The sequence below is a fragment of the Scardinius erythrophthalmus genome, assembly GCF_964197995.2.
Source record: "Scardinius erythrophthalmus genome assembly, chromosome: 3".
In the NCBI taxonomy this organism is placed as follows: domain Eukaryota; kingdom Metazoa; phylum Chordata; class Actinopteri; order Cypriniformes; family Leuciscidae; genus Scardinius; species Scardinius erythrophthalmus.
Genome location: NC_138223.1, coordinates 46,045,570 through 46,187,602, shown reverse-complemented (window position 1 = coordinate 46,187,602; position 142,033 = coordinate 46,045,570). Strand labels below are relative to the sequence as shown.

The window sequence follows — 142,033 nt, the reverse complement described above, 5'->3', positions numbered from 1 at the left end:
AACTGATAATTGATCATTCGGGTTTTTTTTTTTTTTCTCAGATCGACGCAACCCTTCATGACGAATCCCAACATTCCCTTCTTAACTTCCTCATAGGCTACACGTCCACTAATGACACGTCCGATAGAACCATTCACTTTAATGAATAGTTAAAACAACTGATCTGTCCAACGCTGAGCTCACAAGACGTCTGAATTGGTGTAAAAAAAAAAAATAAACATATCAGTACCACTTTACAATAATGTTCCATTTATTAAACTCTAGTTAACTACATTAGTAAACATACTATCAATAAACTGCACTTCTACAGTCACTTGTCTTTTGCAGAGAGATGTGAGGAGAGGAAAGGAAGATCAGAGGAGAGGAAGAGCAAGGGAAAAGGAGAGATCTGGGTGCGGGGGACCCATCTATATCTCTGCAAGACTGTCAGCTGGCCTGTACTTAATTATCTAATTAACTCTAACACTGCTTCTGTGTTTCTTTGAACACTCTGCTGGAGTTTCCCTTATGAACACTGAACAATGGTAATTCAACACCGGGGAATTTACTGTGTGAAGTGATGTGAAGGATAAACCAGATCTGATTCACTGGTCATTACATCAGCATACAGACAAAAGCAAAAAACACTGTTTAGACTTACACAGACTAGCAGAGATGAGAGGATGAGTTTTATAAAACCTGAACATTCATCATACCTTCACAGTTCATAAGGTTTTTGGGGCGATGAGAGGCAACCTTTAAACACAAGAAGAATACTCACCTTTATGAAAGGAAACCATTGTCAGTTTATTTCTGTTTATCCACAAACCAGTTCAGAGGACGAGTTTCCTTTACAGTTAGAGAATAAACAAATTAGCCATTGCATTGACGCATGACTTATAAAAAGCTGTTTTCTCTTTGTTTCAACCACGCATGTAAAACATTCCACAGCATTTATGATTTTGGATCAGAGTTCAAATTGAGACTTTTAAAACCGTTATTGTCAAGCACAATGCAATAAAGGAAGAAACAACTTGATCAATTCCTCATATTTCATGAGGTGGCTATTGGCTAATTCGTACGAATGGCCTACCCCTGACTCCACCCCTAAACCTATCCCTGACCCCGCCCCTAAACCTAACCCTCACTGGCGTTTAGTCAAATCAGTCGTCAAATTAAAGGTGCATTGCGCAAGTCTTTGAGTTTTTGCAGAACTATGCCCCCTTCTGGCGACACGCGAAACTGCAACCAGAGTTGTGCACGCGGTTACGTGGAGTTTGCGTTGGGGTTTGGGATGAACTAGAAGCCGGTCTCTTTGAATCCATCTTCTACTTTTGCCAAAGTCGCTTGAGTTGTCTTCGCTGATGCGGATAATGGCGGCGAATACACAAACCTGCCAGACATAGCCAGGTGAGCGTGAACGCGCATGACGTCACGCCCAGTCGATTCCGTCCCGAATCCCTCTTATTTATTTTACTGTACAGGATTATAGAGGCAATCGCAGAGATCATAGAAGGGCTCATTCAGCCCATCAGGCAATTGTTTAAGCATGTATGGGTTAGAAAAACGGGTATTTTTAACATGAAAAGTTGCTTAATGCACCTTTAAATAATGCTCTGTTGTTTTCCTAGAAATTAAGAATCAAAAGTGTTCTGGAGGTATTCATGAAGTTTCATCCTTAAAAATGTTAGTAAGAGTCCTGACCTGGTCAAAGCCCAAATTACTCAACTATAACTCCACACAAATCAATTATAACTACACAACTGTAACACATACATCAATACATGTTTTTGACATAAAGAGAGTGATGAGGATAGTGATGAGGAGAGTGATCATCACCCGACACGACTGACTTCAAGTCTCATTCATTCGTCAGACTCTGACTATTGACTTGCGTTGTAAGAATAAAATAAAATGTGGATATCAAGTTGAGAATCAGAAATCACTTTATTGCCAAGTATGTTTACACACACACACACACACACACACACACACACCCACACACACACACACACACACACACACACGTGCGCACACACACACTGTGACTTTGTCTTGGTACAGAGATATGTAGGAATTAAACAACAGAATTTAAATATAACACAATAATAATATTATAAAGAAAACTATTTAAATAATGCAATATAATAGAGTAAAAGATTTATAGACAGAAACATATATATATATATATAATAGTTTTGTGAATGTACAGATATGTTATTTACAGGTGTACAGTTTAAGATGTTATTTTTTTAGGCAATTTGGCGTCCATGTCAAATCGCAGCTTTGACTACAACAATCAAGGAGGAAAGTGACATCACCTGCAAACCGATCTAGACGCAGCTCAGCGACCCTGTGATCAGGGACCAATTCTGAGTGGACTGTTTTAATCTTTTGATTATTTTAATTTCTTCTATGTAAAGCACTTTGAATTACCATTGTGTATGAAATGTGCTATATAAATACACTTGCCTTGTCTTGCCCTTACCAACAAGTTTGCGGCTCTCGTGAGCTCAGATGTTGATAAAGAAGAAACACATTGTGTTGCCACAAGTGTGCCACGTCACTTTGCCTACCTGCCTGACACCGAACCCAACCATGGGTCTCGGATGAGTGTCTGGACCTGGTTCAAGAGCTGAAACAGATGAAACACGTCAACTTCGAGAACTATCGGGAACTAAAAGGAGAAGTTAGACACAGGATAAAAGTAAAGTGAAAAGTATTTTGGAATAGCGTTGCAGCCGATCTTGAAGGTGCAGCATTGAGACAAAAATACTGGGTTCACTATCAGACTCCCGAGAGGCTGAGAGGACAGTCTAAGTCGATCATTGACAACATCAAGGCGGCGGATGGCTCATTTATCAGATCAAAGGACAAGTGCCTGCAGTGGCGGAAGCACTTTCAGCAGCTCTTTAATCATGATCGGCCACAGAGCCACCACATGTCGAGCCACCTGCAGTGCCGATGCATGACGATGGGCAGACGAGGTGCGAGCCGTCGTATGATCATTGAAGGTTCAGCTTGGACCGCATGGTGGCCAAAGCAATTAAGGCCTGTGGAGAAGCTATACAAGGCTGGATCCACGTCCTAATTAAGTTAATCTGGCGATCGGAATGAATTCCATCCAGCCGTGATAGTCTTCAGGAAAGGGGACAGCCACGAATATAAGCAGCAGACATCCGGAGCAGACGAGTCCTCTCGATTCCATCCTCTCAGAGGCTATTGAGACCAGATCGTCTCTATCCACCAGCTGACGGAGGAGTGAATCCATTGTCAGGTGTGTGGTCATCGTCTTCTTAACTTTAAATCAGCTTGATGAGCTGCTTATACATTCACAGTGAGATGTCTGAGGAGTTTTTTGTTCAATACATGGATCGATGCGATCATGAGGAAGGTCTTTGAAAAAAAGCAGAAGTCCAGTATGGTGTCGACGACTATGTGTCTGACCTATGTTTGCGGACGACAGCAACAATCTGGCCGATACGGAGGCCACCGACACCCTCCACAACGTGAGGATCGACAGCTCACCAGCACCCGTCCACCTCAAAGGAAACCAAATTGAACAAGTACCAAACTTCAAGTACCTAGGATCTCTGGTCCATGAAAAGATGATCACCTCAACCGCTGAAGTTCTTAGCCGAATCAGCCAGGCAACAGCGGTTTTCACCTGGTTGAATTGGTGTTTGTGGAAAAAGGCCAACATCACTATTGCGTCTAAAATACGACTCTTCTGAACCCTGGTTTTTCCTATAGTGTTATATAGATCAGTAACCCTGACCGTCCTTAAGTCGGAACTTATCTATCTCGAGGTCTTCCAAATGCAAAGCCTCCGACAAATTCTCAGCATCTCCCGGCGGGACCGACTCCGGAACGAATGTATCCGAAAAGAGTGTGGCGACCATCCTACAGTGGAAGAGGCCATCCAGAAGCAACGTCTGAAGTGGTTTGGACACATCTTAGCAGAGCACATCTTCTTCAGCATTGCTACATCTGAACACCAACTTTAGTTAATGTAGAAACACACAACCTTTTGTCTTCCCCGTTACCTCCGTGATGTGATCCGCTCTGAACAGCTGGAATTCGGGCAGATGTTGCGCGTTGTCTGGTTTCAGTGAAGCACAATGCAGCAGAGTTTGAAAAGTCCTAGTTAATGCAGGTGAGATGAAGTTTGCCCGGCTTGTTAGGAAGGGATCGGAGATTTCATCAACATCGCAGGCAATGTTGTCATTAGCAAGACACCTTGGAAAGAAACGTCTTGAATGACGAATCCATCCTTGCATTGCTGCTACCTCCATCTGGTCACAGGCCTCCTCCATGGCTTGGATGAGGGGTACCTCAGCCTGGAGACGGAGATCAAATACCTTCCACCGCCATGCCGAGAAAAACTCTTCTATAGGGTTGAGGAATGGAGAGTATGGTGGAAGATATAGGACGGTGAAATGTGGATGTTGCTGAAACCAGTTCTGAACCAGAGCAGAGTGGTGGAAAGACACATTGTCCCAGACAACAATGTATTGCATATGATCGATTTGATTTGCTGCTGTTATGTTGTGCAATTGGTCCAAGAATGTAAGTATGAGTGCTGTGTTGTAAGGGCCCATTTGGGCATGGCAGTGGAGGACCCCATTCTGTGTAATGGCTGCACAGAGTGTTATATTACCCCCATGTTTCCCTGGTACATTGACTATAGCCCTGTGGCCAATGATGTTTCTTCCCCTCCTTCGTGTTCTCGTCAGGTGGAACCCAGCCTCATCTACGTAAATGAACTCATGCTGGATCTCCTCTCCATCCATTCGTAAAACTCTCTGAAGAACAGTGTCAGGCAAAATTGTATAGTTCAGTGTAGATACATATTACAGTACAGTAAAAGATTGAGACAGTGCAAGATCACTCTGCTAAAGTGAATACATACCTCTGCATAATCATGCTGCAGTCATTTCACCTTTTCAGAATTGCGCTCGAAAGGCACTCGATAAATTTGTTTCATTTGAATATGTTTTTTTTTAGGATGCGTGCCAGTGTTGATGTTGAGACCTGATGGATATCGTTGAAACTGGCGTGGTTATTGACAATGTTAGCTTGGAGCTGATTGAGTGTTATAGCATTGTTGGCCAAAACCAGGTTTACTATCTCCCTCTCTTGCTGTTCTGTGAACATAGGAGGCCTTCCCCCTTGTCATTCCTGACCCTCAATCCTATGAAGAAAAAAAAACAGTATACAATAGTACAGTAATTTCACAGGAAAAGGTAACAGAAGTGCTGATAGTGCATAGAATACAGTACTGTAAGCAGTTACTGAAACAGTGCAGATGTTTTTGATATGATGAAATTTTTACAATACCTATTTTCCAGTCGAAATGTTCTTATCACACTTGCCACTGTGTATCGGCTTAGATTTGGCTGTACTCGCAGTCCAGCCTCCCTCAGCGTCAGGCCGTGGTTGACAACGTGGTCAACCAGTGTTGCGCGGATCTCATTTGTCAGATTTGGTCCTCTTTGAGCATCTTCTTGTCTTCCTCTTCCTCTACCTCTACCTCCAGCATGGCCTCCATCTCTTCCTCTTCCTCTGTTGATTCCTCCTCTGTTGATTCCTCTTCCTCCTCCTCCTTGTCCTCCTCCTCGTCTTACTCTTTCTCTGACTCTTTCCATTGTGCTTGAAGACTGATGAACTCACCTGCTGCTTTTTATAGTGCTTATACACCTGACTGGTGTGTCTACAGTTAAGCAAACAATTGTTTGCACACCTGATGACTGTGTTGAACCAATTGGTTGGACGGTGCGGTAATTTGACAGTCAGTGCTTTGGTATTGCAAGGAAGTGACTTCATGATAGATTTTTGTGTGTAATGTATGTTAAGTGTGTTTAGTGTTTTGCAAATCACTGTGTGTAGAGTTCTGCAACAAGTGTGAGGTTGACAATGTGCTTATAGTTGTGCAAATATGAGCTGATGTTTTGCTTCTTGAGTGTAAGGTTTTGCTAATAGTGTACTACTTTTAATTTTAGACTTTAGAAACGATGACGTACTAGAGCTCACGCTCGGCTCTATGATTGGGTGTGATCAGTCATGGCGTATATCTTTGCTAGCAGCTGTTGTCCAAGTAAATTCTGCATTTTACAATGCTATAACTGCCTACATGCGCCGGAGGCAAGCTATTATTCGAGCGATCTGTGACAATTCCCGTGTGCAGCGGCGGTATCGACCGTACATGCGTCGGTTTTGGGTTAACCCGGGAAAAACCAGCGCATGGTGCGATAATTTTATCAATGAAGTTGTGTTTACACCGGCACGCGCATGCCCAGTGTTGGTGAATGGTCACGTGATCCGCGTTTTCAGTCGTTTTAATGTGGACGGAGATCAATTCTAATACGCAGCTAAAACGCTGGTGTGGACGGAGATCGTATTCGTTTTAATTCTCCGTTTCTAAACAAAAAAGCAGTAGTGTGGACGGGGCCTTAGTGTGTAAGCAATCCAAAAAAACTGTAATACAAAAACTCAAGACACAGATTTACTTTGAATGAGACATTAGTTGCACATTTAAATTTATATAACTATACCAATAAATTATCTGGCCCTCCCTCTCAAAAATACATTTATGACATAGTTTGCACTAGACAATTAAAGTAGTGTACTGTAAAATAAAACAAAAAGAAACAGATTTCTGACCTACACAAACAAAAATATATTTTTGCAAGATTGACAAATTTATAACTTTACAACTCTGAATGTAAATTTATTTATTTCCCTTCACCATGCACACATGAAACAGTTTTTGGTTGTTGTTGTTGTTGTTGTTTTTTGCCAACATTTACTTGAAAATATTTCAGCTTATTTATTCTGAGGAACCTGTAAAAATATACTTTTCACCCTCCACCAAAAAAAAACTTGTGTTTACAAAAGACTAAATAAAATTTAAGAGCTTTACATCAATAACATCAAAAGCTATAAAATAAGACACTCGTATTACATGTTTTCCTATCATTCAAGTAGAATTATGAATTTAAAATTCCCAAAACATTCACACTGTAATATAAAATACATGTATAATATTGTATAATAATGGCACTTTTTATTTCCTGATCATGATTGCTGTAGTCCTCAGTGTTGTTTGACACAGCAAAGACATCTGAAGAACTTCCTGAACTGCTGTCTGACCTGGACAAGAATGAGACGAGAGGAGCTGAGTGACTTCATGACATCCATTTAACCTCTGAAACTCATCAACCACAGTGGAATTTCCAGTAACACTTAAAGGAGAACTCCGGTCAATTTTAACATTGAGCTAATTTTTTTTGTACATTTGGAGTGCTGTCAATACAGAGAACAACGACAAAAATCGGTGTTGCCTACACCGAGTTATTCTATTTTTAAAATTTGCACCCGGTTGACTTCAATGGGGCAAGTACTAAACCTGCTTTTAGGCTCTTAACATCCTTGATGTGTCATTACAAGTGCACAGAAAATGTGAGTGATTCCTTCAGAGTGAACACGAGTGAATCTGACTGCAGTAGATGTGAAAGATATGTATAAAAATGATGTTATTTAAGCCAGCGCAAATACCTGTGTTTACATCCTGTTTTCGGGTGAAGTCCAAAGTAGTCTATTCCCGAGTTCACGCGCGTGATCATAGGTACTAAACCTATGCACGTGAACTCTGCAATCGACTACTTTGGACTTCACCCGAAAACAGGATGTAAAACAGGATGATTGACTAATAATTTATGAAACATGACTATGCATTTCATAAATGTTTAATAAATGATGTTAATTTTCTTGTATGTTTTGCTCACATCAGGTGCACAGTGGTTAAAGACTCCATGTGTTTCAGAGAAGACAGCTGTCTATACCCTCACCAGTCAGCACTTACACTGCAGTACACACTACAGTGTTCAACACCTGTTATAGATGATGTGTAAACGCATGAATAAATCATTTACAACACTTTCTGCATCCCCTAATCTAAAGTGTAAACTATTCATCACTTGTAAATGTGTTACACGTCATTTGTAGATTACCACTTCATGAATCAATAAGGCATAAGATCTACGAATGTTATCTTCGAATGATGTGTAACACATTTACAAGTGATTCATAGTTTACACGTTAGATTAGGGGATACAGAAAGTGTTGTAAATGATTTATTCATGCGTTTACACATCATTGTGTTGAACACTGTTACTTACCTGTTACAAATTATCTGTGTAAACAAAGTATTTACAACACTTTCAGCACCCTATAATTGCTACATTAGTTAATCATTAACTAATCCCTTGTAAATGACTTTTTAAATGACATAAAATGTTAGTATTACTTGCTAATCATTTATGAATGTTTTGTAAATGGTTAGTTCATCATTAACTAACAACTTATGACTTACAACTGATCATTATAAAGTGTTACCAATACTTTACTTTTATATACTGTCTCTGAAGAGAGTGAAACGGTTTTCCTGTGGAGTGTGATGATAAAATGGCTGAACTAATTACAGAGGACAAAAATGATTTTAAACACTGAAGTTTGAAGTAGTTTAAAAACTTGGATTTTGAGAGGAGTAATGCTATGCATGAAGACAGACAGACATATCAAAGACTTTCTGTATTTATATTCTGACAGCTGGAGTTTGAATAATTTTCACTCATTTGAACATTCCATCACAAAATCTGGGCCTGGGTCACAATGTTGCTATCTAAATTTCTGACACTTGCTAATTTTAGCATTGCGTTACATGAAGGAAATGGAAGAATAGTAACAGATTAAACAACTGCCTCTGACATTTCTTTATAAAAGTCATGGATTGCCTATAATAAGAAAACAACTGTAATAAACAACTGTAATAGTATTTCATGGAATATGGTGATAAATTGAGTGATATCTGACCTCATTATTGAGGACACAATAGACCAGGAAGATGAAGGTTCCCTGCTGGGAGTTCAAGATCAGGAAGAGGATCTCCAGCTCCTTCCTGCCATTAGTGTAGAAACCCAGAATCCAGGGGCAACCAAGAACCACAAACTGAGCCAGTGTTTTAAATGTCATAATCCTGCAGAGAAAGAGTTCAAGTGTATTTATTGACTACTTTTTTTTTTATATGAAGTGTTTGAATCTGAATGTTTATTACTTGGTTAGTTTCATCTGTGAAACTTCAGCGTTCAGATTTTTGAGAGTTGAGTTCAGACTGATGATGATGTTGATGAAGAGAATCATGTTTAACTGAAAAGTAGAAAAATAATAATGAATCACCTTGTTTTCCCTTTAATATAAATTAAAATCATGAGAAATAAGAAATGTGCTTACTGCTAATATGACACAAACAGGACCCAGAAAACTCCAGATAAAACCTTTATCCATTTTAATCCAGCAACTGTTTAGAGGAAACATAATATAAGAACTGAATGAATGTGTCAAAAATACTATGTCTGGTGTTGACTTTTTTAGTATTTTTAAACTTGTGATTTTACAGTGTGTAAAAAAAAAAAAAAAAAATTATCCGATATTAAATGTCACAAAAGCCCCAAGCTGCTTTAATTCCCTTTAATTCCAAAATCAAATGAACTTAAAAACTCAACAACAACCATAACTCACTGTTCGCTGCCATATCCTTCAGGAAACAGCCCGACAGACACGGCCACCACAACCAGAGCAACCATATATCCAATCACACACAGGAATCCACTGCTAAGCACCTCCCTCGTTTTGGAGCTGATCTGTGATAGGTTCTTCACACAGATGAAGAGCAGCACAGCTTCAATGAACATCCACACAAAGCCGGAGAGAAAGAGGAAGTGCAGCACACCTGATATCACGGCACACAACACCTGGAGATCATGAGAGATGGTTATGATGATTCTCAGTGAGACTGTGCTGAGCTGTAGGGCTCCTTCATCATCCTCACCTGATGAGGGTGTATGAGGCTCAGGAACTGTTGTGTGAGCAGGAACAGAAGGTGAGCCAACAGAAGACTCACACAGAGGTTGATTCGAGCCACATTATTCACTCCAGGACTCCACTGACAAAGGGCAAAGGTCAACAGGGCCAAACTGAAGAACACCAGCCCCACGATCACACACACCAAATTCAACAGCTCCAGCAGTGAGTCGCTCTGAGAAAACATGTCAGAGTACATGAGTGCCAAATCTGTGCTGTTCTTCAATGCTCACTATAAATGTTCTTGTACCTCTGATGGGCGGCTGGTTTGCATGATGAGAGCGAATGTGGACAGATGAACACAGGAACACACAGTGTAGTTGCTGTTGGTCTTTAAAACAGAACAACCATCTACAATCCACTCGCTGATATTCCAGTACACACAGGACAGAGAACCGTTGGGGTCAAACTCCTGCAGAAAGAAGAAAGAACATGCAGAAAACATAACACTGAATATTAGATGTTTTCAGATGTTCATCAGTTCTCAGGTTGGACAAAAACACATGTCAGTCTCTCACTCTGATGTGTTTGAGGGTGAAGTTGACTGGTTTGGTGAGTTTAGTGTTGGTGGTTTTGGGAAGAGTAGGTGAGATCACAGTGGACATCATGGTTTTAATCGTGTCATTTGATGTGTTGAAGAAGTCAGGCTTCAGTAGATTCTCCATTGTGTTATAACTCATGAAAGCCACAGCAGCTGATCCTGTGTGACACAAACAGAAGCTTACATGTTTACAATACTAAAACAATAACAACAATCAAAAAAGAAAGTAAATTCAGTTTTGTGCTGTATGACTACTCTTTCTATGTTTTTTAGTTAATTTAATCGGTAACACTTTAGAATAATGGTCCGTAGTTAACAAGTAGCTATGCAGGAAGTAATAGGTAGTACTGCATTAACACAGAACTTAATACTATTAACTAATATGGAAGCAATATTAACTAAGCAGTAATTAATATCTAATTAGTACAAAGGTAGTTCCTTGGTAGGTATTTGATTATTACTAAAGAAATATATCCTCATTAAGAACTACTTGTGAACTAAGAAAGAATAACCAATTAATTACTAATCACAAAAGTATGGGATGATTATAGTCTCAATATGATTGACACGTGCAAGCACACTTATCAATGAACTTCATAAATGTTGCAGAAATGTTTTATCCATGCCTTTCAACTTGCGTGTGCAAAATTCAAAATTGAATGAATGTGAAGCAATTTGTACAAATAGAGACATTTTTGTGAATACAAATGTTTTCCTTTGTATTAGTGTATCATAATTTGCGCATGCAACACAGAAGATGTGCATGTGTGGATCAGGTGACACGCGTGCATTGACGTCTTTTCTGAGTCGATCTCATTTGATTCATTTGGATTTTGAGACTTTCTTTTCGCGGTTTTTAAGCATTTCACAACCCACACACAAACAACTACAAATGAATAGGTCCGGTGCTAATTATTAATGTGTGCACAACTACCCATCTATTTGACAAATTCACAAATGTGCGTCACTACATTTAAACTAATACAATACAACTTGTGTGTGCAAAATCCAAAATCACATGAATGTGCAGCATTTTGTACAAATAGAGACATAGTTGTTAATACAAAACCTCGATTTTAAATTAATGTAGGCCAGAATTTGTGCATGCAACATGTAAGATGTGCATTTGTGGATCAGGTGACACGCGTGCATTCATTGACTCGTTTCTGAGTCGATCCTATTTGATTCATTTGGATTTTGAGACTTTCATTCCGCGGTTTCGCCTGGCTCGATCCACACACAGATGTCTGAGTAAACCTGCTACCACTAGATGGCAGTATACTATGGAGCGAAATATGTGCCATAATTTAACAAACAAATCCAGCATTTTGCAAACAAACTCAATCTACTTCGCAAAGGAAAACTCGACTCGCAAACAAACTCGATCCGCTTTGCAAAGGAAATCTCGACTCGCAAACAAACAGAAAGCAATGTGCAAGCACAAAGGTCACAAATGCGTGCAGGCAGATTTTCTCACAAATGCATCCAGGCAGATTTTCTCACAAATGCGTCCAGGCAGATTTTCTCACAAATGCGTGCAGGCAGATTTTCTCACAAATGCATCCAGGCAGATTTTCTCACAAATGCGTGCAGGCAGATTTTCTCACAAATGCGTGCAGGCAGATTTTCTCACAAATGCATCCAGGCAGATTTTCTCACAAATGCGTCCAGGCAGATTTTCTCACAAATGCATCCAGGCAGATTTTCTCACAAAACATTTGTGAGAAAATCTGCCTGGATGCATTTGTGAGAAAATCTGCTTGCACGCATTTGTGACCTTTGTGCTTGCACATTTCTTTCTGTTTGTTTGCGAGTCGAGATTTCCTTTGCAAAGCGGGTCGAGTTTGTTTGCGAGTCGAGTTTTCCTTTGCGAAGTAGATTGAGTTTGTTTGCGAGTCGAGTTTTCCTTTGCAAAGTAGATTGAGTTTGTTTGCAAAATGCTGGATTTGTTTGTTAAATTATGGCACATATTTCGCTCCATAGATTTCGCTGAAACAGACTACAGCAGCGTAATCAAGCGTTCTTCCTCATTTAAGACGCTTAATGTGAGTGATATTGAAGCACCACATTTAGTACACAATATTGGCCTACCTCATTAATAAAGCATATTTATAGAGGCAAACAGATTTCATCAGATTATGAACAACACTCATAGAAAAACATTATAAAACGCTTAACGTGTAGCCTAATAGCTTGTTGCATGTTCAATAAGGTGTAGGCATGGCTACTAGTTTAAATATCACCGTCATTACTGCATTGACGTTAAGCTTTTTCTTTATAATATGCTCTATGGGAGGAAAACTACAGACAAGAGCCTATGAACGCGACGCGCGGCGTTTCACGTTAATGGCATTTCCCTTCCTGAGCCTGTTAAAAAGAAAAAGCTTAACATGGCATAAGCTTGGCATTTTTTCCTGTTAAAAAAATGTGAAATTTCGCATTTGCGTTCATATTATAGGCTTAATTTTTATCTGACTACACATTGTGGCCATTATTTTAACGTGTAAAACACTTTATATCACTAGTAGTTAACGCTTGTATTACCTTAATGCAAGGAAACATTTGTATAATTACTGAGGAGTTCACGTTTTACACTTTAAAATAATGGGCCACATCACTAGTAGTTCCTGCGGGATGACAAAGTAACGCTTAAGTAATTAGTGAGGAGTTGACATGTTTTTGACAAGTAATACAAGTTATTTAATTTTATATTTGACACATACTGTACATGTAGACATTTCTGTGAGGCACTAGTAATGTTCTAACAAACATTGTAATCTGGAAGATGTGGTTTTGCGCTTATCGCAACATAAATGCAGACAATTTCTTGATTAAGGATGCAAATTGTTTTTGACAAGAGAACATCAATGTTTATATTCGTATAAAGAGACGTCCTCCTCAGGCGGCAACTGTAACATGAAGGTATGGAGTCTGAGACATATTGAACTGACACTCAATAGAGCTCATTATAGTGAACTAATCCAATCATGAGTGTCAGCATCACTTCCTAATTATTTAAAATGTTAAACAAATGATCATTATTAGTATTATTCTATGTTTAAATTTGAAATAAACAGAGAACATACGTCCATCCTTTGGCAAGAGTAGTAGTCAATCTCAACTAATGTATTTGGGGGATATAATATTCATAAACTGGTTTCCACAAAAAAAAAAAACATTTGAGGCACAAGCTTCTGAAATGTTATGACCATGTTAAGAGTAAAAAAAAAACAAAAAAACCCCACAATTGTTCACTTTTTAGACATGTTACTTTAGTGATTAGTAATTAATTGGTTATTCTTTCTTAGTTCACAAGTAGTTCTTAATGAGGATATATTTCTTTAGTAATAATCAAATACCTACCAAGGAACTACCTTTGTACTAATTAGATATTAATTACTGCTTAGTTAATACTGCTTCCATATTAGTTAATAGTATTAAGTTCTGTGTTAATGCAGTACTACCTATTACTTCCTGCATAGCTACTTGTTAACTACGGACCATTATTCTAAAGTGTTACATTAAATCAAACTAAAACATTTCACATACCTTTACTGTTGTTGGCGATCCCAATGAGATCGGTGTCCACAGAAGAATTTGTCGTGTCAAGTCTAGGGATTTTATCTAAGGTGACCTGTGGTCCAACCATGAAGACTTCAACCTCTGATTAAAAACAAACAAACAGTTATGTGATATATATAAATTTAATTACTTTTTTTTTTTTAAGTCAAACTAAATAATTAAATTTGCAAAAAATACAAACAAATAAAATGACTATTCACTAATGTTGGATTTTCAACTCAAATGTAGCTTGACTCAAAATGTCCTTAAAATCAAACACTGCAATTGATTATTAGTATACTATAAACTGCAATCGTTTAAGTGTTTGATATATGTCTTTTGAATGCTGATTGCTTTATGCTCAAAGCAACAAATATTCCAAAAACACCTTCAGGTTGTCACAGTATGTTCTGCCTGAGTTTGTAGTTTGTTTCCTTGGAAACTCATTTAATTAATCATTCAGCTGTTCCTGTTTAGTTCCCTCATTATCCCTGCAGTGTATGCATACTCTCTGTTTTGTTCAGTTCCTTGTCTGATCTCGTTTACATATATGTTCAAGCTGTGTGTTTGTGGATTTATCATTAACGTTTACTCTCTGTTTCAATCTCATTCGTCGTACGTGTTCCTTGCAACAACCCAGCATGACAGTGGACACCACAAGCCATGAACTTCAATTTACGTGAACCTGTTTTTAATGTTGCATTTTCTTCTTTTGTGTGATTTATAATTACATAGTTACTGTATGCATTTATCACTGTTGCCACATGTGATCCACCGCTGGATCCATTATAAACTCCCTGATATCATATATAATCTCAGTTTCATCATCAATAATAACAGTTTCTCCACTCACCTACAACAGCAAGAGTAAAACTGACACTATCACTCGTGTCTGTCGGCTTCACCAATGTAGAGATGAGTTTCTCACTTGTTTTTAACACACGGTTTCCATAGGAGGCTAGTTCAGCTGGACTGACTGATGATGATGATGATGATGATGATGAGGAAGATGATGACTCTAAAAGCTTCTCTGAAGCATTGAAGGCCATACTCAAAATGTTGGTCACAGTCTAATATATTGATCGGATAAATAGAGTTACTGTACATATGTCAAGGGAGCCAATGAGACAAAATTGTGATGTCAATCATCTATTATCTACAGTGTACAACTGACACAGATTTGATTATTGTACAATTTTTCTCTTTAAGACTTACATCCAAAGGGAGCACTTGAGCTGTAATGTTCTCTATGTTGTCAAGAAGATTTTGAAAACATCCTGCAGAGGTCTGACTCTGAAATCACAAATGATCTTTATGAATAACAAGTGAAACACTCGATAAATTCAACAAAACTGTGTAAATCATTTGAAAATGATTGAGAAATTTAAAAAAAAAATCATCTCACTCTGCATTGATCCGGCAATGTGATATTCAGACCTGAAATGTGGAAATTCATTATTACAACTTGAATATAGTTAAAATCAAATTCTAGTCTAGAGACATGCTCACCTGTAATAGTTGGACTGAGTGTGGTCGGGATGGAGACATTATTCCCGCAGAAGCAGGAGGACAAAGTACTACTGTAGAATGTACAGCTGTCCTTATTACCAATACAGTTACAGTTATTATTTACACACTGGTATTGGTATTGGTTTTGGTATCTATATCTCCGGTAGTAGAAACTGTGCATTCTTGTGTTGCAGTACATGCGGTGCAGATGTATGTGTCGTTATAAAGCCCACAGTCATAGACTGGAGTAACTGCTGTAGGGATGATATTGCTGTAATTTGTACAGAAACAGGAGGATGAAGAACTATAGTAGCATGTACATGTGTCTCTATTTCCACGGCAGTCACAGATATTGCTCGTACAGTGGTGCTCGTTTCTGTTGTAATAGAAATCATGTACACTTGTGTTGCAGTACATGCGGTACTGAGCACCAGTGCAGATGTATGTGTCGTTATAAAGCCCACAGTCATAGACTGGAGTAACTGCTGTAGGGATGATATTGCTGTAATTTGTACAGAAACAGGAGGATGAAGAACTATAGTAGCATGTACATGTGTCTCTATTTCCACGGCAGTCACAGATATTGCTCGTACAGTGATGCTCGTTTCTGTTGTAATAGAAATCATGCACACTTGTGTTGCAGTACATGCGGTACTGGGCACCAGTGCAGACGTACGTGTCATTATAAAGCACACAGTCATAGACTGGAGAAACTGCTGCAGTGAGAGCAATGATATTACCGTAAGTCTCACAGAAGCAGGAGGACAAAGTGTTACTAGAGCATGTACAGGTGTCCTTATTACCAAAACAGTTAGTTATTATTCACACACTGGTATTGGTATTGGTTCTGATATCTCTGGGAGGAGAAATTATGTATTCTTGTATTGCAGTACATGCGATACTGAGCACCAGTGCAGACGTACGTGTCATTATAAAGCACACAGTCATAGACTGGACTAACTGTAGGGATAGTGATGCTACTGCCATAAGTCTCACAGAAGCAGGAGGATAAAGTGTTTGTAGAGCATGAACAGGTTTCCTTATTTCCAAAACAGTCACAGCCATTGTAGCAGATATATTCGTTTTGATTCTGATGTCTTCAATAGGTGAAATGATGCATTCTTGTGTTGCAGTACATGCGGTACTGAGCACCAGTGCAGACGTACATGTCGTTATAAAGCTTACAGCCAGGGACTGTGTCTGGACTACCCTCTGAAAAGGGAGAGATGCTATAGCCGTAATTTGTACAGAAGCAGTAGGAAGTGGTACTGTAGCATGTACAGGTGTCCTTATTAAATCTGCAGTCACAGTTATTAGTCCAACAATAATACTGGTTTTGGTTTTGGTATTGGTATTTTGTATAGCTAAAATAATGCACTGTTGTGTTGCAGTACATGTGATACTGAGCACCAGTGCAGACGTACGTGTCATTATAAAGCTCACAGTCATAGACTGGAGGAACTGCTGCAGGGATAGTAATGTTAATGCTAAAATTCTCACAGAAGCAGGATGAAGTATTTTGGTAGCATGTGCAGGTGTCATTATTACCAACACAGATACAATCATTACTCAAGCATTGGTATTGGTTTTGGTCTTGGTATCTCTGGTAGCAGAAACGATGCATTGTTGTGTTGCAGTGCATGCGATACTGAGCACCAGTGCAGATGTACGTGTCTTTATCAAGATCACAGTCCAAAACCGGACTAACTTCTGCTCTTGATTCAGTAGAAGTGTTGGATATTAAACCTGAGGACCAGAAAGATGTGATCAAAGTCAGAACACACAAATGGCAAACCAGGTGAATTTAATGAATTAAATTTGAAACAAGTTTTGAAACAAATTTGACACAAGTTTACACTGTTGGCCTGTATTTATCAATATCAAGACATTTTCTTTACTTTTCTTTCAACAGTTAGCAAAACTGCAGGCTGTAGACTACACAGTTCATTTTTTTATACATTGTATTCATCCCTTAAAATGCATACAAAATTTTCAAAATTTCTAGTGTTTTTGCATTTTACAAAAGTTTATTTTATTCTTTGGCAAAATATGAGAGTCACAACCCCATTCTAAAGCCAAATTCATTCCCGAAAAATTTTCCCACCAGCCCAAAACACTGTTAGGGCGTGTACTTTATGCATTTGGAAGTGAGATTAACTGGTCTGTTAAGTTGGGTACAGACAACTGTGTAAAGTTTTGATAATGACTTAAAAGGAAAATTAATGTAATCAATTGTACAAAAAAAGTAATACAGTTCACAGGATCAACAGACAGAGTTTGAAGCAAACACTATTGGATTACACTTACACAGGATGAAAGTGATGAAAGACCGCACACCTGGCATGAAAAAAAAGAGGACATATTACAATGTTTAATGGTTTTCCCCAGTTAAACTTATGACTTTGTTCACACAAATATATATATACACCTGCAATTGCTGATAACTTAATGAAAGTCAAGGGTCAAGAGCCCAACTAAAGCAAACACTGATCCCCATGATGGTGACCTCAAACCAAGAAACATTTTCAATAAGACATCAACATCTAAACCTCTGTTAATTCTCAATAAGATCTTCTGTAGACGTGACAGAAATAAAGTCAGTCTGGTTAGTAATAAGTGAAGCTGGTAATGCTGTTTGTGGAGTTGTTTAATCAGATCTTCAGAGTTAATGTCTTTTATTTTCAGTTCATCTAAAGCTGTGTCTGAAGAAAGTTGTAGTTTGTGTTCTTATTACTCTTTGATGATTTAAGACTGAATTTTAAATCAAAATTAAGTTGAAAGAACTTTGAGGAACATTATACATTTTAAAACACGTTCCTCTAACGTCAAGAAAACTGGACATTTTTCACGTTCTCAGAACCAACACTGAATATTTGGAGAACGTTCTTATAACAAAAGTCTGTTAGCTGGGTGACTGTTAGGTACTGTTAAGTTTCAAACGATCAACATCTGTTCAGACAGTTTTGTAAACATCTGCTGTTATAGTAATGGCTTAAACATCAGCACAATGCCATGCGAGTTGTTTTCTTATAAACCAAAGTGTATTTTTTGCTTATTATGGAATGAATTCAATTCAAACATTTTCTGCCTGCCTGAACTGTCAAACACGCTAAAATCAAACACATTATTTTTTCAAAACCAACAGAGTTCGAACATTCACACCATGTATTCATATAAACTGTCTGTCACAGTTCTGATTTAAATAAGCAAATACTTAAGAGCCCATAATTGGAGTATTTTTGCAGTGCTTGACATTCAGTTGGTAACAATTTTTTTAAACAAGTTGTTAAACATCAGTAAAAGATAACGTACTTGGTTACTTACGTAACCTCGGTTCCCTTAGAGATAAGGGAACGAGTACTGCATTGCAAACGCTGTGGGAAAACTCCTTTTCTCGAGAATATTGAAGCCTTTATTTTAAAACGCATTGCTGCAGCACAGGCGAGAGCACCAGGCTCGCACGAGCGAGCTGATAGGCTGTGCTGTGGGCAACTGCACGAACCAATGGCGGATCGGCAGAGGCGCGCGAACCAATCAGGGCGCTTGGCACACTGCCAGTGTCAAGCGCGCGAAACTGCACGTGACAGTAGAATATAAATATAGAGAATAATCCGCCATTTGACAGGTATAATTGACTGAAGCGAAAAACACCTGACATAAGAGAAATAGCACGGCAAGGCAACGCAGTACTCGTTCCCTTAATATCTAAGGGAACCGAGGTTACGTAAGTAACCAAGTACGTTCCCTTAAGAGAACGTTCTCTCATACTGCGTTGCAAACGCTGTGGGAACGCTATTTAAAACGCCATGCTATAATCTTATGGCCGCTCTGACTCACCAGAAGTTCCGGGAAGTTACAGAATAGCCAGGATAAACGAGACCGAACATCGGGCCCAGAGATTATCCAATAATTAAGATCTGAGCCGAGGGCCAGATTAACTTAACCACAATTCAAAGTGACAACCGTGTGTCCAATTTCAAAACTAGTCTGGGTCCACAGATCCAGGGTCTAGATGGAAAAAACTTGTGTCTGCAAAGCAGAGTCATTTAAGTTGTAAAAACTCACAAATGTGGACGGAGCGGACCAACCGGCCGCCACACAATTGTCCTGGATAGGAACACTCACGTGTTCAGGTCTAAAGTCAGACTGGGTCCGCAGAGCCAGGGTCTAAACAGAAAGAACTCGTGCCTGCAGAGCAGGAATATCTAAGCTGTAGAATCTAACATGTGGACGGAACGGACCAACCGGCCGCCGCACAAATGTCTTAGATAGGAAAAACTCATGTGTCCGAGTCCTACAGTCAGTCTGGGTCCGCAAAGCCAGGGTCTAGACAGAAAGAACTCGTGCCTGCAGGGCAGGAACATCTAGGTTGTAGAATCTCACAAATGTGGACGGAACAGACCAGCCGGCCGCCGCACAAATGTCCTCAATAGGAAAACCACTCGACCAAGCCCACGAAGAGGCGACACCTCTCGTGGAGTGAGCTCTAACACCTATGGGACAAGAGAGGCCCAGTGAGGTGTAACCCAGAGCAATGGCGTCAACTATCCATCTGGACAGCGTGAGCTTAGTAACAGGAAGGCCCTTGGTTCGGCCCCCGAAACAAACGAAGAGCTGTTCAGACTGTCTGAAAGAGGCCGAACGCTCCAGATAAATTCTCAAAGCTCTGACGGGGCAAAGCGTGAGAGAATCACTGTCCTCTTCAGAGGAGGGAAGAGCTGACAGAGAGATAACCCGGGCTCTGAACGGAGTTGAGAGCACCTTAGGCACATATCCATGTCTTGGCCTAAGAATGACCTTGGAGTCATTAGGGCCAAACTCCAGACAGGAAGCGCTAGTAGAAAGCGCCTGCAAGTCCCCTACTCTTTTAACTGATGACAGTGCTAGAAGCAGGGCGGTTTTCAGAGAGAGGGGCTTGAGATCTGCCGACTGAAGTGGTTCAAAGGGAGGTCCCCTAAGAGCCCGCAGGACCAGAGAAAGGTCCCAGGCCGGTACAGACGGTGGCCGAGGCGGGTAAAGCCTTCTGGCGCCCTTAAGGAAACGAACTATAAGGTCGCTTTTACCTAAGGAGGCTCCGGCTTCCAATACGTGAAAAGCAGCAATGGCTGCCACGTACACTTTGAGAGTGGAGGGGGAGCGACCCGCATCCAACATCTCTTGCAGAAAAGAAAGCACTTTTGGCACTTCACAAGTGTGTGGGTCGAGGTTTCGAGCTAAACACCAGCTGGAGAACACTGACCATTTAAGGTGATAGAGGCGTCTAGTAGACGGAGCTCTAGCCTCCATAATAGTGTTCAGGACACCCTCTGGGAGATCCTGGGGTACCCGTTGAGTGGCCATACATGTAGGGCCCACAAGTCGGGACGGGGATGCCAGATTGTCCTGTTGGAATGAGCCAGAAGGTCGCACCTCAGTGGAATTGGCCACGGGTCTGTTACAGACAGTTGCATCAACTCTGGGAACCAAATCTGGGTCCGCCAGAGAGGAGCCACCAAGAGAACCGCGCTTTTGGTGTTCCTGATCCGTTCGATGACCTGAGGGAGCATCGAGACCGGAGGAAACGCATAGAGAGGAAGGTTGGACAAGTCGTGGGCCAACGCATCCCTGTTCTTTGAAAAGAAGATTGGGCAGTGACAGTTGTCTTCTGAGGCAAAAAGGTCTACTTCTGCCTTCCCGAAGACCTCCCAAAGCATGAGAACTGTCTGTGGGTGGAGAGACCATTCCTCTGGGGGAACTCTGCCCCGAGAGAGCATGTCTGCTCCTGTGTTCAACGTGCCTGGCACGTGAGCTGCCCTGAGCGAGCGCAGGTTGGTGTGAGCCCATAGTAGGAGCTGCGTGGCTATGGCAAACAGGTTGCGGGACCTGAGGCAACCCTGGCGATTTATGTAAGAGACCACCGACATATTGTCCGTACGGACCAGCACGTGGTGTCCCGCCAGGTGTGGGAGGAAGGTTTTTAGGGCTAGAAAAACTGCTCTCATTTCGAGGCAGTTGATGTGTAGGCGTTTCTCCGAGCTCGACTAGAGGCCGGAGGCAGGCCTGCCCTCGTACAGAGCTCCCCAACCTAGTTGGAAGCGTCTGTTGAAATCACCCTCCTTTCTGAGACCACCCCCATGCTTACGCCCTGCTGGTACCAGCTGGCGTCTTTCCAAGGGGCCAGGGCTTGAACACAGCGCTGGTCCACCTTGATAATCAAGTGGCCTGAGTGCCAGGCGTGGGGTGGCACCAGAGGTGCTAGCCACAGCTGAAGAGGACGCATACGCAGTAGGCCGAGTTGGAGTACTGATGATGCAGAGGCCATCAGGCCAAGGATCCTCTGAAACGTTCTGAGGGGTACATAAGAGCCCTCTGTGAACGATGCTGCGAGCTGCTGAATCGTTAGAGCACGGGCCGGTGTGGGCCATGCTCTGATAAGTACGGAGTCGAGAACTGTTCCCAGGAACGTGATACATTGGCTGGGCAACAGAATACTCTTGGCAAAATTGACCCTGAGCCCTAGACATTCCAGATGTCTGAGGAGCCAGGCTCTGTGAGTATGTGACTCCGCCTCTGACTGAGTCAATATGAGCCAGTCGTCGAGGTAGTTCAGGATGCGCATGCCCCGCTGTCTCAGGGGGGAGAGAGCTGCATCCATGCACTTCGTGAATGTACGAGGTGCCAGTGCCAGTCCAAATGGTAGAACTGTGTACTGGTATGTCTGCCCCTCGAAGGTGAATCTCAAGAATGGCCTGTGGTGGGGGTTCACTTGAATGTGAAAGTAAGCGTCTTTTAGATCTATTGAGAAAAACCAGTCGCCTGGGCGAATTTGCGCCAGGATGTGTCTGGTCGTGAGCATTCTGAACGGCCGTGACATGAGAGCCTTGTTCAGATGTCTGAGATCTAAAATGGGTCTCAGGTCGCCGTCTTTCTTTGGAACAAGAAAGTAACGGCTGTAAAAACCTGACTCGCTCTGAGAAGGGGGGATCTTCTCGATGGCCCCTTTGGCCAGCAGACTTAACACTTTGGTGCGGAGGACATGACTCAGTGTGCTCCTTACCGTGGTTTGTATAACCACGCGAAAACGCGGTGGTCTGCGGGCGAACTGAAGCGAGTAACCGCGCTTTATGATGTTCATTACCCATTCTGAAACTCCGGGGATAGTTTGCCAAGCTAGAGCCCGCAGAGCCAGAGGCATTATCATATCTGGAACGCCCGGAGTTGGGGGTTCGAACTGACATGTATGTGAGGGAGAAATTTTGCTCGATTTGTGCTTTTTGTGGGTCGCTGTTAAAACAGCGTTTGTGTGCAGGGGTGCATGACAAGTGACGGGCCCATGTACTGCATTTAAAACTGCTCCAACCGCCTGAACTGAAGAGGGGGCTGAGAGTAGCACTCGAGCGATCTTCGGGGCTGGTCCGGCCGCGGCGGGACAATGACCCCTCTTTATGCCGGTTAGGACAGCTTCTTGGGCTCGTGATCGAGCGTGAGCTTCGGCCGCGGGCCCTGGCGCTTAGGGAACGGGAACCGCTTTGCATGCTTCAGGCGCTGGCTGGTCTCAGCCACTGGGCGGGGCTGGAGGACCTGTGAAGCTACCCTCTCAGGTCGCGGCGTGCTCTTGGGGCGCCGTTGGACCGAACTGGAGCGTTTTGGTAGAAAATGCTTCATAGCGCTGGAAGCTTTCTGAGCCTCAGTGAAGCGTTCTGCGAAGTCGCTGACAGATGGGCCGAAGAGACCAGATGCTGTGACTGGAGAATCGAGGAAGGCGGTCTTGTCTGTGTCCCTGATTTCAGTCAAAGTCAGCCACAGGTGGCGCTCTAAAACAACCAGGCTGGCCATGTTGCGGCCCAGGGCTTGAGCGGTGGTCTTTGTGGCCCGTAGCGCCAAATCCGTCGCACTTCTGAGGTCCTTAAAAGTGTCTGGGTCAGGGCCTGACTCGTCCATGGAGCGGAGGAGCTTCGCCTGAAACACTTGAAGGGTCGCCATGGCGTGAAGAGCAGAGGCGGCTTGACCGGCGGCAGCATAAGCGCGGCTGGCAATGGCCGAAGTGGTTCTGCACGGCTTGGATGGGTGCACAGTCTTAGACCTCCAACTTCCTGCAGTGGAAGGGCATAAGTGTGCAGCGACCGCTTCCTCCAACAGTGGAGAGCGTTGAAGAAGCAGATGAGCGCGTTCGCGCTGAAAAGGGCGCGCGCCAGCTTTTAGTGAGCTCCTCGTGGACCTCGGGCAGAAAAGGAGCGGCGCGCTGACGAGGGGCCTGTTGGCGCCCCGGCAGGTACCACTCGTCGAGGCGGCTTCTGGCAGGCTCGGCTGGGGAAAGCCAGTCGAGTCCCAACTCGTTGACAGCGCGAGACATGACACGGAAGAGTTCGGCGTCGATGTTCGCTCGAGTGTCAGAAGGATCTAACTGAGAGGGGGGGGCGGGGTCCGCGGAGCCCGACCAATCCTTACTCTCAGATGCCCCCACAGAAACTGCTTCGTCCATATCTTCAGCAGATCCGCCAAAAGAGACGAGTCCCGCCGTTTCAGACGAGGGGCGTTGGTCGCTCTGAGAGAACAGAACTGGAGAAGAGGGCGTGGGCGAAGCACGTGGAGAAAGGCACGGCGTGCATTCGCTAAACTCACCGCGTTCAGGACGCCTCTGATCGCGCCGCTTCTTCCTACGGGGCTCGCGGGGCGCCGAAGATGGAAGATGGGCGGAATCACTCACCGACGAAGCGAGCGCGAGTCTCGGGCGGAGAGTAGAAACAGGCATCCCGTCGCAGAGAAGGCAGCCGCCTTTAGTGAGCGCTGACTCGGCATGCTCAGGGCCGAGACAGGCAGCACACTGTGTGTGTCTGTCAGACACATGCAGGGGAACCCCGCAGGATTCGCAGATAGAGAGCGGCATTTGCAACAACGCCGCGCGCTGTGAAAACAGCGATTTTGCTCTTTTAGAAGAGAGAGAAAAAGGATACTCGTCGGATGCCACAGGGAAACGCTCAGCTGGCAGATGCCGGGATGCGAAGCTGTTCCGCTGGACGGCTGTTCGACGACGAGCGGCTTCTTATCCGGAGAAGATCAGTGACGAGGTGAGTCGAGAGCTGAAGGAGATTAAATCTGTCAAATGGCGGATTATTCTCTATATTTATATTCTACGGTCACGTGCAGTTTCGCGCGCTTGACACTGGCAGTGTGCCAAGCGCCCTGATTGGTTCGCGCGCCTCTGCCGATCCGCCATTGGTTCGTGCAGTTTCCCACAGCACAGCCTATCAGCTCGCTCGTGCGAGCCTGGTGCTCTCGCCTGTGCTGCAGTAATGCGTTTTAAAATAAAGGCTTCAATATTCTCGAGAAAAGGAGTTTTCCCACAGCGTTTGCAACGCAGTACGAGAGAACGTTCTCGTAAGGGAACTCACTCTATTCTATCTATCCCAACCTCATTTTCAATCATGTCAGAAATGACAAAAATCTGCACAGACTCACAAGCAGTGGAAAGCACGTACTGAAACGTGAAAATAAATAACTAAATAATTTCACTGACACTCTTGTGAAAATAAAGTTGTACAAGGTGATTAAAATTTAAATGATTTGTTTAAAATCAAACAATCATCAATCCATTAATTACTGAGAAAACTACATTCATCATACGTTCACAGTTCATAAGGTTTTTGGGGCGATAAGGCTTTTCAATTCCGATTTTTTTGCCCCTATGCGACCTGTATCTGATCTTTTCATGACAGTCTGAACGACACAGATCCGATCTTTTCAAATGCGACCCAGGCCACTTGGGTATGTGGTCCCAAATCCGATACGTATCCGATCTTTTGAAATGCGACTTCAGTCTGAACGGCCAGGTCGCATGTATCCGACCCGCACGTCATTGATACGCGAAAAACGTCATAATTCTGTAGTCGTCGGTTTGAAAACGGACTGCATATTCGTCGAGCTGAGGTAAATCTGCCGAACGGGTTGACCTCGACGAGCCCGTTAATTAAAAAAATAAATAAAAAAAGCCCACGGCCATTATATATACACGTTATGTTAACTTATTTGTCCTGAATCTGATATTAGATAGGTCAGCGGCTGCTGTCTGGCTCTTGTGTAACGGTCGCTGCGCGCGCTCGTGTGTGTGTGTGTGTGTGAGGGAATCACAGTTAGTTCAAGTTTAGCTACTTCCGCAAACAACAAGTGACGTCGTTGACCGTTGAGTACTCTTCTGCGCATGCGGGTCACTTCTGGGTCATTTCACGTTCACACAGGAGATCACAAAAGGTCGCATTTAATTGGAAATGTGAACGGCCTTGAAAAAAAAATCAATTTTTTTCAAAAAATCGGAATTGAGCATTAAGCCCTGCAGTGTGAACGTAGCCTAAGAGGCTACCTTTAAACACAAGTAGAATACTCACCTTTATGAAAGGAAGCCATTGTCAGTTTATTTCTGTTTATCCACAAACCAGTTCAGAGGACGAGTTTCCTTTTACAGTTAGAGAATAAACAAATTAGCTATTGCATTGACGCATGACTTATAAAAAGCTGTTTTCTCTTTGTTTCAAACACACATGTAAAAACATTCCACAGCATTTGATTTTGGATCAGAGTTCAAATTGAGACTTTTAAAACCGGAAGGAAGAAACAACTTGATCAATTCCTCATGTTTTATGAGGTGGCTACTGGCTAATTCGTATGAATGACCTGACCTGGTCAAAGCCCAAATTACTCAACTATAACTACACACAAATCAATTATAACTACACAACTGTAACACGCACACATTAATACTTTTTTGACATAAAGAGACTGATGAGGATCATTATGAGCAGAAAGAAGATCTTACCTGATATAAGCTGATATACAGTGATCATCACCCGACATGACTGACTGAAGATAAAGTTTGTTTGTGCTGAGATGATATAGTGAAGTTATCTGTCCATCATTCTAATGAGGAAATATGAAACCAAGTCCACTGTTTTCCTTCCTCAAATACAAATACAACTTTCCACACAATGTGTAATTTCCTCAGTTCCCCCTTCTCCCTATTTTTGAATGTTACATTTTAAATAGATATGTTGCAGAAGATGGCTTAATTTCGTTTTTTATTCCACAAAATGATATTCTTCTCAAATTAGAGTCAGTCTATTTTATATACATCAAATATATATAAAGCCAAGAGAAAATATGATGAGGTGATTTTGGGAAACCATTCATAACTGATTGCTGTAAAATGCATTAATAATATAACACACTTTCTAAATGAAATTAAACAGTCTCTGCTTTAAAGATGTAAAAACAGACGTGATTCACCATATAAATAAAGTAAGATCTATTTATTTAAGATTTAATAAAGATTGTGTTGTACATAAAGAAAGATTGATTTGTTATTGTTTCAATGTTGATTTGGTGTAAAATAAGTGATTTTATTTTAATGTGCATCTTGATCTATTCTTTATAATTGAAATAACATTATTTCAAAGTGCAAACCTGATGGAAAAAAAAGAAAAGTCAATGATAAATATCGATCTTGATTCAATGTTGGTCTGTTATCAGCATTTTAAAAAAGTGCATCATAGTCCAACACAACTCTCCATAATGGAGACCAGATACTGTGTCGACCATGTTAAAAGCAGAGCATTAAAGGGGTGGTAAAACACCTTTTTTCGAAGGCTTGATTGTGTTTGTGGGGTGCACTGTAACATGTGTTCATGCTTCGTTTTTAAAAATTCGCATTATTTTTCACATATTTAAACATTATTCTATACTGCTCTGTCCCTCCTTGTAAAAACGGTCGGATGATTTCCGCGTTCTATAAAGCTCCCCCCTCAAAAATACGCAATGGGCTCAGATTGGTTGGCTGGCCCAGTGTGTTGTAATCTATGGTTGTGTGATTCGCTAACCGCCAAGTACACGTTGTTTCGGAAACGTCACGCCCCTGCCCTTACCGGTAGTTTGTGCTTCAGTAAACAACGGCGTCAATATTGCCATACAAATTTGAGCCCGAATCAGACCCAGAGAATGTTAGTGGAGAGGATCGAGCAGAACCTGTTCAAGAACGGCTGTTAAAGGACGTTTCAGACAGGTATGTTTTTTTTAAGACTATATCTATTGTGATCGCTATATGACACTGTTACTTTTGTATATTTAGAACGATTGTAGCTAAATCTGTCGCCAGAACTATTAACCCAATACAAACACTAAACATTGGCTTTACAACAGTAGCCAAATCAAGCACAAAACCATGTTTAGCATGCCTGTAATGTTAGATAAACAAGCATGTAGATAAACAATACATAAAAGCTATAATCAAAGACTAATTTACACTGATCATATAAACGACAACAACCACGAACATTCCAAGTTCGCTGCGCTGGTGATATTAAACAGAAGTTTGTATGTGTTTGTCGAATAAGTATGAATTAGCATTTAACAAACAGCGTTGTCCTTCGTTTACTTCCTTGCTACAACATACGAACTATTACAGGAAAACACATCAACGAAAAAATCATACTTACTGGTTGTGGCTCGTAAACAACAGCTTCTGTTTTTAAAGTTGGAACTGCTCGATCTTTCAGGACTAGCCGTTGTGCGAATCCTTCATCGGAGGTGGGGTTTATGTAAATATTGGGCTTGGTGATGTCAGCAAGCCCGCAGGAATGTCGTGTAGTCCCTACTGGCCGTTTTTGTAGTTCTAAGAAAGTGATTTCTTTAACAGCAAATATCTCCCTTTGCTTTAAACTTTGAGCGTTGTGACTTTGCAGATGTCGTTTATGCTCAAACAGCAACAGTACACTAACTAAAGTTAGAAAAGTGAAATCGTGTTTTACCACCCCTTTAATCTAATAGCAGCAAAACTTTAACTGAATTTTACATTTGCTTTCACTAAATTTCTCCCATAAATACTGTGAAACATGTAGTCTACAGTCTCACAAACAGCTATTAATGACAAAACTGCAAAAACGTCTAGATTGATAGAAGCACTAAAGCATTTAATTCTCATTTAAGTAAAGAGAGACGGTCCGTGTACTTTTTGTTCATTTGATTTCCTGTTTGGAATGGAATAACGAGAAATGAAATCCAGCTCATTTATTCGTTTTTTAATTTAGTTTAAAAACCAAAAATGAGATTTTGGCTCGATTTTTCATTTTTTCGTTTGTGGTTTACAAATCGGTTTATGGGTTTGATATTTCATTTGCACACGTGGGCGGTGCTGAAACGCCCCTTTCATCTGATTGGTCAAAACGCTCCGCCTTCAGTTAGCTATGAGCTTTCTTTCTGTCAGAGTCAGTACGAGTGTGGCACGGACAAATCATACACTATAATAAAATAATGTCTGAAACCACCACTCACTGTTAACTATGCACATATGTTGCTGCTCACGTAATTCGTGCTGCAAGCGACCCCATTAATGTGAGCCACCGTATATGACAGATTATTTTAGCATGATATAGGCTATTTCCCATTGATAAATACAGTGCAAATAGTCCCGTCTCTTTGGATAAAAGGGAAGTGGAAATAAATATAAACGATTGGCTGAACGGTACCATGATATGTCCGTAACATGTCCGTAGATGACCTACCCATAACTGTTACATTAGCTATAACACAGTTACAGTATAAAAATTATGTCTTAAGTTCCCATAAAACATGAAAACCCAACAACCCAATGGGAATATATTGTTGTGTAAAACATCTGTTCATAATCTGTGATTACACAATTCCAATACGAATAGCACCGGGAGGCGTCTGGAATAACTCTGCAATGATCAATCCTCATTTTTAAGCCAGCTAATTTTAGGCTCATATTCAGAATGTCCTTCCCGTACAACGCCAACGACCGCACAAATGGGCTTCCTTTGTGAAATATAGCAGACCACCTTTTTTAAAATAATTGTTTAAAAAAGATGGTCTGTGATAGATAGATAGATAGATAGATAGATAGATAGATAGATAGATAGATAGATAGATAGATCTTGAAGTGTAAAGCTTGTTCTCATACACAGATGTAGCCTATTTATGTACGAAATTCATGCATTTATTTGTCATTTAAACTGATGCAAACAGGCAAAGAGAGTAGAAAACACTCATTATCATGTCGCCCCCTCTAGTGGACAGCATTAAGTATTACGGCCTTCATTGCTCAGATACCGAAAGTCAATGGATATAAGCGAGTCAGACCAGTCTGAATGTCTGAGCTGAGTTTGGTGATGCATTTAAGTTCTAGGCGGAGTCAATTTCTCATAAAAATATTACATAATAATAATGTTTAAATATATGCTGGCTTTTTAAAGCCAACCTAATAAAGAAAACTCAGACAAACATCGACCAATTCAGTAATAAAATTGTATTAGTTTTATAATATAACTAATTTTATTTATTAATGTTAGTTTTATAATAAAACTAATAACATTTTAAAGGTATCCCGTGCTTCAACCAACATGATTTTAATTAATCCCAAACCCTGCTAATTTTGTCAGTATTAATGTACGTTCACTTCTCTCTTTTCTGTCTCTTTCTTTTCATGTGAAATGAGTAGGCTACAAATGCATACATTAATAAATATAATCTTTATTTCTATTCGATTTTCTAAATTATTTATACGCCACACTGCCCTTTGATGTAAATGGTAAATGTTACGGACATATTATCATGGTAGGCTACCGTTCAGCCAATCGTTGATATTTATTTCCACTTCCCTTTTATCCAAAGAGACGGGACTATTTGCACTGTATTTATCAATGGGAAATAGCCTATACCATGCTAAAATAATCTGTCATATACTGTGGCTCACATTAATGGGGTCGCTTGCAGCACGAATTACGTGAGCAGCAACATATTCTGCTTCAAATATTGTGCATAGTTAACAGTGAGTGGTGGTTGTTTCAGACATTATTTTATTATAGTGTATGATTTGTCCGTGCCACACTCGTACTGACTCTGACAGAAAGAAAGCTCATAGCTAACTGAAGGCGGAGCGGTTTGACCAATCAGATGAAAGGGGCGTTTCAGCGCCGCCCACGTGTGCAAATGAAATATCGAACCCATAAACCGATTTGTAAACCACAAACGAAAAATGAAAAATCAAGCCAAAATCTAATTTTTCGTTTTTTAAACTAAAGTAAAAAACGAATAAACGAGCTGGTTTTCATTTCTCGTTATTCCATTCCAAACAGGAAATCAAATGAACAAAAAGTACACGGACCAGAGACTCACCTGATATGAGTTTCTTGACCAAACTAGACTGACTACACAGACATATGTGTGTCAGAAGATTATATGACCGTTATCTGTTCATCCAATGAGAAAAAAAAAACATATTTAGTCAACCCTTCCTGCTAAAATACAAATTAACATTCAAATTTAGACAGAAAACACACCCAAAACATATGAAATGAATACAAAGATCACATTTCTAAAAACATGGTACATTTACTTTATAGGAGATTAAAAAATTACTATGTTTTTTTCTCTATCCTTAGACCTTTATATAATCTTAGACCTTCATATTTGCCATAATGTATATTTTGAAGTTTTGCTCAAAAAGTGGGTTTCCAAAGATGACCACAGCTTCACATTCATCTTCAATGTTTAAAGCCCAAGTTTGACCAAAGTGACCAAAATCATCATCAAACTGCTCTTCCTCACAAACTTCAGCATTTCTATTCATGACCGGTGTGAAGAGAAAAAAAGAGTAAAAGAGTCAACCCAAGTTAACCCTAATGTTAAACTAATACAAAAGTATTTTTATTATTATTATTATTTTACCATTTATTTGTTCAGCTAAGTTGATTCAACAGGGTCAAAAAAGCAACAAATACACAACAAAGCAACTAATTTTCCTTATTTTTCAGCATCTAGATCAGGGATGGGCAAATGCTGTCCTGGAGGGCCACTGTCCTGCAGAGTTTAGCTCCAACCCTGATAAACTCTCCTGTCTGTAGCTTTCTAGTAATCCTGAAGACATTGATTAGCTGGTTCAGGTGTGTTTGATTAGGGTCCCAGATAGAAACCACTGATACCAGAGATCAGACCTTGAATGAAATCAGACTGCTACATGATGATAATATCTTTATTATAAACAAACTGACAACATACTTGATCACATTTTCTTTTGCTGTTCTCACAATAACAAACAATATCAGCTGCCAGAGAAAACCTAACATTAAAAAGTCAAGACCAAAGTGTCCACCTAAACACTGACCTCCACAATGGTGACCAAACCAAACTATTACCTTCAACATCTAAACCTCTTTGAAGAGATTCAGTCCTGTGTCTGCTGGGAAACTCCTAAAACTGTATAAGAATTCACCATCAAAACTTTCGTCCAAAAGATCAGGGGCCCTCTGATCTGAAACGCAAGTATCAAACGCAAAACGAAAGAAACTTTGTGGGCGGGTCTTGGGTGCTGTTGCTATTAAACACAGCAAACACTCCAGTGTTAAATTAACACTCATGGGAGTGTATATGAGTCCACACTCAAGAGTGTAAAGTGTTAAAATAGAGTGTTAAATTAACTCTCAAGAGTGTTAAAGTCAGAGGTGGGAGTAAGTCACTAAATTCAAGTCTCAAGTAGGGCTGTGCGATATATATCGCGATATTGTTATGCGCATCTCGTCAGTAAAGCCGGTTCCTTGATTAGTAGTAAATCACCATCTCCTGCTTTCAGATGAAGCGGCATTTAGGGCTGAGGAGATAATTAAGTGATTAATTTAGTGATGATTGAGCATTATTGAAGACACCTGATGTTAACAAGCAGAATCACTGAAGGAGAAAATCACAAATTGTGAGTTACCATTAAGGTGATGGGTGTTTGCTTTAGTTGGGCTCTAGACCATTATATGTTTACTTTAATATTTACTGTTGTTTGTCTGCTGTTATTGATTTATAATAGTTAAATGAACAAAGTAAAATATTGTCTTATAGTGTTGGTTATGTTTTGACATAATCATACTGTGATCTGAAAAAGGAAACTTATTGAGATAGTTTGGTTTAAAGTTAGAAGCAGTTTTGTGATTCTTCAGCCTATGATTATCAGTACTTATAATTCTAAATATTTAATAAACATTGTTCTGATCAAAAGACATTCAGATAAATTCATTTAAAACACAGACATCAATAATCAGCCTGTGAATCTCAACAATGGTGACAATAATAAAGCATGTTGCAGTGGCTACCACCAATCACAACTCATTAATGGCTCCCATCATGCATTGCGGTATGAATAAATTATGATCTGAATTGTCTATGTAATTTACTTTTCCTAATTGAATATTCTGCTCCTCACCATTGTTGAGATGCATAGACTGAATCTTGACGTCTGTGTGTGCCTAAAATAATGATTTTTTTTTTTAAAAACAACTTTTAAGAAATCCTTTATATTATATCAAAGATTCTGGTCATTTATGCAGATTCACAGTTATGCTGTAACCAACAACATAAATCGAAGTCAGAAAGAAGGATTTTAATGAGTTCAGTGATTAAGTTCAAATGATGATTGTCATAATATAACCAACACCATCAGATCACTTTTTTCTTTGTTCAACTGGTGATTATAATTCAGAAACAACAGACAAACAAAATCTAAAGTTAATAATATATGGGTCAAGAGTCCAACTAAAGCAACCATTGATCGTCATAACGGTAACTTACAATTTGAGATTTTCTCCTTCAGTGATTCTGCTTGTTAACATCAGGTGTCTTCAATAACGTTCAATCATCACTAAATTAATCACTTAATTATATCATTAACTTAAACACTCTTGAGTGTGGAATCATACACTCCCAGGAGTGTTAAATTAACACTGGAGTTTTTGCTGTGTACAAAGAGCCGTAGTTAACTGACAAGCTGAGCCATATCGCATTAATTATCGCTGGCGATACGTCCGCGATATTAATGCGATTTGGCTCAGCTTGTCAGTTAACTACGGCTCTTTGTAGTAAATGCCGCTCCATCTGAAAGCAGGTGATGGCGATTTACTACTAATCAAGGAACCGGCTTTACTGACGAGATGCGCATAACAATCTCACGATATATATCGCACAGCCCTAGTCTCAAGTCAAGTCCAAGTCTTAACATTGCAAGTCAAAGTCAAGCCAAGTCATTCTGTTGTAAGGGTCAAGTCAAATCAAGTCAAGTCAAGTCAAGTCATACTCTTTGTCAAGTCAAGTCAAGTCGCAACTTAGTCATCAAGTCATACCAAGTCACACACAGGCTTGTTTTACACATTTTTTTAAGTCTGGGACTTTTATTTCTTATTTAGACACAGAGGGCTGATGGGTAAAAAATAAATAAATAAATAAATAAATAAATAAATTGTGTGTAATAAATAAAATATTGTTAAGAAGCACATTAAATGCTCTAAAAAAAAAATAAATGAACACAAGTAAACAAGAATTAATAAAACTTTTCCCATCTTGTGCTAGCCCTACATATAGTTATTTTGCTGTAATGTCCTCTATGAAAGTGTAAACGAAACAAAAACATTAAAAATGTCAATTTAATCCAATTAGGCCAACGTGAACACACTAAAAAAAAAAAAAAAAAAAATGTCTAAACATAAGATTTATGTATTTAAATTGCATATAGAATTTCCATCCATTACATAGTTTTAACATAAACCAAGTAATAATCTGAATGTAATTCATATTTTTAAGTCATATATAAATGAAACAGATAAGATTTATGTAATTGTATTAATAAACTGAATGTGATTCATATTTGTCAGTCATATGTAAATGAAACGGTAAGATTTATGTAATAGTACACAGAAAAACGCCCATGTTAAATTAACACTTCTCAGTGTTCATATGTGTGCACACTACAGAGTTAAAGTACCATTGAAGCAGTGTTGAAGTTAATGAGATAATTAAGTGGTGTTTGAGCATTAATTATGAACACCTGCTGTTAACAAGCAGAATCACTGAAGAACAGAGAAACACAAGAACTACAACTGACTTCAGCCACAGTCTTAGATGAAATCAACTGAAGAGAAAAGAAGACATTAAATCTGTGAAGATGTCAGCAGAGAAGGATTAAACAATTCAAACAGCTTTACCAGCTTCACTTATTACTAACCAGACTGACTTTATTTAATATCCGTTTTAATAAAATCAATAGTTGTATTTTAAAGTCACCACGATGGTGGTTATTATTTGCTTTAGTTGGACTCTTGACCCTTGACTCTTTAAAGTAAACTTTTCTTTGGTTGCTATACTTGTTTGTTTCTAAAGCACAATTGTTGTAGTTAAGAAAGCCATGAGATCAGATGATGTTGGTTGTTTATTGATGATGAAAACGTCATCATAATGTAATTTCCTTAATCCCTGATATTATGCAGTATCTAATGCTTTGATTATATAGGACTTGTGTTTTCAATATTGTTTTATTCATAATAGAAGTCATTTGATTTTATAGTATATCTAGCAGTGTTGTTTATGAAATACCTATTATTTAAAATAGGTTTTAAAAAAAATACTTTGTGCACAAAAACTTGAATCTATGGCATTAGTTAGACAAACACAGACATCAAGAAACAGCATATGAATCTCAACAATGGTGACAATCAAACAAAGTATCCAGAAAATCCAGCTGCATAATGTATTAATGTCGCAATGAATGCTGGGAGATATGGGTGAGTTTTGATTGGTGGTACCCAGCATGCACTGCAGCATGAAACATTTCATTGATTGTCACCATTGTTGAGAGTCATACCCTGATTCTTGAAGTAATAATGTAGAGAAAAAAAGTTTAATGCACTAAATGTTATTTGACTTTCAACATTGCTCTCATGCTGTAAATGAACATGGCTTCTATTATATAACAACATTACAAACACAACTCGTATATAATCAAAGCATTAGACACAGAATAAGATCAGAGATTCAAGCAATTACATGATGATTAAACATCCAATATCACCTGATCTAATCTTCTCATGGCTTTTTTTGCCTCAACAAATGTGCTTTATATACACACAAATGTAGCAGCCAAAGAAAATGTAATACTAAAAAGTTAAGGGTCAAGAGTCCAACTAAAGCAAATGCTAACCACCATCATGGTGACTTTAAAATACAATTGTTGATTTCATTAAAACGGATATTAAATTAAGTCAATCTGGTTAGTAATAGGTGAAGCTGGTAAAGCTGTTTGAATTGTTTAATCCTCCTCTGCTGAGATCTTCACAGATTTAATGTCTTCTTTTCTCTTCAGTTGATTTCATCTAAGGCTGTGGCTGAAGTCAGTTGTAGTTCTTGTGTTTCTCTGTTCTTCAGTGATTCTGCTTGTTAACAGCAGGTGTTCATAATTAATGCTCAATCATCACTTAATTATCTCATTAACTTCAACACTGCTTCAATGGTACTTTAACTCTGTAGTGTGCACACATATGAACACTGAGAAGTGTTAATTTAACATGGGCGTTTTTCTGTGTACTATTACATAAATCTTATCTGTTTCATTTATGACTTAAAAATATGAATTACATTCAGATTATTAATTGGTTATGTTAAAACTATGTAATCCAAATGGATGGAAATTCTATATGCAATTTAAATACATAAATCTTATGTTTAGACTTTTTTTTTTTTTTTTTGAGTGTGTTCACGTTGGCCTAATTGGATTAAATTGACATTTTTAATGTTTTTGTTTCGTTTACACTTTCATAGAGGACATCACAGCAAAATAACTATATGTAGGGCTAGCACAAGATGGGAAAAGTTTTATTAATTCTTGTTTACTTGTGTTCATTTCATTTATTTTTATTTTAGAGCATTTAATGTGCTTCTTAACAATATTTTATTTATTACACACAAGTTTTTTTTTTTTTTTTTTTACCCATCAGCCCTCTGTGTCTAAATAAGAAATAAAAGTCCCAGAGTTAAAAAATGTGTAAAACAAGCCTGTGTGCGACTTGGTATGACTTGATGACTAAGTTGCGACTTGACTTGACTTGACAAAGAGTATGACTTGACTTGACTTGACTTGACTTGACTTGACTTGACTTGACTTGACTTGACTTGATTTGACTTGACCCTTACAACAGAATGACTTGGCTTGACTTTGACTTGCAATATTAAGACTTGGACTTGACTTGAGACTTGAATTTAGTGACTTACTCCCACCTCTGGTTGAAGTTAATGAGATAATTAAGTGATTAATTTAGTGATGATTGATCATTATTGAAGACACCTGATGTTAACTAGCAGAATCACTGAAGGAAAAAATCACAAATTGTAAGCCAAATATGGTGATCATTGTTTGCTTTAGTTGGGCTCTTGACCCTTATATGTTTACTTTAGATTTTGCTTGTCTGCTGTAACTCAGGCGCGTAGCCAGTAATGGGCCAGGGCGGCACTGGCCCACCCACATAACTCACTGGCCCGCCCAGGCAAGTTTGATCAAAATACATTTTTAGTTTATTTTTATTATTCAAATGTATTTAAGAAAATATATTAATATAAACCTGATTTATTGTTGACTGGTGTGTGTGTTTAATTCTGTTTCCGAATAAAATGCGTGAAAGCCTCCCTCCGGAACGTAATTGGTTGCTAGGGGTTCCGAGTCCGACAGGCAGACTCTCTAGGCGGCGGGCTCTGGCGGCCTTTAGTTCTTTGAAAAATAACTCTGTGACTCTTTGGACTATGATGAGATCATTTCTGTTTTTAATACTAAACCCAGGCACTTGCATCTTGTTTTGTAGAATGAAAACAACAAAGGTAGGCCAGTTGTTTAACTAATTTCCTTCATTTTTGCCCGTGAAGTGATTTAAGGCGAGACACGGCAAAAACATCGTTTTTTTTTTTTTCACTGGTCAATTTTAAGATTTTGGGCTATTTGTCTTCTTCAATGCATTATTTCAGACTTGTGGTGAAAAAAAAATCCAAAATACACATTTAGGTCTTTATTTTACTACATTTTGTCTATTTGCGTCTGTATATTTCTCCTAAATTCAACAAAAGTTGGCGTTGTTAATCAATATGCTGCACCGCGATCGCTTTCTGCACCTGTCATAACACAAACACCGTTGAAAAGCTCTCCTTTCTCCTGTACACAATGCTGTCGGAACCAAATATGGTAATTTCCTTTAATCAGCAACCAATCGTGAAAGTACAATGGGGCATTTAACTCTAAAAGCGAAATCTCATTGGCTGATATCAATTTCTGACAATGTGATTCGTTCAGATGCATCACGTGACGTGCTCTGACATTTTGATGTGTGTTTTTGACTGTTTTTGACTGGGGTTCTGTTCAGTTGTTGGCCATAAATGCTGTGTTATAAGTTTTGATGTGTTTTAGGTGGTTTGTATTGTTGTTGCTGATGATTTGATAAGATATTGTGTCTGTAAATAGTTGTTTCTGCTAAAAAGTATGATTTTTTACATTACAAATCTTTAAATGCTGTTTTCTCAAAATTAGTTGTTTGTCATTCTCCAGAATAACTGAGGAAGTTTTATGGTAATATCTATTATTTTAAAATGTTACCCTATTCACCTGTCTCGCCTTAAGTTACTGGTGTGTTGTGTACTGTATAGCTGAATGCCTTATAGGCTATCCTACTGTACATTGTTTAGTTTAAATTAGTTGCAATTTTTTGGCACAAAAGCTTAATTTCCACCAGGCTGCATTGTATATGGTTGATTTAACAGAAATTGGGGAGTGTGTTGTTATTCATTTCAAACCATGCTTATTAATATATTATTATTATTTACTTATTAATTATTATTTAAGTAATTTTTTTTTCTAGGAAAAACTATTGGCCCACTCACTTTTTCACTGGCCCGCCCAAAATACAATTTCTGCCTACGCCACTGCTGTAACTGAGTTATAACTGCCAGATGAACAAAGAAAAAAATCCTTCTGAAAAAAATCCAGAATCCTTCAGTGATTCTGCTTGTTAACATCAGGTAAGACACCTGATGTTAGCAATACAAAATAAAGAGTTCTTAATTCATCTTTGACGTCTGTCTGTTATTCAGATATTTTTGTTTAAAAAATAATTGTTGTAAATGTTACTCATTTTAAATGGTTAACTTTTAAGGAATTAATTTGATTAATTATTACTCAATTCTAATTTGTTACATTTAATTAATAATATTGCTTGTAACATGTTGCCACAATTATTATTTTTTGAGTAGATATAGTGTATTCCTTTTGAGCAAGCGGAATATTCAGAAATGCGCTCTCCGCTCACAAGCTCTGATTGGAACAAAGCATGACAAATTCAAACTCTTTCATTTTCTCTGTAGCTTGAACACTCGGTGCATTAGGCAAAAGAGCGTTAGTTAATGCTGTCCATTGATGCCCATTTTATTTCACGTTTTTAAGTACAATATTATGTCAAGAGTCAAACTGTCCAACTAAAGCAAACACTGAACATTTTCAATAAAACATTGACATCTAAACCTCTGTTAATTCTCACAAATAACTTCTGCTGAGATTTATTGTCTTGTTTTATTTCCAGTTTATTTCAGGCTGTTATAGTTATTGTGTTTCTTTTTCTGAGAAACATTGACTCAATGCTATTACCGTTACCGTACCATTTTTGGATGACATTTTAAAAAAGCTAAACTCTGCAGAGCTGTGGCCGTCCAGGACTGAGTTTGCCCATCCCTGGGTTAGAGTAACACTGAAGCAGTGTTGCAGTAACTGAAATAATTAAGTGATGATTGACCATTTGTGATGAATACCTGCTGTTAACAAGCAGAACCTCTCTGTAGTGTGGATTTTGCAGTGTGAGTGTTGTCAGCATATAGACGAGAAGTTTCTTAAAAAAATCGATCTCACTGGGCAACATTTATAATGAAAATAAAATCATAGCAAGAACTGATCCCTGGGGTACACCACATCTGTTTGTTCAAAAAAGAAAATAACCATTTTAAAATACCCATCACCCATCATGTTTTGAAAGCAGGAACCTTGAGAAGTAATCAGTGTTTCATCTCACTACTTTACATGTTGTATCAGTATCACATATGCAAATCTTAAAAGAGTCAACCCAAGTTTACCATATGTTAAACTTACAAAAATTATAAAAATGTGTGTAATATTATTTAACCATTTATTTGTTCAGATAAGTTGATTCAACATGGGTAAAAAGGCAACAAATACACAACAAAGCAACATTAGAAGTGAAAGAGGCAGATTCTGAAGAGATTCCTTATAAAAGCTGCAATTTATAATATCTTGTGAATAGATTAACATGTCACATGTTTGTTATTAAAACTTTAATATTATTATCACGATGGATCTGTTATAAAAATTCTAATTGGTTTTTGAATAAAATTAATCTGATCGTTCTTCATATTTACTAGCAACTCAAAAATGCTGAAAAAAAATCAAATGAAACATTCATAGATTTACTGATTAATATCAATAAGTATAAAAATAAAATCATCTACTGTCTTCACACACTAAATATTTATGCACAATAATAGAGGTGATTAAAAGAAAACTAATTATAAGAGTCTCAAGTACAATATATCACACACTGGTCTAAAAAATAAAAAAAGACCAATACAAGAATACAAAGAAGAAACTAATAGTAAGAGATAATAGATCAAAATTAATTAATAAATGACAAATAAATAATAAATAAGACCAGTATAACATTAGGCTATAGCTAATATTTACAGACAGAATTTGAGACTGTCGTTAATCTGAAAACGTTGATTCTGTTGTATAGTTTAAATTTACTGTACGATAATGGCAGTTCAGCTTAAATCTAAAAGCAACAAAACTGGAAATGTTTTCGCTATATATATATATATTTTTTTTTTTCAGAAATAACATGTAGCCTACTTTATCACAACCAGCTATTAATTACAACACTGCAAAAACTGGTAGATTGATAGTTTCATTTAAAGCATTAAATTCCCATTTAAGCATGTAAAGAGAGACTCACCTGATCTGAGTTTCTTCATCCATCTAGACTGACTACACATAAATATGTGTGTCAGAAGATTATATCGCAGTTTTCTGTTCATCTAAAGAGGAAACAAACATATTTTGTCAACCCTTCCTGCTAAAATTCTAATTTACATTCAAATTTAGATGGAAAGCACACCATTTACAAAAACATATGAAATGAATACAATGATCACATTTCTAAAACATGGTACATTTGCTTTAAAGCAGATTTAAAAAAAAGAAATCTATCCTTGTTATCATATTAGCCCTTTATCTATCCTTGTTATCATATTAGGCCTTTATTCTCTATATCCTTAGACCTTTATATCATCTTAGACCTTCATATTTGTCATTATGCATATTTTTGATGTTTTGCAAAAGTGGGATTGCAAAGACGACCACAGCTTCACATTAATCTGTAATTTTAAAGCCCAGAAAGAGTGACAGAAAGCTCATCAAACTGCTCTTCATTACAAACTTCTGCATGTCTAATATTCATGACCATTGTGAATTTATAGGAATCCATTGTTTCTACATTGTAAAATATTGTTTGCCAAAACATAACCAACACCATCAGATCACATTGTCTCTTTGTTCATTTGACTGTTATAAATCAATAACAGCAGACAAGCAAAATTACAGTAAACATATACGGGTCAAGAGCCCAACTAAAGCAAACACCGATCACCATAATGGTAACTTACAATTTGTGATTTTCTCCTTCAGTGATTCTGCTTGTTAACATCAGGTGTCTTCAATAATGCTCAATCATCACTAAATTAATCACTTAATTATCTCATTAACTTTAACACTCTTGAGTGTTAATTTAACACTCATATTTTAACACTTTACACTCTTGAGTGTGGACTCATATATACTCCCAGGAGTGTTAATTTAACACTGGAGTTTTTGCTGTGTATCTGTGTTTATGTGAATATGAAATGCATAAATAGTTCTATAGAAACATTAATTTCTTTATTTAAACAAATCAATCTCTCAAATTCTGAACACATTTTAAATCAGGTTTCCCAAACAAACTAGTACAACAGTTCTTGTTGTCAATGATCTGATTTTTAACATGAAGCACTTGGTGGCCAAAATTGAAAATCATACTGCTTTGGAAAAACAAAATGGTGAGTAAATTATAACAATTTTTATTTTGGAAATGTGTCACTTTAATGTGCCATTTGATAATGTTTTGAAAGCAGGAACCTTGAGAAGTAATCAGTGTTTCATCTCACTACTTTACATGTTGTATCAGTATCACATATGCAAATCTTAAAAAAGGCGACCCAAGTATACCATATGTTAAACTTACAAAAATTATAAAAATGTGTGTAATATTATTTAACCATTTATTTGTTCAGATAAGTTGATTCAACATGGGTAAAAAGGCAACAAATACACAACAAAGCAACATTAGAAGTGAAAGAGGCAGATTCTGAAGAGATTCCTTATAAAAGCTGCAATTTATAATATCTTGTGAATAGATTAACATGTCACATGTTTGTTATTAAAACTTTAATATTATTATCATGATGGATCTGTTATAAAAATTCAAATTGGTTTTTGAATAAAATCAATCCGATCGTTCTTCATATTTACTAGCAACTCAAAAATGCTGAAAAAAAATCAAATGAAAAATTCATAGATTTACTGATTAATATCAATAAGTATAAAAACAAAATCATCTACTGTCTTCACACACTAAATATTTATGCACAATAATAGAGGTGATTAAAAGAAAACTAATTATAAGAGTCTCAAGTACAATATATCACACACTCGTCTAAAAAAAAAAGACCAATACAAGAATACAAAGAAGAAACTAATAGTAAGAGATAATAGATCAAAATTAATTAATAAATGACAAATAAATAATAAATAAGACCAGTATAACATTAGGCTATAGCTAATATTTACAGACAGAATTTGAGACTGTCGTTAATCTGAAAACGTTGATTCTGTTGTATAGTTTAAATTTACTGTACGATAATGGCAGTTCATTTATTTCCTGAATCTAGATGCCGTAGTCCTCAATATTTTTACTGGACACTTTTGAGTCCTGGGGCCTATACCATGAAGCCGGTTTAGGTGGCTAGCAAGTAAGTTTAAGATTAGCTTGCCCCAACCCTGGGTTTTAGGTACTATGAAAGTAGCTTGGCTTAAATCGGTGTCCGTCGCCATGGTCTCTTACGCTACACGGCTAACCGGCTCCAGGTTTATGTTCTGGATTCAAGATCTCAGACTGAAATTTGACCAATCAGCTGTGAGCAAAGAAACATAGGTGACGTAACTAATTCCCAGCTTCCGTTCTCTGTTGCAATGGCTTCATCTTTTCTTCTGAATCCTGTGGACATCTCAACGCAAATTGTTAGACAAGCACTTCGTAGAGAAAGAATTTTTAGGAACAGACAAAATCGCCTTGACTCTCCTGATACTTACTTGTATGAAAGATACAGATTTTCCGCAGAAGGAATGTCTTATCTTTGCAAACTTCTTGAGCTGCACATAACAAATGTGATTCCTCCAATTCATGCACTTACTGTACCACAAATGATATGTATTGCGTTGCGTTGCATTTTTTTTTTTTTTTTTTTTGCGTTTTTCACATTGCGTTACGATCGGTGATGCAGAGAATCTAGGGAAAAACACGGTTTAACGAACCATTCGCAAGGCGGTCCTCGCACTGCAGGGGTACATTAATAGCTTAATTGTGTTCCCTGGACATTTATCGACCATGTCCATAAAAGAGGGCTTTTATAAAATTGCCGGTAAGATATATTGATAGGGTGACATGAACAAATCTTTTTAAATATTTTTTCTTCAAAAAGCAGATTATATCTTATATATACAGATACAGATTATATATATATATATATATCTTCGAAAACAAGCAGGGAGTCCAGTACGGCGTCGACGGCTACGTGACTGACCTTATGTTTGCGGACGACAGCGACATCCTAGCCAATACAGATACGGAGGCCACCGACATCCTCCACAACGCTGCCCGTTTCGCCAAGCCGTTTGGACTAAAAATCTACATCGATAAAACCAAAATTATGAACACCGATATTGCTACACTGTAAAACTTTACTGTAAATTTACAGCGAATTTCCTACAGAACTGTACTGTATTTCCATAATACAGTATTAGGCTGTATCTTTTACAGAACAGCTGTAAATATACAGCACGTTTCTGTTTTCAACCCGATAAATTCGTAATACAGTATCATACTGTAAAAGCACTGCATTGTGGGATTGATTTCTTTCGCGCTCAATTCAGTTCAAATGTGACGCGAGCCGACTGTAGCTCTACAGGCAAACTTGATTTGTCAGCGGGATTCAACTGAACAGAATAATCATTCCTGTTATCAAGATAAACAGTGTCTGCGAATCTGTGAGCAATTTTTAAGCTTTTGTGAGCTTCGGTTCGTGTTTCAAACATAAGTTGCCTGTGACGCAGCAGAAAATGGACGACATTACGTTACATGAAGATGGATGGAAGAATCATCTGAATAATCTAACCTGCGCCTGTGACGATAAGTGGGATTTAGAGTATGAGAAGATAGAAAATTGTTCAACTGAGTGATACGGTAAGCCAATATATATTTTTTGCGTTCGCATTTCTACATTGTTTCCACGTAACGTTAGGCCTATTTGGTTTGATTTTGCGAACGCGGCCGCGTTAACTTCGATATTTCACATAATAGGCAACATATACCATGTTATTTGCATGACCTGCTTTTGATATATATATTTTTCGTTTCAGGCTTTGTAATCTGATGACGGTCCAGTGCTAGTTAAGTAGTGCTAGTTCCGGTGCCAGTTAAGTAGTGTTACAGTTATAGTCTGTGTTAAAAAAAAAAAAAAAAAATGCTATCAAATGCTGTCAGTTCTGTGATCGTGCTTTTGAATCGTTGTCAGAATTTTGCTAGCACAAGAAAATCCATGTTCCTAATGCTGTTTTCAAATGTAGAATTCCTGATTGCCATGCCATGGTCCTACAACTACTCCCACAATTCAAAGAGAAGTTAGACGGTGTTATCCTTCAAGCAGATAAATAGAGATTATTCAACAAACCTCATTAATCTGTAATATGTTTTATGTTTTGGTTCTGTTGATCATGGTTGTGCTGTCCTTTTTAAAAATTGTTTCAGGAATTTACAATGCTGATGTCCAGCAATCTACATTTGCCAGAGAGTTCACGCCTTATTTCCTGCCAGTGATGAAGAGGCTGTGATCCTTCACACACACCTTGACCTTCCAAACGTAATGTCCAGCCCTGGTTGCTTAGAGATTGACCTGTAATTGAAAAAAAAAAAAAATGAATTAATAAATAATATTAATAATTAAAATAACTATTGTGGGTTCCACTGTGGAACAACATGTAGTTGTCTATCTATTCATAGTTCTATAAATTAAAATTTTCACCTAAAAATTAAAATTGATTAGAGTTAGAACACTAAAACGCACTGCCATATTATTTTGCTTGTTTTAAGAATAAACTCACTTAATTTTTGACTTATTCTTTCAGAAAACAAGACAATTTTTTACTTGTCTATTAAATGCTTCTTCATGTAAGAATTTTAGATATCTGGACTGGAAACAAGAAAAAAACACTAATTAAGAAAAACATATTTTGCAGTGGGGTGAGTAAATTATGGCTTTTCATTTTAGGTAAAAACTACGTTACCCATTTAATGTTTACATAGCCAATAGGAGCCTACGTTCTGATGTAGAACCCATAAGCGCTGCACTGTTTACACTACGTCAACAGTGTAGGAGAATGACATGGAAAAGAAGAGATTATTCAACAATGTCGTTATTTTGGGGTTATTTTGTGCACAAAAAGTATTCTCGTCACTTCATAATATTAAGGTTGAACCACTGTAGTTATCTGTACTATTTACCAATGTTTCTACCACCTTTCTGGGCTTTGACCGTTGCAATGACATTGATGTCAATGGAGGGACAGAAACCTCACAGATTTCATCAAAAATATCTTAATTTGTGTTCCGAAGATGAACGAAAGTCTTAAGGGTGAGCAATAATGACAGAATTTTCATTTTTGTGTGCAAACATGCATTTTAGTCTGGTAAATGTCATGTTTAACATTATCATGTAGTCATGTATGCAATAAACATTGCAAGGCTTGCAATTAAGTTCAATTATTTCTGTCACAAAGGTTTGGGCTGGATTCTGGCAGTGTGTGCTCTATATAAACAGAGTCTATGGCTGCCTTTCCACTGATACTCTGATGGGACCTGATGAGGGGATGATATTAAAAGTTGTAGAATAAAAATCTGGCAACCCCACTTCCAAAAGTTTAGTTAGTTGACAGTGCACATGTAAACAGACACACTGAGTTGATGTATTTTAACCAGGGCAGAAAAAATATCAGTTATTGATCACGACATCCAACATTGTATTTTTTTTCATGTTGTTCAGTTTTATCCAAACAAATTAGTCGTTAAAACCGATATCTGGTTTTTATTTACACATCTTTTGTGCTGTCTCTCTCTGTCAAAATATATAAACTCAGTCCATAATATTTCATTGTTATTTTCTTTCTTTCTTTTCTGCCTTTTAGACGCTTTCTTGACATCAATCCTGAACGTGGATCAAAAACAAAGAAAGGACAAGTAACTTCAAAGAAAACTGGCCAAGTTGTGCAAAAAAAGAACACCGTAAGCCTACAGGTGTCCTCACTTCTGCGAAAACTTGAAGACTTTGAATGGGATTTCGTTTGCACTTGTATGGACTTCAAAACAGAAACGGCCATTCACTGCCATTGTAAAGCTTGGAAGAGCCAGGACATTTTTTAATATAACTCGGATTGTATTCGTCTGAAAGAAGAATGTCATAGACCTAGGATGACTTGAGGGTGAGTAAATAATGAGCTAATTTACATTTTTGGGTGAACTATCCCTTTAATTAAGCGCTAAGTTTTACCTGTTTGTTGTTAAGTGTTAAAATTGCATTTTATGTGTAAAAAAAATTCAGCCAACATGTTCACAGAAGGCAATTTTCTGATCTTTGCTTTTAACCTAAATAAATGTTTTAAAACATTTTTTAAAAAAAGTTTGTTTTCTTTTTCCTAGTGTGACTACTATTGAATGTAATGCTGTAGACAAGTTTAATATTGTAAAAGTATGTGGTATATACTGTATTTGGTAATTACAGTGGAGTACTGTAAATGCTGTTTACTGTACTAGTGCTGTAAAAATACAGTATGTGGCTGGCAACCCAGCTGCCAGTATTTTACTGTAAATTTACAGTGAAAAGTTTTACAGTGTAGGATCCCTGGTCCAAGAAAAGAAGATCACCTCAAACGCCGAAGTTCTTAGTCGAATCAGCCAGGCAACAGCAGTTTTCTTGTTGAAGTGGTGTTTGTGGAAAAAGGCCAACATCACTACTGTGTCTAAAATACAACTCTTCTGAACCCTGGTCATTCCTATCGTGTTATATCACTCAGTAACCTGGACCATTCTTAAGTCGGAACTTATCTAGCTCGAGGTCTTCCAAATGCAATGTCTCCAACAAATCCTCAGCGTCTCCCGGCGGGACCGACTCCGTAACGAATGTATCTGAAAAGAGTGTGGCGACCATCCTACAGTGGAAGAGGTCATCCAGAAGCAACGTCTGAATTGGTTTGGACACGTCTTAGCAGAGCACATCTTCTTCAGCGTTGCTACATCTGAACACCAACTTTAGTTAATGTAGAAACACAATACACTCCTCTTGTTTTCCCCGTTTCCTCCGTGATGTGATCTGCTCTGAACAGCTGGAAGTCAGGCAGATGTTGCGTGTCTAGAACTGAGCTTCACTCAGCCAGGTTTCAGTGAAGCACACTGCAGCAGAGTTAAGTCCTTGAAAAGTCCTTAATGCAGGTGGGAAGTTGTTCATCAGGCTTGTTAGGAAGGGATCTGAGATTATCAAGATGAATACTTTGGAGCGTGGTTCAGAACCTGCATTCGCGGAGCTTAACCAACGCGCCGGCTTGTTTTCCCAGTCTGTGTCTGACTGCGCATTTGAACAGCACCGCTGCCCCTTCAACTAGAAATGTCCATCAAAACGTCTGAATAGTAAAAAACTGGAAAAATATTGTCTGGTATGTGTTGTGTAATGTTAAGGAGTTTTGTATCTCGTAAAACTAACAGAACAAAAAAAACAAAAACAACAGAAGAATTGGAGAGCACCACACCAAGGCCGCCTTTCGCAGCACCATCTTGTATGCAACAAATATACAGTTCTCAAAGGTTTATTTGCAGGTGGAAGAGATCGAGGGGAATAAACAGGTAAGTGTTCTGAATGATGGCAGGTTGAATAACCTTAGCTTGATGGTAGTTGCCTCTTTATGCTTGCAGGTGCTGGGATTGTGCTGGCGGATGAAGAGCGGACGATCTGGAGTGAAGATGAAGGACGTAGAAGGTGAGGATTCTTAAACGTGAGATGATCAGGTAAGGAGCCGGTGAAGTTAAGACGTAGTGATCAACAAGACCAGACGAATGTGAAGTGAGGGGCGACTGCTGATATACAGTGCTGAAGAGTGATGACGAGGGTGACGGCTTGCAGGTGCAGGTGATGAGGAGTGTGTGCAGTTGATGGAGGAGTGTGTGCAGGTGATGGAGGAGTGAGTGCAGGTGATGAGGAGTGTGTGCAGGTGATGGAGGAGTGTGTGCAAGTGATGAGAGGAGTGTGTACAGGTGGTGGAGGAGTGTGTGCAGGTGATGGAGGAGTGTGTGCAGGTGATGGAGGAGTGTGTGCAGGTGATGGAGGAGTGTGTGCAGGTGATGGAGGAGTGTGAGCAGGTGATGGAGGAGTGTGTGCAGGTGATGGAGGAGTGTGTGCAGGTGATGAGGAGTGTGTGCAGGTGATGGAGGAGTGTGAGCAGGTGATGGAGGAGTGTGTGCAGGTGATGGAGGAGTGTGTGCAGGTGATGAGGAGTGTGTGCAGGTGATGGAGGAGTGTGAGCAGGTGATGGAGGAGTGTGTGCAGGTGATGAGGAGTGTGTGCAGGTGATGGAGGAGTGTGTGCAGGTGATGGAGTGTGTGCAGGTGATGGAGGAGGTGATGGAGGAGTGTGTGCAGGTGATGGAGGAGTGTGTGCAGGTGATGGAGGAGTGTGAGCAGGTGATGGAGGAGTGTGTGCAGGTGATGAGGAGTGTGTGCAGGTGATGGAGGAGTGTGTGCAGGTGACGGAGGAGTGTGTGCAGGTGATGGAGGAGTGTGTGCAGGTGATGAGGAGTGTGTGCAGGTGATGGAGGAGTGTGTGCAGGTGATGAGGAGTGTGTGCAGGTGATGGAGGAGTGTGTGCAGGTGACGGAGGAGTGTGTGCAGGTGATGGAGGAGTGTGAGCAGGTGATGGAGGAGTGTGTGGAGGAGTGTGTGCAGGTGGTGAACAGGAATGATACTGGGAAGTGTAGTGCTGAGAGTGACTGAGCCTGTGACTTTGACAATCATCTTGTTAAGATATCTTGTAACAAAAAATGCATTTGAATAATACAGGAAAGTGTGAATGTGACCTGAACAAAAGCAAAAATCTTTCATGTGTTTTAATACAAATAAATCAAGACACAGATTTGAAAGAGACATTAGTTGCACATTTAATTATTTTTTATAGCTTAGTTTTTAAATTTATATCACTATACCGATAAATCCTCTGGCCCTCCCTCTCGAAAATACATTTATGACATATTATGTACGAGACAATTAAAGTAGTGTACTGTAAAATGGGTCCTTACAAAAAGAAACAGCTTTCTGACCTTCACAAACAAAAATATAATTTTGCAAAATTAACACATTTATAACTTTTACAACTCTGAATGTAAATTTATTTATTTCCCTTCACCATGCACACAAGAAACTGTTTTTTTTTTTTTTTTTTTTTTTTGCCAACATTTACTTGAAAATATTTCAGCTTAATTATTCTGAGGAATCTGTAAAAATATACTTTTCACCCTCCACCAAAAGATCCTTGATCTCAAAGATCAAATGATCCTGTTTACAAAAGACTAAATAAAATGTAAGAGCTTTACATCAATAACATTAACAGCTATAAAATAAGACACTCGTATAACATGTTTTCCTATCATTCAAGTTGAATTATTCATTTAAAATTCCCAAAACATTCACTCTGTTATATATAATACCCGTATAATAATGGCACTTTTTATTTCCTGATCGTGATTGCTGTAGTCCTCAGTGTTGTTTGACACAGCAAAGACATCTGAAGAACTTCCTGAACTGCTGTCTGACCTGGACAAGAATGAGACGAGAGGAGCTGAGTGACTTCATGACATCCATTTAACCTCTGAAACTCATCCATTTAACCTCTGAAACTCATCCATTTAACCTCTGAAACTCATGAACCACAGTGGAATTTCCTTATAATAAACACGTAAGAAAACATGTTTAAAGAGACTAGATTTGCATTTTCAGAACCCAATGGGCATTTGATGTCAATTTAACATCAATATGACATCAAATTGATGTCAAAATTACGTCAAGAAATAGGTCAAAAATGAAAGTCAAATTGACGTCAAAGTGTTGATGTCAATTTGATGTCAAGATTTTGACCTCTGCTGATGTCATTTTGCCAAACAAAAAGGTGAAATGCATGACCGTACACTTATCACCAGCTTCACTTAAACTAACCAGATTTACTTTCTTTAATTTCCAGTTTAATGAAATCATATTTTGTATTTTAAAGTCACCATGATGGTGGTTAGCGTTTGCTTTAGTTGTGCTCTTGACCCTTGACTCTTTAATATACAAATTTCTCTGGCTGCTTTAACTGTGTGTTTATAAAGCACAATTGTTGTAGCTAAAAAAAGCCATCAGAAACTGAGATCAGGAGATGTTGGCTGTTTATTGATGAAATCATCATGTAACTGCCTGAATCCCTGAGCTTATTCGGTGTCTAATGCTTTGAATATATAGGACTTGTGGTATGAAAGTGATTTTATTCATGATAAAAGTAATTTGATTCTACAGCATGTCTAGCAATGTTATCAAATAATATACTTGGTTTTTAATAATTATTTAGTGCACAAAAACATTTCATCTATGGCATTACTTAGACGCACACAGACATCAAGAAACAGCATATGAATCTCAACAATGGTGACAATCAAACAAAATATCCAGATAATCAGATCAACTCCAGCTGCATAATTTATTAAAGCCGCAATGCATGTTGGGAGATGTGGGTGAGTTTTAATTGGTGGTTCCCAGCATGCACTGCAGCATGAAGCATTTCACTGATTGTCACCATTGTTGAGAGTCATACACTGATTCTTGATAGCTAAGTAATAATGTAGAGCTTAATGCATTAAATGTTTTTAAAATCCTTTATTAATAAAAAAATATATATTCTCATGCTGTAAAATTAAATGGCTTCTATTATAATACAACATTAAAATCACAAGTCCTATATAATCAAACATCAGACACGGAATAAGATCAGAGATTCAGGCAATTACATGATAATATCATCACTTTCAATAAACCACCAACATCTCCTGATCTAATTTTTTCATGGCTTTTTTAGCTACAACACATGTGCTTTATAAACACACAATTAAAGCAGTCAGAGAAATTTTATTTTAAAGAGTCAAGGGTCAAGAGCACAACTAATGCAAACGCTAACCACCATCATGGTGTCATCAAAATATGTTTAATATATTTTAAACTATTTAAATATTATATTTATTTAAACCGGAAATTAAATAAAGTAAATCTGGTTAGTTTTAAGTGAAGCTGGTGATAAGTGTACGGCCATGCATTTCACCTTTTTGCTTGGCAAAATGACATCAGCAGAGGTCAAAATCTTGACATCAAATTGACATCAACACTTTGACGTCAATTTGACTTTCATTTTTGACCTATTTCTTGACGTAATTTTGACATCAAGATGCCCGCTGGGAAGTAAATATAGATGCTTTACTTTTTATATACTGTCTCTGAAGAGACTGGAACGGTTTTCCTTTGGAGTGTGATGATAAAATGGCTGAAGTAATTACAGAGGACAAAAATGATTTTAAACACTGAAGTTTGAAGTAGTTTAAAAACTTGGAGTTTGAGAGGAGTAATGCTGTGCATGAAGACAGACAGAGACATATCAAAGACTTTCTGTATTTATATTCTGACAGCTGGAGTTTGAATAATTTTCACTCATTTGAATATTCCATCACAGGAAGGAAATGGAAGAATAGTAACAGATTAAACAACTGCCTCTGACATTTCCCTCTAAAAGTCATGGATTGCCTATAATAAGAAAACAACTGTAATAGTCTTTCATGTTCAGTTTTGAACGGAATATGGTGGTAAATTGAGTGATGTCTGACCTCATTATTGAGGACACAATAGACCAGGAAGATGAAGGTTCCCTGCTGGGAGTTCAAGATCAGGAAGAGGATCGCCAGCTCCTGACTGTCATTAGTGAAGAAACCCAGAATCCAGGAGCAACCAAGAACCACAAACTGAGCCAGTGTTTTAAATACCATAATCCTGCAGAGAAAGAGTTAATGTGTCTTTATTGACTACTTTTTTTCCTTCTATGGAGTGTTTGAATCTGAATGTTTGTTACTTGGTTTGTTTCATCTGTGAAACTTCAGCGTTCAGATTTTTGAGAGTTGAGTTCAGATTGATGATGATGTTGATGAAGAGAATCATGTTTAACTGAAAAGTTCAATAATACAAAAGTTCAATTCAAACTGAAGATTCAATAATAATGAATCACCTTGTTTTCCCTTTAAAGTAAATTAAAATCACGAGGAAATAAGAAATGTGCTTACTGCTAATATGACACAAACAGGACCCAGAAAACTCCAGATAAAACCTTTATCCATTTTAATCCAGCAACTGTTTAGAGGAAACATAAAATAAGAACTGAATGAATGTGTCAAAAATACTGTCTGGTGTTGACTTTTTTTTTATTTATTTTTTTATCTTGTATGTGCTTGTACAGTGTTTGTAATTATAATTATTATTTTATCAGATTAGAAATGTCACAAAAGCCCCAAGCTGCTTTATTTCCCTCTAATTAAACTTAAAAAAAAAATAAAAAATTTACTTAAAAACAACAAAAACAACTCACTGTTCGCTGCCGTATCCTTCAGGAAGCAGCCCAACAGACACGGCCACCACAACCAGAGCAACCATATATCCAATCACACACAGGTATCCACTGCTAAGCACCTCCCTCTTTTTGGAGCTGATCTGTGATAGGTTCTTCACACAGATGAAGAGCAGCACAGCTTCAATGAACATCCACACGAAGCCGGAGAGAAAGAGGAAGTGCAGCACACCTGATATCACGGCACACAACACCTGGAGATCATGAGAGACGGTTATGATGATTGTCAGTGAGACTGTGCTGAGCTGTAGGGCTCCTTCATCATTCTCACCTGATGAGGGCGTATGAGGCTCAGGAACTGTTGTGTGAGCAGGAGCAGAAGGTGAGCCAACAGCAGACTCACACAGATGTTGATTCGAGCCACATTATTCACTCCAGGACTCCACTGACAAAGGGCAAAGGTCAACAGGGCCAAACTGAAGAACACCAGCCCCACGATCACACACACCAAATTCAACAGGTCCAGCAGTGAGTTGCTCTGAGAAAACATGTCAGAGTACATGAGTGCCAAATATGTGCTGTTCCTCAATGCTCACTATAAATGTTCTCGTACCTCTGATGGATGGCTGGTTTGCATGATGAGAGCAAATGTGGACAGATGAACACAGGAACACACAGTGTAGCTGCTGTTGGTCTTTAAAATAGAACAACCATCTACAATCCACTCGCTGATATTCCAGTACACACAGGACAGGGAACCGTTGGGGTCAAACTCCTGCAAAAAGAAGAAAGAACATGCAGAAAATACAACAACACTGAATATTAGATGTTTTCAGATGTTCATCAGTTCTCAGGTTGGACAAAAACACATTTCAGTCTCTCACTCTGATGTGTTTGAGGGTGAAGTTGACTGGTTTGGTGAGTTTAGTGTTGGTGGTTTTGGGAAGAGTAGCTGAGATCACAGTGGACATCATGGTTTTAATCGTGTCATTTGATGTGTTGAAGAAGTCGGGCTTCAGTAGATTCTCCATTGTGTTATAACTCATGAAAGCCACAGCAGCTGATCCTGTGTGACAGAAACAGAAGCTTACATGCAATACTACAACAGTAATAACAACAATAAAAAGAAAATAATTATAATAAGCAAATGTGGCTTAGTGGTAGCCCACATAGCAACATTTTGATATCCCAGATCCGGCCCACATCTGGCACACATGTGGAAAACTGATCTGGCCCACATGCAGCGTGGAATGACGGCCCTTGGGCGGCTCACTCCTGTTTGCCAGATCTGGGCCACAAGCAGGCCATAGCAATGCCACATCTCAGCCAAGAGCAAAGAAATAAACCACAACTGGACCTTATCTGAGCCACAACATCTGTGTATATTAAATATGGAGTCATCTCAGCCTTAATAAGCCTGTTAACAAACAGAATCACTGAAGGAAAGAAGAGAACAGAAAAAAAGACGAGCAGAAACACAAGAACTACAACTGACTTCAGCCAGAGATGAAATTAACTGAAGAGAAAAGAAGACATTAAATCCAAGAAGATCTCAGATTTTTGGCTGCTGTGACAGTGTGTTTGTCAAACAGTAGCAAAGAAAGCTAAAGTGAAATGAGATCAGGTGATGATGGTTTCCTGTTGATGGTTTTCTAATCATCATGAATTAGACTGATTCACTGAGGTATTTTGAATCTAACAGTTGTGTTGTATCATTAATATTTTCACATCACAAACACTGTGTTACTGCAGCATGTGATCCAGCAATATTATAACATTCAGTAATAAATTATGCAGCGGATCTGGGACATCAAAATGTTGCTTTGTGGGAATGGGATGATAACTCTTTCTAAGATGTTTCAAACCTACACTGTAAAAATGTTACTGCTATTTACTTAAAAAAATTATGGTAACAATATTACACATAATATTTTTGAGTAGTTAAAGCTTGATTTCATTCATGGGATCTACCTAAATAAATCATGTAAAATGCCCTCATTTATTTAGTCTGTGACATAATGAATTACAATTTTTTAGTGAAATGTGCTTTTTTATTTTAAGCATTTTTTATTCTCTAAATTGTGTGAAGTCAAGTGAATGGATATGATCTGTTTATATTTAACTTTGAGATATATTGTTTTATAAAAAAGACTGCATGCTGCTAGGACAGTACAGAATCAAACTTGTTACTGCACTATCATTAGCAGAGTTTATAAAACAATATTCTTCAGAATATTTAAAAAAACGCAGTTATTTACAACCTAACCATAAGCCCTACTCTTCTGCACAATGGTAACGATCAAAACTTTAACATAATAGAAACTCTTTCAAATGTCAAACATACCTGAACATTAAACATTAACAGATGTTTCCCTTTACTCAAAAACATATGAAATATCACTTAATTTCAAGATTTACTCTCCATTTCTAGCCATGTGCAAAGCATGCTGGGAACAAACAATGGTGTCTCTAAATAAAACCGCATAAATGAGCTAATTCTCTTAAAATAAATAGGTAGCCCCTTTTCCTTAATTTTATGAGGTTTATCAGTTCCTCAATTCAAGCCTTAAAATTGTGTATGTTTCCTTAAAGAAAATAGGAAAATGCATCTCTTGGTGTTATTAGTGAAATGTTCTCAATATTTTCAATAAAACACTGAACCACAATTTTCTTAATAAAATATACATAATATTTTTAATGATCACCTCAATTTTTTTTAATGAAAATTACAAGACTCATGATTCATTTTTTACAGTGTACAGAAACATCTCACATACTTGTTTCATTGTTGTTCTTGGCGATCCCGATGAGATCGATGTCCACAGAAGAATTTATTGTGTCAAGCCGAGGGATTTTATCTAAGGTGACCTGTGGTCCAACCATGAAGACTTCAACCTCTGATGAAAAACAAACAAGCAGTTATGTGCTATATTAATTTATTTACAATTATTATCTTTTTAATGAAAGTCCTATTCCATTGAATTTGCACAAAAGACAAACAAATAAAATGAATATTCACTATTGTTATTTTCATCTCTGATGAAACCTTCAGGTTGACTTATATTTACATTTATTCAGTTAACAGATTAAATGAATCGCTATTAACTGTAAGGTCATCTTGAGGTCAATTGTTAGATCTTACAATACACTGTATAGTCAAGTACTGTACAAGTGCTTCAGTTCCCAACTGGTTTAGCTTCCAAATCCAAATGTCCAAAATCATTTGTCTAAAGTGATGAGCTTCTACCAAATGATGAATTACTTTGAACTAGGACTGGGCGATATATCGCACAACATTGTTATGCGCATCTCGTCAGTAAAGCCGGTTCCTTGATTAGTAGTAAATCACCATCACCTGCTTTCAGATGGAGCGGTGTTAAATTAACACTCCTGGGAGTGTATATGAGTCCACACTCAAGAGTGTAAAGTGTTAAAATATGAGCGTTAAATTAACACTCAAGAGTGTTAAAGTTAATGAGATAATTAAGTGATTAATTTAGTGATTATTGAGCATTATTGAAGACACTTGATGTTAACAAGCAGAATCACTGAAGGAGAAAATCACAAATTGTAAGTTACCATTGTGGTGATGGGTGTTTGCTTTAGTTGGGCTCTTGAACCTTATATGTTTATTAGTGGTGCTTGCTGAAAGCAAGGCATCACTATTGTTATTGCTCATACTTATTATTCTTATTAATGGTGCTTGCTGAAAGCAAGGCATCATTAGTGTTCTCTTGCATACTTATTAGTGGTGCTTGCTGAAAGCAAGGCATCACTATTGTTATTGCTCATACTTATTAATGGTGCTTGCTGAAAGCAAGGCATCATTAGTGTTCTCTTGCATACTTATTAGTGGTGCTTTTTTAAAAGCATCACTATTGTTATTGCTCATACTTATTATTAGTGGTGCTTGCTGAAAGCAAGGCATCACTATTGTTATTGCTCATACTTATTATTCTTATTAGTGGTGCTTTTTTAAAAGCATCACTATTGTTATTGCTCATACTTATTATTCTTTTTATAATTAAGTTGGCTTGAGAGAGCCAACTTACTGAAATCCTATTTAAACTTATTATTATTAGTGGTGCTTTTTTGAAAGCATCACTATTGTTATTGCTCATACTTATTATTATTATTCTTATTTTTATTCTGGACAAAGTTTGGCGCGAAACTCGCCCCGCACCGTTTGTCTCAGACCCCTGAGTGAGGCGTCAAATCGAGCGGCTCATTGAGGAGAGGTGTGCTATGACTTTTCTAAGCGATCGGGTGTACGATGTTCGCACAGCGGACGAAAAAGCGGCCAAAAAAGTCCCATTGACTTTACATTGGGAGTTCTAAAAATATTTGAATCCCAACCGACGTTTTCACACACACACCACTCCAAAGGGCCTGACACCCCTGCGTCTCTCCCTCTCTCTCTCCCTCAGAGGATTTATATTATCAAGCAGCCAATAAGTTATGGCCCAAAATCTTCATAGCCACACCCTAGCAACCAGTTTCAGCACCCTAGCAACCACCCTAAACCAAAAAAAAAAACATTTTTTTATTTTTTAAATATTTTTTAAAGCAATTTTACTCTCGTGGCCTTGCGATATTGCTCCATGCTTGTGCCTATTCGGCCATAGGCACGAGGCCGCAGGCCGAGTGCCGTACAAAAGGCACTCGTTATTAAAGATTTTAAGAACTCTATAAAAACTCCATAGTAACCATATTTGACAACTACCAACCACCTAGTAACACCATAGCAACTAACAAAAACACCTTAGCAACCACCCTGAACACCCTAGCAACGTCTAGAAATGCTCTAGTAACCACAAAAAAACTCTAGCAAGCACCCAGAACACCCTAGCAACTGCCTAGCAACCACCTAGAACACCTAGCAACTGCCTAGCAACCACCCAGAACACCTAGCAACCACCCAGAACACCCTAGCAACTGCCTAGCAATGCCCTAGTATCCACCCAGAATACCATAGCAACTGCCTAGCAACACCATAGCAACCACCCAGAACACCCTAGCAACCACCTAGCAACGCCCTAGCAACCACCAAGAATACCCTAGCAACTGCCTAGAAACCACCAAGAATACCCTAGCAACTGCCTAGCAACCACCCAGAACACCTTAGCAACTGCCTAGCAACACCATAGCAACCACCCAGAACACCCTAGCAACCACCTGGCAACAGCATCTTGCTAAAAACATGCTGACAACATGCTAATCAAGCTAGCATCATGCTAGCAACATGCTAATCAAGCTAGCATCATGTTAGCAACATGCTAATCATGCTAGCAACATGCTAATCAAGCTAGCATCATGCTAGCAACATGCTAATCATGCTAGCATTGTGCTACCAACATGCTAATAAAGCTAACATCATGCTAACAACATGCTAATCAAGCTAGCATAATGCTAGCATCATGCTAATCAAGCTAGCATCATGCTAGCAACATGCTAATCATCCTAGCATTATGCTAGCAACAGGCTAATCAAGCTAGCATCATGCTAGCAACATGCTAATCATGCTAGCAACATGCTAATCAAGCTAGCATAATGCTAATCAAGCTAGCATAATGCTAGCAACATGCTAATCATGCTAGCATTAGGCTACCAACATGCTAATAAAGCTCGCATCATGCTAACAACATGCTAATCAAGCTAGCATAATGCTAGCATCATGCTAATCAAGCTAGCATCATGCTAGCAACATCCTAATCATGCTAGCATTATGCTAGCAACATGTTAATCAAGCTAGCATCATGCTAGCAACATGCTAATCATGCTAGCAACATGCTAATCATGTTAGCATCTAGCTAAAAACATGCTAACAACATGCTAATCATGTTAGCATCTTGTTAAAAGCATGCTAGCAACATGCTAATCATGCTAGCATCATCCAACCAACATGCTAATCATGCTAACAACATGCTAATCCTGCTAGCATCATTCTAACAACATGTTAATCATAGTAAATCATGCTGGAATGTGGTAAATCGTAGTAAATCATCTTAGAAACATGGTAAATCGTGGTAAATAATGCTAAAATGTGGTATATCATGGTATCACAACATGTCAATTGTGTTAGCATCTGCCCAGTGGCGAATTTTGCCACTGCAAGTGTAGCAGGGATATGTTGTTACACCAGATTATAAACTATTTTATTTATATTTTTATTTATTTTTATCATTTGTTTTGGGGCATTTTATTTTGAAAGAAGTTTGCGTGCTCTTACTAAGGGTAATCATCACAGTATGCACGTCGGCTGACGTCATGCGTAGGAGCGAGCTTCAAACGGCAGTGCAATCGGAGGTTCGTCCTCTTTCCTGCAATGTCCCTTGAGGAGAGGTACGATTTCATGAGCTCCGTGCACTTGATGTTAAATTGAGTTATAAGTGTTCATGTCAGGTTTAAATACTCAATTGTGAAAGAGTATTCATTGAGATGTTATATTTGACTATTAGTTCGAGTCATTAACTTGTTAAAGTAAGTTTATTTTTGTGCTGTTAATGAGTGAATAGTGCGTGGTGTGAAATGGCGGCGGGGTGTGTGCGTCACAAGTGAGAGATGTGTTAGTGGCTAAGCGGCTAACGTCTTTTATATATAATTTTATATATGTGTGTGTATAGAGATGTGTATATTTGGTACGCATCCTAAATATATATTCTAGTTTATTAATAGATATTGTACATCGCATTTACTGGTTTCTGTAGTTAACTTACTGGCGTATATAAACATGTATTTTGTGCTTAACAGGTACAGTTAAAAGAGCTGCGGTTTAACAGTGCCTGTCTGTTTATGTGTTTTATCACACAGGTATGTTAATTGAGATCTAAGAAACACTGTAATGCTGTTTTGAATTATTTGCATACAATGACATTTTTGTGAATATTCATATTATTATTATTATCATTATTTATACTATTGCTATTATTACATATATTGTGTATGTGTGTGGTGAAGTGTGTGTCGCTCTTTCCTGCAATGTCCCTTGAGGAGAGGTACAGTTAAAAGAGCTGCGGTTTAACAGTGCCTGTCTGTTTATGTGTTTTATCACACAGGTATTGTAATTAAATTCATCTTTTGCATGACCAGTTTGAGTGGAAAATCCTTTTATTTAAAACATTCAAAATAACACAACGCAGAGGAACAACCACTACACAAGCTCCACTTCACATTTTCTTCAGGAAATGTACATTCTAGTTATTATTCTTATTAGTGGTGCTTGCTGAAAGCAAGGCATCACTATTGTTATTGCTCATACTTATTCTTCTTCTTCTTCTTATTGTTCTGGACAAAAGTTTGGCGCGTAATGCGCCCCGCACCGTTTGTCACAGACCCCTGAGTGAGGCGTCAAAACGAGCGGCTCATTGAGGAGAGGTGTGCTATGACTTTTCTAAGCGATCGGGTGTACGATGTTCGCACAGCGGACGAAAAAGCAGCCAAAAAAGTCCCCATTGACTTTACATTGGGAGTTCTAAAAATATTTGAATCCCAACCGACGTTTTCACACACACAAACTCAAAAGGGCCTGACAGCCCTGCGTCTCTCCCTCTCTCTCTCCCTCAGAGGATTTATATTATCAAGCAGCCAATAAGTAATGGCCTAAAATCTTCATAGCCACACCCTAGCAACCAGTTTCAGCACCCTAGCAACCACTAAGAGCTCCCTAGCAACCACCCTAAAAAAAAAAAAAAACATTTTTTATTTTTTTTTATTTTTTAAAGCAATTTTACTCTCATGGCCTTGCGATATCGCTCCATGCTTGTGCCTATTCGGCCATAGGCCGTTATTAAAGAGTTTAAGAACTCTATAAAAACTCCATAGTAACCATATTTGACAACTACCAACCACCTAGTAACACCATAGCAACTAACAAAAATACCTTAGCAACCACCCTGAACACCCTAGCAACATCTAGAAACGCTCTAGTAACCACCAAAAAACTCTAGCAACCACCCAGAACACCCTAGCAACTGCCTAGCAACCACCCAGAACACCTAGCAACCACCTAGAACACCCTAGCAACTGCCTAGCAACGCCCTAGCATCCACCCAGAATACCATAGCAACTGCCTAGAAACACCATAGCAACCACCCACAACACCCTAGCAACCACCTAGCAACGCCCTAGCAACCACCGAGAATACCATAGCAACCGCCTAGCAACCACCCAGAACACCTTAGCAACTGCCCAGCAACACCATAGCAACCACCAAGAATACCCTAGTAACACCATAGCAACACCCTAGCAACGATCCAGAATGCCCTAGCAACTGCCTAGCAACCCCCAGAATACCCTAGCAACTGCCTAGCAACGCGCTAGCAACCACACAGAATACCCTAGCAACCGCCTAGCAACACCTTAGCAACCACTCAGGACACCCCAGCAACTGGCTAGCAACACCCTAGTATCCACCCAGAATACCATAGCAACTGCCTAGCAACACCATAGCAACCACCCAGAACACCCTAGCAACCACCCAGAACACCCTAGCAACCACCTAGCAACACCCTAGCAACCACAAAGAATACACTAGCAACCGCCTAGCAACCACCCAGAACACCTTAGCAACTGCCTAGCAACCGCCTAGCAACCACCCAGAACCCCTTAGCAACTGCCTAGCAACCGCCTAGCAACCACCCAGAATACCATAGCAACTGCCTAGCAACACCTTAGCAACCACTCAGAACACCCTAGCAACTGCCTAGCAACGCCCTAGCAACCACCCAAAATACCCTAGCAACCGCCTAGCAACACCTTAGCATCCACCCAGAATACCATAGCAACTGCCTAGCAACACCATAGCAACCACCCAGAACACCCTAGCAACCACCTAGCAACGCCCTAGCAACCACCAAGAATACCCTAGAAACCGCCTAGCAACCACCCAGGACACCTTAGCAACTGCCTAGCAACCACCCAGAACCCCTTAACAACTACCTAGCAACCGCCTAGCAACCACCCAGAACACCATAGCAACCACCCAGAACACCCTAGCAACCACCTAGCAAAGCCCTAGCAACCACACAGAACACCCTAGCAACACCCTAGCAACCACCTGAACAACATGAATAAGCCATATCTCAGCACCAGAACATCGTACAAACATTTTTGTTGGCTCGTATGCAATCATGTACCACACTCTAGCAACCGCGTGGCGAGTTTTGCCACTGCAAGCACCACTTCACATTTTCTTCAGGAAATGTACATTCTAGTTATTATTAATCTTCTGTTAAAAACTGTTGACTCAAACTCGTCCTAGAGCTTTAACTCTACATACTCCAAACTCGGCTCAGACACTCAAACTGATCTGAAGTTAGTTGCTATATCTTTTCAGACTGATCGGACTTACGGTTTTCCTAAAAATGACGATCAAAACTCGGAAAAACTCCCATTGACTTACATTAGGGAGTTCTAAAAAATTCAAATTTAGATTCAAACTGACCAACCGACGAAAATTCAAATCAAAATACCTTGAAGACTAAACCAAACTGCCGTTCTATATACTATATGAGCCATTGAGACACATTTAAACTAATGCACTCTAAACTCATACACTTATAAAGTAATTAACTTATAAACTCATGAATTCATAGACTTATGAACTTTAAAACTCATAAATTAATAAACTCTGAACTCTTAAACTCATTTAAATTTATAAACTCTAAACTCATTTAAACTTATAAACTCTAAATTCATTTAAACTTATAAACTAAACTCAAAAACTTGTACACTTATAAACTCATCCATTTATACACAAACTCTAAACTCATAAACTCTGAGTGTGTGTGTGTGTGTGTGTGTGTGTGTGTGTGAACACACACACACACACACACACACACACTAAAATCATTTAAACTTATAAACTCAAAACCCAAAAACTCGTAAACTACTTTAAACTTCAAACCACTTTAAACTTCTTAAGTTTAAAACTTCCAGCTCCCAAGCAACTCCATAGCAACCAAACTTGAGTACCCTAGCAACCGTTTTGCAAGACCTATATCTCTGTATCAGAACATCGTATAGAGATGAGGTTTGGCTCTTTTGACTCATGCTAGCAAACAGCACTTCCAACATGCTACACATGCTAGCAGTGAATAGCTACATGCTAATAGCGATTAGTTAAGTGCTAAATCATTCTAAGAACTCTATAAAAACTCCATAGTAACCATCTGTGACAACTACCTACCACCTAGTAACACCATAGCAACCACCCAAAATACCTTAGCAGCCACCCCAAATGCCCTAGCAACCGCCTAGCAACACTATAGCAACCACCCAAAACACCCTAGCAACCGCCTAGCAACCACCCAGAACACCCTAGCAACCACACAAAGTACCTTAGCAACCACCTAGCAACACCCTAGCAACCACCCAGAACACCCTAGCAACCACCCAAAATACCCTAGCAACCACCCAGAATACCCTAGCAACCACCTAGCAACAGCATAGCAACCACCCAGAATACCCTAGCAACCACCTAGCAACAGCATAGCAACCACTCAGAACACCCTAGCAACCGCCTAGCAACACCATAGCAACCACCCAGAACACCCTAGCAACCACCCAAAATACCTTAGCAACCACCTAGCAACACCCTAGCAACCACCCAAAATACCCTAGCAACCGCTTAGCAACACCCTAGCAACCACCCAGAACACCCTAGCAACCGCCTAGCAACACCATAGCAACCACCCCGAACACCCTAGCAACCAGCCAAAATACCTTAGCCTAGCAACACCATAGCAACCACCCAAAATACCCCAGCAACCACTTAGCAACACCCTAGCAACACCATAGCAACCAACCAGAATACCCTAGCAACCACCCCGAACACCCTAGCAACCAGCCAAAATACCTTAGCAACCGCCTAGCAACACCATAGCAACCACCCAGAACACCCTAGCAACCGCCTAGCAACCACCCAGAACACCTTAGCAACCGCCTAGCAACACCATAGCAACCACCCAGAACACCCTAGCAACCGCCTAGCAACCACCCAGAACACCCTAGCAACCAACCAGAATACCCTAGCAACCACCTAGTAACCATAGCAACCACCCAGAACACCCTAGCAACCACCCAAAACACCCTAGCAACCAACCAGAATACCCTAGCAACCGCCTAGCAACCACCCAAAACACCCTAGCAACCACTTAGCAACCACCCAGAACACCCTAGCAACCGCCTAGCAACACCCTAGCAACCACCCAGAACACCCTAGCAACCGCTCAGAATACCCTAGCAACCGCCTAGCAACAACATAGCAACCATCCAGAATACCCTAGCAACCGCCTAGCAACCACCCAGAATACCCTAGCAACCGTCTAGCAACACCATAGCAACCACCCAGAACACCCTAGCAACCGCCTAGCAACCACTCAGAATACCCTAGCAACCACCTAGCAACCACCCAGAATACCTTAGCAACCGCCTAGCAACACCATAGCAACCACCCAGAACACCCTAGGAACCGCCTAGCAACCACCAAGAATACCCTAGCAACCGCCTAGCAACACCATAGCGACCACCCATAACATCCTAGCAACCGCCTAGCAAAAAACATTCTGGTCCAAACTTTCTCAAGCCAACTTAAAGTTTGTCTCGACGAACTTTTGCATCTAGTTTTTATTATTCTTCCACACAAAAGTTTGGCGCGAAACTCGCCCCGCACCGTTTGTCTCAGACCCCTGAGTGAGGCGTCAAATCGAGCGGCTCATTGAGGAGAGGTGTGCTATGACTTTTCTAAGCGATCGGGTGTACGATGTTCGCACAGCGGACGAAAAAGCGGCCAAAAAAGTCCCATTGACTTTACATTGGGAGTTCTAAAAATATTTGAATCCCAACCGACGTTTTCACACACACACCACTCCAAAGGGCCTGACACCCCTGCGTCTCTCCCTCTCTCTCTCCCTCAGAGGATTTATATTATCAAGCAGCCAATAAGTTATGGCCCAAAATCTTCATAGCCACACCCTAGCAACCAGTTTCAGCACCCTAGCAACCACTAAGAGCTCCCTAGCAACCACCCTAAACCAAAAAAAAACATTTTTTTATTTTTTAAATATTTTTTAAAGCAATTTTACTCTCGTGGCCTTGCGATATTGCTCCATGCTTGTGCCTATTCGGCCATAGGCACGAGGCCGCAGGCCGAGTGCCGTACAAAAGGCACTCGTTATTAAAGATTTTAAGAACTCTATAAAAACTCCATAGTAACCATATTTGACAACTACCAACCACCTAGTAACACCATAGCAACTAACAAAAACACCTTAGCAACCACCCTGAACACCCTAGCAACGTCTAGAAATGCTCTAGTAACCACAAAAAAACTCTAGCAAGCACCCAGAACACCCTAGCAACTGCCTAGCAACCACCTAGAACACCTAGCAACTGCCTAGCAACCACCCAGAACACCTAGCAACCAACCAGAACACCCTAGCAACTGCCTAGCAATGCCCTAGTATCCACCCAGAATACCATAGCAACTGCCTAGCAACACCATAGCAACCACCCAGAACACCCTAGCAACCACCTAGCAACGCCCTAGCAACCACCAAGAATACCCTAGCAACTGCCTAGAAACCACCAAGAATACCCTAGCAACTGCCTAGCAACCACCCAGAACACCTTAGCAACTGCCTAGCAACACCATAGCAACCACCCAGAACACCCTAGCAACCACCTGGCAACAGCATCTTGCTATAAACATGCTGACAACATGCTAATCAAGCTAGCATCATGCAAGCAACATGCTAATCAAGCTAGCATCATGTTAGCAACATGCTAATCATGCTAGCAACATGCTAATCAAGCTAGCATCATGCTAGCAACATGCTAATCATGCTAGCATTATGCTACCAACATGCTAATAAAGCTAACATCATGCTAACAACATGCTAATCAAGCTAGCATAATGCTAGCATCATGCTAATCAAGCTAGCATCATGCTAGCAACGTGCTAATCATGCTAGCATTATGCTAGCAACAGGCTAATCAAGCTAGCATCATGCTAGCAACATGCTAATCATGCTAGCAACATGCTAATCAAGCTAGCATAATGCTAATCAAGCTAGCATAATGCTAGCATTAGGCTACCAACATGCTAGCATTAGGCTACCAACATGCTAATAAAGCTAGCATCATGCTAACAACATGCTAATCAAGCTAGCATAATGCTAGCATCATGCTAATCAAGCTAGCATCATGCTAGCAACATCCTAATCATGCTAGCATTATGCTAACAACATGCTAATCAAGCTAGCATCATGGTAGCAACATGCTAATCATGCTAGCAACATGCTAATCATGTTAGCATCTAGCTAAAAACATGCTAACAACATGCTAATCATGCTAGCATCTTGTTAAAAGCATGCTAGCAACATGCTAATCATGCTAGCATCATCCAACCAACATGCTAATCATGTTAACAACATGCTAATCCTGCTAGCATCATTCTAACAACATGTTAATCATAGTAAATCATGCTGGAATGTGGTAAATCGTAGTAAATCATCTTAGAAACATGGTAAATCGTGGTAAATAATGCTAAAATGTGGTATATCATGGTATCACAACATGTCAATTGTGTTAGCATCTGCCCAGTGGCGAATTTTGCCACTGCAAGCACCACTTCACATTTTCTTCAGGAAATGTACATTCTAGTTAGTGGTGCTTGCTGAAAGCAAGGCATCACTATTGTTATTGCTCATACTTATTATTCTTCTTCTTCTTCTTCTTATTGTTCTGGACAAAAGTTTGGCGCGTAACTCGCCCCGCACCGTTTGTCACAGACCCATGAATGAGGTGTCAAATCGACCGGCTTATTGAGGAGAGGTGTGCTATGACTTTTATAAGCGATCGGGGGTGCGGTGTTCGCCCCAGGGGCGAAAAAGCGCCCCAAAAAGTTCCATTGACTTAACATTGCGACGAACTTTGAGCACTCATAGCTCTGAGCGAGGATTTTGCAGAAACGTGTGATTTGCCACATTTGAAGAGGCTGACAGGCTCTGTAAGAACATACCTCACAATGGGGTAAAAGTTGCACCCCTGGGGGGCAGGAGCGTCCCAAAGTTGTCCCATTGACTTACTATGGGGAAGGAATGTCCCGTGAAACACACATGCTTTTCCTACTATGGTAAATTGCATAGGGATTTTGTAATGAACGTAGCTCTGGATCACAGTGTCATAGAGACAAGGGGGAGGGCTCATCTTACTCAGATGACCAATCAGTCTCTCAGGATCATTGTGAAGCTATCAAGCCACGCCCTAGCAACCATTTAGAGCACCTTAGCAACAAGTCCCATAGACTTCCATTGAAAGAGATCAAAGGGATATCTCAGGACTGAATTGTCATAGAAACATGGGGGTGGTCTCATTTGACTCGGGGCAGCAAACAGCCAATCATGAATAACCTCAACACTTCCTAGCCCCTCCCTACCAACCATTGTCGAGCACCTTAGCAACCAAAATTCATAGAGAGATATCTTCTATTCTGAATGTCACAGAGGCATGGGAGTTGGTTTATATCATACATACTGACAAGCAGCCTTTGGAGTTTCATGACTGGCAGCTGCCAAGCCACTCCCTAGCAACCAAACAGAGTACCCTAGCAACCATTTTGCAAGACCTATATCTCTGCATCAGAACATCATAAAGAGATGGGGTTAACACAAGTTTGACTCAGGGCAGCAAACGGCCAATCATAAATCACCTCAACACTTCCTAGCCCCTCCCTAGCAACCATTGTCGAGCACCTTAGCAACAACAATCCAAAGAGGGATATCTTCTATTCTGAATGTCACAGAGGCATGGGAGTTGGTTTATATCATACATACTGACAAGCAGCCTTTGGAGTTTCATGATTGGCAGCTGCCAAGCCACTCCCTAGCAACCAAACAGAGTACCCTAGCAACCATTTTGCAAGACCTATATCTCTGCATCAGAACATCATAAAGAGATGGGGTTAACACAAGTTTGACTCAGGGCAGCAAACGGCCAATCAGAAATCACCTCAACACTTCCTAGCCCCTCCCTAGCAACCATTGTCGAGCACCTTAGCAACAACAATCCAAAGAGGGATATCTTCTATTCTGAATGTCACAGAGGCATGGGAGTTGGTTTATATCATACATACTGACAAGCAGCCTTTGGAGTTTCATGATTGGCAGCTGCCAAGCCACTCCCTAGCAACCAAACAGAGTACCCTAGCAACCATTTTGCAAGACCTATATCTCTGCATCAGAACATCATAAAGAGATGGGGTTAACACAAGATTGACTCAGGGCAGCAAACGGCCAATCATAAATCACCTCAACACTTCCTAGCCCCTCCCTAGCAACCATTGTCGAGCACCTTAGCAACAACAATCCAAAGAGGGATATCTTCTATTCTGAATGTCACAGAGGCATGGGAGTTGGTTTATATCATACATACTGACAAGCAGCCTTTGGAGTTTCATGATTGGCAGCTCCCAAGCCACTCCCTAGCAACCAAACAGAGTACCCTAGCAACCATTTTGCAAGACCTATATCTCTGCATCAGAACATCATAAAGAGATGGGGTTAACACAAGTTTGACTCAGGGCAGCAAACGGCCAATCATAAATCACCTCAACACTTCCTAGCCCCTCCCTAGCAACCATTGTCGAGCACCTTAGCAGCAACAATCCAAAGAGGGATATCTTCCATTCTGAATGTCACAGAGGCATGGGAGTTGGTTTATATCATTCATAGTGACAAGAAGCCTTTGGAATTGCATCATTGGCAGGTGCCAAGTAACTCCATAGCAACCAAAAACAGTACCCTAGCAACCAAAATCCAAAGAGGCATATCTTACATTCTGAATGTCACAGAGGCATGGGAGTTGGATTATATAATTCATAATGACAAGAAGCCTTTGGAATTTCATCATTGACAGCTGACAAGCCACTCCCTAGCAACCAAACAGAGTACCCTAGCAACCAAAATCCAAAGAGGCATATCTTCCATTCTGAATGTCGCAGAGGCATGGGAGTTGGTTTATATCATTCATAGTGACAAGAAGCCTTTGGAGTTTCATGATTGGCAGCTGACAAGCCACTCGCTAGCAACCAAATAGAGTACCCTAGCAACCGTTTAGCAAAACGTATATCTCTGCATCAGAACATCGTATAGAGATGGGAGTTGGTTTATATCATTCATGCTAACAAGAAGCCTTTGTAGTTTCATCATTAGCAGCTGACAAGCATCTCCATAGCAACCAAACAGAGTACCCTAGCAACCATTTTACAAGACCTACATCTCTGCATCAGAATATTGTATAGAGATGGGGGTTGGCTCATTAGTTTCAGTTGTAAAACAGCCTGTAAATATCACCATGGTAACTGTGTATTCACACCCTAGCAACCATTTAGAGCCACCTAGCAACCATATTGCAACATATAGAAGCCATATTTCAGCTCCACAACATCGTACAGACATGGTTGTTGGCTCGAATGCAAACATGTACAACACCCTAGCAACCGAGTGGCGAGTTTTGCCACTGCAAGCACCACTTCACATTTTCTTCAGGAAATGTACATTCTAGTTATTATTATTAGTGGTGCTTGCTGAAAGCAAGGCATCACTATTGTTATTGCTCATACTTATTCTTCTTCTTCTTCTTCTTCTTATTGTTCTGGACAAAAGTTTGGCGCGTAACTCGCCCCGCACCGTTTGTCACAGACCCATGAATGAGGTGTCAAATCGACCGGCTTATTGAGGAGAGGTGTGCTATGACTTTTATAAGCGATCGGGGGTGCGGTGTTCGCCCTAGGGGCGAAAAAGCGCCCCAAAAAGTTCCATTGACTTAACATTGCGACGAACTTTGAGCACTCATAGCTCTGAGCGAGGATTTTGCAGAAACGTGTGATTTGCCACATTTGAAGAGGCTGACAGGCTCTGTAAGAACATACCTCACAATGGGGTAAAAGTTGCACCCCTGGGGGGCAGGAGCGTCCCAAAGTTGTCCCATTGACTTACTATGGGGAAGGAATGTCCCGTGAAACACACATGCTTTTCCTACTATGGTAAATTGCATAGGGATTTTGTAATGAACGTAGCTCTGGATCACAGTGTCATAGAGACAAGGGGGAGGGCTCATCTTACTCAGATGACCAATCAGTCTCTCAGGATCATTGTGAAGCTATCAAGCCACGCCCTAGCAACCATTTAGAGCACCTTAGCAACAAGTCCCATAGACTTCCATTGAAAGAGATCAAAGGGATATCTCAGGACTGAATTGTCATAGAAACATGGGGGTGGTCTCATTTGACTCGGGGCAGCAAACAGCCAATCATGAATAACCTCAACACTTCCTAGCCCCTCCCTACCAACCATTGTCGAGCACCTTAGCAACCAAAATTCATAGAGAGATATCTTCTATTCTGAATGTCACAGAGGCATGGGAGTTGGTTTATATCATACATACTGACAAGCAGCCTTTGGAGTTTCATGACTGGCAGCTGCCAAGCCACTCCCTAGCAACCAAACAGAGTACCCTAGCAACCATTTTGCAAGACCTATATCTCTGCATCAGAACATCATAAAGAGATGGGGTTAACACAAGTTTGACTCAGGGCAGCAAACGGCCAATCATAAATCACCTCAACACTTCCTAGCCCCTCCCTAGCAACCATTGTCGAGCACCTTAGCAACAACAATCCAAAGAGGGATATCTTCTATTCTGAATGTCACAGAGGCATGGGAGTTGGTTTATATCATACATACTGACAAGCAGCCTTTGGAGTTTCATGATTGGCAGCTGCCAAGCCACTCCCTAGCAACCAAACAGAGTACCCTAGCAACCATTTTGCAAGACCTATATCTCTGCATCAGAACATCATAAAGAGATGGGGTTAACACAAGTTTGACTCAGGGCAGCAAACGGCCAATCAGAAATCACCTCAACACTTCCTAGCCCCTCCCTAGCAACCATTGTCGAGCACCTTAGCAACAACAATCCAAAGAGGGATATCTTCTATTCTGAATGTCACAGAGGCATGGGAGTTGGTTTATATCATACATACTGACAAGCAGCCTTTGGAGTTTCATGATTGGCAGCTGCCAAGCCACTCCCTAGCAACCAAACAGAGTACCCTAGCAACCATTTTGCAAGACCTATATCTCTGCATCAGAACATCATAAAGAGATGGGGTTAACACAAGATTGACTCAGGGCAGCAAACGGCCAATCATAAATCACCTCAACACTTCCTAGCCCCTCCCTAGCAACCATTGTCGAGCACCTTAGCAACAACAATCCAAAGAGGGATATCTTCTATTCTGAATGTCACAGAGGCATGGGAGTTGGTTTATATCATACATACTGACAAGCAGCCTTTGGAGTTTCATGATTGGCAGCTCCCAAGCCACTCCCTAGCAACCAAACAGAGTACCCTAGCAACCATTTTGCAAGACCTATATCTCTGCATCAGAACATCATAAAGAGATGGGGTTAACACAAGTTTGACTCAGGGCAGCAAACGGCCAATCATAAATCACCTCAACACTTCCTAGCCCCTCCCTAGCAACCATTGTCGAGCACCTTAGCAGCAACAATCCAAAGAGGGATATCTTCCATTCTGAATGTCACAGAGGCATGGGAGTTGGTTTATATCATTCATAGTGACAAGAAGCCTTTGGAATTGCATCATTGGCAGGTGCCAAGTAACTCCATAGCAACCAAAAACAGTACCCTAGCAACCAAAATCCAAAGAGGCATATCTTACATTCTGAATGTCACAGAGGCATGGGAGTTGGATTATATAATTCATAATGACAAGAAGCCTTTGGAATTTCATCATTGACAGCTGACAAGCCACTCCCTAGCAACCAAACAGAGTACCCTAGCAACCAAAATCCAAAGAGGCATATCTTCCATTCTGAATGTCGCAGAGGCATGGGAGTTGGTTTATATCATTCATAGTGACAAGAAGCCTTTGGAGTTTCATGATTGGCAGCTGACAAGCCACTCGCTAGCAACCAAATAGAGTACCCTAGCAACCGTTTAGCAAAACGTATATCTCTGCATCAGAACATCGTATAGAGATGGGAGTTGGTTTATATCATTCATGCTAACAAGAAGCCTTTGTAGTTTCATCATTAGCAGCTGACAAGCATCTCCATAGCAACCAAACAGAGTACCCTAGCAACCATTTTACAAGACCTACATCTCTGCATCAGAATATTGTATAGAGATGGGGGTTGGCTCATTAGTTTCAGTTGTAAAACAGCCTGTAAATATCACCATGGTAACTGTGTATTCACACCCTAGCAACCATTTAGAGCCACCTAGCAACCATATTGCAACATATAGAAGCCATATTTCAGCTCCACAACATCGTACAGACATGGTTGTTGGCTCGAATGCAAACATGTACAACACCCTAGCAACCGAGTGGCGAGTTTTGCCACTGCAAGCACCACTTCACATTTTCTTCAGGAAATGTACATTCTAGTTAATGGTGCTTGCTGAAAGCAAGGCATCATTAGTGTTCTCTTGCATACTTATTATTCTTCTTATTATTATTCTGGACAAAGTTTGGCGCGAAACTCGCCCCGCACCGTTTGTCTCAGACCCCTGAGTGAGGTGTCAAATCGACCGGCTCATTAAGGAGAGGTGTGCTATGACTTTTATAAGTGATCGGGGGTGCGGTGTTCGCCCCAGGGGCGAAAAAGCGGCCAAAAAAGTCCCATTGACTTAACATTGCGACGAACTTTGACCACACGTAGCTCTGAGCGAGGATTTCGCAGAAACGTGTGATTTGCCACATTTGAAGAGGCTGACAGGCTCTGTAAGAACATACCTCACAATGGGGTAAAAGTTGCACCCCTGGGGGGCAGGAGCGTCCCAAAGTTGCCCCATTGACTTACTATGGGGAAGGAATGTCCCGTGAAACACACATGCTTTTCCTACTATGGTAAATTGCATAGGGATTTTGTATTGAACGTAGCTCTGGATCACAGTGTCAGAGAGACAAGGGGGCGGGCTCATTTTACTCAGACGGCCAGTCAGTCTCTAAGGATCATTGTGAAGCTATCAAGCCACGCCCTAGCAACCATTTAGAGCCCCTTAGCAACAAGTCCCATAGACTTACATTGAAAGAGATCAAAGGGATATCTCTGGACTGAATTGTCATAGAAACATGGGGGTGGTCTCAGTTGACTCGGGGCAGCAAACAGCCAATCATGAATCACCTCAACACTTCCTAGCCCCTCCCTAGCAACCATTGTTGAGCACCTTAGCAACCAAAATCCAAAGAGGGATATCTTCCATTCTGAATGTCACAGAGGCATGGGAGTTGGTTTATATCATTCATAGTGACAAGCAGCCTTTGCAGTTTCATCATTGGCAGCTGCCAAGCAACTCCATAGCAACCAAACAGAGTACCCTAGCAACCATTTTACAAGACCTTTATCTCTGCATCAGAACATCATAAAGAGATGGGGTTAAGACAAGTTTGACTCAGGGCAGCAAACAGCCATTCATGAGACACCACAACACTTGCTAGCCCCGTCCTAGCAACCATTGTCAAGCACCTTAGCAACCAAAATCCATAGAGGGATATCTTTCATTCTGAATGTCACAGAGGAATGGAAGTTGGTTTATATCATTCATACTGACAAGCAGCCTTTAGAGTTTCATGATTGGCAGCTGCCAAGCCACTCCCTAGCAACCAAACAAAGTACCTTAGCAACCATTTTGCAAGACCTATTTCTCTGCATCAGAACATCGTATAGAGATGGGGCTTGGCTCTTTTGACTCATGCTAGCAAAGAGGAATTCCAACATGCTACACATGCTAGCTGTGAATAGCTACATGCTAATAGCAATTAGGTAAGTGCTAATCATGCCAAGAAAATGCTAAGAACTCCAATAGTAATCATCTGTGACAACTACCAACCACTTAGTAACACCATAGTAACCACCCATAATACCTTAGCAACCACCCTGAACACCCTAGCAACTGCATAGCAACTCCCTAGCAACCACCTAAAATACCCTACTAACCATCTAGCAACACCATAGCAACCACCCAGAACACCCTAGCAACTGCCTAGCAACGCCCTAGCAACCACCCAGAATACCCTAGCAACTGCCTAGCAACGCCCTAGCAACCACCAAGAATACCCTAGCAACCGCCTAGCAACCACCCAGAATACCCTAGCAACCGCCTAGCAACACCATAGCAAACACCCAGAATACCCTAGCAACTGCCTAGCAACACCCTAGCAACCGCCTAGCAACACCATAGCAACCACCCAGAACACCCTAGCAACTGCCTAGCAACGCCATAGCAACCACCCAGAACACCCTAGCAACTACCCAGAATACCCTAGCAACCGCCTAGCAACACCATAGCAACCCCCCAGAATACCCTAGCAACTGCCTAGAAACGCCCTAGCAACCACCCAGAATACCCTAGCAACGCCCTAGCAACCACCCAGAACACCCTATAAACTGCCTAGCAACGCCATAGCAACCACCCAGAAAACCCTAGCAACTGCCTAGCAACGCCCTAGCAACCACCAATAATACCCTAGCAACCACCCAGAACACCCTAGCAACCGCCTAGCAACACCATAGCAACCCCCCAGAATACCCTAGCAACTGCCTAGCAACGCCCTAGCAACCACCAATAATACCCTAGCAACCACCCAGAATACCCTAGCAACCGCCTAGCAACACCATAGCAACCACCAATAATACCCTAGCAACCACCCAGAATACCCTAGCAACTGCCTAGCAACGCCCTAGCAACCACCAATAATACCCTAGCAACCACCCATAATACCCTAGCAACCGCCTAGCAACACCATAGCAACCCCCCAGAATACCCTAGCAACACCCTAGCAACCACCTGAACAACACGAATAAGCCTTATCTCAGCACCAGAACATCGTACAGACATGTTTGTTGGCTCGTATGCAATCATGTACCACATTCTATCAACCGAGTGGCGAGTTTTGCCACTGCAAGCACCATTTCACATTTTCTTCAGGAAATGTACATTCTAGTTATTATTATTATTATTCTGGACAAAGTTTGGCGCGTAACTCGCCCCACACCGTTTGTCACAGACCCATGAATGAGGTGTCAAATCGACCGGCTCATTGAGGAGAGGTGTGCTATGACTTTTATAAGCGATCGGGGGTGCGGTGTTCACCCCAGGGGCGAAAAAGCGGCCCAAAAAGTTCCATTGACTTAACATTGCGACGAACTTTGAGCACTCATAGCTCTGAGCGAGGATTTCGCAGAAACGTGTGATTTGCCACATTTGAAGAGGCTGACAGGCTCTGTAAGAACATACCTCACAATGGGGTAAAAGTTGCACCCCTGGGGGGCAGGAGCGTCCCAAAGTTGCCCCATTGACTTACTATGGGGAAGGAATGTCCCGTGAAACACACATGCTTTTCCTACTATGGTAAATTGCATAGGGGTTTTGTAATGAACGTAGCTCTGGATCACAGTATCATAGAGACAAGGGGGTGGGCTCATTTTACTCAGACAACCAATCAGTCTCTCAGGATCATTGTGAAGCTATCAAGCCACGCCCTAGCAACCATTTAGAGCACCTTAGCAACAAGTCCCATAGACTTCCATTGAAAGAGTTCAAAGGGATATCTCCGGACTGAATTGTCATAGAAACTAGAGGGTGGTCTCGTTTGACTTGGGGCAGCAAACAGCCAATCATGAATCACCTCAACTCTTCCTAGCCCCTCCCTAGCAACCATTGTCGAGCACCTTAGCAACCAAAATCCGAGAGGGATATCTTCCATTCTGAATGTCACAGAGGCATGGGAGTTGGTTTATATCATTCATAGTGACAAGAAGCCTTTGGAGTTTCATCATTGGCAGCTGCCAAGCCACTCCCTAGCAACCAAACAGAGTACCCTAGCAACCAAAATTCAAAGAGGGATATCTTCCATTCTGAATGTCACAGAGAAATGGGAGTTGGTTTATATCATTCATAGTGACAAGAAGCCTTTGCAGTTTCGTCATTGGCAGCTGCCAAGCCACTCGATAGCAACCAAACAGAGTACCCTAGCAACCAAAATCCAAAGAGGGATATCTGCCATTCTGAATGTCACAGAGAAATGGGAGTTGGTTATATCATTCATAGTGACACAAAGCCTTTTCAGTTTCATCATTGGCAGCTGCCAAGCCACTCCATAGCAACCAAACTTGAGTACCCTAGCAACCGTTTTGCAAGACCTATATCTCTGCATCAGAACATCGTATAGAGATGGGAGTTGGTTTATATCATTCATACTGACAATAAGCCTTTACAGTTTCATCATTAGCAGCTGCCAAACAACTCCATAGCAACCAAACAGAGTACCCTAGCAACCAAAATGCAAAGAGGGATATCTTCCATTCTGAATGTCACAGAGGCATGGGAGTTGGTTTGTTTCATTCATACTGACAACCAGCCTTTGGAGTTTCATTATTGGCAGCTGCCAAGCCACTCCATAGCAACCAAACAGAGTACCCTAGCAACCAAAATCCAAAGAGGGTTATCTTCCATTTTGAATGTCACAAAGAAATGGGAGTTGGTTTATATCATTCATAGTGACAAGAAGCCTTTGCAGTTTCATCACTGGCAGCTGCCAAGCCACTCCCTAGCAACCAAACAGAGTACCCTAGCAACCGTTTAGCAAAAAGAATTTCTCTGTATCAGAACATCGTATAGAGCTGGGAGTTGGTTTATATCATTCATACTGACAAGCAGCCTCTGGAGTTTTATGGTTGGCAGCTGCCAAGCTACTCCCTAGCAACCAAACAGAGTACCCTAGCAACAAAAATCCAAAGAGGGATATCTTCCATTCTGTATGTCACAGATGCATGGGAGTTGGTTTTTTATCATTCATAGTGACAAGAAGCCTTTTTAATTTCATCATTGGCAGCTGCCAAGCCACTCCCTAGCAACCAAACAGAGTACCCTAGCAACCGTTTAGCAAGACCTATATCTCTGCATCAGAACATCGTATAGAGATGGGAGTTGGTTTATTTTCATTCATACTGACAAGAAGCTTATGCAGTTTCATCATTAACAGCTGCCAAGCCACTCCATAGCAACCAAACAGAGGACCCTAGCAACCAAACTCCAGAGAGGGATATCTTCCATTCTGACTGTCACAGAGGCATGGGAGTTGGTTTATATCATTCATATTGTCAAGAAGCCTTTGGTGTTTCATGATTGGCAGCTGCCAAGCAACTCCATATCAACCAAACAGAGTACCCTAGCAACCAAATTCCAAAGAGGAATATCTTCCTTTCTGAATGTCACACAGGCATGGGAGTTGGTTTATATCATTCATACTGACAAGAAGCCTTTGGAATTTCATCATTGGCAGCTGCCAAGCCACTCTCTAGCAACCAAACAGAGTACCCTAGCAACCAAAATCCAAGGAGGGATATCTTCCATTCTGAATGTCATAGAGGCATGGGAGTTGGTTTATATCATTCAGAGTGACAAGAAGCCTTTGCAGTTTCATCATTGGTATCTGCCAAGTCACTCCCTGGCAACCAAACAGAGGACCCTAGCAACCGTTTATCAAGACCCATGTCTCTGCATCAGAACATCATATAGAGATGGGGGTTGGCTCTTTTGTTTTGGTTGGGAAACAGTCTGTAAATTTCACCATGGTAACTTTGTATTCACACCCTAGCAACCGTTTACAGCCACCTAGCAACCATATTGTAACATAAAGAAGCCATATTTCAGCTCCACAACAGCGTACAGACATGGTTGTTGGCTCGTATGCGATCATGTACAACACCCTAGCAACCGAGTGCCGAATTTTGCCACTGCAAGCACCACTTCACATTTTCTTCAGGAAATGTACATTCTAGTTCTTTTTATAATTAGTGGTGCTTGCTGAAAGCAAGGCATCACTATTGTTATTGCTCATACTTATTATTCTTCTTCTTCTTCTTATTGTTCTGGACAAAAGTTTGGCGCGTAACTCGCCCCGCACCGTTTGTCACAGACCCATGAATGAGGTGTCAAATCGACCGGCTTATTGAGGAGAGGTGTGCTATGACTTTTATAAGCGATAGGGGGTGCGGTGTTCGCCCCAGGGGCGAAAAAGCGCCCCAAAAAGTTCCATTGACTTAACATTGCGACGAACTTTGAGCACTCATAGCTCTGAGCGAGGATTTTGCAGAAACGTGTGATTTGCCACATTTGAAGAGGCTGACAGGCTCTGTAAGAACATACCTCACAATGGGGTAAAAGTTGCACCCCTGGGGGGCAGGAGCGTCCCAAAGTTGTCCCATTGACTTACTATGGGGAAGGAATGTCCCGTGAAACACACATGCTTTTCCTACTATGGTAAATTGCATTAGGAATTTGTAATGAACGTAGCTCTGGATCACAGTGTCATAGAGACAAGGGGGAGGGCTCATCTTACTCAGATGACCAATCAGTCTCTCAGGATCATTGTGAAGCTATCAAGCCACGCCCTAGCAACCATTTAGAGCACCTTAGCAACAAGTCCCATAGACTTCCATTGAAAGAGATCAAAGGGATATCTCAGGACTGAATTGTCATATAAACATGGGGGTGGTCTCATTTGACTCGGGGCAGCAAACAGCCAATCATGAATCACCTCAACACTTCCTAGCCCCTCCCTAGCAACCATTGTCGAGCACCTTAGCAACCAAAATTCATAGAGAGATATCTTCTATTCTGAATGTCACAGAGGCATGGGAGTTGGTTTATATCATACATACTGACAAGCAGCCTTTGGAGTTTCATGATTGGCAGCTGCCAAGCCACTCCCTAGCAACCAAACAGAGTACCCTAGCAACCATTTTGCAAGACCTATATCTCTGCATCAGAACATCATAAATAGATGGGGTTAACACAAGTTTGACTCAGGGCAGCAAACGGCCAATCATAAATCACCTCAACACTTCCTAGCCCCTCCCTAGCAACCATTGTCGAGCACCTTAGCAACAACAATCCAAAGAGGGATATCTTCTGTTCTGAATGTCACAGAGGCATGGGAGTTGGTTTATATCATACATACTGACAAGCAGCCTTTGGAGTTTCATGATTGGCAGCTGCCAAGCCACTCCCTAGCAACCAAACAGAGTACCCTAGCAACCATTTTGCAAGACCTATATCTCTGCATCAGAACATCATAAAGAGATGGGGTTAACACAAGTTTGACTCAGGGCAGCAAACGGCCAATCATAAATCACCTCAACACTTCCTAGCCCCTCCCTAGCAACCATTGTCGAGCACCTTAGCAACGACAATCCAAAGAGGGATATCTTCTATTCTGAATGTCACAGAGGCATGGGAGTTGGTTTATATCATACATACTGACAAGCAGCCTTTGGAGTTTCATGATTGGCAGCTGCCAAGCCACTCCCTAGCAACCAAACAGAGTACCCTAGCAACCATTTTGCAAGACCTATATCTCTGCATCAGAACATCATAAAGAGATGGGGTTAACACAAGTTTGACTCAGGGCAGCAAACGGCCAATCATAAATCACCTCAACACTTCCTAGCCCCTCCCTAGCAACCATTGTCGAGCACCTTAGCAACAACAATCCAAAGAGGGATATCTTCTATTCTGAATGTCACAGAGGCATGGGAGTTGGTTTATATCATACATACTGACAAGCAGCCTTTGGAGTTTCATGATTGGCAGCTGCCAAGCCACTCCCTAGCAACCAAACAGAGTACCCTAGCAACCATTTTGCAAGACCTATATCTCTGCATCAGAACATCATAAAGAGATGGTGTTAACACAAGTTTGACTCAGGGCAGCAAACGGCCAATCATAAATCACCTCAACACTTCCTAGCCCCTCCCTAGCAACCATTGTCGAGCACCTTAGTAACAACAATCCAAAGAGGGATATCTTCCATTCTGAATGTCACAGAGGCATGGGAGTTGGTTTATATCATTCATAGTGACAAGAAGCCTTTGGAATTGCATCATTGGCAGGTGCCAAGTAACTCCATAGCAACCAAAATCCAAAGAGGCATATCTTACATTCTGAATGTCACAGAGGCATGGGAGTTGGATTATATAATTCATAATGACAAGAAGCCTTTGGAATTTCATCATTGACAGCTGACAAGCCACTCCCTAGCAACCAAACAGAGTACCCTAGCAACCATTTTACAAGACCTACATCTCTGCATCAGAATATTGTATAGAGATGGGGGTTGGCTCATTAGTTTCAGTTGTAAAACAGCCTGTAAATATCACCATGGTAACTGTGTATTCACACCCTAGCAACCATTTAGAGCCACCTAGCAACCATATTGCAACATATAGAAGCCATATTTCAGCTCCACAACATCGTACAGACATGGTTGTTGGCTCGAATGCAAACATGTACAACACCCTAGCAACCGAGTGGCGAGTTTTGCCACTGCAAGCACCACTTCACATTTTCTTCAGGAAATGTACATTCTAGTTATTATTCTTCTACTTCTTATTATTCCGGACAAAAGTTTGGCGCGTAACTCGCCCCGCACCGTTTGTCACAGACCCCTGAGTGAGGTGTCAAATCGACCGGCTCATTGAGGAGAGGTGTGCTATGACTTTTATAAGCGATCGGGGGGGCGGTGTTCGCCCCAGGGGTGAAAAAGCGTCCCAAAAAGTCCCAATGACTTAACATTGGGACGAACTTTGAGCACTCGTAGCTCGGAGCGAGGATTTCGGAGAAACGTGTGATTTGCCACATTTGAAGAGGCTGACAGGCTCTGTAAGAACATACCTCACAATGGGGTAAAAGTTGCACCCCTGGGGGGCAGGAGCGTCCCAAAGTTTCCCATTGACTTACAATGGTGTACAATGTATACAATACACATTGCATAGGGATTTTGTATTGAACGTAGCTCTGGATCACAGTGTCAGAGAGACAAGGGGGCGGGCTCATTTTAATCAGACGACCAATCAGTCTCTAAGGATCATTGTGAAGCTATCAAGCCACGCCCTAGCAACCATTTAGAGCACCTTAGCAACAAGTCCCATAGACTTCCATTGAAAGAGATCAAAGGGATATCTCAGGACTGAATTGTCATAGAAACATGGGGGGGGTCTCATTTGACTCGGGGAAGCAAACAGCCAATCATGAATCACCTCAACACTTCCTAGCCCCTCCCTAGCAACCATTGTCGAACACCTTAGCAACCAAAATCCAAAGAGGGTTATCTTCCATTCTGAATGTCACAGAGGCATGGGAGTTGGTTTATATCATTTATAGTGACAAGAAGCCTTTGCAGTTTCATCATTGGCAGCTGCCAAGCAACTCCATAGCAACCAAACAGAGTACCCTAGCAACCATTTTACAAGATCTGTATCTCTGCACCAGAACATCATAAAGAGATGGGGTTAAGACAAGTTTGACTCAGGGCAGCAAACAGCCATTCATGAGACACCACAACACTTGCTAGCCCCGCCCTAGCAACCATTGTCAAGCACCTTAGCAACCAAAATCCATAGAGGGATGTCTTTCATTCTGAATGTCACAGAGGAATGGGAGTTGGTTTATATCATTCATACTGACAAGCAGCCTTTAGAGTTTCATGATTGGCAGCTGCCAAGCCATTCCCTAGCAACCAAACAAAGTACCTTAGCAACCATTTTGCAAGACCTATTTCTCTGCATCAGAACATCGTATAGAGATGGGGGTTGGCTCTTTTGACTCATACTAGCAAAGAGGAATTCCAACATGCTACACTTGCTAGCTGTGAATAGCTACATGCTAATAGCGATTAGGTAAGTGCTAAATCATGCCAAGAAAATGCTAAGAACTGCAATAGTAATCATCAGTGACAACTACCAACCACTTAGTAACACCATAGTAACCACCCATATTACCTTAGCAACCACCCTGAACACCCTAGCAACTGCCTAGCAACTGCCTAGCAACCACCCAAAATACCCTACCAACCACCTAGCAACACCATAGGAACCACCCAGAACACCCTAGCAACTGCCTAGCAACGCCCTAGCAACCACCCAGAATACCCTAGCAACCGCCTAGCAACACCATAGCAACCACCCAGAACACTCTAGCAACTACCCAGAACACCCTAGCAACTGCCTAGCAACGCCTAGAAACCACCCAGAATACCCTAGCAACCGCCTAGCAACACCATAGCAACCACCCAGAACAACCTAGAAACTGCCTAGCAACACCCTAGCAACCACCCAGAACACCCTAGCAACTGCCTAGCAACCACTCAGAATACCCTAGCAACCGCCTAGCAACACCATAGCAACCACCCAGAACACCCTAGCAACTGCCTAGCAACACCATAGCAACCACCCAGAACACCCTAGCAACAACCTAGCAACGCCCTAGCAACCACCAAGTATACCCTAGCAACCGCCTAGCAACTACCCAGAATACCCTAGCAACTGCCTAGCAACATCATAGCAACCACCCAGAATACCCTAGCAACCGCCTAGCAACACCATAGCAACCACTCAGAATACCCTAGCAACTGCCTAGCAACGCCCTAGCAACCACCTAGAATACCCTAGCAACCGCCTAGCAACACCATAGCAACCACCCAGAACACCCTAGCAACTGCTTAGCAATGCCCTAGCAACCACCCAGAATACCCTAGCAACCACCTAGCAACACCATAGCAACCACCTAGAATACCCTAGCAACCACCTAGCAACGCCGTAGCAACCACCCAGAATACCCTAGCAACCGCCTACAACGCCATAGCAACCACCCAGAACACCCTAGCAACTGCCTAGCAACGCCCTAGCAACCACCCAGAATACCCTAGCAACCGCCTAGCAACACCATAGCAACCACCTAGCAACGCTCTAGCAACCACACAGAACACCCTAGCAACACCCTAGCAACCACCTGAACAACATGAATAAGCCATATCTCAGCACCAGAACATCGTACAGACATGTTTGTTGGCTCGTATGCAATCATGTACCACATTCTAGCAACCGAGTGGCGAGTTTTGCCACTGCAAGCACCATTTCACATTTTCTTCAGGAAATGTACATTCTAGTTAGTGGTGCTTTTTTGAAAGCATCACTATTGTTATTGCTCATACTTATTCTGGACAAAAGTTTGGCGCGTAACTCGCCCCACACCGTTTGTCTCAGACCCCTGAGTGAGGTGTCAAATCGACCGGCTCATTTAGGAGAGGTGTGCTATATCTTTTCTAAGCGATCGGGTGTACGATGCTCGCACAGCGGACGAAAAAGCGGCCAAAAAAGTCCCATTGACTTAACATTGGGCATTCTAAAAATATTTGAATCCCAACCGACGTTTTCACACACACACCACTCCAAAGGGCCTGACACCCCTGCGTCTCTCCCTCTCTCTCTCCCTCAGAGGATTATATTATCAAGCAGCCAACAAGTAATGGCCTACAATCTTCATAGCCACACCCTAGCAACCAGTTTTAGCACCCTAGCAACCACTAAGAGCTCCCTAGCAACCACCCTAAACCAAAAAAATTTTTTTTTTACATTTTTTTGTATTTTTTAACGCAATATTACACTCGTGGCCTTGCGATATTGCTCCATGCTTGTGCCTATTCGGCCATAGGGCCGTACTAAAGGCACTCGTTATTAAAGATTTTAATAACTCTATAAAAACTCCATAGTAACCATCTTTGACAACTACCAACCACCTAGTAACAAAATAGCAACTACCAAAAATACCTTAGCAACCATCCTGAACACCCTAGCAATGTCTAGAAACGCTCTAGTAGATCATAGAAACACCAAGGTGGTCTCGTTTCACTCAGGGCATCAAATGGCCAATCATGAATCACCTCAACACTTCCTAGCCCCTCCCTAGCAACCATTGTCGAGCACCTTAGCAACCAAAATCCTAGAGGGATATCTTCTATTCTGAATGTCACAGAGGCATGGAAGTTGGTTTATATCATTCATAGTAACAAAAAGCCTTTGCAGTTTCATCAATGGCAGCTGTCAAGCAACTCCATAGCAACCAAACAGATTACCCTAGCAACCAAAATTCAAAGAGGGATATCTTCCATTCTGAATGTCACAGAGGCATGGGAGTTTGTTTATGTCATTCATACTGAAAAGCAGCCTTTGGAGTTCATCATTAGCAGCTGCCAAGCCACTCCATAGCAACCAAACAGAGTACCCTAGCAACTATTTAGCAAGACCTATATCTCTGTATCAGAGCATCGTATAGAGATGGGGGAAGGTTTATATAATTCAATATTGACAAGAAGCCTTTGGAGTTTCATGATTGGCAGCTGCCAAGCCACTCCCTAGCAACCAATCATAGTACCCTAGCAACAAAAATCCAAAGAGGGATATCTTCCAGTCTGAATGTCACAGAGGCATGGGAGTTGGTTTATATCATTCATAGTAACAAAAAGCCGTTGCAGTTTCATCAATGGCAGCTGTCAAGCAACTCCATAGCAACCAAACAGATTACCCTAGCAACCAAAATTCAAAGAGGGATATCTTCCATTCTGAATGTCACAGAGGCATGGGAGTTGGTTTATGTCATTCATACTGACAAGAAGCCTTTGGTGTTTCATGATTGGCAGCTGCCAAGCAACTCCATAACAACCAAACAGAGTACCCTAGCAACCAAAATCCAAAGAGGGATCTCTTCCATTCTGAATGTCACAGAGGCATGGGAGTTGGTTTATATCATTCATACTGACAAGAAACCTTTGGAATTTCATCATTGGCAGCTGCCAAGTAACTCCATAGCAACCAAACAGAGTACCCTAGTAACCAAAATCCAAAGAGGGATATCTTCCATTCTGAAAGTCACACAGGCATGGGAGTTGGTTTATATCATTCATAATGACAAGCAGCCTTTGGAGTTTTATGATTGGCACCTGCCAAGTCACTCCCTTGTAACCAAACAGAGGACCCTAGCAACCAAATTCCAAAGAGGGATATCTTCCATTCTGAATGTCACAGAGGCATGGGAGTTGGTTTAAATCATTTATACTGACAATCAGCCTTTGGAGTTTCATCATTGGCACCTGCCAAGTCACTCCCTGGCAACCAAACAGAGGACCCTAGCAACCGTTTATCATGACCCATGTCTCTGCATCAGAACATCACATAGAGATGGGGGTTGGCTCTTTTGTTTTGGTTGGGAAACTGTCTGTAACTATCACCATGGTAACTGATTTCACACCCTAGCAACCGTTTAGAGCCACCTAGCAACCATATTGCAACATATAGAAGCCATATTTCAGCTCCACAACATTGTACAGACATGGTTGTTGGCTCGAATGCAATCATGTACAACACCCTAGCAACCAAGTGGAGAGTTTTGCCACTGCAAGCACCACTTCACATTTTCTTCAGGAAATGTACATTCTAGTTAGTGGTGCTTTTTTGAAAGCATCACTATTGTTATTGCTCATACTTATTATTCTTATTATTATTTTTATTCTGGACAACTTTTCGGCGCGTAATGCGGCCCGCACCGTTTGTCACAGACTCCTGAGTGAGGTGTCAAATCGACCGGCTCATTGAGGAGATGTGTGCTAAGACTTTTCTAAGCGATCAGGTGTACGATGTTCGCACAGCGGACGAAAAAGCGGCCAAAAAAGTCCCCATTGACTTTACATTGGGAGTTCTAAAAACATTTGAATCCCAACTGCCGTTTTCACACACACAGACTCCAAAGGGCCTGACAGCCCTGCGTCTCTCCCTCTCTCTCTCCCTCAGAGGATTTATATTATCAAGCAGCCAATAAGTAATGGCCTAAAATCTTCATAGCCACACCCTAGCAACCAGTTTCAGCACCCTAGCAACCACTAAGAGCTCCCTAGCAACCACCCTAAACCAAAAAAAAATGTTTTTTCAATTTTTTTGTATTTTTTAACGCAATATTACACTCGTGGCCTTGCGATATTGCTCCATGCTTGTGCCTATTCGGCCGAGTGCCGTACTGAAGGCACTCGTTATTAAAGATTTTAATAACTCTATAAAAACTCCATAGTAACCATCTTTGACAACTACTAACCACCTAGTAACACCATAGCAACTAAAAAAAATACCTTAGCAACCATCCTGAACACCCTAGCAACATCTAGAAACGCTATAGTAACCACCAAAAATACCGTAGCAACCACCCAGAACACCCTAGCAACTGTCTAGCAACCCCCCAGAACACCTAGCAACTGCCTAGCAACCACACAGAACACCCTAGCAACTGCCTAGCAACGCCCTAGCATCCACCCAAAATACCATAGCAACCACCTAGCAACGCCCTAGCAACCACCAAGAATACCCTAGCAACCACCTAGCAACTGCCTAGCAACCAACCAGAATACCCTAGCAACCGCCTAGCAACCACCCAGAATACCCTAGCAACCACCTAGCAACACCATAGCAACCACCCAGAACACCCTAGCAACTGCCTAGCAATTCCTTAGCAACCACGCAGAATACCCTAGCAACCACCCAGAATACCCTAGCAACCGCCTAGCAACACCATAGCAACCACCAAGAATACCCTAGCAACCGCCTAGCAACACCATAGCAGCCACCCAGAATACCCTAGCAACTGCCTAGCAATGCCCTAGCAACAACCCAGAACACCCTAGCAACTGCCTAGCAACCCCCCAGAATACCCTAACAACCACCCAGAACACCCTAGCAACTGCCTAGCAACCCCCCAGAATACCCTAGCAACCGCCTAGCAACACCATAGCAACCACCCAGAATACCCTAGCAACTGCCTAGCAACACCCTAGCAACCACCAAGAATACCCTAGTAACCGCCTAGCAACACCATAGCAACCACCCAGAATACCCTAGCAACTGCCTAGCAACGCCCTAGCAACCACCCAGAACACCCTAGCAACTGCCTAGCAACCCCCCAGAATACCCTAGCAACCGCCTAGCAACACCATAGCAACCACACAGAATACCCTAGCAACTGCCTAGCAACGCCCTAGCGACCACCCAGAATACCCTAGCAACCGCCTAGCAACACCATAGCAACCACCCAGAATACCCTAGCAACTGCCTAGCAACGCCCTAGCAACCACCCAGAACACCCTAGCAACCACCTAGTAAAGCCCTAGCAACCACACAGAACACCCTAGCAAAACCCTAGCAACCACCTGAACAACATGAATAAGCCATATCTCAGCACCAGAACATCGTACAGACATGTTTGTTGGCTTGTATGCAATCATGTACCACACTCTAGCAACCGAGTGGCGAGTTTTGCCACTGCAAGCACCACTTCACATTTTCTTCAGGAAATGTACATTCTAGTTATTCTTCTTCTTCTTATTGTTCTGGACAAAAGTTTGCCGCGTAACTCGCCCCGCACCGTTTGTCACAGACCCATGAATGAGGTGTCAAATCGACCGGCTTATTGATGAGAGGTGTGCTATGACTTTTATAAGCGATCGGGGGTGCGGTGTTCGCCCCAGGGGCGAAAAAGCGCCCCAAAAAGTTCCATTGACTTAACATTGCGACGAACTTTGAGCACTCATAGCTCTGAGCGAGGATTTTGCAGAAACGTGTGATTTGCCACATTTGAAGAGGCTGACAGTCTCTGTAAGAACATACCTCACAATGGGGTAAAAGTTGCACCCCTGGGGGGCAGGAGCGTCCCAAAGTTGTCCCATTGACTTACTATGGGGAAGGAATGTCCCGTGAAACACACATGCTTTTCCTCTATGGTAAAATGCATAGGGATTTTGTAATGAACGTAGCTCTGGATCACAGTGTCATAGAGACAAGGGGGAGGGCTCATCTTACTCAGATGACCAATCAGTCTCTCAGGATCATTGTGAAGCTATCAAGCCACGCCCTAGCAACCATTTAGAGCACCTTAGCAACAAGTCCCATAGACTTCCATTGAAAGAGATCAAAGGGATATCTCAGGACTGAATTGTCATAGAAACATGGGGGTGGTCTCATTTGACTCGGGGCAGCAAACAGCCAATCATGAATCACCTCAACACTTCCTAGCCCCTCCCTAGCAACCATTGTCGAGCACCTTAACAACCAAAATTCATAGAGAGATATCTTCTATTCTGAATGTCACAGAGGCATGGGAGTTGGTTTATATCATACATACTGACAAGCAGCCTTTGGAGTTTCATGATTGGCAGCTGACAAGCCACTCCCTAGCAACCAAACAGAGTACCCTAGCAACCATTTTGCAAGACCTATATCTCTGCATCAGAACATCATAAAGAGATGGGGTTAACACAAGTTTGACTCAGGGCAGCAAACGGCCAATCATAAATCACCTCAACACTTCCTAGCCCCTCCCTAGCAACCATTGTCGAGCACCTTAGCAACAACAATCCAAAGAGGGATATCTTCTATTCTGAATGTCACAGAGGCATGGGAGTTGGTTTATATCATACATACTGACAAGCAGTCTTTGGAGTTTCATGATTGGCAGCTGCCAAGCCACTCCCTAGCAACCAAACAGAGTACCCTAGCAACCATTTTGCAAGACCTATATCTCTGCATCAGAACATCATAAAGAGATGGGGTTAACACAAGTTTGACTCAGGGCAGCAAACGGCCAATCATAAATCACCTCAACACTTCCTAGCCCCTCCCTAGCAACCATTGTCGAGCACCTTAGCAACAACAATCCAAAGAGGGATATCTTCTATTCTGAATGTCACAGAGGCATGGGAGTTGGTTTATATCATACATACTGACAAGCAGCCTTTGGAGTTTCATGATTGGCAGCTGCCAAGCCACTCCCTAGCAACCAAACAGAGTACCCTAGCAACCATTTTGCAAGACCTATATCTCTGCATCAGAACATCATAAAGAGATGGGGTTAACACAAGTTTGACTCAGGGCAGCAAACGGCCAATCATAAATCACCTCAACACTTCCTAGCCCCTCCCTAGCAACCATTGTCGAGCACCTTAGCAACAACAATCCAAAGAGGGATATCTTCTATTCTGAATGTCACAGAGGCATGGGAGTTGGTTTATATCATACATACTGACAAGCAGCCTTTGGAGTCTCATGATTGGCAGCTGCCAAGCCACTCCCTAGCAACCAAACAGAGTACCCTAGCAACCATTTTGCAAGACCTATATCTCTGCATCAGAACATCATAAAGAGATGGGGTTAACACAAGTTTGACTCAGGGCAGCAAACGGCCAATCATAAATCACCTCAACACTTCCTAGCCCCTCCCTAGCAACCATTGTCGAGCACCTTAGCAACAACAATCCAAAGAGGGATATCTTCTATTCTGAATGTCACAGAGGCATGGGAGTTGGTTTATATCATACATACTGACAAGCAGCCTTTGGAGTTTCATGATTGGCAGCTGCCAAGCCACTCCCTAGCAACCAAACAGAGTACCCTAGCAACCATTTTGCAAGACCTATATCTCTGCATCAGAACATCATAAAGAGATGGGGTTAACACAAGTTTGACTCAGGGCAGCAAACGGCCAATCATAAATCACCTCAACACTTCCTAGCCCCTCCCTAGCAACCATTGTCGAGCACCTTAGCAACAACAATCCAAAGAGGGATATCTTCTATTCTGAATGTCACAGAGGCATGGGAGTTGGTTTATATCATACATACTGACAAGCAGCCTTTGGAGTTTCATGATTGGCAGCTGCCAAGCCACTCCCTAGCAACCAAACAGAGTACCCTAGCAACCATTTTGCAAGACCTATATCTCTGCATCAGAACATCATAAAGAGATGGGGTTAACACAAGTTTGACTCAGGGCAGCAAACGGCCAATCATAAATCACCTCAACACTTCCTAGCCCCTCCCTAGCAACCATTGTCGAGCACCTTAGCAACAACAATCCAAAGAGGGATATCTTCTATTCTGAATGTCACAGAGGCATGGGAGTTGGTTTATATCATACATACTGACAAGCAGCCTTTGGAGTTTCATGATTGGCAGCTGCCAAGCCACTCCCTAGCAACCAAACAGAGTACCCTAGCAACCATTTTGCAAGACCTATATCTCTGCATCAGAACATCATAAAGAGATGGGGTTAACACAAGTTTGACTCAGGGCAGCAAACGGCCAATCATAAATCACCTCAACACTTCCTAGCCCCTCCCTAGCAACCATTGTCGAGCACCTTAGCAACAACAATCCAAAGAGGGATATCTTCTATTCTGAATGTCACAGAGGCATGGGAGTTGGTTTATATCATACATACTGACAAGCAGCCTTTGGAGTTTCATGATTGGCAGCTGCCAAGCCACTCCCTAGCAACCAAACAGAGTACCCTAGCAACCATTTTGCAAGACCTATATCTCTGCATCAGAACATCATAAAGAGATGGGGTTAACACAAGTTTGACTCAGGGCAGCAAACGGCCAATCATAAATCACCTCAACACTTCCTAGCCCCTCCCTAGCAACCATTGTCGAGCACCTTAGCAACAACAATCCAAAGAGGGATATCTTCTATTCTGAATGTCACAGAGGCATGGGAGTTGGTTTATATCATACATACTGACAAGCAGCCTTTGGAGTTTCATGATTGGCAGCTGCCAAGCCACTCCCTAGCAACCAAACAGAGTACCCTAGCAACCATTTTGCAAGACCTATATCTCTGCATCAGAACATCATAAAGAGATGGGGTTAACACAAGTTTGACTCAGGGCAGCAAACGGCCAATCATAAATCACCTCAACACTTCCTAGCCCCTCCCTAGCAACCATTGTCGAGCACCTTAGCAACAACAATCCAAAGAGGGATATCTTCTATTCTGAATGTCACAGAGGCATGGGAGTTGGTTTATACCATACATACTGACAAGCAGCCTTTGGAGTTTCATGATTGGCAGCTGCCAAGCCACTCCCTAGCAACCAAACAGAGTACCCTAGCAACCATTTTGCAAGACCTATATCTCTGCATCAGAACATCATAAAGAGATGGGGTTAACACAAGTTTGACTCAGGGCAGCAAACGGCCAATCATAAATCACCTCAACACTTCCTAGCCCCTCCCTAGCAACCATTGTCGAGCACCTTAGCAACAACAATCCAAAGAGGGATATCTTCCATTCTGAATGTCACAGAGGCATGGGAGTTGGTTTATATCATTCATAGTGACAAGAAGCCTTTGGAATTGCATCATTGGCAGGTGCCAAGTAACTCCATAGCAACCAAAAAGAGTACCCTAGCAACCAAAATCCAAAGAGGCATATCTTACATTCTGAATGTCACAGAGGCATGGGAGTTGGATTATATAATTCATAATGACAAGAAGCCTTTGGAATTTCATCATTGACAGCTGACAAGCCACTCCCTAGCAACCAAACAGAGTACCCTAGCAACCAAAATCCAAAGAGGCATATCTTCCATTCTGAATGTCGCAGAGGCATGGGAGTTGGTTTATATCATTCATAGTGACAAGAAGCCTTTGGAGTTTCATGATTGGCAGCTGACAAGCCACTCGCTAGCAACCAAATAGAGTACCCTAGCAACCGTTTAGCAAAACGTATATCTCTGCATCAGAACATCGTATAGAGATGGGAGTTGGTTTATATCATTCATGCTAACAAGAAGCCTTTGTAGTTTCATCATTAGCAGCTGACAAGCATCTCCATAGCAACCAAACAGAGTACCCTAGCAACCATTTTACAAGACCTACATCTCTGCATCAGAATATTGTATAGAGATGGGGGTTGGCTCATTAGTTTCAGTTGTAAAACAGCCTGTAAATATCACCATGGTAACTGTGTATTCACACCCTAGCAACCATTTAGAGCCACCTAGCAACCATATTGCAACATATAGAAGCCATATTTCAGCTCCACAACATCGTACAGACATGGTTGTTGGCTCGAATGCAAACATGTACAACACCCTAGCAACCGAGTGGCGAGTTTTGCCACTGCAAGCACCACTTCACATTTTCTTCAGGAAATGTACATTCTAGTTATTATTCTTCTACTTCTTATTATTCCGGACAAAAGTTTGGCGCGTAACTCGCCCCGCACCGTTTGTCACAGACCCCTGAGTGAGGTGTCAAATTGACCGGCTTATTGAGGAGAGGTGTGCTATGACTTTTATAAGCGATCGGGGGGGCGGTGTTCACCCCAGGGGTGAAAAAGCGTCCCAAAAAGTCCCAATGACTTAACATTGGGACGAACTTTGAGCACTCGTAGCTCGGAGCGAGGATTTCGGAGAAACGTGTGATTTGCCACATTTGAAGAGGCTGACAGGCTCTGTAAGAACATACCTCACAATGGGGTAAAAGTTGCACCCCTGGGGGGCAGGAGCGTCCCAAAGTTTCCCATTGACTTACAATGGTGTTGGACGGCCCATGAAATGGGCCGTCCTACACATTGCATAGGGATTTTGTATTGAACGTAGTTCTGGATCACAGTGTCAGAGAGACAAGGGGGCGGGCTCATTTTACTCAGACGACCAATCAGTCTCTAAGGATCATTGTGAAGCTATCAAGCCACGCCCTAGCAACAATTTAGAGCACCTTAGCAAGAAGTCCCATAGACTTCCATTGAAAGAGATCAAAGGGATATCTCCGGACTGAATTGTCATAGAAACATGGGGGTGGTCTCATTTGACTCGGGGAAGCAAACAGCCAATCATGAATCACCTCAACACTTCCTAACCCCTCCCTAGCAACCATTGTCGAACACCTTAGCAACCAAAATCCAAAGAGGGATATCTTCCATTCTGAATGTCACAGAGGCATGGGAGTTGGTTTATATCATTTATAGTGACAAGAAGCCTTTGCAGTTTCATCATTGGCAGCTGCCAAGCAACTCCATAGCAACCAAACAGAGTACCCTAGCAACCATTTTACAAGACCTATATCTCTGCACCAGAACATCATAAAGAGATGGGGTTAAGACAAGTTTGACTCAGGGCAGCAAACAGCCATTCATGAGACACCACAACACTTGCTAGCCCCGCCCTAGCAACCATTGTCAAGCACCTTAGCAACCAAAATCCATAGAGGGATGTCTTTCATTCTGAATGTCACAGAGGAATGGGAGTTGGTTTATATCATTCATACTGACAAGCAGCCTTTAGAGTTTCATGATTGGCAGCTGCCAAGCCATTCCCTAGCAACCAAACAAAGTACCTTAGCAACCATTTTGCAAGACCTATTTCTCTGCATCAGAACATCGTATAGAGATGGGGGTTGGCTCTTTTGACTCATACTAGCAAAGAGGAATTCCAACATGCTACACATGCTAGCTGTGAATAGCTACATGCTAATAGCGATTAGGTAAGTGCTAAATCATGGCAAGACAATGCTAAGAACTGCAATAGTAATCATCAGTGACAACTACCAACTACTTAGTAACACCATAGTAACCACCCATAATACCTTAGCAACCACCCTGAACACCCTAGCAACTGCCTAGCAACCGCCTAGCAACCACCCAAAATACCCTACCAACCACCTAGCAACACCATAGTAACCACCCAGAACACCCTAGAAACTGCCTAGCAACGCCCTAGCAACCACCCAGAATACCCTAGCAACCGCCTAGCAACACCATAGCAACCACCCAGAACACCCTAGCAACCACCTAGCAAAACCCTAGCAACCACACAGAACACCCTAGCAACTGCCTAGCAACGCCTAGCAACCACCCAGAATACCCTAGCAACCACCTAGCAACACCATAGCAACCACCCAGAACAACCTAGAAACTGCCTAGTAACACCCTAGCAACCACCCAGAACACCCTAGCAACTGCCTAGCAACACCCTAGCAACCACCCAGAACACCCTAGCAACTGCCTAGCAACTGCCTAGCAACCACTCAGAATACCCTAGCAACCGCCTAGCAACACCATAGCAACCACCCAGAACACCTAGCAACTGCTTAGCAACCACCCAGAACACCCTAGCAACTGCCTAGCAACACCCTAGCAACCACCCAGAACACCCTAGCAACTGCCTAGCAACCACTCAGAATACCCTAGCAACCGCCTAGCAACACCATAGCAACCACCCAGAATACCCTAGCAACCGCCTAGCAACACCATAGCAACCACCCAGAACACCCTAGCAACCACCCAGAACACCCTAGCAACTGCCTAGCAACGCCCTAGCAACCAACCAGAATACCCTAGCAACCGCCTAGCAACCACCCAGAATACCCTAGCAACTACCTAGCAACGCCCTAGCAACCACCCAGAATACCCTAGCAACCGCCAAGCAACCACCCAGAATACCCTAGCAACCACCTAGCAACTGCCTAGCAACCACCCAGAACACCCTAGCAACACCCTAGCAACCACCCAGAATACCATAGCAACTGCCTAGCAACCACCTAGCAACCACCCAGAACACCCTAGCAACGCCCTAGCAACCACCCAGAATACCATAGCAACTGCCTAGCAACGGCCTAGCAACCACCCAGAACACCCTAGCAACTGCCTAGCAACACCCTAGCAACCACCCAGAATACCATAGCAACTGCCTAGCAACACCATAGCAACCACCTAGCAACACCCTAGCAACCAACCAGAACACCTTAGAAACTGCTTAGCAACACCATAGCAACCGCCCAGAACACCCTAGCAACTGCCTAGCAACCACCATGAAAACCCTAGCAACGCCCTAGCAACCACCCAGAATACCCTAGCAACTTCCTAGCAACGCCCTAGCAACCAACCAGAATACCATAGCAACTGCCTAGCAACGCCCTAGCAACCACCCAGAATACCATAGCAACTGCCTAACACCATAGCAACCACCCAGAATACCCTAGCAACCACCCAGAATACCCTAGTAACTGCCTAGCAACGCCCTAGCAACCACCCAGAACACCCTAGCAACCATTTAGAGCCACATATAAACCATATTGCAACATATAGAAGCTATATTTCAGCTCCACAACATTGTACAGACATGGTTGTTGGCTCGTATGCAATCATGTACAACACCCTAGCAACCGAGTGGAGAGTTTTGCCACTGCAAGCACAATTTCACATTTTCTTCAGGAAATGTACATTCTAGTTATTATTATTATTATTCTGGACAAAGTTTGGCGCGAAACTCGCCCCGCACCGTTTGTCAAAGACCCATGAATGAGGTGTCAAATCGACCGGCTCATTAAGGAGAGGTGTGCTATGACTTTTATAAGCGATCGGGGGTGCGGTGTTCACCCCAGGGGTAAAAAAGCGGCCAAAAAAGTCCCATTGACTTAACATTGCGACAAACTTTGACCACACGTAGCTCTGAGTGAGGATTTCGCAGAAACGTGTGATTTGCCACATTTGAAGAGGCTGACAGGCTCTGTAAGAACATACTTCACAATGGGGTAAAAGTTGCACCCCTGGGGGGCAGGAGATGCCCAAAGTTGCCCCATTGACTTACTATGGGGAAGGAACGTCCCGTGAAACACACATGCTTTTCCTACTATGGTAAATTGCATAGGGACTTTGTATTGAACGTAGCTCTGGATCACAGTGTCATAGAGACAAGGGGGAGGGCTCATTTTACTCAGATGACCAATCAGTCTCTCAGGATCATTGTGAAGCTATCAAGCCATGCCCTGGCAACCATTTAGAGCCCCTTAGCAACAAGTTCCATAGACTTCCATTGAAAGAGTTCAAAGAGATATCTCCAGACTGAATTGTCATAGAAACATGGGGGTGGTCTCATTTGACTCGGGGCAGCAAACAGCCAATCATGAATCACCTCAACACTTCCAAGCCCCTCCCTAGCAACCATTGTCGAGCACCTTAGCAACCAAAATCTAAAGAGAGATATCTTCCATTCTGAATGTCACAGAGGCATGGGAGTTGGTTTATATCATTCATAGTGACAAGAAGCCTTTGGAGTTTCATGATTGGCAGCTGACAAGCCACTCCCTAGCAACCAAACAGAGTACCCTAGCAACCAAAATCCAAAGAGGGATAACTTCCATTCTGAATGTCGCAGAGGCATGGGAGTTGGTTTATATCATTAATACTGACAAGCAGCCTTTGGAGTTTCATGATTGGCAGCTGACAAGCCACTCCCTAGCAACCAAACAGAGTACCCTAGCAACCAAAATCCAAAGAGGGATATCTTCCATTCTGAATGTCGCAGAGGCATGGGAGTTGGTTTATATCATTAATACTGACAAACAGCCTTTGGAGTTTCATGATTGGCAGCTGACAAGCCACTCCCTAGCAACCAAACAGAGTACCCTAGCAACCAAAATCCAAAGAGGGATATCTTCCATTCTGAATGTCACAGAGGCATGGGAGTTGATTTATATCATTCATACTGACAAGAAGCCTTTGGAGTTTCATGATTGGCAGCTGACAAGCCACTCCCTAGCAACCAAACAGAGTACCCTAGCAACCAAAATCCAAAGAGGCATATCTTCCATTCTGAATGTCGTAGAGGCATGGGAGTTGGTTTATATCATTCATACTGACAAGCAGCCTTTGGAGTTTCATGATTGGCAGCTGATAAGCCACTCCCTAGCAACCAAACAGAGTACCCTAGCAACCAAAATCCAAAGAGGGATATCTTCCATTCTGAATGTCACAGAGGCATGGGAGTTGGTTTATATCATTCATACTGACAAGAAGCCTTTGTAAATTCATCATTGGCAGCTGACAAACCACTCCATAGCAACCAAACAGAGTACCCTAGTAACCGTTTAGCAAAATGTATATCTCTGCATCAGAACATCGTATAGAGATGGGAGTTGGTTTATATCATTCATACTGACAAGAAGCCTTTGCAGTTTCATCATTAGTAGCTGCCAAGCAACTCCATAGCAACCAAACAGAGTACCCTAGCAACCATTTTACAAGACCTACATCTCTGCGTCAGAATATTGTATAGAGATGGGGGTTGGCTCATTAGTTTCAGTTGTAAAACAGTCTGTAAATATCACCATGGTAACTGTGTATTCACACCCTAGCAACCATTTAGAGACACCTAGCAACCATATTGCAACATATAGAAGCCATATTTCAGCTCCACAACATCGTACAGACATGGTTGTTGGCTGGTATGCAATCATGTATAACACCCTTGCAACCGAGTGGCGAGTTTTGCCACTGCAAGCACCACTTCACATTTTCTTCTGGAAATGTACATTCTAGTTTTAATTTTTACTGTTGTTTATCTGCTGTTATTGATATATAACAGTTAAATGAACAAAGTAAATGTTATCTTATAGTGTTAATTATGTTTTGACATAATCATGCTGTGATCTGAAAAAGGAAACTTTTTGAGATAGTTTGGTTTAAATTGATAGCAGGTGCTTTGTGGTTCTTCAGCATATGATTATCAGTACTTTACATATAACTTTACATATAATCCAAAAATATTTAATAAACATTGATCTGATCAAAGGACTTTTAACTAAATTCATTTAAAACACAGACATCAATAATCAGCCTGTGAATCTCAACAATGGTGACAATAATAAAGCATGTTGCAGTGGCTGCCACCAATCACAACTCATTATTGTCTCCCATCATGCATTGCGGTATGAATAAATTATGATCTATATTGTCTATGTAATTTACTTTTCCTAATTGAATATTCTGCTCGTCACCATTGTTGAGATGCATGGGCTGAATCTTGACATCTGTGTGTGCCTTTTTTTTTTTCAAACAACTTTTAAGAAATCCATTATATTATATAAAAAAATTCTAGGTATTTATGCAGAACCACAGTTATGCTGTAACCAACAACATAAATCGAAGTCAGAAAGAAGGATCTTAACCCTCTGGGGTCTAGGGTGTTTTTGGGGTCCTTGAGATTTTCTGACATGCCCTGACATTTGTGCTTTTTTCAGTTGCTTATCAATGGCAAAAAAAAAAAAAAAAATTACACTCTATTTAGCACAAACAGGACTACCATAATATGTGAGCCACATGTATGTACATGTTTTCATTTTTGAGAGAATAATGTTTATGCATGGTTATTGAAAAAACTAAAAATGAAAGTTTCTGAAATAAGGCAACAAAACACATACTAAATATTAGGGCTGGGCGATTTAAATCGAAATATTGTTATGCGCATCTTATCAGTAAAGCCGGTTCCTTGATTAGTAGTAAATCACCATCACCTGCTTTCAGATGGAGCCGCATTTACTACAAAGAGCCGTAGTTAACTGCCATATCGCATCAATATCGCGGACGTATCGCCAGCGATAATTAATGCGATATGGCTCAGCTTGTCCGTTAACTACGGCTCTTTGTACACAGCAAAAACTCCAGTGTTAAATTAACACTCCTGGGAGTGTATGATTCCACACTCAAGAGTGTTTAAGTTAAAGGTACCGTATGTAGGATTGTGGACAAAACTGGTACTGCAATCACTTTAAAAATACTGTAGAGCCGTGTATCCCCTCCCCCTCCCCCCTGACTCGAGGTTGCCAGATAAGCTGCAGGATTCAGCAGAAACGTAGGCTGCTTCAATGAGCTTCCAATGGCAAGTGATGACGAGACGTACACAGTAAGTTTTTTTTTTCTGTTAATTGTGTTTATGCTTTATGAGAGATATTTTGATGAGTAATTACTTATTTTAAAAAATTACTAATTGTTGAGGTGCTGGGGCCATAATAGCTGAAGAGATAAGCGTTTTTGATTTGATATTTAATTTGATTTGATTTCTTTATTTTGAACATATAAATACAATTACAATTCAAAAAAAATCTGAGAAAAAAAAAGGATAATAGTAAAAGAAAACAAAAAAACATATAGACTTAAACAACAAAATAATACTTCCTTAATTTTCAATACGAAAAAAAAACCTTGATTTACAAGTGCTAAAGTTTTTGTCATATTATAGGCTAAAAACAGAATAAACATTTGCCACAGAAATTATAACACGGGACAAATTCAATATCACCAATGGCTATCACAGGGTTGTTTTCAGTCCCATCAGAAAATATTGTTAGAGTAACTAAATTACATTAGCAATGGTCATACAGGTCAACTTACAGCATGTGTAACTTAGTCCACGATATACGTGAAGAACGAATGACGAATATTTTTTTCTGAGGTAAAGTTAGGCTTGTCTCAATTACGTTTCAAATTGCCATAATGGTCGTGCTAATGTTTTCATCAGCGTCTCAGCATAATGACAGAGAAACGGGCTCCTATAATGCATTGCAAATGCATACGTCCATGTGAGCTAACGTTACGTTGCTTGAACACGCATAACTTTGTTCGACTGTCATGAATATATGAAATGTCCATTGACATCCAGTACAAGTTAGCCAAGCATAGATGAATCTTACCTGTCTAGGAGAAAATTAGCAACGTTGGCGTCTGTGTTCAAATTCTTCTCCGTTTTCAGCCGTCTCCATCTTTCAAAAGCATCTCCTATACAAATTCTGGTTTTATTTCGGACTTTGTCACAACGAATTTCTGAATTATAACGAGGTCTTTTTGATTTAGTAACGTTAGACATTTTTATCCGACTAGAGTTAGGGTAGGTTAGGTTAGAGCAAAGCTGGCAACCCGGATCCCGAAACACTACTGACTTCGTGATTGGTAGATAGGTGGAGGGAGGCGCTCAGGCCAAAACACAAAATGACAACATCAACATCAGTTGAGGGCTGCAAGTCCACTTTTTAAATGACAATATCCTAGCCATACTACTGTTGTCAGTGATATAAGTATTTGAAATGAACATGATTTCTTAATGTCTAGTGACACATCAGGGCAATTTTATGATTAATTGAAATAGATTTCTTACATACAGCTCCTTTAATGATATAATTAAGTGATTTTTTAGTGATGATTGAACGTTATTGAAGACACCTGATATTAACAAGCAGAATCACTGAAGGAGAAAATCACAAATTGTAAGTTACCATTATGGTGATGGGTGTTTGCTTTAGTTGGCTTACTCAGATTGTAAGCCACCGTTATGACGATCAATGGTTGCTTTAGTTGGACTCTTGACCCACATATTATTAACTTTAGATTTTGTTTGGCTGTTGTATCTGGCTTATAATCGCCAGTTGAACAAATAAAAAAGTGATCTGATGGTGTTGGTTATATTATGACAATCATCATTTGAACTTGATCACTGAACTCATTAAAATCCTTCTTTCTGACTTCGATTTATGTCGTTGGTTACAGCATAACTGTGAATCTGCATAAATGCCCAGAATTTTCGATATAATATAAAGGATTTCTTAAAAGTTGTTTTAAAATAAAATCATTCTTTTAGGCACACACAGACGTCAAGATTCAGTCTATGCATCTCAACAATGGTGACGAGCAGAATATTCAATTAGGAAAAGTAAATTACATAGACAATTCAGATCATAATTTATCCATATCGCAATGCATGATGGGAGCAATTAATGAGTTGTGATTGGTGGCAGCCACTGCAACATGCTTTATTATTGTCACCATTGTTGAGATTCACAGGCTGATTATTGATGTCTGTGTTTTAAATGAACTTATCTGAATGTCTTTTGATCAGAACAATGTTTATTAAACATTTTGAATTATAAGTAAAGTACTGATAATCGTAGGCTGAAGAATCACAAAACTGCTGCTAACAAGTAAAACAAAACTATCTCAATAAGTTTCCTTTTTCAGATCACAGCATGATTATGTCAAAACATAACCAACACTATAAGATAACATTTCACTTCGCTCGTTTAACTGTTATAAATCAATAACAACAGACAAACAACAGTAAATATTAAGGTTAACATATAATGGTCTAGAGCCCAACTAAAGCAAACACCCATCACCTTAATGGTAACTTACAATTTGTGATTTTCTCCTTCAGTGATTCTGCTTGTTAACATCAGGTGTCTTCAATAATGCTCAATCATCACTCAATTAATCACTTTATTATCTCATCAGCCCTAAATACCTCTCCATCTGAAAGCAGGTGATGGTGATTTACTACTAATCAAGGAACCGGCTTTACTTTTATTTAGTAGTTCACACCTGATGAGACAATGCCCCTGCATACTTAATGAGCCATTCATTCAGGTGTGTCACCTATAGCTAACTTAAATATACAAGCTTCATAAAAATGATCATTCTAGAAGAAAATTTCAGATGGCATTTAGAGGCTTTTGCATCTGAACTTTTCATATACACACACACACACACACACACACACACACACACACACACACACACACACACACACACACACACACACACATATATATATATATATACAGTGAGGAAAATAAGTATTTGAACACCCTGCTATTTTGCAAGTTCTCCCACTTGGAAATCATGGAGGGGTCTGAAATTGTCATCGTAGGTGCATGTCCACTGTGAGAGACATAATCTGCAAAAAAAAATCCAGAAATCACAATATATGATTTTTTAACTATTTATTTGTATGATACAGCTGCAAATAAGTATTTGAACACCTGTCTATCAGCTAGAATTCTGACCCTCAAAGACCTGTTAGTCTGCCTTTAAAATGTCCACCTCCACTCCATTTATTATTCCAAATTAGATGCACCTGTTTGAGGTCGTTAGCTGAATAAAGACACCTGTCCACCCCATACAATCAGTAAGAATCCAACTACTAACATGGCCAAGACCAAAGAGCTGTCCAAAGACACTAGAGACAAAATTGTACACCCCAACAAGGCTGGAAAGGGCTACGGGGAAATTGCCAAGCAGCTTGGTGAAAAAAGGTCCACTGTTGGAGCAATCATTAGAAAATGGAAGAAGCTAAACATGACTGTCAATCTCCCTCGGACTGGGGCTCCATGCAAGATCTCACCTCGTGGGGTCTCAATGATCCTAAGAAAGGTGAGAAATCAGCCCAGAACTACACGGGAGGAGCTGGTCAATGACCTGAACAGAGCTGGGACCACCATTTCCAAGGTTACTGTTGGTAATACACTAAGACGTCATGGTTTGAAATCATGCATGGCACGGAAGGTTCCCCTGTTTAAACCAGCACATGTCAAGGCCCGTCTTAAGTTTGCCAATGACCATTTGGATGATCCAGAGGAGTCATGGGAGAGAGTCATGTGGTCAGATGAGACCAAAATAGAACTTTTTGGTCATAATTCCACTAAACGTGTTTGGAGGAAGAAGAATGATGAGTACCATCCCAAGAACACCATCCCTACTGTGAAGCATGGGGGTGGTAGCATCATGCTTTGGGGGTGTTTTTCTGCACATGGGACAGGGCGACTGCACTGTATTAAGGAGAGGATGACCGGGGCCATGTATTGCGAGATTTTGGGGAACAACCTCCTTCCCTCAGTTAGAGCATTGAAGATGGGTCGAGGCTGGGTCTTCCAACATGACAATGACCCGAAGCACACAGCCAGGATAACCAAGGAGTGGCTCTGTAAGAAGCATATCAAGGTTCTGGCGTGGCCTAGCCAGTCTCCAGACCTAAACCCAATAGAGAATCTTTGGAGGGAGCTCAAACTCCATGTTTCTCAGCAACAGCCCAGAAACCTGACTGATCTAGAGAAGATCTGTGTGGAGGAGTGGGCCAAAATCCCTCCTGCAGTGTGTGCAAACCTGGTGAAAAACTACAGGAAACGTTTGACCTCTGTAATTGCAAACAAAGGCTACTGTACCAAATATTAACATTGATTTTCTCAGGTGTTCAAATACTTCTTTGCAGCTGTATCATACAAATAAATAGTTAAAAAATCATACATTGTGATTTCTGGATTTTTTTTTTATTTAGATTATGTCTCTCACAGTGGACATGCACCTACTATGACAATTTCAGACCCCTCCATGATTTCTAAGTGGGAACACTTGCAAAATAGCAGGGTGTTCAAATACTTATTTTCCTCACTGTATATATATATATATATTATATATTATATATATTATATTATAATATATATATATTAGGGCCGGGACTCGATTAAAAAAATTAATCTAATTAATTAGAGGCTTTGTAATTAATTAATCGAAATTAATCGCATTTTAATCGCATATAAATTAGGGCTGTCAATCAATTAAAAATAATTGTGGAACATGTTATTGAAATAATGTTCAAATGTTCAAAGGGTGAGCATTGAAATAATTGTGCCTAGCAAATAATCCATACAATAAAATTGAACATTATTAAATTATTGAATATGATTAAATTATACATTTAATATTAAACATTAAATTATAAACATTATTTACACTTGCTTTACAGGTTTTTAACATTACTTCGAAAATGCTGCAATTTAAAGTTTGAGATGTTTTTCATCTGTTTTAGAAAGTATTTTTAGACTTTTGTTTTTTCAGAATAAAACTTGTTTTACAATCTTGAGCATGTATCTATATTTTAAATGCGTTTAATTAAGCCATTGCTGCAAGTAATTTGACCGTTAACAATATTTTAGTGTACAGTTAATCACAAATTCAGTCAGCATTGTCATGACTCATTATCCCATGATGAAAGGTAAGACGGTGAAACAACGTCACAATATCAAAGTTGATTCAATTTGCAAAACGGAAGCATAATTCAACATTGGTTCAACGTCGACATACAATCTTTATTCACCCATATTGAAAGAAGAGACGGTGAAACAACGTCACGAAATAAACAATGAAACAACGTCACAATTTCGACGTTGATTCGTTTTGCACAATGGAAACATAATCCAACATTGATTCGACCTTGGTCCCTTACGTTCACCGGTGAATCAACGTTGAAATGCCGGCTGTTTTTTTTATAAGTAAATGTTCCAATCAATGATCCAGGCAGCGCCAGCGCGTTCTCGTCTCCCTCCTTCATTTTACAGTCGAATGGTGGCTAGAACGGCTCCAGGTTCAAGGGTCAATATGGAATGGATTAATCTGCGTTATTTTTTCTCAGATTAATTAATCGTAATTAACGCGTTAATGTCACAGCCCTAATATATATATATATATATATATATATATATATATATATATATATATATATACACACACACTACCAAATTGGTTCACAGTTGGAAGCATCGCAATTTCTTTTTATTTTTCCACAAATTGTGCTTGCAAATTGTATAATATCCAAGGTAAACATGTCTAGTAATTGTGCAGTTAATTCTTATACTGTATTTTCAGTTTTGGAATATTTATCCTCTCCCCAAATTTGTCACTAATACACAGTAAAAACCCCAGTGTTAAAACAACACTGCTCAGAGCACATATGGTCCCACTCTACAGAGTAAAATTAACCCTGAAGCAGTGTTGAAGTTAATGAGATAATTAAGTTAACACTGAAGTAGTGTTGAAGTTAATGAGATAATTAAGTGATTAATTAAGTGATTGGCCATTAGTGGTGACACCTGATGTTAATATGCAGAATCATTGACGGAAAGAGAAAAAACAATAACAGAAAAAAGAGAAACACAAGAACTACAGCTGACTTTGAGTCATTACACATTATTGCACTTATTATTACCAGTTTGACTTTATTTCTGTCATACATCGACAAAAGTTCTTGAGATTCAACAGAAGTTTAGACGGTAATGTTTTATGGAATTTTTCTTTTCAAGTTACCATTTTGGTGGTCAGTGTTTGCTTTAGTTGGGCTCTTGACTCTTTTCATTATGTTAATATAAGTTTATCTCTGACTGTTCCATCATTGTGTTTATAAAGCACATTTGTTACTATAAGAGAAAACATGATCTGCTCAGAATATGTTTTGATGATAAAAACATTATCATCATGTAGTGACCTGATTCACTGATGTAATTCAGAGTCTAAATATTTGACTATATGCTTGATGTCTCGTTTTAGTATTGGTGATTCTAGTCCTGAGATTCTACAGTTTGAGATCCAACAGCAATAGGAAAAATTTTGAAAATACTTTGTGCAAAAAAGTTATTGTGTTTAAACGCACAGACATCAAGAATCAGCATATGAATCTCAACAATGGTGACAATACACAAACTAGTGACAAACAGATCAACTCTGAACATCACAAAACAAGCTACTAAAGTCAGAACAAAACAATAGCAAAATAAAAGCCAACAGAAAAAAACAATGAAAATTACAGGACAATTCAGCTGCATAATTTATTCATGCTGCAATGCATGATGTCAGCCATTGATGCGTTCTGATTGGTGGCTCCCATCATGCATTGCAACATGAAGCATTTGTTTGATTGTCACCATTGTTGAGATTCATATGTAGATTCTTGATGTCTTTGTGTGATTTTAAAACTTCCAGACCATTAAAACATTGCTGGAAGTAACTACTGTTGTGAAAAATTAATAAAACATATGGATAATCAGTTTATAATGATGGGTGACATCATTGAATCAGGTCACTAGTAATTTCATCATCAAATCATAACCAGGACTGCATTTCCAATAGCATCTTAAGCCTAACTTAATAACAGACCAACTGCAACAAATGGTCTGTACGCTCAAATTAGGCTTGCAATGCTTTCAGGAAACACAGCCAAAGTCATAGTTTTTCTTGCCACAACACATATGCTCTATAAACACAGAGTTGGAGCAGCCAGAAAAATACTAATGTTAAAAAGGAAAGGGTCAAGAGCCCAACTAAAGCAACCACTGGCCACCATAATGGTGACATGAAACAAAACATTCCATAAAACATTACCATCTAAATTTCTGTTAAATCTAAATAAGACCGTGTGTAGATGTATGACAGAAATAAAGTCAAACTGGTAAAATAATAAGTGCAATAATGGCTCGAAGTCAGTAGTTCTTGTGTTTCTCTTTCCTTCAGTGAGTCTGCTTGTTATCATCAGGTGTCACCACTAATGGCCAATCATCACTTAATTAATCACTTAATTACCTCATTAACTTCAACACTGCTTCAGTGTTAACTTAATTATCTCATTAACTTCAACACTGCTTCAGTGTTAATTTTAACACTCTGTAGAGTGGGACCATATGTGTTCTGAGCAGTGTTGATTTAACACTGGGGTTTTTACTGTGTAGTTAACTTTCTTTCCAGTGCAAAACAATAATATAAAAAACATAAATAAAAAAAACAGCTAATAAATAAAATCTAAAATATTGCACTCAAATACTGCATTCAAGCAATACAACACCTGTATGTATGCACATGGAAAATCTCACAGAAATAAATAAACCTCCAGACTAAGCACATTGTGCAGCTATTTTTCCCATGTGTACTTTTTTGATTTCTTTACAATGTTAGGCTAAACCTGTACTATCTCTTTTAATATAATCACTTTCTTATGAACTATATTTGAGTTTTAAAAATCCACATGATTACATAGCCTACCATATCAGCCTCTGGAGACGTCTGACGGACAAGGAACCTTGACATCGCTCGGCCGTGTATTCATTGTCCCTCACGCATTCCAGCCACGGGTTGGTAGTCATTTTCCCATTCAATTCTATATTTTTATGCTCTTTTCTTTTTCGCCGGCTGCTCGGAGGTAGTCATTTTTACATTTCCCGCTGTTGTTACTTGTCGTCATCGTTGCTACGATACGTGACTCACAATGACTGAAACGACCAATTAAAAGGGCATTCTCTGATGATGTTCCAAGATGTTAAAAACGCTACACTGATCACAGACAAACAGAGGGAGAAATTAGTATCTACCGCACCGTCTGTTTTTTTTTTTTCTTATCACCTACAAATGTCTTCGTTCATAGTCTGACATATATTAGAAGCTATATGTGTCTGTCATGGATTTGCACTGAATTGATTCTCAAAAATACGGAACAAAGTGCGTTCCATATCAGTTAAATACACAAGACTTTTATGTGTCAAATACGGAACGATTCCGTATTATACGGAACGGTTGGCAACCCTACACCTGATGTTAACAAGCAGAATCACTGAAGGAGAAAATCACAAATTCTAAGCCACTGTTATGGCGATCATTGTTTGCTTTAGTTGGGCTCTTGACCCTTATCTTATTAATTTTAGATTTTGTTTGTCTGAGGTAGGGCTGGGCGATTTAAATCGCGATATTGTTATGCGCATCTCGTCAGTGAAGCCGGTTCCTTGATTATTAGTAAATCACCATCACCTGCTTTCAGATGGAGCGGCATTTAGGGCTGATGAGATAATTAAGTGATTAATTTAGTGATGATTGAACATTATTGAAGACACCTGATATTAAAAAGCAGAATCACTGAAGGAGAAAATCACAAATTGAAAGTTACCATTAAGGTAATGGGTGTTTGCTTTAGTTGGGCTCTAGACCATTATATGTTTACTTTAATATTTACTGTTGTTTGTCTGCTGTTATTGATTTATAACAGTTTAATGAACAAAGTAAAATGTTATCTGATAGTGTTGGTTATGTCTTGACATAATCATGCTGTGATCTGAAAAAGGAAACTTATTGAGATAGTTTGATTTAACTTGTTAGCAGCAGTTTTGTGATTCTTCAGCCTACGATTATCAGTACTTTAATTCAAAATATTTAATAAACATTGTTCTGATCAAAAGATGTTCGGATAAATTCATTTAAAACACAGGCATCAATAATCAGCCTGTGAATCTCAACAATGGTGACAATAATAAAGCATGTTGCAGTGGCTGCCACCAATCACAACTCATTAATGGCTCCCATCATGCATTGCGGTATGAATAAATTATGATCTGAATTGTCTATGTAATTTACTTTTCCTAATTGAATATTCTGCTCTTCACCATTGTTGAGATGCATTGACTGAATCTTGACGTCTGTGTGTGCCTAAAAGAATGTTTTTTTTTAAACAACTTTTAAGAAATCCTTTATATTATATCAAAAATTCTGGGCATTTATGCAGATTCACAGTTATTCTGTAACCAACAACATAAATCGAAGTCAGAAAGAAGGATCTTAATGAGTTCAGTGATCAAGTTCAAATGATGATTGTCATAATATAACCAACACCATCAGATCACTTTTTTCTTTGTTCAACTGGCGATTATAAGCCAGATACAACAGCCAAACAAAATCTAAAGTTAATAATATAATGGTCTAGAGTCCAACTAAAGCAACCATTGATCGTCATAACGTTGGCTTACAATTTGAGATTTTCTCCTTCAGTGATTCTGCTTGTTAACATCAGGTGTCTTCAATAATGTTCAATCATCACTAAATTAATCACTTAATTATCTCATTAACTTAAACACTCTTGAGTGTGGACTCATACACTCCCAGGAGTGTTAATTTAACACAGGAGTGTTTGCTGTGTACAAAGAGCCGTAGTTAACTGACAAGCTGAGCCATATCGCATTAAATATCGCTGGCGATACGTCCGCGATATTGATGTGATTTGGCTCAGCTTGTCAGTTAACTACGGCTCTTTGTAGTAAATGCCACTCCATCTGAAAGCAGGTGATGGCGATTTACTACTAATCAAGGAACCGGCTTTACTGATGAGATGCGCATAACAATATCGCGATTTAAATCGCCCAGCCCTAGTCTGAGGTATCTGAGTTATAACTGCCAGATGAATGAAGAAAAAAGTGATCTGATGGTGTTGGTTATATTATGACAATCATCATTTGAACTTGATCACTAAACTCATTAAGATCATTCTTTCTGATTTCGATTTATGTTGTTGATTACAGCATAACTGTGAATCTGCATAAATGCCCAGAATTTTTTTATATAATATAAAGGCTTTACTGATGAGATGCGCATAACAATATCGTGTGATATATCGCCCAGCCCTACTTTGAACCAAAAGACACAAAAAGAGCAGAAAACACTGTCTAAAACATTTGTAATTCTTCACAATTATATATTTACTGTAGCTGCATTTGTCATATTCACCGTCTGACACCCGTGATCCACCGCTGCTCTCTAGACTATATAAACTTCCTGATATCATATATAATCTCAGTTTCATCATCAATAATAACAGTTTCTCCACTCACCAACAACAGCAAGAGTAAAACTGACATTGTCACTCGTGTCTGTCGGCTTCACCAATGTAGAGATGAGTTTCTCACTGGTTTTTAAGATACGGTTTCCATAGGAGGCTAGTTCAGCTGGGCTGACTGATGATGAAGATGAAGATGATGATGATGATGATGATGATGATGATGACTCTAAAATATTCCCTGAAGCGTTGAAGGCCACAGTCAAAATGTTGGTCACAGTCTAATTTATTGATGAGATAAACAGTGTCACAGTAAATGTCAACAGAGCAAATAAGACAGCACTGTTCTGTCAATCATATATTATCTACAGTATATAACTGACAAATGTTTGATTATTTGATTATTTTTCTCTTGAAGACTTACAGTCACAGAGAGCACTTGTGATGTGATGTTCTCGATCTTCTCAAGAAGATTTTGGAAACAGTTCTGACTCTGAAACACAATTGTGAAAGCAGTGGGCTGTTGATTTTGATCATGTTTTTCAATATTAACAGAGAGCCAAACATGTATTGTTACTGCACTGAAGGTCACTGTGAAGGTTCAGTGATGTTAGTACATACACACAACACAAATCTAGCAACAATAAATAGAACAACACATTCATAATCAGTATCATAAGCAGTGTCATATAAATTTATGAAGGACGTTGAATGCATAATAAGTACTACTGTGTCATTATCCCCCTAAGCCCTTAAGGCATTTTTAGAGTTGTTTTGTCTGAGTGACACACACAAAACTAAAGCCTCATAACTCCAAAACTACAACAAGGAGAGTCAAAAGGTAGGTATTGTTTGATATAACTCTTTTAAATGTTTTTGAAAATATAAATTACATTACATTTGGACATTCTCCTGCCGAGAAACTGCTGATAAATGCAAAAAATATATATATAATTTCTATTATGATTTTGCATATCTCTCTTGTTTGACATGCAATAACTCGGGAAGGAAATACGGTAGGGGAAAAAATCTACAGTACCCCTAAATGTGAGCTGCATCTGGATCAAATTTTCTGGTGATCGCATAAAGTACTCAAAAGTTACAGCATTTGGAACAAAGGTAGCCTTTTCCTCACACATGTGGAAGGCAATAAAAAAAATTGTTTTCTGAGTGACATACACAAAACTAAAGACTCATAACTTCAAAACTATAGCAAGAAGATTACATTTGGACATTCTCCTGCCGAGAAACTGCTGATAAAAGACAAAATATATATATAATTTTTATAATGATAATGCATATCTTTCTTATTTGACATGGAATAACATATGACACAGGACTACCTGAGCTGTATGATGTATTTGACATATTGTAGTATGTAGTACAAAAAAGTAGTTTATAAATTATGATTTTTTTTTCTTCTATTTATCAGCAAATAACTCAGCACTTAGGAGTTTATCAAATTGGCTACATTCATTGTAAATTTCAGACTCTAAGCTTTCAAATGACATCTATTTTAAGTTGATCAAGGTAATATTTTTAAAGAAATATGATGATTATTAATTTCGCAGCTAGGTGGCGCCTATGGGGGTACACTCGGTTTTAGAGGAATAACTCAGCACTCGTTAGGAGTTAATCAAAGTGATTAGATGCATTAAAAAGCTGAGATTTTAAGCTTTAAAATTGTTATTTTGTGTTGTTCCATTCGGTGGTTGCTTAGTAATTTGATTATGATTTTTTTTTCCACAGGGGAGTGTCCCGCCGGCCCTTCAACCTACTTCGGGTTTGAGGGGTTAAGACACAAAGAGACATCAAGCATCAGTGTATGAATCTCAACAATGGTGACGATCAAAAGCTTCATGCTGCAATGCATGCTGGATATCTAGGCTTTGTGCACTTTGACCTCACATTGTGGCCATAGTATGAGTATCCTGTGAGCTTGTGGTGAGATCACTGTGAGATCAAATAGTTGACTGGGTAACACTGTCATGTTATCTTTTGTTCAGAGGCCTAATGTGTGTGACAGTTCTGGGAGATAATCAAACAAATCATTTTGATGACAGGCATTTCAGAATGATCAAAACTAATTTTTAAATGGTGTGTGATGAGATTGATCAGTCCAGTTATCTAATCACATAATTGTATGCAATATCCCAAAAATTGCATAGGCTACAATACATGGATGGAAACATTGGCATTGTTAGTTCAACTCTAAGGCTCTATCAACACCCGGTGCAATGCAGCGCAAGTACGCAAGTGTGTTTTGCTAGTTTCAGCCCGACACAATTTTAATTTTCATGTCCTGCGCCACGTTGTTTAAATAGCAAATGCATTTGCGCCCATTTGTGCGGCCATGAGCTTCTGGTCTGAAAGCGAGGTGTGTTCAGGCGCATTGATGGTGCGTTTCTATTTTGAGGAACTGAAATAGATGCGCCATTGACCAACTGACACCTGGTCTAAACTCAATGGCGCAGTATGTATTTATTTATTTTTTATTTATTTAAAGAGTGCGTTAGTAATATGAGTCTATAGGCAAGTCCACAACGCAGTACACTCTGCTTATTTCACACACAGGGACGCGCAGCAGTTCACAAACATGCCAATTATTAAAAACAAAAGGATTACAATGTAAAATATTAATATTGTGTAAAATATTAATATTGTGTACATAAAGATAACGTGGAATCCGGCTTGTCCCTTAGATGGTGTTCTTGCGCTTTAACCTCGCACACGAGCAGATCCGTTTCCTCTCTGGAGAAGTGTTCAGTCTTTCCACCTCCAAATTGCGTCATGTAAATAGCGAATCCACCATGATGCGAGTGCAACTGACTTTTAAAGAGAATGGGAGATGAGACTCGGATTGGTTTGTTGCATGTTATGCCCAAAACACACCCATTACTCAAGAGAATAGAGACGACCCTTTTAGACCATGCACTTAAATTGTTAAAATGTAAAACTTCAATTTCAGAAACTCAACTTACGGTGCATCCTTCCTCCAGCGTTATATTTATATCTGCAATGACAGAAATCAGCATGAAGACAATAATAAAATACATCACATCAGACAAAAGTTTAGAAAATAATCTCATAAAGTCCTATCCATTTATATTGTATTTTATTCATTTTGATCTTAGTCCAGAGTGGAAGTCAGTGTCTCAATTTAAACTGTTATGATGTATCTCTACAAGCAGACCCACATAGCAACATTGTGTCGGCCCAGATCCGGCCCACATCTGGCACAAGTGGAAAGATGATCTGGCCCACATGCAGTGTGGAATTACGGCACTTGGGTGGGCCACTCCTGTTTGCCAGATCTGGGCCACAAGCAGGCCATAGCAATGCAACATCTCAGCCAAGAGCAAATAAATAAACCAGAACTGGACCTTATCTGAGCCACAACATCTGTGTATATTAAATATGAAGTCATCTCAGCCTTAATAAGCCTGTTAACAAAAAGAATCACTGAAAGAAAGAAGAGAACAGAAAAAAGAGACGAGCAGAAACACAAGAACTACAACTGACTTCAGCAACAGTCTAAGATGAAATCAACTGAAGAGAAAAGAAGACATTAAATCTGTGAAGATCTCAGCAGAGTATGATTAAATAACTCCACAAACAGCATTACCAGCTTCACTTATTACCAACCAGACTGACTTTATTTCTGTTAGACGTCTACAAAAGGTTTTATTGAGAATTAACAGAGGTTTAACTCTGGTTAATTTGAAGTCACCATAACAGTGATTAGTGTTTCCATTAGTTGGGCTCTTAACTCTTATTATATCTTTTGTCTTCTTTGGCTGCTGTTCTTGCGTTGTTGTTGTTTTTGCCTCTTCATGATGACTCGCTTTTACATTAGTCCTAATTTGTAAGTCGCTTTGGATAAAAGCGTCTGCTAAATGACTAAATGTAAATGTCATGCTGCAGTAACAGAGGGTTTGTGTTGTGAAACAAATATTAATGTGACAACACAATTGTTAAATTATAAAAACCTTAGTGAATCAGGCTGTTTCATGATGATTATCAAACCATCAACAGGAAACCATCTTCATCTGATCTCAAGTCAATTTAGCTTTCTTTGCTGCTGCAAATGTGTTTGACAAACACACTGTCATAGCAGCCAAAATAGACAATAATTAGAATAAGAGTTAAGAGCCCAACTAATGGAAACACTAATCACTGTTATGGTGACTTCAAATGAAACACATTAGAGTTAAACCTCTGTTAATTCTCAATAAAACTTTTGTAGACGTCTGACAGAAATAAAGTCAGTCTGGTTAGTAATAAGTGAAGCTGGTAATGCTGTTTGTGGAGTTGTTTAATCCTCCTCTGCTGAGATCTTCACAGATTTAATGTCTTCTTTTCTCTTCAGTTGATTTTATCTGAGGCTGTGGCTTAAATTACTCCATATTTAATATACACAGATTTTTTTGGGGGGGCTACGATAAGGTCCAGTTCTGGTTTATTTCTTTGCTCTTGGCTGACATGTGGCATTGCTATGCAGAGGTGTAAAGTCCAGGTTCAGAAAGTAAAAGTCCTCCTCAGTATTTTATTCCAATCACCTGGATTTGCTAATTCAGCAGGAGAGAGAACTAATTAGTGAAATCAGCTGACTGAGTTTATGGGTGGAATAAACATATGGCAGGACTTTTACTCTTTGGCCCCTGGATTACCCACCTCTGTCCATAAGGAGCAGAACTCATGTCACCAGCACATAAAACTATCAGTGATAAATCACTGTGCTAAACAAGATAAATAGATTAGCTGCAGTCAGAATTAAAGAAAAAAATAAATAAAATGATGGTGCAACCATAAATATGGGAATGAATAAATGTTGCCTGTGGATTTTGTTTTTTCCATAAATGGACATAAAATCTAAATCTATCTCCTCTCAGTCAAAAAACTAAAATAACAAATATAAATAATAAGTAAATAACTTAATATACAGTGGCTTGTGTGCAGACATTCATTTCATGTTATAAAAAAATGCCACACAGCAAAATCCCCAGTGTTAAATGAACACTCCTCAGTGTACATATGTGTCCACACTACAGAGTGTTAAAATTAACACTGAAGCATAGAAACTATGATTTGGGCTGTGTTTCCCGAAAACATTGCAAGCCTAATTTGATCGTACAAACCATTTGTTGCTAGCCTAGAAATCTAGACGCACCCTAGTGGCAGCAAAATGTATTTCGCAGCCAGGTGGGTCTAGCAACTCTCAATAGACCTTCTAGCTGCAAAAAACTAAATTGGGTCAGGCCAATCACGTCGTGTATAGAGTAGGCGGGGGCGGGCTTAACATATGACGACAGAGTTGCGACGGCTGCCACTTGAAAACAAAGAATGACGGCTGCTGGAGAACAACGGTCTTTCGAATCTGCTTTGGCCATGACTCTGGAGGACTTGGAGTTAAGTTTTTCTTTGAGAAAAGAGCAAAGAACGGCACTTAAGTCATTCTTAAAAAAAGGAAGATGTGTTCGTCGTTTTGCCGGCCAGATATGGCAAAAGTTGAATCTATCAACTAAGCTCCGCTGTTGGGAAAACGCTCTGGTTGGTTGAAGCACTGTCCTATTGCGTGCAGAGGGAATTTGAAAGACAGCCGTTTATCCCGCCCCTCGGATTAAACCGCGTCTATGGTGAGTATCCAGACCTAACATCTTGATGTAGGTCTGGCTTGCCAGGCTAATTTGTTGCAGTTGGTCTGAGATCAAGTTAGGCTTAAGATGCTTTTGGGAAACACAGCCCTGGTTTTGTTTCGATGATGAAACTACTAGTGACCTGATTCAATGATGTCAACCATGATTATAAATTGATTATCCAAAAGCTTTATAAATTTTTCACTACAGTAACTACTTCAAGGAATGTTTCAGGAATCTAAAGGTTTTCAAATCACACACAGACAAGAATCTACATATGAATCTTAACAATGGTGACAATCAAACAAATGCTTAATGTTGCAGTGCATGATGGGAGCCACCAATCAGAACGCATCAATGGCTGACTTCATGCATTGCAGCATGAAATTATACAGCTGAACTGTCCTGTAATTTTCATTGTTTGCTTTTATTTTTCTATTGTTTTGTTCTGACTTTAGTAGCTTGTTTTGTGATGTTCAGAGTTGATCTGTTTGTCACTAGTTTGTTTATTGTCACCATTGTTGAGATTCATATGCTGATTCTTGATGTCTGTGTGTTCAAACACAATAACTTCTTTGCTCAAAGTATTTTAAAAAATTTTCATATTGCTGTTGGATCTCAAACTGTAGAATCTCAGAGTTACAATCATCAATAATAAATAATAGTGATGGGCATTCCGGCTCTTTTTCGTGAGCCGGCTCATTCGACTCGGCTCACTGAAAAGAGCCGGCTCTTTTTGACTCACAAACGGCTCTTTAAAAAATATATGTTTTAACTCGCTGAAAGTCCACCACACAACTGTGCAACGTGAATATTCACATTTTTAATTGTCCATAACAACCCAAAAACTAGCCTGCTTGCCTTGCACATCTAATTAATGGGCAAAGTTATTACTGACTATTTTTCTTACCTTCTTTTTTTACTTTTTAATGTGGATATTATTGAGCTTGTAGAAGTTTAGCTCTTGCGTTCTTCTGAACATCTTGCGCTGCAATTGCCCGATGTCATTTCTGAGTCATATCAGACCATAATCTGTCTCTCTTTTAAATGCATATTCCACAGTGGTAGTAGGCTACTGGCTGTTTTAAAATATAACTAATATCGAAACAAAATAACAAAATAACCCAGGCGGTCTCATCTAAGATAAGTTTAGGCCTCCTCCAATAGTAGCTACTGACAGCTGGGCATAGCTTGCAGGTTTGCTTAGTGGCAAACTTTTTTCATTTGATTGGTTCAACAGCCACCCGCCCGAATTTAATTAAAATATTATTTTTCGTCACGCCTGATCCGCGGTTTATCCGCATCTCTAGTGTGTGTGTGTGAGTTAGCCTCCCTCATGCAGTTTAATTGGTTGACATCGCGTGTATGATTGACAGGAACAGAATGTGAGGCTGATCAGACAGTCCAAACAAATGTGTGTGCGCCTTTAGGCCTATATAATTGTTTTTGTTGGTTTTTGAATTAGTCATTTATTTTAAATGCATTTAAAATCATTCATTATTTCATTATTAGCCTACATAATGATTTAATTTCTATAGGCTATATTTTTAAAAATAGAGTCGGCTCTCCAGATATGCGAGCCGGCTCTTAGATCCGGCTCATTCGCGAACGACCCATCAATAATAAATAAAACAAGACATCAAGCATATAGTCAAAGATTCATGCTGATAATGTCATTGTCATCAAAACATATTGTGAGCAGGTCATGTTTTCTCTTGCAGTAGCAAATGTGCTTTATAAACACAATGATGAAACAGTCAGAGAAAAACTAATATTAAAAAAAGTAAAGGGTCAAGAGCCCAACTAAAGCAAACACTGACCACCATAATGGTAACTTGAAAAGAAAAATTCCATAAAACATTACCATCTAAACTTCTGTTAAATCTAAATAAGACCGTGTGTAGATGTATGACAGAAATAAAGTCAAACTGGTAAAATAATAAGTGCAGTAATGGTTCAAAGTCAGTAGTTCTTGTGTTTCTCTTTTCTGTTCTTGTTTCTCTTTCCTTCAGTGATTCTGCTTGTTATGATCAGGTGTCACCACTAATGGCCAATCATCACTTAATTAATCACTTAATTATCTCATTACCTTCAACACTGCCTCAGTGTTAATTTTAACACTCTGTAGTGTGGACACATATGTACACTGAGGAGTAGGGCTGGGCGATTTAAATCGCGATATTGTTATGCGCATCTCGTCAGTAAAGCCGGTTCCTTGATTAGTAGTAAATCGCCATCACCTGCTTTCAGATGGAGCGGCATTTACTACAAAGAGCCGTAGTTAACTGACAAGCTGAGCCAAATCACATCAATATCGCGGACGTATCGCCAGCGATATTTAATGCGATATGGCTCAGCTTGTCAGTTAACTACGGCTCTTTGTACACAGCAAACACTCCTGTGTTAAATTAACACTCCTGGGAGTGTATGAGTCCACACTCAAGAGTGTTTAAGTTAATGAGATAATTAAGTGATTAATTTAGTGATGATTGAGCATTATTGAAGACACCTGATGTTAACAAGCAGAATCACTGAAGGAGAAAATCACAAATTGTAAGCCAACGTTATGGAGAATAGTGTTTGCTTTAGTTGGGCTATTGGCCCTTATATGTTTACTTTAAATTTTACTGTTGTTTGTCTGGTGTTATTGATTTATAACAGTTAAATGAACAAAGTAAAGTGTGATCTGATAGTGTTGGTTATGTTTTGACATAATCATGCTGTGATCTGAAAAATGAAACTTATTGAGATAGCTTGGTTTATCTTGTTAGCAGCAGCTTTGTGATTATACAGCACATGATTATCAGTATTTTTCTTATAATCCAAGATATTTAATAAACATTGTTCTGATCAAAAGACTTTCAAATGAATTTATTTAGAAACACAAGCTATGTTTCCATCCACTTGTCAATCGAATTATCTGAAGTTCGGTAAAAAAAACCTCATGCGAATAAAGCTGGTGAAAGTGTGTTTCTATACAACGGCTTTAAAGCGAATAAAAACCTGTGCGTAATGACGTCACATGCTGTTTTGCGATCAGATTGGTATATTGAATTGATTTGAGACATTTTAAGGTGTTTCCATTCATTTTCGCACTGAATCGCACAACATTCAAGCAAACATTTGTGAACAAAGTTTTGCTATACAAAATGGATCGTGCCATCTACCAACAAATGATGTTTAGAGTCCTGCACGGGTCCATTTTTGGAGACCCGCCCCTGCCCGTACCCGCAAAGTTCAGCACCAGATCCGACCCGTCACCCGTGATAATATCAAAATTAAATCTGCACCCGCCGCCCCCAGCCCATTAATATTTGGCCTGTTACCCGACCCGTGCCCGCGATAAATCACTCACAAGCTAAAATCATTCCAATTAGGGCCTGTTCACATATCGCGTCTTTTGCGCGCGCAAGTTCATTATTTCAAATGTAGACGCGCGGTATGCGCGCTCATAATGGAAGCGACGCGGTCGCGGTGCGACGCGCTCGTTTTTTTCCAAGCGCGTCCGCGCCGCATCGAGATAAAAACATCTCAACTTTTCAGAATGCCGCAAGCGCACCGCAGGTCACGTGACAAGAACCAAGCTTAGCAACGACAGACGCCTCCGGAGCGCAACCACCCGAGCGCTTTGGAAAAAGGAGAACGCGGCGCGCCTACCCAGATAGCAACATTGTTTCGGCCCGGATCCGGCCTACATCTGGCACTTGTGAAATACGGATCTGGCCCACATGCAGCGTGGAATGACGGCCCTTGTGTGGGCCACTCCTGTTTGCCAGATCTGGGCCACAAGCAGGCCATAGCAATGCCACATGTCAGCCAAGAGTAAAGAAATAAACCAGAACTGGACCTTATCTGAGCCACAAAGTCTGTGTATATTAAATATGGAGTCATCTCAGCCTTAATAAGCCTGTTAACAAGCAGAATCACTGAAGGAAAGAAGAGAACAGAAAAAGAGACAAGCAGAAACACAAGAACTACAACTGACTTCAGACACAGTCTAAGATGACATCGACTGAAGAGAAAAGAAGACATTAAATCTGTGAAGATCTCAGAGGATTAAACAACTCCACAAACAGCATTACCAGCTTCACTTATTACTAACCAGACTGACTTTATTTCTGTCAGACGTCTACAAAAGTTTTTATTGCGAATTAACAGAGGTTTAACTCTGTTTCATTTGAAGTCACCATAACAGTGATTAGTGTTTCCATTAGTTGGGCTCTTAACTCTAAGTATATTTATTGTCTGTTTTTGGCCGCTGTGACAGTGTGTTTGTCAAACACATTTGCAGCAGCAAAGAAAGCTAAAGAGAAATTAGATCATGTAATGATGGTTACCTGTTGATGATTTTATATTCATTAACCTGATTCACTGATGTTTTTGGAATCTAACAATTGTGTTGATCCATTAATATTGTCACATTACAAAACCCTGTGTTACTGCAGTATGAGATCCAGCAATATAATAATCAGTTAGAAGACTTTATCAAACATGAGCACGAAAAGTCTGTTTAATATGACACACACAAACATCAACAATCAGCGTATGAATCTCAACAATGGTGACAATCAAAAGTACTTTGCTGCAATGCATGCTGGGTACCAGCATAGTGCAAAATTCCCAGAATGCATTGCAACATGAACAAATTATGCAGCTGAATTGTTGTATAATTTTGTTTGATTCTAAATATTTGCTTTTATTTTTTGCTGTTGTTTTTGTTGTGAATTAGTAGCTTTTCAGTGATGTTCTGAATTAATCTATTTATCTAAATATGTGTGATTGTCACCATTGTTGAGATGCATACGCTGATTGTTGATATCTGTGTGTGTCAGCATAAGCTAATCTTTTGATCTCATGTTTGTTAAAAGCTTTAAACTGATTGTTATAATATTGCTAGATCTCATACTGCAGTAACACAGGGTTTGTGACGAGAAAGTATTAATGGATCAACACAATTGTTAGACTCCAAAAACATCAGTGAATTAGGTTATTTCATGATGAATATGAAATCATCAACTGGTAACCATCATCACCTGATCTCATTTCACTTTAGCTTTCTTTGCTGCTGCAAATGTGTTTGACAAACACACTGTCACAGCGGCCAAAGAAGACAGAAGATATAATAAGAGTTAAGAGCCCAACTAATGGAAACACTAATCACTCTTATGGTGACTTTAAATGAAACACATTAGAATTAAACCTCTGTTAATTCTCAATAAGAGCTTCTGTAGACGTCTGACAGAAATAAAGTCAGTCTGGTTAGTAATAAGTGAAGCTGGTAATGCTGTTTGTGGAGTTGTTTAATCCTCCTCTGCTGAGATCTTCACAGATTTAATGTCTTCTTTTATCTTCAGATGATGTCATCTTAGACTGTGTCTGAAGTCAGTTGTAGTTCTTGTGTTTCTGCTTGTCTCTTTTTCTGTTCTCTTCTTTCCCTCAGTGATTCTGCTTGGTAACAGGCTTATTGAGGCTGAGATGACTCCATATTTAATATACACAGACTTTGTGGCTCAGATAAGGTCCAGTTCTGGTTTATTTCTTTGCTCTTGGCTGACATGTGGCATTGCTATGGCCTGCTTGTGGCCCAGATCTGGCAAACAGTAGTGGGCCACACAAGGGCCGTCATTCCACGCTGCATGTGGGCCTGATCCGTATTCCACAAGTGCCAGATGTGGGCCGGATCCGGGCCGAAACAATGTTGCTATCTGGGTAGCGTTTTCTATGCGTTTTTAGGCGCGATATGTGGATGCCGCCTAAAGTGCTTTATTTTTTATCTCGCATATCTCTCTACATCACAATAGCCTCATGAATGGGCTAATGAGCGCTAAAGTGCGCTTTGTTTTGTGCCATTCAAGTAGCCTGCTATATTTATTTATTAAATCCAGGAAATTGGTTGATGAAACATTGATTAAAATTAAGATACAATTAATACAAAACGAAATTCACTTTAAAGAAAGGCTTTTTACAAAAACAAACTTAATAAAGTGGTCAAAATCATGTCTACCCACTCCATTTGTTTCCCGATATTTGGGATCATCTTATCTTATTCATGCTTTTCACTTTTCATATAATCAACATGAAATTTAAAAATATATATATTATTTTATTTAAACATGAATATGAAACTAAATAGTTTTTTTAATGACTGGGCTACAACACATAGGCCTATTAGCTGGCCCTACATTAGGCTACAGAAAAATTTAATGTCGAAGCGTTGCCGGTGAGCATGTGGGGGGAGAGATACGTTTTTCATTTTTCGTAATATTATTTTGCTTGATATACCAATTCTTAATATTTGGTGTTTTAAGGCGGGCGTACATGGTGCGCTTTTTGCTGTTTTTACGAGCTCGCAGATGATTTTTTTCACTCGGGAGAAATCGAGTGGAATCGGTGATGCTCGCATGGTCGCGGCTCGCAGCGTGTGAGAGGAATTACGAGCCGAGCCGAGCACGGTATGAGCACCTCCCCGTCCTCCCGATCATTTTTAAACATGTTTAAAAATTCGGTGAGTCGGCCCGATTTTCACCAGCTGTCCCCTATTGCCAAATCATACACAAACACGTGGGGCTATACCTCAGTGGGAGCAACCATACAGCGTGCGCATACACTGTCACTGTCACACACACACACACACACCTCTCTCTCTCTCTCTCTCTCTCTCTCTCTCTCTCTAGTTTTATGTTGAAAGGAATGGCTACTGTTCTCTGCTTTACAACAAATAATTTGCACACACTTTTCTTTTTGAAACAGCATTCAAACAACATCTGCTGCACACACATTTCTGTCATTTTTTTCTATCTGAAGCTTTGCCTGCATGCAACATTGACGGTCTCTGTGTTTAGTGCGAAAGCTCACGTGATTGCTGCCGGCTCGGGATAAAATTCGTGCAGGACAGTCGTGCCGTGTACCAGCTGTTTTGACGCGATTATCAGTTAAACTGACTCGCAACGTGTGCAATATCTCACGACCTCCCGAGTGTCCGATCCTGGTCCGAACTCGCACCGTGTACGCCCGCCTTTAAATGCCTGTTTGATGTCTCTGTGAAAGTTTTAACTGTAGGTTCGTGGCCAGAGTGTCGCAATTTCGGTTTCATTTCGCATAGCCTACAGCCCTTAATCTGACGCCACGGGTTATTATTCAAAAGAAAGAGTGTAGCCTATGTTTGTATGTAGGCCTATATATGGGCAATTTATATACATAATACTTAGCCTACTAAAATATAATTAATATCATTTTATTGCATTTGCATTAGTTGTTTAAAAAAAAAAAAAAAGTTCACAAGTTTACAACCGGCAAGTCGGTCGGACTAAAAGGGAGAAAAATAATTAATTGGATCGGTCCTAAATTGACAGCGTCGGTCGGGTTACGGCAAACAGTAATATTTTTAAGGATGGCCTGATTAAAACACATATTTGCGTATGTGTAATGGTAATTTAGACATACAAATATATTGTTATCCGCTGTCGGCCCACAAGGAGTTCATTATCCGCTTGCATCCCCGCCCGTGAATTTTAGGAATGTCACAATCCACTCATTTTAGCCACTTTTTATGCGGGTACCCGACCCGTTGCAGGACTCTAATAGTAGGCTACCTGTGCCAGCTGATAGCAACATTATTTGACTATTATGGCATTTCTTGGATTTTTGCTATTTAAAATAGCCGTTTAATTTTTCTGGTAAATTAAATTAAAAAAGTATTTTGTCTACTCGTTTGTCCACTTCTGTCTTTGTTGACACCCGAAATGTGTGCAAACCATCGACAGTAGCCTATATAATAAGAGGTGCAAACAGAGCGGAAATATTGGGCGGAAATGAACAAAACTTCTTCTTCTATGTTTTGTGGCGGGTTGCAACCATAAAATGACCTAAAACTTAATCGCAATTCATTATTTATTCGGCAAATAACGTTTCCATCAGCGACCGAACGTATTTCATTTGAGTCAATATTCATGAAATTCAATCAAATTTTACTGTTTCTATAAGGCATTTTTCATTCGATATCACTTAATTCGAATAAAAAATGTGGTGATGGAAACATAGCTACAGACATCAATAATCAGCCTGTGAATCTCAACAATGGTGACAATAATAAAGCATGTTGCAGTGGCTGCCACCAATCATAACTCATTAATGGCTCCCATCATGCATTACGGTATGAATAAATTATGATATGAATTGTCTTTGTAATTTACTTTTCCTAATTTAATATTCTGCTCGTCACCATTGTTGAGATGCATGGACTGAATCTTGACGTCTGTGTGTGCCTAAAAGTACCATTTTTTAAACAACTTTTAAGAAATCCTTTATATTATATCAAAAATTCTGCCATTTATGCAGAATCACAGTTATTCTGTAATCAACAACATAAATCTACATCAGAAATAAGGGTCTTAATGAGTTCAGTGATCAAGTTCAAATGATGATTGTCATTATAACCAACACCATCAAATCACTTTTCTCTTTGTTCAACTGGCAGTTATAACTCAGATACAACAGCCAAACAAAGTCTAAAGTAAACATATAAGGGTCGAGAGTCCAACTAAAGCAAACACTATTCTCCATAACGGTGGCTTACAATTTGTGATTTTCTCCTTCAGTGATTCTGCTTGTTAACATCAGGTGTCTTCAATAATGCTCAATAATCACTAAATTAATCACTTAATTATCTCATTAACTTCAACACTCTTGAGTGTGGACTCATATACACTCCCAGGAGTGTTAATTTAACACAGGAGTTTTTGCTGTGTACAAAGAGCCGCAATTAACTGACAAGCTGCGCCATATCGCATTAAATATCGCTGGCGATACGTCCGCGATATTGATGCGATATGGCTCAGCTTGTCAGTTAACTACGGCTCTTTGTAGTAAATGCCGCTCCATCTGAAAGCAGGTGAAGGCGATTTACTACTAATCAAGGAACCGGCTTTACTGATGAGATGCGCATAACAATATCGTGCGATATATCACCCAGCCCTATATCTAGACACAAACAATGCAAATAAATAAAAATGTAAATATATTTACCAGAACAGTATGAGAAATATTGGCCAATTTGCCTGACCAATCCTTAAGCATAAAAAATGTCAAGTCAGGCTTTTATATACACTGCTCAAAAAAATAAAGGGAACACTTTTTAATCAGAGAATAGCATCAAGTCAGTTAAACTCCTGGGATATTGATCTGGTCAGTTAAGTAACAGAGGGGTTTGGTAATCAGTTTCTGCTGCTTTAGTGTTAATGAAATTAACAGCAGGTGCACTAGATGGGCAACAGTGAGACAACCCCCAAAACAGGAATGTTTTTACAGGTGGAGGCCACTGACATTTTTTCCCTACTCATCTTTTCAGACTGTTTTTCACCAGTTTTGCATTTGGCTAGGGTCAGTGTCACTACTGGTAGCATGAGGCAATACCTGGACCCTACAGAGTTTGCGCAGGCAGTCCAGCTCCTTCAGGATGGCTCATCAATACGTGCCATTGCCAGAAGGTTTGCTGTGTCTCCCAGCTCAGTCTCAAGAGCATGGAGGAGATTCCAGGAAGACAGACAGCTACTCTAAGAGAGCTGGACAGGGCCGTAGAAGGTCCTTAACCCATCAGCAGGACCGGTATCTGCTCCTTTGTGCGAGGAGGAACATGATGAACACTGCCAGAACCCTACAAAATGACCTCCAGCAGGCCACTGGTGTGAATGTCTCTGACCAAACAATCAGAAACAGACTTCATGAGGGTGGCCTGAGGGCCCGACGTCTTCTAGTGGGCCCTGTGCTCACTGCCCAGCACCAGGGAGCTCGATTGGCATTTCCCATTGAACACCAGAATTGGCAGGTCCGCCACTGGTGCCCTGTGGTTTTCACAAATGAGAGCAGGTTCACCCTGAGCACGTGACAGACAGGAAAGGGTCTGGAGAAGCCATGGAGAATGTTATGCTGCCTGTAACATCGTTCAGCATGACCGGTTTGGTGGTGGGTCAGTGAGGGTCTGGGGAGGCATATCCATGGAGGGACGCACAGACCTCTGCAGGCTAGACAATGGCACCCTGACTGCCATTAGGTATTGGGATGAAATCCTTGGATCCATTGTCAGACCCTATGCTGGTGCAGTGGGTCCTGGGTTCCTCCTGGTGCACAACAATGCCCGGCCTCATGTGGCGAGAGCATGCAGGCAGTTCCTGGAGGATGAAGGAATGATACCATTGAAGGGCCACCACGCTCACCTGACCTACATCCAATAGAACACCTCTGGGACATTGTGTTTCGGTCCATCTGACATCACCTGGTTGCACCTCAGACTGTCCAGGAGCTCAGTAATGCGCTGGTCCAGATCTGGGAGGAAATACCCCAGGACACCATCCGTCGTCTCAGTAGGAGCATGTCCCGACGTTGTCAGGCATGCACATAAACACGTGGGGGCCATACAAACTACTGAGAACCATTTTGAGTTGTTGCAATGAAATTTCAGCAAAATTGACAAGCCTGCTGCATCATTTTTTCACTTAGATTTCCGGGGTGTCTTTGAATTCAATCCTCTGTAGGTTGATTATTTTCATTTCCATCAAACGATGTGGCATCCTTTCGTTCATAACACATTACCCAGTCCATATTAGTATAGATATCCAGCATGATATTTTTCCCCATTGAGATCTGATGTGTTTTCAAAGTGTTCCTTTAATTTTTTTGAGCAGTGTAGTTGAATTTATTTTAAACTTTTCTGAAGATGATGAAAATACGGCCCTAGTAAATTTATTACAAATACGGCTCCAATAAGGCTCTAGTAAATCTACAGCTGGAGAACCAAATAATTATGACAAATTTGTTAGTCAGTTTAACTAAATTAGTCAGTTCCAGTATAGTTAATACTTGACCCAGTCAACAAGTGAGATTATGAGATTATGTGATCATCACACTGACATCCAGAGGTGGAGAATCCAGGGGTCAGAAAGTAAAAGTCCTGCCATATATGTATTCCACCCATGAACTCACACAGCAAAAACTCCAGTTTTAAATGAACTCTCCTGGGAGTTTATTTGGCTCGTTATTTTTGAGCAGCGTTTCCCAAAAGCATCGTAAGTCAGTTGATCATAGAGACCATTGTGTCAGTTGTTCGATGATTTTGGGAAATGCAGCCCTGATCTGTAGCCTACATACATTAGAAAACATTCAGAAAATAAGCCAATAGAAACACAGTGTGTAACATTACCAGGTGAGATGGTCACTGGTGTGGCAGTTGTAGGGCTGGTGTTAATGCTGCCAGTGTCTGAAAGTTTGGATGAATAGTGATTAATGAACAGAAACACAAATATCATGAATGTGTAGAAAGAGCTCATGTGAATATAATTACCTGCACAGTATGCTGAACAGTGGACAGCCGGACTAACCAGCTCATAGACATAATAATTGCCTGGACAGGCTTTGACTTTAATGGGATAATACCCGTAATAGCAGCAGTAATAGGCCCAGTTACCGCAGACTTCTCGAGTGACGACTCCATCTGTTACTGTTGGGTGTCCACCACGTATCCACAGTGGGACAGCAGTGCCACAGCTGGACTGAGCAACACATGTGTCTGGGATATGAGCGCTCATGCTGTTAATGAAGAGACGATACCAGCCTCTCCAGGAGACAGACACGTCAGACTTGTAGGAGAAATATGTATTATTGATGGATCTCCATGGATTGTCCAGCACAGTGTAGTTGTAGCAGGGGTCTGCAGATAGATAAACGTATGAAAACACCAATATGAAGTCATAGTCTAAATATATGTTCATGAAAACACATTATATATACTGTATTACCGTAAAACTTCACTGAAAAAAGGTGGAGTGACATTTACTTAAAAAAAGCTACACTGTAAAAAAGAATACATTGATTTTATTAATATCTAATTAATAAAAATGAGGCAACAGATTACAAGCAATATTATTAATTAAATTTAACAAATTAGAATTGAGTAATAATTAATCAAATTAATTTCTTAAAAGTTAACCATTTAAAATTAGTAAAATGTACAAAATATCTTTTATTGCCAACATTGAAGACACCTGGGGCCTCATGTACAAAGACTTGCGTTGAATTCATACTAAAACATTGCGTAAGGACAAAGCTGTAAATGTGCGTACGCACAAAAAAATCCAGATGTATGAATCTCTGCGTACGAAGGATCCCACGCATATTCTCTTTGTACATCCCAATTAACGTAAATTTGAGCGCACATGCACGAGCACAACGCCCCACCCAGTCTCATCCCTTAATTAAACCAATTTAAATATGGTAATGAGTCCACTTTGACAAAAGAAAACAGTAAGAAAATGACGGCAAGAAATGAAACTTTACAGAAAGTGAATTGGAAGTGCTACTATCGGAGGTAGAAACGAAAAAAAAAAAAATTGGAAAAGTTTGGAACTTTGTCCTCCGGAATTAATAACAAAAGGAAAAAAATATGAGTGGGAGAGTTTGGCTGATGCCGTCAATGCGGTGGGATCGTCGTACTGTAGAGTAGACTGAGTACAGTTGAGACACTTTTTGCGTTTTGATTTTTCACACAAAAATAGACATTGAAAAGAAGTGAATTTCCACATGACATGCCACATGATTACATTAGCTTGTAGACTAAGATGTTATCAATCAATAATACCCACAAGTAGTTTTTATTTTAAATATAAGGTGCTTTTTGTCTCAACTTTGTCTCAACTGTACCCATGTAGTACACTTGAGACAGTGCATGGTACAGTTGAGAGACCCATTTCTAATGTCGTGAAGGTAACTAACCATTCATGGTAAATGTAAATATAAAAAATAAAGACAAATAGAAAAGAAAATAACAACTGGGCAACATTTTTGTTTATTCATCCATTTATATGCATTCATTTTATTTAAATTAGCACTGGTTAAAATGTATAAAGCAGGAACAAGATATGTAGAATCACACATATCAAATTGTATTTTCATTTGCGTCCTATACTGGCTACATGATTGCTGGCTGAACAACTAAACAGTGTGTTTCCTAATAGAACTCTATCGGGGGTACAGTTGGTACATGTGTGTCTCAACTATACCCCGCTGGCCACCTCGCACATTTCTCTAGATTTTGCAATTACCTTGCATGACACAATACCATGAAATATGCCCGTTTTTAGGGCACAGAATAACGTTTGTGGTGATACCAGTTACGTTTAACAGTCACATAAGGATAATAAGCTAGTCATTGTGGAGAGTGCATGGTGAAGTGAACATCATATCTTAGAAAAAAAAAGTTTTTCCGATTTCTTCGGATCGGAGATGTGTCCGTTGTTCAAATTTCCCACGATCAAAGAGGACACTAATACGCACGTGCACAGCAAAAATACAACTTGTTATTTAAGCAAGTTATTTAAGGTGTCTCAACTGTACACAGTCTACTCTAAATTACCTTAAAAAGAAATGGTCTGATATAAAGGTGGACATTAAAACCAAAGCTGCCATAGAATAAGGGCTGTATCATTTTGCATAATATGCTTTTATATGTTCTTACTTAATTGCATAATTGATAGAATATTTTCATAAGGCTCGTGTGACAATATATGTCATTTATTTTATAAATTGCAAATTAATAGCAATGTTTCCCACAGGTGGTGGTGCGATAGACTTGTAGAACAATTCGTTGTGTAATGTTTGCAACTTCACTTCATTGCCTGTAAGAGTCGCCAACGGACAAAAACAGTGAGAAATATACGTACGCCAGACATGAAATTGGCGTGGAGGAACGCACATTCTCGCGTTAATTTCACTGTTAGTACATACGACCGTGAGCGTGAAAGCTGCCGTACGCAAAGTTTTTGTGCGTACGCAAGATTGATACATGAGGCCCCTGGTGTTAACAAGCAGAATCACTGAAGGAGAAAACCATAATTTAAGTCACCATTGTGGAGATCAGTGTGTATTTTAGTTGGGCTCGACCCTTAAATTATTAACTTTAAGTTTTGTTTGGCTGCTGTACATGAGTTATAACAGCCAGATGAACAAATAGAAAAGGTGATCTGATGGTGTTGGTTGTGCTTTAACACAATCATTATTTCACAATCATTTGACCTGAATCACTGAACTCATATAGAGTCCAGTGAAAGTATCTGTATTTTATGTCTGTGATTAAGGGCAGCACAAGTGTCTGAGCCATAAAGTATTTCCTTCAGATCTGGTTTCTCTCATGATCCAAAGATGTTGAAAATATGTCCACAATGGCCACGTTTGAACTAGCTTTTAACCTTGTACGAAAGTTCGATGAGCATCTATATCAGACGTGCAGAACACGTCAAAAAAGACGTCATAAAAACTTTCATTCTGGCTCCTCAGTGGACGTCTTTTCAACATACGACAGGCGTTACTGTTGTAAAGGACTTTTTGATAACTCTGATTATATTTGCTGAGTAATGTATGATGAGCCTTTATGTGCGATTAACAATTCTTGTCTCGACTCAGACCTGCTGCTTTAATAAGATACAATTTTGTGCTGTTATTGCAGTATGCACAATCGTTCCTTGGGGTACAAAATTGCCCCTTAAATGGTACAGTTATAAGGTACAATTTTGTACCTCGCATTAAAGGTACCACCCCAGTGACGGCCACTTGTACCCTAAAAGGTACAGTTTTGTACTTTTTTTCTGAGAATGTAAGTCTGCAGTCTGAACACTTTAACTCAGAGCGTCCGTTAATTGAATGAATTGAGAATATCACCTGAAAATCCAATAACATCAGCAATTTTCATTCAAGCAGCTGATTTCTGTTAATGAATGTATAACTGAATGTATATTGCAGAAAGAGATGTGTTAAAAAACAACACACAGCATGTGTTGATGGTATTTTGACACATGTTGTGTATATTTTTAACACAATGTGTGTTAAAATGTAACTCTGGATAGAATAGCACTGGGTGGAGGGCAGTTTATGTTTATGAAAAAAGATATAGGTATATTGTATATGGTATCCCATAAAATACTCTAAAATAAATAAAGCAATACATTCAAATAAATAAACTAAATCTTAATTCATCAAAACTTAAAGATTAACGTGTGTTTTTTTGCAGCCAATCACATCATGCCTCTTTTTCAATGTCTTTTTCAAATGCTGCTTTCACTTGTTATTAATAACCAGATTAACTTTATTTCTGTCAGACTCTACAGGAGCTCTTATTGAGAATTAACAGGCTTTGGTGTTGACGATTCATTGAATGTTTCATTTAAAGTCACCAGAATCGTGATTAGTGTCAGCTTTATTTGAGCTCTTGACCCTTGACTCTTTAACCTTAGATTTCTCTGATTGCTGTAAATGTATGTTTATTTTAACACATTTAAAACAGCAGAAATAATCATGAAAAAAATTTACTCTGATGATAATATTGTCATCATGAACATATAAGATTGTTAAGCTCAGCAATAGTTCAATATTTGAAATGTGAGTTTAATATATCAAAGATGATCATATTGCAATTAACTTAAAATTAATTTTTAAATACACATCTTGTACAGAACCTTAAAGGCCATGGTATTGTGACATTTCTTTTCTTTAAAATTCATTGTATTTCTATTTATACATATTTTTGTTAAGGACTTTTATTTTGGTGTGGAGTCCTCAGAGAAAGAGGATGAGGAAATGAGAGGGGAGGAGTTTTTGGGAGAGAGCGAACGAGTTTTGTGCGGGAGATAAGTGTGGTGTTGCTCTGCTCCCCAGTTCTAACACTCTGCTCAATAAAAGTTGTTAGCCGTCAATATTTCAAGTCCATCGTCATTCTTGAGATTAATCCACGGACAGTTAAACCCCACGCCTTACATATTTATTGGTGGCAGCGGTGATCGTCTCTGGCCTCTTTGGGGAAGTTGCTGTTAAACGGGTACGGACGCGTTTTGCTTAACGTGTAACGTGTACATTTACATGGACTGTATTCCGACGGACTATATTTATAACTTTAGAGCAGCTTCATTGTTTTCACCATCGTGTGAGTTTTCTTTTCATGTGTAGTTATTTGTTTATTTAGTTTTATTTTGGTTAAAAAAAAAAAGAGTTAAAGAAGACACCTGCATCTCGACGGTTTGAAGTTGGCTCATTGGCAGGATTTGACGACGCTTACTTTTTCTGAAACGTGAGCGTGTGTCTCCCTCCTGTGGCGGACTTCGGTAACTGCACATAGCCGAGAGTAAAAGGAGAAGGCACTGCAAATAAGACTTATAAAATAGACTTATTTTATGTGTTCATGTACTTTTTTTTAATTTAAATATTCATCCTCACTGCAAAAGTTACAGTATAAGTCTAACTTGCAGACAATCTTTATAAATAAGACTTTGCTGGTACTGGCCTGGTTGGTACAATTGCATTGGCATCACTCTTTTGAACATGGCTGAAGACAATGTATCAACCCCACAAGTGCACTTCAGAGCTGTTTTACCTCCAGACTTCACTGGGGATGGCAACGAAAGCTTTTCTCAATGGGCTCGTCGTTTTCAAGTATGCTGTGAGACCTCAGGTATGGACAAACCTCAGCTTGCCAAAGTACTTCCCTCAAGATTGGCTGGTGCTGCATTCAGTTACTGGGATAGTTTGTCGGATGACATAAAAGCTGATTATGACAGTACATGAAACAAAATTGCTGCAGTTTTTGACCACAAACAGCTACTGAGAACTTTTCAGACATACTTAAATGCCAGACCGCGTCGGAATAACGAGCCACTGGAAGTGTATGCTGCTGAATTGACCCGCCTTGTTCACCAGGCTTTTCCGGATTATGGAGAATCTGCCATCAAAGGTGAAATTTTGCGACGCTTTATAGCTGGACTTGAACTTTCACTGCAAACTAAACTGTATGAGTTTGGTGTAACTACACTTGAGGATGCTATTAAAGTGGCAGGTCGGTGTGAGAGGGCACATTCCACAGTCACTGAGCCTTTTCCACTGCCGACATCCTCTGCACCTCAACCTGCTGAGGTACACAGCCTCACAACTGAGTCTGCCAATATGCTCGCAGCGCAGCTCAGTGACCTCCATCTGAAAGTAGACAAACTTCAGTCTGTCGTGACTATGTTGACGCAGCCTAAGCCTCATCACACCAGTGCTGTCTCACCTCCTGATCGTCACTTCTCCTATCGTCAGAGATCACCTTCACTTGACAGAGTGAAAGACAATCACTATATGCCATCTTCTCGTTATCAACATTTCACCTTATCTGATGAGCCCTACTTCAGAGGAAGATCTCCGGTACGTTCCAGTAACACTCATCGCAGACTACACGGGAGCCCCGGGCCAAGTTATCATCAGCAGCAGCAAGGGTATGACAGACCCTTACGATACGACAGTAGAGAGACCCACTTTAGCCCTCAGCAGAGATATACTGCATACGATGACTCAGTGCCTTCTCAACCCAGCTACAGGCATCAACTGAAGGATGACAGCAGCCCAGGTGAGAACCGAGATCGACGGAGGGATGAGCAGTATCACAGACTGTTGCTCTCCAAGTCCACAACGACCCCATTCACGCCATGTACACTTTGTCGAACATCAGCATTCGGGAAACGAGTGGTAGCTGGAGATGAGGGCCAATCTTCAGTTCAACTGTCAGCGGCCCATAGCAACAATGCAGTCACATCTGTGGACACCACAGTCTGGACACCTTACATAAAAGGCCTCGTGGAGGACCAAGCAGTCAGTATTTTCCTTGACACGGGCGCTGGTTTGTCACTCATCAGTGAGGCCTTACGTCAACGCATCCCTGCACTTAAACATCGCCCCTTACTGAAAAGTTTCCAGGTGGCACACACACTGACAGGACAACAGCTAGACATTTTAGGCTCTTTATCTGTCACATTACGTCTGGGGTCACACATATTCAGTATGAACATGTATGTCGTAAGAGACTCTAGACAGGACGCTCTACTTGGGTGGGACTTTTTCAAAATGCATGGTGCTTCAATTGACACAGCCTCTGGTGTTTTTTTGTTCAAGAATGAAAAAATTTCACTTCTCAGTTCCTCCCAAGCACTGCCTTTTTGCTGTAATGTGTTCCTCCTCTCACAGGTCTCAGTCCCCCCTTTGACAGAGATTGTTGTTCCTGCCTCGGTAGCGTGTACCTCAGAAACAGGAAGTCAGCTACATGGTTTTCAAGGTATTTTGGAACCACATGTGACCTTTGACAAAGATTTAGCTGTTGCTCGTAGCTTCTCTAATGTCGAAAATGGGCTCACAGTAGTTCATCTGCTTAATCCTACACACCAAGACATTGAGTTGCCCAAACAGACCCATTTGGGTCAGTTCTATACTGTGCGTGACATGCCTTCTGATTTCTATAAGCCTGTGGACGGTCTTGTAGCTCAGGTTAACCTGCCAAGCCCTTCGTGCCGATTACCTGATGTTCGCATAGGTACAGACACTCTTACTCCCAATGAGTTAGAAGTAGTTAACTCCCTTCTACAAGAGAACTGTGATGTATTCAGTACTTCCTCTACTGATTTAGGTAGAACGGATTTGATTAAGCATAGCATACACACATCCTCCACATCCCCTGTGCTTCAGAGAGCATACCGTACATCTCCTGTCCTACGAGAGGAAATCCACAGACAAGTACAGAAACTCCTTGATGCTGACTTAATTGAGCCTAGCCATAGCCCATGGGCCTCCCCAGTGATACTTGTTCGTAAGAAGGATGGGTCTTACAGATTTTGTATTGATTACAGGCGTTTGAACTCAATAACCATCAAAGATGCACATCCACTGCCACGTGTGGATGACAGTTTAGATGCCCTTTCTGGAGCCACCTTGTTTAGCACTCTAGATTTGTCAAGTGGCTATTGGCAGACTCAAATGGATGATGCTAGTAAAGAAAAAACTGCCTTTACTACAGGAGATTCCCTCTATCAGTTTAAGGTCATGCCAATGGGCCTTACAAATGCCCCCCCAACATTTCAGAGGTTGATGGAGCTTGTTCTCCGTGGCCACCACTGGTCTAAGACTCTGGTTTATCTCGATGACATCATAGTCTTCAGTAAGACCTTTAAAGATCACATTCAAGATCTCGCTGAAGTGTTTGGTAGATTGCGGCAGGCCAGTCTCAAACTCCATCCTCAAAAGTGTCAGCTTTTCAAGCAATCTGTACTCTTTCTAGGACATGTGGTGTCAAAGGATGGCATTCAACCTGACCCCAAAGTGACTGAGAAAGTGCTGAATTGGCCTCGTCCAACTACACCTACAGAAGTTAGAGCTTTCATAGGCCTCTGTTCATACTATCGCCGGTTTTTCAGAGACTTTGCAGAAAAGGCAGCCCCTTTACACATTCTGACGAGGAAACATACCAAATTTACATGGAGCGAACAATGTGAGGACACATTTCAGTATTTTCGCCATGTTCTATCCTCCCCTCCTATTCTCACCTACCCTGATTTCATCAAGTCTTTTATTCTCTATACGGACACATCTCACCATGCGATTGGCTCCATGCTTGCACAACAGCAACAGGGTGTTGAAAAGGTAGTAGCCTATGCCAGTCATGTGCTAAGCACAACAGAGTGTAACTGGTCTACCTTTGACAGAGAATGGTGGGCTATTGTTTGGTCTGTTCGACATTTTTCACACTACTTGCAAGGATGCCCCTTTGTAATTGTTACAGACCATCACCCCTTGTTAGGGTTAAAGACAATGCCTATTGATCGAGATCCAACAGGACGTAGTATTGGAGCTTGACGTGTACAATTGGGTCATAAAACACAGGAATGGCGTAAAGCACACAAATGCAGATTCACTATCTAGACGCCCGAGTCACAGTGATACTCTTCCTTCTGTTCCCGCAATGTCAGACAAACCAGAACCTTCTGTAGACACCGCCCCTCTGACCGCTCATGCTGTCATAGACCTTTCTCAGACTTTGTCAGTAGATCTTGCACAGTGTCAGAAAGATGATGTCACACTGAGGACAGTGAGTGAATGGTTGAAGGAAGAAAAGAGACCCCCAGCCTGGGTTCTAAAGAAAGGTTCAACAGAGCTCAAAGTGTACTGGCGACAGTTTGATAGACTGCATTTGCAGGATGGAACAATCTACCGTTTTGCCTGTAACAAACCAAAAGAGTCACCCTCTCTTCATGTAGTCATTCCCAGTAAAGCTGTCCCCCAGATATTACATTTTTTACATGGTCATTCCACTGTAGGTCACCTTGGCTATAAAAAGACACTTGCAAGGGGCAGGGAGCATTTCTATTGGCCATATATGGCTAGAGACATAGAGAACTCCTGCCAACAGTGTGTTTCATGCCAGTCTAGATCTATGCCAGTCCCACATCGAGTAGCTCCCTTACAGACTATTCATGCCAATCATCCTTTTGAAAAGGTGGCAGCTGACATTACTGAGCTTCCGGTGACACCATCAGGCCATAGATATGTCCTTGTTCTTCAAGACTATTTCACCAAGTACGTGAATTTGTACCCCATGAAGGACCAAAGAGCTGTAACGGTGGCACACTGTATTTTTGAACAGTACGTCACAGAGCATGGTGTTCCTGAATGCCTTCATACAGATCAAGGCCGCCAGTTTGAGGCAGATTTAATCAAGGAGTTGTGTTCCAAGTTGGGTGTCACCAAAACTAGGACTTCTCTTTATCATCCTGAGGGAGATGGTTTAATTGAAAGATTCAATCGCACCCTGAAAGACCAATTGAGTAAATGTCTGTATCAGCAAACAGAGCCATGGGATACCATGTTGAGGTCAATCCAGTTCTCTTACAATACCAGTGTGCACAGCAGTACTGGATACACCCCTTTTTTCCTCGTTCATGGACGTGAAGCCAGACTGCCTGTTCATTTACTCTTTCCTTGTCCTACTGAAGCTTCTACTGCCTCTGCTGGCACCCCGGCAGAGTATGCTACGTCTGTCTACAGGAAACTGCAGTTTGCATTCAAGTTGCGTCAGGAGAATCAGGAACATGCTCATGTACAGCAAAAAGCTCAATATGACAAAAAGGCCAAATTCACCACGTACAGTGTGGGAGACTTGGTTTGGCTGAATGATCCTGCTCATTCCCGATGTAAACTGGCCCAACGCTGGCAAGGACCCTACATTGTAACACAAACTGTCCAGCCTGCCGATGGTTATCCTGTGCTGTATGCTATTCAGCCAAAAGGTTTTCCTGAAAAGACACCAAAAGTGGTACATCATAACCGTCTTAAACCCTACCTGTCTTCCACATATAAGCTGGGGCATACAGCATCAGATGCATCGTCTCCCATTACACAGACTGTTGAAAAGGAAGTACCCCCTAGCACTTCTAATTCTTCTATGCTTGCTGTCCGAGAGAACTTGCCTTCTGTTGTCTTTACTGGAGAAGTCCCCAATCCAACTAGGTCATTGTTTGTGGGACAGTCACCACTGAACGTAACTCAAAACACTGGACAGTTTCATGTCCCTAAGTCTGATAATATGGACACTGTAACCTCAAAAGGGGGCTGTCCTACTGCTGTGGCTCCACAGGCTGTTCTAGACTCTAGACCGTTAGGTCGCAGGCCTGTCAAATTGCCTGCAAAGTTCAAAGACTATGTTGTGAAGTAAAAAAAAAAAAAAAAAGAAAAAAAAAAAAGGGTTATCCATCCTTTGCTTTATAACTTTTGCTGAAATCCTTGCATGTCTTGGACTACGGACCATATTGTGTTTATTGAAACTTTTGGTTTTAGTGCACCAATAATCTGCACATTGCTTTGCCTTTCTTTTGTTTAATATTCATTGTATACTATTTATACATATTTTTGTTAAGGAATTTTATTTTGGTGTGGAGTCCTCAGAGAAAGAGGATGAGGAAATGAGAGGGGAGGAGTTTTTGGGAGAGAGCGAACGAGTTTTGTGCGGGAGATAAGTGTGGTGTTGCTCTGCTCCCCAGTTCGAACACTCTGCTCAATAAAAGTTGTCAATATTTCAAGTCCATCATCATTCTTTAGATTAATCCACGGACAGTTAAACCCCACGCCTTACAGTATCAAACAGACATCAAGAATCAGCACATGAATCTCAACAATGGTGACAAACAAAATGCTTCATGCAGCAATGCATGCTGGGTGCCACCATAGTACAAATTTCATCCATGACTCCCAGCATGCATTGCGGCATGGAGCTTTTCATTTATCACCATGGTTGAGATTCATACGCCGATTCTTGAGGTCTGTGTTTGACTAATTCCTGTTGCAGCTTAAAATTTTTAGAAAACATTTTTTATTATGATGGATAGCATGATGTAGTGTCACAAGCTTGTTATAACTAATAGCAAATAAATTAAATGCGCACCATCCATATACTCATAAACTTGACCAGTTGCTGATTATGACATCATCAAGAAACATCTGATCATATTTTTTCTCGCCAAAACAAATGTATTTTATTAAATAAGCGTCTATAAAACGCCGATAGCAGGCAGGGTGAAACCCGTAGTTGTTGGGACATCAGAGACCGATTTGTCCAGGAGGGCAACATGTTTATTAGCAATAGCTAACGTTAGCTCCATTGTGTCCGCAACGTTTTAAGCCATTCCTATGCTTGATTTTTTTCCCATCGGACTTCAGTAAAGGGCTGCGGACCTTTCCCACCATCTTTTCCGACATGAAGAATACACTTTACGGGTGTTAATCGAGCTTGATCGCCGCTATCAGATGAAGATGCGCTGCTTAGCCTACGTCCTCCTCCATGTTTACATGTGCGTAGTGATATTGGCTTGTTTTCGGCTGTGACCTACTTACATTTTCGATGCTGATTGGTTGAAAATCTAGCTCAACAGTTTTATGTGTCTCAATACGCAGTCAATATAGTGCGCCAATAAATTACAATTTCTCATTAACTGCAGGATAATGCATGGAGAACTTTTTGCTTGGATACCTTTTATTAACGTTGAACATATTGAGCAAAAGAAAAAGTAGTGCCCCACTTGGTGGAATGAAACTGAACGATACAGCTCACGTACAGCGGCCTATAATGAGATAATTAAGTGATTAATTAAGTGATGATTGGCCATTAGTGGTGACACCTGATGATAACAAGCAGACTCACTGAAGGAAAGAGAAACAAGAACAGAAAAAAGAGAAACACAAGAACTACTGACTTTGAACCATTATTGCACTTATTATTTTACCAGTTTGACTTTATTTCTGTCATACATCTACACACGGTCTTATTTAGATTTAACAGAAGTTTAGATGGTAATGTTTTATGGAATGTTTCGTTTCATGTCACCATTATGGTGATCGGTGTTTGCTTTAGTTGGGCTCTTGACCCTTTACTATTTAACATTAGTATTTTTCTGGCTGCTCCAACTCTGTGTTTATAAAGCATATGTGTTGTGGCAAGAGAAACTGTGACTTTGGCTGTGTTTCCTGAAAGCATTGCAAGCCTAATTTGATCGTACAGACCATTTGTTGCAGTTGGTCTGCAATCAAGTTAGGCTTAAGATGCTGTTGGAAACACAGCCCTGGTTATGATTTGATGATGAAATTACTAGTGACCTGATTCAATGATGTCACCCAGCATTATAAATTGGTTATCCACATGTTTTATTATTTTTTCACAACAGTAGCTACTTCCAGCAATGTTTTAAAGATCTGAAGGATTTAAAAATCACACAGACATCAATAATCTACATATGAATCTCAACAATGGTGACAATCTAACAAGCGCTTAATGTTGCAGTGCATGATGGGAGCCACCAATCAGAACGCATCAATGGCTCACATCATGCATTGCAGCATGAATAAATTATGCAGCTGAATTGTCCTGTAATTTTCATTGTTTGCTTTTATTTTGCTATTGTTTTGTTCTGACTTTAGTAGCTTGTTTTGTGATGTTCAGAGTTGATCTGTTTGTCACTAGTTTGTTTATTGTCACCATTGTTGAGATTCATATGCTGATTCTTGATGTCTGTGTGTTTTAACACAATAACTTCTGTGCACAAAGTATTTTCAAAATTTTTGATATTGCTGTTGGATCTCAAACTGTAGAATCTCAGAGCTACAATCACCAATAATAAGACAAGACAACAATCATATAGTCAAAGATTCATGCTGATAATGTCATTGTCATCAAAACATATTGTGAGCAGGTCATGTTTTCTCTTGCAGTAACAAATGTGCTTTATAAACACAATGTTGGAACAGTCAGAGAAAAACTACTATTAAAAAATGAAAAGAGTCAAGAGCCCAACTAAAGCAAACACTGACCACCATAATGGTAACATGAAAAGAAAAATTCCATAAAACATTACCGTCTAAACTTCTGTTGAATCTCAAGAACTTTTGTCGATGTATGACAGAAATAAAGTCAAACTGGTAATAATAAATGCAACAATGTGTAATGACTCGAAGTCAGTTGTAGTTCTTGTGTTTCTCTTTTTTCTGTTATTGTTTTTTCTCTTTCCGTCAATGATTCTGCTTATTAACATCAGGTATCTTCAATAATGCTCAATCATCACTTAATTATCTCATTAACTTCAACACTGCTTCAGTGTTAATTTTAACACTCTGTAGTGTGGACACATATGTACACTGAGAAGTGTTAATTTAACACTGGGGATTTTGCTGTGTATGATTCATGAATTCCATCACTCTTTATGTAATGGCTATCTTTAAAAAAATACAATAACAATCTCTTTTTTGGAGCTTTTGTAAATACCTGAATTCAAACTCGGATGTCACTTTGTTCTTTATTGAAGTAAACTTTTGCCTATCTCACATTCTCAAGTTCAAGGGGCAGTGTATCAGATGGTAGCTGATACAGTATCAGCTACCATCTGATACACTGCCCCTTGAACTTGAGAACGTGAGTACAGACTGACGCGACTGGGGAGTGATTGACCAGCCTGCAGGTCATTACAATAGTGTCCCATTATAAGCAATCATTTTCCTGTATAAAATTTAACCGAAGAAACCTTATTTTAATTTGTTACCTAAATTTATTTACAGTAGGTGGATGAATATTTGTATATGTATTTATTAATTTAGTATTTTGTCTTTTAGCTGCTGTGAGGAAAAAATCGTATACCTGCACAGTATTCTGAATCACAGAGAGTTGTTCTAACCAGCTCATAGACATAATAATTGTCTGGACAGGCTTTGACTTTAATGGGAAAAGACCCGAAATAGCAGCAGTAACTCCCATCATTACCACAAACATCTCGAGTGACGACTCCATTTGTTACTGTTGGGTGTTACTGTGTTGTTGTTGTTGTTTTTTTACAATGTATTTTACTGGTAGATTAAGAATTGTATTCTTCTGACACACACACACACATCTATCCAATGGTACAGAGCAGCGTTTCCCAAAATCATCGTAAGCCTAAGTTGATCATAGAGACCATTGTGTCAGTTGTTCGATGATCAACTTAGGCTTACGATACTTTTGGGAAATGCAGCCCTGATCTGTAGCCTACATACATTAGAAAACATTCAGAAAATAAGCCAATAGAGACACAGTGTGTAACATTACCAGGTGAGATGGTCACTGGTGTGACAGTTGTAGGGCTGGTGTTAATGCTGCCAGTGTCTGAAAGTTTGGATGAATAGTGATGAATGAACAGAGACACAAATATCATGAATGTGTAGAAAGAGCTCATGTGAATATATTTACCTGCACAGTATGCTGAACAGTAGTACTGGTAATTAGCCGGACTAACCAGCTCATAGACATAATAATTGCCTGGACAGGCTTTGACTTTAATGGAAAAAGACCCGTAAGAGCAGCAGTAATAGGCCCGGTTACCACAGACATCTCGAGTGACGACTCCATCTGTTACTGTTGGGTGTCCACCACGTATCCACAGCGGGACTTGAGTGCCACATCTGGACTGAACAACGCATGTGTCTGGGATCTGAGCGCTAGTGTTGTTAATGAAGAGACGATACCAGCCGCTCCAGGAGACAGACGTGTCACACTTGGAATTATCTGTATTACTGATGGATCTCCATGTATCGTTCAGCACAGTGTAGTTGTAGCAGGGGTCTGCGGAGCAGAGGTGGAAAGTCCAGGGGTCAGAAAGTAAAAGTCCTGCCATATGTTTATTCCAAAAAGCAGAAAAATGCTGGGAGTGCTTCTTGGGTGTAAAAGTGTGTGAATACCTCCGGTGCTCTTCAGTGAAGGGATCCACATCAGAGGTGGAAAGTCCAGGGGTCAGAAAGTAAAAGTCCTGCCATATATTTATTCCACCCATGAACTCACACAGCAAAAACTCCAGTTTTAAATGAACTCTCCTGGGAGTTTATTTGGCTCCAGACTCAAGAGTGTTAAAGTTAATGAGATAATTTAGTGATTGATTGAGTGATGATTGACCATTTAATTTATTGAAGACACCTGATGTTAACAAGCATAATAACTGAAGGAGAAAAATCACAATTTTAGTTACCATTATGGATATCGGTGTTTGATTTAGTTGGGCAGTTGACCTTTACATGTTGAACTTTAGATTTTGTTTGGCTGCTGTATCTGTGTTATAACAGCCAGATGAACAAAGAGAAAAGGTGAACAGGTGTTGGTTATATTTTAACATAATCATCATTTGACCTGAATCACTGAACTCATTTAGAGCCTAATCTCTGACTTAAATGTATATTGGTCATAACAGCATCACAGTGATTCTACAGAATAATATCCAGACTTGTCATTATAATCCAAATGATTTCTTAAAAGTTGTTCTGATATTAAAAAAAAAAAAAATCTTCTCTTTAAGGCGCACACAGATATCAAGAATCAGTGTATGAATCTCAACAATGGTGACAAAAAGAATATTCAATTAGGGAAAGGAAATTAGTAAGACAATTCAGATCATAATTTATTCATACCGCAATGCATGATGGGAGCCATGACTGGGTTTTGATTGGTGGTACCCAGAATGCACTGCAACATGCTTTATTTATTTATTTATTTATTTATTTGGATCCCCATTAGCTTCCACAATGTGGTTGCTAGTCTTCCTGGGGCCCATAAAAGTGCTGAAACGTGTGTACAGTTAAAATACACAAATATAACATACATATAACATAATCACACATATACATTTATCCACATATACACATTCATGCACATACAGCATTTAAAAATGTCAATACCTATAACGGTCACAAATTAACTGGTGTAATACTATTAATTGTCATCTGTTTTAGAGTCTTCTTAAAATTACATATGTTGGATATATGCCTTGTTCTTAAGTCCAATTTATTCCAAGCAGATGACGATCTAACTAAAACTGTTCTTGTCATACAATTGGACCTTGCAAATGGAACCACTAACACACCTGAGCTCACCTGACGCGTAACATGTCCGTGACAATACCCACTAAAAACCAATTTGTCTACAAAAGATTTTGGATTGTTTTTAAATAGAGCATTGTGCATATAACAGAGAAGACTTATATTAAGTTTATCCTCCACCTTTAGCCAGCCCAAACAGGTATGCATTTTATCCACACTGGATCGAAAAGAGCAACCAAGGGCTACTCTTGCGGCTCTGTTCTGAACGATTTGTAGTTTTTTCAGATGTCCCTTTGCAGCACTGGACCAAATTACTGGGCAGTACCCCAGATGTGACAGAACTAAAGACTGGACAACTGTTTTCATAACTAAGGGTGGACAATATACTGAACATCTCCGGGAAAAAGCAATGCCTTTGGCCATTTTAGACACAATGTGGTCAATCTGATCAGCCCAAGAGAGCTGACTATCCAGCTTCACACCCAAGAGTTTAGTCTGACTCACCTGCTCTACCACAGATGTATCAATAATTAGATTTAAGTTGCAAGGCTTGCCAAGCATACGTTTAGTACCAAAGACTATACATTTAGTTTTAGATATATTGAGAGCTAATTTATTAAGTTTCACCCAATTTGTAATGGCATTAAGTTCATTCTGCAAGGTGCAACTTATGTCAGTTATTGTAGATGATGCATAAAACATTGTAGCATCATCTGCATAAAGTACAACATCTGCTCTTGAAACAGCATGTGACAGATCATTAACAAACACAGAAAACAGCAATGGACCCAAACAGCTGCCCTGAGGAATACCACATGACAACTGTTTACAATCAGAAAAGCTCCCATTAAAAAATACCTGCTGACTTCTACCAGAGAGATAGCTGCATATCAAGGACACAGACTGATGTGAAAACCCATAGCACTTAAGCTTAGACAGTAAAATGTCATGGTCTATAATATCAAAAGCTGCTGTGAAATCCAGCAGCACAGCACCCACAAGCTTTTTGTCATCCATAAAAGTTAGCCACTGGTCCACCAT

The 142,033-nt window shown here is 40.3% G+C and overlaps 1 protein-coding gene across 1 annotated transcript; it reads right to left on the bottom strand.

The window, feature by feature from the left end:
- Positions 1–49,495: 49,495 nt before the first annotated feature.
- LOC308687922 (adhesion G protein-coupled receptor E3-like) lies at positions 49,496–111,181 on the bottom strand (the record flags this gene model as incomplete). The annotated part of the gene is made up of 12 exons (XM_081360742.1): positions 49,496–49,620; positions 51,711–51,873; positions 51,953–52,044; positions 52,161–52,227; positions 52,463–52,695; positions 52,773–52,979; positions 53,055–53,216; positions 53,326–53,507; positions 55,219–55,338; positions 108,202–108,427; positions 108,571–108,639; positions 111,128–111,181. 12 exons carry the CDS (start codon positions 111,179–111,181, stop codon positions 49,564–49,566), a joined length of 1,632 nt encoding a protein of 543 aa, XP_081216868.1. The 3' UTR covers positions 49,496–49,563.
- Between the last annotated feature and the right edge of the window lie 30,852 nt (positions 111,182–142,033).